The 122,758-nt window shown below is 50.7% G+C and overlaps 4 protein-coding genes across 6 annotated transcripts; 2 read left to right on the top strand and 2 right to left on the bottom strand.

Annotated features, from left to right (window-relative positions):
- The first annotated feature begins 11,174 nt into the window (after positions 1 to 11,174).
- On the top strand, positions 11,175 to 11,969 carry LOC114681406 (paraneoplastic antigen-like protein 8C). The gene has a single exon (XM_028854899.2). The coding sequence runs from the start codon at positions 11,358 to 11,360 to the stop codon at positions 11,967 to 11,969; it is 612 nt and encodes a 203-aa protein (XP_028710732.2). The 5' UTR covers positions 11,175 to 11,357.
- Positions 11,970 to 24,913: 12,944 nt separating this feature from the next.
- Positions 24,914 to 27,665, top strand: Ccdc8 (coiled-coil domain containing 8). Its single transcript, XM_028854956.2, has one exon. It carries the CDS (start codon positions 24,926 to 24,928, stop codon positions 27,152 to 27,154), a length of 2,229 nt encoding a protein of 742 aa, XP_028710789.2. The 5' UTR covers positions 24,914 to 24,925; the 3' UTR covers positions 27,155 to 27,665.
- Positions 27,666 to 37,914: 10,249 nt separating this feature from the next.
- On the bottom strand, positions 37,915 to 64,201 carry LOC114681424 (serine/threonine-protein phosphatase 5). The gene is made up of 13 exons (XM_028854917.2): positions 63,981 to 64,201; positions 58,623 to 58,864; positions 50,418 to 50,565; positions 44,321 to 44,442; positions 41,768 to 41,833; positions 41,421 to 41,519; positions 40,867 to 40,972; positions 40,408 to 40,550; positions 40,230 to 40,317; positions 39,509 to 39,549; positions 39,237 to 39,415; positions 38,533 to 38,614; positions 37,915 to 38,438 (listed from the first exon to the last, which is right to left on the bottom strand). The coding sequence occupies exons 1-13, from the start codon at positions 64,099 to 64,101 to the stop codon at positions 38,376 to 38,378; spliced, it is 1,500 nt and encodes a 499-aa protein (XP_028710750.1). The 5' UTR covers positions 64,102 to 64,201; the 3' UTR covers positions 37,915 to 38,375.
- A 6,580-nt stretch (positions 64,202 to 70,781) lies between these two features.
- On the bottom strand, positions 70,782 to 98,333 carry Hif3a (hypoxia inducible factor 3 subunit alpha). Of its 3 annotated transcripts, none has more exons than XM_028854945.2 (15): positions 98,277 to 98,333; positions 92,148 to 92,338; positions 90,323 to 90,468; positions 88,128 to 88,212; positions 87,320 to 87,432; positions 86,757 to 86,965; positions 85,258 to 85,364; positions 84,867 to 85,014; positions 81,402 to 81,514; positions 80,609 to 80,799; positions 78,869 to 78,970; positions 77,213 to 77,484; positions 75,401 to 75,512; positions 73,543 to 73,624; positions 70,782 to 72,342 (listed from the first exon to the last, which is right to left on the bottom strand). In XM_028854945.2, the coding sequence occupies exons 1-15, from the start codon at positions 98,300 to 98,302 to the stop codon at positions 72,245 to 72,247; spliced, it is 1,995 nt and encodes a 664-aa protein (XP_028710778.1). In that variant the 5' UTR covers positions 98,303 to 98,333; the 3' UTR covers positions 70,782 to 72,244. The 3 variants fall into 3 exon arrangements, with proteins under 3 accessions (XP_028710778.1, XP_037057799.1, XP_028710779.1); XM_037201904.1 differs by lacking the exon at positions 98,277 to 98,333 and adding an exon at positions 96,785 to 96,984; XM_028854946.2 differs by lacking the exon at positions 98,277 to 98,333 and adding an exon at positions 92,444 to 92,822.
- Positions 98,334 to 122,758: the final 24,425 nt, after the last annotated feature.

Here is a 122,758-nt window from a genome sequence, read left to right as displayed (position 1 = left end):
CATCTTTCATCCCAGCACTGGAAGGCAGAGGCAGGCCAGATCTCTGTAAGTTCAAAGTCAGTCTGGCAACTTTGAACTGCGTAGTGAATTCCAGGACAGCCAAGGCTACGTAGATAGACCTTGCCTCAAACAAAAATGACTACTTTTTAAAAATAAAAGCTGGCTGTTCTGGAACTCCCTAGGTAGACAAGGCTGGCCTCAAACTCACAGAGCTCTGCGTGCCTCTGCCTCCACAGCACCAGCGTCAAAGGCATGCAGCATCATGCCCAGCTATTATTATTTTGTTTTTGTTTGGAGGCAGTCTCAGTATGTAGCACAGCTTGACCTTGAACCTGCAGCAGCCTCCATCTGCCTCAGCCTCCTGAAGATTACATGTATGAGCCATGACACCCAGCATTTTGTACATTGTGATGATAATACATGATCAGTGGGCTGGGGGGATGGCTCAGTGGATTCAGGTGCTTGCTGCTAAGCCTGACCACCTGAGTTTGAGCCCCAGGACCCACACAGTGGAAGGAGAGAAGAGAACAGACTTCCTCAGGCTGCCCCCTGACCTCCATATTGTACCTTTGTGTGTGTGCTGCCAAATAAATACAATGTAAAATTTGAATGATTAGGTGGTAAGCTAAGTCCAGGGGTGGGCTGAGTGGGAAGGCATGTTTAATTGATAGTGTTACGTAGTTAGGGAAGTTGACTATTTTAATGGAATTAGGTCAGTGTTCTGTGTTGTGCTGGCCATTCAAAGGAGAGTCACCCCAGAAGGTAATTTTAGGCTCTCTGCCAGCAGGGAGGAACAGTTTTTGTGAACTGAACCTCAAACCTCTGTTCAGAAGCATATTTATCGATTGTACATTAAAGATTGTGTTTGGAATACAACAAGTTCCTCATACCAAAGCTCCTTTGATCCATGCTATATGTTCTTTGAAGAAAATCATCACACCCACAACCTTTAGTCCTTATTGGGTACTGCTTGCAGTAGCCAATAAGGCAAGACCTTCAAGTGTGCCTGGATAGTCTTGTGACCAAGACTATGCAATGGATGGAAAACCTCCCCAGAAAAACAACTCTATAAATCATGGAAAACAATCACTGCTCAATATGGTGATATTTTATTTGTACTGAAATGTGATTTTATTTGTATGTTAATAAATAAAGTTGCCCGGGAGTCAGAGCTATTAGAGCCATAGCAAAAGCTGGGCGGTGGTGGTGCATGCCTTTAATCCCAGCACTTGGTAGGCAGAGCTAGGTAGATCTCTGTGTGTTCAAGGATACAGCCAGCAATGGAGACACGCCTTTAATCTCAATACCAACCAGAGAAGACCTGGAGGTCTGTACAGACAGGCAGTGATGAGGCAGTCATGTGGTTGGGTTTACAACCAATGAGAAGGCAGAACAGGAAGTCTATATAAAGACAAACAGACAGGAAGTAGGTCTCTTTCGGAGAGGTCTCTTGCAGAGAGGTAGGACAGCAGCAGCAGGAAGGGTAAGGTTTTTAATCTCAGCTCTTAGCTATTGCTCTGACCTCTTGGCTTTCATTTCTGAATCGGCTCTGTGTTTCTTATTTAACAAGACGGTTGGTTACATCTACAGCTCAAGGCCTAGGTACCTTCAACAAAGGCTAATACATTCTATTCTCACCCTACAGTGAGAAACAACGGTTACATTCTAATGTTTACCCTAGATACAGTGACTCTGCTAGATTCTCACTACACAGTGCCACATGCCTATCATTTCACCATTTGAGAACTGAGGCAGGAGGATCTCCCTGTGCATTAGAGGCCAGCATATGTACCACAGTGAGACGTTGTTTCCAGTTTTTATTTATTTAATGTGCGGTGATGTGTTGTCTGCATGTATTTCTGTGCATGCCTGGTGATTCTAGGGCCAGAAAAGGGCATTGAATCTCCTGGGATTGGAGTTACAGATGGCTGTGTGTGCCATGTGGGTTCTGGGAATTGAACCCAAGTCCTCTGCTGGAGCAGCCCGTGCTCTAAACTGCTGGGTCATTTCTCCAAGACCCCATTTTTGTTTCAGTACCATCCTTCCTTGCCCCAGCATTCAGACAAGTGCTGACTCCAGCTTGGCCTCTCAGATTCTGAAGAATTCAAGAGCGGCATGGTGGGGAATAATAATAATAATAATAATAATAATAATATATATATTTCTGAATAGACGTATAAAATCTCCTCTCACTTACAAGGGAAATCACCCTGGCCGGAGCACTTCCTCTAGAGCAGCAGGCTATGCGTTCACACCCATTGCACAATGTCACGCTGTTCTATTGCTCTTACATCATGGAGGGTGAGGACATCCTTGGCAGCTCCTCTGTCCATTCTTGGACAGGGAGAAATGTCCACCATGTGGCAGCTGCTGGCCTGGGCAGCTTCATAGGCAAGGACGTGTTTCTGTCAGGGAGCGGGGAGGAGATGTCCTGGCCGGGCCCTCTGTGTCTTATTTCGTGACAAATATACAACAAGTCACATGAAAGAAACGTTTTATGTTAGACCTGGAGAAAGAGGAGAAAAAAAGCGAAAGAAAGATTCACCATGGCTGTGACATATAATGCAGTCTTGGCTTCTAACATGTTTTATTTTTAGGTCATGTGGTTTGGTCTTTATTTTAAAAGGAGCCATAAAAAGACAAACACGAGAAGTGACCCTTAAGCTCATTGCCAAAATAGCACATGGAGACATTTTAAAATAAGAAACACGGGGCGTTAGATGCTTGAACAGCACAGAACTGAAATTACAGAGTATCCCCTCTGCTTGTCCCTTACATACCCCCAAAGCCAATGACCACAGTGGTTCTCATTTTCCTTCCAAAAGAGAAAAAAAATTATGTATAAACTAGCATGCATCTCTAGGTTTATGTATCTATGCATGCATTGCATAGATACATGTTTACATCCGTGTGTCTATATAAGTTTGGGTGTATGTACATAGTATAAATATGTTTGTTTTCATGTAGCTGTCTATGCATGCTTATTCATATGTGAATACTAATGGCTTACATGAAATAATGAAATATTAAATATAGTTACTTTTTTTATATGTATGGTGCTGGGCTAGAACCCAGGACCTTCTGCAAGCTAGGTAAATGCCCTATCAATCACTGAGCCAGCCTGGCCCCTCACTGAAGGATTCTAGACAGGGGCTCCACCACTGAGCCACACCCCAGCCCCTCACTGGGGGATTCTAGACAGGGGCTCTACCCTCACGAATGCTGTCTTCTTCATGTTGCATCTGTAGTTCTCACAATGCAGCCTAGAGCACAGCAGATGTATACTAAACGTTTGTTGGAGGCACACACAATTTATCTCTATTTTGAAGATGACTACAGGTTTTTTTTCTCAAGTACCCCACCCCCACCCTGTACCAGTTGCCACAGTCAGCCCTCTAGATGCAACTCTGTATCAACTTTTCATTACATTCACAATCACTCCCAACTTACAGGTTGAGGAACTGAACTTAGGGGGAAACTTTCTGGTTCAAATCTCTGTTGGTCATGTGCCCGTTGCTGAAACAAATGACCCCAAGCTTATCAGCTTAAAGTGATGCATAGTTATTGTCTGACCGTTCTGGAGGTTTCCAGGATGGGATCTGCGGGTGAGGCCAGCTGCTTCCCTTGGGGTTCACAGATGCATTCCCTGGCTTTTCTGAGTCACCGGACTCCCTCCCTCATTATTCAAAACTCCTGTCACGGGCACCGTTCCCTCTCTGGTTTCGACCCTGTGGTAGTTACCTTTCTACCGCTGTGACAAAGCACCATGGCCGAGGCAACTTAGAGAAGAAAGCATTTAACTGGGGGCTTGTTTACAGCTTCAGAGGGTTGGCCCTTGACTATCATGGTGGGCTTCACTGGCAGCAGGCAGGCGGCCATGCTGCTGCAGAAGTAGCTGGGAGAAGCCAGGAGCTCACATCTGATCTCCACCAGGCAGAGAGAGAGAGGGAGAGAGGGAGAGAGGGAGGAGGGAGAGGGAGAGGGAGAGGGAGAGGGAGAGGGAGAGAGAGAGAGAGAGAGAGAGAGAGAGAGAGAGAGAGAGAGAGAGAGAGAGAGAGAGAGCTAACTAGGAATGGCATGTGTTTTTGAAACCCCAAAGCTCATCCTCAGTGACACACCTCCTCCAACAAGGCCACACCTCCTAATCCTTCCCAAACAGTTCCTTAGACTCTGGTCCCCACACTTTCATATATTCAAGTATATGAAACTATGGGGACCATTCACATTCAAACCACCACAGATCCTTTCCTCCTTTCTCTTCTTTTTTCCCTTCTCTTCTCCCCGCGCCCCGCCCCCTTCTCTTCCTTCCTTCCCCTCCCTCCCTCTTTCCATCCCACTCTCCGTCTTCCTCTCCATTTTGATACAGAGTCTCTAGCTGAGTCTAGCCTCAAACTCCCTACAGACTCTGTAGATGGCCTTGAACCCTTGAATCTCCTGCCTCCACCATTACAGGTTAATGCGAGGAGGAGGAGGAGGAGGAGGAACCCAGGGCTCCCTGCGTGCTAGGCAATCACTCCCCCAGTTAGGCCAGATTGCAGTGTCTCCTCTGTCCTCCGCGGACTCATCAGTACCCCAGGCTGGCCTTCAACTCCTGGTCCCCTTACCCAACCCTCTTGCCTTAATTAAGCCTTCCCAGGGATGTTTGTGACAACATTGTTGGGGATAAAAAACAAAACCCAGAATCATCTCCCCTTGCCAAACCCCGGAGCTTCACCCAGCCTGCAGAGACCCCTTTACCTGGACGATCCTGCCTGCTCTGAAGCCTGGCTCCCAGCAGCTTTTGAGGCCCAGGGGCCGTGGAAAGGGCTTAATTCTGCCCCTGCTTAAACCCCCCCCCCTTCCCGGGCGTGGGGAAACTCTGAGCGCAGTTCCTTGTGAGGAACTCGTTTCCTTCCAATCCCAGCCTGAAAACCCCTTCCAGGCGCTGCTCTCCCCGCACCCAGCCTGCATTTGAGGGCCGGGTCCCGCGGGTGCCTGCTGGGAAGGCCACGTGGGCCACCCCCCAGCAGGAGCCTGGGCTTGCTGCAGCGGCGACTGGGGAAGGGCCAGGCCGGTTCCCTCCCTGACAGAGGCCATTCTCTGCCCCATGCCAAGAAGCCCGCCAGAATCTGGGAGTCCTGGGAGCCTCCTCAGACCTCAGAGACTTTCCCTCCTACCAAGCTTCCGGTTTCTGAGCCTCTGCCCTCTCCAAACCTATGTGCGCCTCTGCCTGCCCCAACCCTCAAGGGCTGATCTGGAAGCTTCGCTCTCATCCAGAAAGGAGTTCAGAGAAGTGGAGGGAGAAGCTGGCAAAGTGGAGGGCCCGCAACTCTGCGTCTTGACTTTGCCAGCTGTGTGGTCTTAGCCGAAGCCATCTCCCTCTCTATGCTTGTTCGCTCATTCTCAAAATGGGAGTAGCGGCTGGTCGACAGTGGCACACGCCTTTAATCCCAGCACTCGGGAGGCAGAGCCAGGCGGATCTCTGTGAGTTCGAGGTCAGTCTGGTCTACAGCGCGAGATCCAGGACAGGCACCAAAACTACACAGAGAAACCCTGTCTCGAAAAAACTAAAATGGGACTAACAGTGTAAGAGCAGCTACCTCAGAGGATCGCCAAGCAAATGAAATGAGGTCGTGTGCTAAGTGGTACATACATTTCCCGAAATGAAATAAGATGCATGTATACTGATCTACAATATTTTTCTCTGTGTGTGATGTGCGTGCATTTGTGTATGCATACTGTCATGTGGATGGGTGTTTGTGCATGTGGAAGCCCCAAGTTGATGTCAGGAATCATCCTCCACCACTTTTTACCTTATTTAGTGAGTCAGTGTCTCTTAATCAAACCCAGAGCTGACTGATAGTCTCCTTAACCTCCTTGCTCCAGGGATCCCCTGGCTCTGCCTTCAGGGCCAGAATTCCAGGCAGATCACCACACCTATCCAGCATTTGTGTGGGTTTCAGGGATGCTGGCAAGGCATGTGTTTTACCCAATGAGTTGTTTCATCAGCCCTGACTGGTTATCAAACAGGCTTAGGATTCTTCTCCCTTGCTTCTCTGCCGTCTCTTGGAAAATATTACCTTAAGGTGTGTTACTTTTGTTTATGTTGCATTTGTTTAACTCTGTGAAGCTGTCTTACTTTGCCTGTCTAAGACACCTGATGTGCAACCGGGTGGTGGTGCCACACGCCTTCAATCCCAGCACTTGGGAGGCAGAGGCAGGTGGATCTCTGTGAGTTCGAGGCCAGCCTGGGCTACAGAGTGAGTTCCAGGAAAGGCACAAAGCTACACAGAGAAACCTGTCTCGAAAAAACCAAAAAAACTAAAACAACAACAAAAACAAACCCCAAACACCTGGTGTGCTAATAAAGAACTGAACGGCCAATAGCAAGGCAGGAGAGAGAAATAGGCCAGGCTGGCAGGCCGAAAGAATAAATAGGAGAAATCTGGGAGGAAAGGAGAAAGAAGGAGGAGCCAGAGAAGGAGGAGGACTTCAGGGGCCAGCTACCCAGCTACACAGCCAGCCACAGAGGAAGAGCAAGATTTACAGAAGAGAATGGTAAAAACCCAGAGGCAAAAGGTAGATGGGATAATTTAAGTTAGGAAGAGCTGGCAAGAAATAAGCCAAGCTAAGGCTGGACATTCATAAGTAAGAATAAGCCTCCATGCGTAACTTATTTGGGAGCTGGGTGCCAGGCCCTCAAAAGCGTAAAAAACAATCAATAACAGCCATCTTTCTTGATTCTTCCACCTTTATGTGATAGGGTAGGAGGTGGGAGCCCCAATCCTTTTTTCTTTTATTAAAGATTTATTTATTTATTTATTTATTATATGGTGTTCTGCATATATGCCTGCAGATAAGAAGAGGGCACCAGATCTCATTATAGATGGTTATAGGCCACTGTGTGGTTGCTGGGAATTGAACTCAGGGCCTCTGGAAGAACAGCCAGTGCTCTTAACCTCTGAACCATCTCTCCAGCCCCATGGGAGCCTCAATCTTGTGGGCCTGGGCCATTTCCATTCCTCTCCCTATACCCTCTCCCTCCACAATATAAAGCACCTCCCACAACGTGCCAGTGACTTATAGCCGAGGTTTTTCCTGTGTAGCCCTGGCTGTCCTGGAATTCACTCTGTAGATCAGGTTGGCCTTGAACTCACAGAGATCCGCCTGCCTCTGCCTCCCGAGTGCTGGGATTAAAGGTGTGTGCCACCACTGCCCCGATGATTTTACAAGGTTCTGTCTTTGCTCCTTCATTAGTAATTGTATTCTTTAAGTGTGTATGTGCACACACATGCACATGCATGCTCCCTTGGAAGCCAGAAGAAGGCATCAGATCTGGAGCTGGAGTTATAGACGGTTGTGAGCCATCCGATGTGGGTGGCTTAGCCATCTCTCCAGCTGCCTTCTCACTTCTTTTCTTTTTGTGCTTCTGAGAACAGAACCCAGGGTCTTGCATATGTGGCAAGAATTCAACCACTGAGTCACACCCCAGCCCCTCACTGGGGGATTCTAGGCAGGGGCTCTACCACTGAGCCACATCCCAGCCCCTGACTGGGGGATTCTAGGCAGGGGCTCTACCACTGAGCCACACCCCAGCCCCTCACTGGGGGATTCTAGGCAGGGGCTCTACCACTGAGCCACACCCCAGCCTCTCACTGGGGGATTCTAGGCAGGGGCTCTACCACTGAGCCACACTCCAGCCCCTCACTGGGGGATTCTAGGCAGGGGCTCTACCACTGAGCCATTCCCCAAGCTCCCACACACACACACACACACACACACACACACACACACACACACCCTTTCCTGCCAAGTGTGATAGTATGTGCCTGTAATTCCTGCATTCTGTAAGCTAAGTCAATCAGATCACAAGTTCCAGGCTAACCTGGGCTACACAGTAAGGCTCGGTATCAAACAACAACAGCAAAACCTCTTTCCTCTGTAAGCATCCAGACTCATATATTTGTTATAGCAACATAGACTGGACCAACACAGCACCTTTGGCTATAATCATGGTGTGGCTACAGTAGGCTGTGTCTTTTCAAGATGGACTGAGATCCACAACCTTGGACCTAAGGGTAAAAGATTCAAGAAGCATGGCTCATAGTTAGACCTGAGAAAGAACAGCATAAGTATTGGCAAGAAGGAGAAGTGTCTGTGATGCCTAGACGTGAAAGGATTGTATGCCTGGAAAGACAGTGGACTCATCGGCTACTAGAAAGAATAAGAATAACGTCCCAAGTGTTAACTCCCCCAGAGTAGCTACAGTGAAGCCAGCACCACCCCCTAAATGATGGCAAAATGTGTTCCAGGCTCACTGAGCCCAACCAGTGTATTCTAGTCACTCCACACCAGGGCCTCGTCTCTCCCCGACAAACACTCTCGTCTCCCCCCCCCCCCACTGTAAACAGACAGAGCAAACCTGCCATAACCACGAGACAGGGCTCCTAAATGCATAGTTTGTCCCATCCGGACACTCATGCATGCTCAGCACGTCACCCACAGCCTGGCAAAAGGTAACTTCTCAGTAAACATCAGTCTGTGAAATAAATGAACCCTTCTGTTGCTGGCTTCTCAATTTGGAATGTGCCCAATAAAACCAGGGGCATGCTGGCGAGTGCCAAGGACTCATAAACCCAATAGCAAATATTATGGGTCAGCATTTTTACTTCGCTTTTGAAGGATAGTGTATCTCTGGGTTACAATGCAGAATGCTAGTCATAGAAATGCAGCGAAATGGGGCTGGAGAGATGGCATATGGGTTAAGGATGATACCTGCTCCTGCTGAGGACCCAAGTTCAGTTCCCAGTAGCCAAGTCATGCAGCTCACAACCACCTGTACCTCCAGCTTCAGGGGATCTGACGCCCCCTTCTGGCCTCCTAGAGGACCTGCACACATGTGGCGCGCGTGTACACACACACACACACACACACACACACACACACAAATAAAGCTTATATCGAATTGAAGGTGAATTCTCTCCCCCAACCCTCTTCTTTTGTAAGTACATGTGCTTTTATTTTTACTTAATTTATGTGAATTACAGATGGTTGTGAGCTGCCATGTGGGTGCTGGGAACTGAACCCGGGTCTTCTGCAAAAACAGGTGTTCTAAACTGCTGAGCTCTCTCTCCAGTCCCTTCCCCCCCACTTGGTGTGACCTTTGCAGTGCTATGGTGGCTGTCAGGGCCTGGAAGGTCCTGAGCAAATGCTCTAGTGCTGAGCCCTGTCCCCAACCCCATGTCTTTGGAATCTGAGAAAGGAAGTGTGCTCACAGGTCTAGATTCACATTTGCTTCCCATTGCATAAACAATCAATTTATACACAGTACAATTATGTTTAAATTTTTTTGCTTTTTTTTTTTTTTTTATAAATTTATTTATTACATATACGGTGTTCTGCCTACATGCATGCCAGAAGAGGGCACCAGATCTCATTACAGATGGTTGTGAGCCACCATGTGGTTGCTGGGAATTGAACTCAGGACCTCTGGAAGAGCAGCCGGTGCTCTTAACCTCTGAGCCATCTCTCCAGCCCCCTGTTTAAAATGTTTTAAGATTTATCTCTAAGTGTGTATGTGTGTGTGTGTGTGTGTGTGTGTGTACACACACGTATGCACATGTACCTGTGTGGGTGCCTAAAGAGACCAGGGAGTGCACTACATCTCTGAACCTGGAGTTACAGGTAGTTAGGATTTTCATATTTACTTTATGCCAATCCCACTGTGTAGCCTTGGCTGGACTGGGACTCGCTTATGTAGGTCAGGCTTATGTAAACCAGGCTGGCTTTGAACTCACAGAGATCAACCTTCCTCTTCCTCCTGAGTGCTAGGAATAAAAAGGTGCACCCTTGCCTACAGGTGGTTGTGAGCTACCATGTGGGTGCTGGGAACCGAACTTAGGTCCTCTGCAAGAGCAGCCAGTGCTTTTAACTCTGGAGCCGTCTCTCCAAGCTCACGTCCTGTTTTTCTAGAGGATCTGAGTTCCATCAGAAGTTTTCTTGAGGGGCGGCTCACAACTGTATTTCGGGTTCCAGGGGATCAGATGTCCTCTGCTGACCTCCATGGCACCAGGCACACATGTGGTACACAGACATACACACAAACATAAATAACTTGAAAATAACTTTCCGCGGGTGTGTATTTATGTGCACCCAACTGTTCTTATTTTATTCAGGGAGTATCAGTCTGTTACAATCTGCTGCTTTTAACATTAATGCTTGGGCTGGGGTGTATCTCGGCAGAATGCTTGCATGGCCACTAAGGCCCTAGGGTTCCATCCCCAGAGCTGAATAAACCAGGCCTGGTGGTGCGTGCATGTAGCAGCCCCGGCTCTGGAAAAGTGGAGGCAGGAGGGCCAGAAGTCCAAAATCTTGGTTATATAACAAATTCAAGACCAACCTTGGAGATATGAGATCTTGTCTGGGGGTGGGGGCGGGGTGGGGGGAGAGACAGACAAAGATAGAGAGACAGAGAAACAGAGAGAATGACAGAAAAAGGGGAAAAAAAAGAAAAAGAAAAAAGCGATGCTCAAATTCTCTAATTGGCCTGTGGGTACACGTCAAGCTGGCTTCTATGTCCTTACCAGCTCTGCCATTAGTCTTTATGCCCTGACTTTCTGAATCCAAACGACGACGTTGTTGCGGGCTTACTTTGTATCTGTCCTTGTACCCCTGCCCACGCCCTGCCAGAGAAAGGAAGTGAGGAGCTGACCCTTCGCTTCCTGTAATGACCCCTCTTTGCCTATATTTCTGATTTCAATGCAGCAGACTCGCCAATGGCAGGGGAGACGTTCTAGCGGTTGCCATGGAGACCGCAGAGCCACCGTGCACCAGGGAGCTATGACGTCATTGCCGGAGCAAGTGCAGCCGCCACCATCATCACATTCTGGTCTTGAACTCTGTCACGGGGCACGTGAGGGCGGACGACCTCTGGGCCAGCAGTGAGAGGTGACCTACTCCAACTTGCCAAGTTGCCACCCACGACACTCAATTAGGGGGGCAGCAGCAGCAGGGAGACAGCGGTCTCCGGTCCACAGAGAGGGTCAAGGCCTTGCAGCAGAGTCTGCATCATCAAACTCTCCTTGGAGCGGCCTTGCCCAGGACATGGGAGCCACGGCCACCCAGCTCCAATTCCGTGGCCAACGTGAGCTGCTAGGAACTTCCACGAGTGAGCTGGGGGGGGGGGGGCAGGCCGAAGAAGGCTGGGTTCCCCTAGACTGAGTTAGACCAATTGGGTCTATTAGTAGCCTCACCCGTGAGGCCTCATTTTCACATCATCCTCAGAAAGAGCTCTCGGCACCCTGGATCCTTCCGTGGATCCTCGAGGCAGCTCCACCGCGCAGCAGCGCGCGCACAGCTGCCTCAAGGAGCTGGGCAAGATGGTATTTGGAGTCCAGGACATTGTCTTGTTAGAACACGGATGCAAGGCCTTGGAGGTGGACAGTTACAAGTCCCTGATGATCCTGGGGATCCCAGAGGACTGTAGCCACCAGGAATTTGAAGACATCATACAGGGCCCCCTGAAACCACTAGGCAAGTTCGAAGTGGCTGGGAAGGTCTTTCTGGAGGAAGATAAATCCGAGGCAGCTATCATTAGGTTGGCAGAGGACCTCGATTACGACGTGGTTCCCAGGGAGATCAAGGGAAAGGGAGGTACGTGGAGAGTGGTCTACATGCCCAAATGGCAGGACATCGAATTCCTCAGCAAGCTCAATTTGTTCCTGCGGGGAGAGGGCAGGACAGTGGAGGACGTGGCCTGCGTCCTCAGGCGGGAGCTGTGTCTCACCACAATAGGTCCTGGAGAGCTGCCTTCCAGGAAGCGCTGCCTGTCTCCGCAGGGGGAGGATGCAGACCAGGGGGCCACCGCCAAGGGGGATGGGATGCCCCCTCTTGAGGACCCAGAGAAAGAGAGCAAGGCTGAAGAGGGCAAGAAGGGCGAGAAGAAAAACAAGAAAAGTCGGCGCCGACAGCAGGCTTCTGAGACGCTGTGAGGTGAGTGTGTATGGGGAGCGGGCTTTGCGGAGGGAGGGTGGGAGTCATCTGAGTGGGCACGGGATGACTGGGAGGGCACATAGCAATCTGGCACTTGAGAGTGAGTGTGGATAGGAGGTGATGGACCAGCGAGTGGATGACTTCTGAGTCAGAGTGAGTATCACCCGAGTGTTCCGCGTGGCATTTGACTTCGTGAAGAAAGCTTATTTATTTTGGTCAATGATGAGAATTGTGCTAGGGCTTTGAGCATGCTATCCAAGTGCTCTATCAGTAAACCATTCACCCAGCCCCCTTGCTAGGTGATTCTAGGCAAACTTTGTTAATGAGCTATGAGTACAGTGTGAATCTGGTACTCTCATCTAAGTGAACTTGTGGACTGCCGCTGAGTGGGTGTGGCTAACGTTCATTTGAGTGTGGGCCATCTTTTCTTCTTCTTCTTCTTCTTCTTCTTCTTCTTCTTCTTCTTCTTCTTCTTCTTCTTCTTCTTCTTCTCCTCCTCCTCCTCCTCCTCCTCCTCCTCCTCCTCCTCCTCCTCCTCCTCCTTCTCCTCCTTCTCCTCCTTCTCCTCCTCCTTCTTCTCCTTCTCCTTCTTCTCCTTCTTCTCCTCCTCCTCCTCCTTCTTCTCCTCCTCCTCTTCCTCCTCCTCCTTCTTTTTCATTCACTCTACATATGTCTCCTCCATACCTACTGTATCCCAGAATGGTACTTGGATCTTGGAATAAAGAGGGATGAAAAATCCCTGTCTGTGACACTTGTGAGTAATAACGGTGTTACTTGGATACATCTAAGTGAGTGAAGTTTTCATTTAAGTAGATCTAGATAAAGTTGAGGGGTCATATATGGTTGAGTGTAGGACAACTTTATTCATTCAACCAACAAAATTTTCCTGAGCATCTACAATGTGCCAGGTACAGTACACACAGTCAATGATTTTTAGCCTTGCCCTCATGGCTCCAATTCTGTATTTGAGGAATTGTGGGTAACATTTGAGAATATGAAAGTGTGTGTGTCGGGGGGTATTGCTGGAGTGAGGGAGAGCAACTTCTGATCGAGAAGGATCCAGAGACTTGTAAAAGACTTTTAGCAACTTGGAGACCAGCAGGACCAGCCCTGCAGAGGGAACCAAATCCACAACTGTGCATGTGACTGTTGCCATAGAGACCACAGTGAGGACAGGTGGCCTGCTAACCACTGCCTGAAGAGAAGATCCACAATGGCAAGCTTTTGGAAGTGTTTTGCTAGACTTGCCAAAACTGAAGCTGACCCCGGAAGAACCTGTCGTGGAGATCCTGGCTGGGAACAAGGGTTACTATTCTTCTGCCTTCGCCAGCAGCTTGGTGTTGAAGACAGTTCATAAACCATGGTTGGCATGTGGGCTCCCCACTGGCTTCACTGAGGACGTTGCTGTTCTGTGTATATCCCTGAAAAGCTGTGACTGTTCAGTGCATGGCAACTCTCCCTTATTGAAGGTAGGGTTAGGGGCGAGACCCTTCAACCCCCATTGGCACCTGAGATAAGCATGTATGTCTCCCCAAATTAAAATCCAGGAATCATGTCTTGAAGGGAAGGGAGATACTTTTCTAAAAAAAAAAAAAAAAAAAAAAAAAAGCCCAGACTTTCCATTGAGAGAGAGACTAAGCCAGCCATGATGGCTCATGGAACCTCACTTGTTAGGTGGAGCAGGAAGATCAAGAGTTCGAGCTTGGTCTCGGCTGTATAGCAAGTTTGAGGCCAGTCTGGGCTACATGGGATTTTAGTAAGTAAATAATTACTCAATAAGTAATAATCGAGTCCTCAGGTCTATAAACTGAGTATCATGTGAGGGTGGAGAAGAGGTAAAATGTTGGGAGAACAGCACGCAGGTCCTTGGGCCCACAGATCCAGAGAATCCTGGAATGTTAAGCACACAGGACTGTCTTTCCAACGGGAAAGGTGAAAAACCTGTTCTTCCATCCAGAAAGCTGAGACTTGGAGGTGACTAGCAGCCTGATGAGCCGTGTTATCTGTCGGGCCAGGCCATATCAGGCTCCTACGTCTAGGACAGAGGGGGCTGGTCATTGAAATGACTCTTACAGCCAGAGGCCCCCCAACTCCACAACCAGAACCAGAAGACACTAATGGCCCAATGATCTCTATGCTCTTTCTCTGTATGACTGAGACCAGGCTAGACCCTTACGCCCTTAAGCTAGTACAGGTAGCCTATCTCCAGAACCCATTTTTGGAAGAAATGGCATATACCCTGAGCTGAGTTTCAATGCAATTACGCTCCCTTGGGCAATGGGGATTGTATTACACCAGGGAACTTTTCCCTAAATTACACTGAGCTTAAATACATTGTGAATAAATGGCCTGTTAACAGACTCCCTGAAATCTCATCCAGATTGAAGTCAATCTGCATCTGTTTTTCATTCTCATCTCTTGGAGCAGTTCGCTTCCCCGTATGACACCTGCAGAGACCCCCCCCCCTCAGAAAAAAAATGGTCAAATTCAAATGTGGATGGGTGGAGGGAATGTCTCTTTTTGGGACACCTACAAATGTCTACTACTTCAGGGATCTACTAGGGCTCCAGGAAAATTACACTTCAAAAATGTGATTTATGGGGGCTGGACAGATGGCTCCTCAATGATGAGGACCTGGGTTCAATTCCCAGCACCCACATGAGAGTTCACAAGTGTCAGTAACTCCAAGACCTGACACCCTCTTGTATACACGCAGGCAAAAACACCAATGCACATTAAATAAATTAACTTCCCCCTTTTTAAAAAATGTAATTTATGAACACACAAAAATTTAATGTTTTGGGGCTGAAGAGATGGCTCAGTTGATTAAGAGCACTGGCTGCTTTTCCAAAGGTTCTGAGTTCAATTCCCAGCACCCATATGGTGGCTCACAACCATCTGTAATGAGATCTGGTGCCCTCTTCTGGCCTGCAGGGATACATACCGGCAAAACACTGTATGCATAATAAATAAATCTTTTTAAAAATTTTTTAATGTTTTGAGACAGTCTGGCTCTGCAGCCTATGCTGATCTGAAACTTACTGCGTACCCCAGGCTGGCCTTTGTTTAGCTCATGATCTCCCTGCCCTGGTCCCCCTAGGGTTGGAATTACAGGCTTTCACTACCACCTGTGCCTATGTGCTGACTTCTCTACTATCTTATAACACGGAGACTCCCATATCTTGTTTGTTTTGGGACAAAACATCAAATTGTTAGCATCAAACTCTCTCAATTCTCTGGCCTCAGTCTCCCAAGTGCTGGCATTATAGGTAGGAGTCCTTCCCCCATCTTTCCCTTGGTGTCGTACTTCAATGGGCACCAGATATATCTTTTTCATTTTTCATTTTGTTTTGAGACAAAAAACCATGTAGCCCTGCCTGGTCTGGAACTCATTATGTAGACCAGGCTGGCCTCAAACTAACAGAGATCCACCTGCAAATACCCCTCGAGCGCGTGGATCAAAGGTGTGCGCCACCACACCCAGGTATGCATAGGTCTCCCTGTGACTTTTCCATCCCCCTCTCTGATTTCTTGGAAGTTACTACTTACCGCCAGAGCCAAAGGCTGTCTCCGTTCCCATCTGGGAAGCCACGCCATCGGAAACGCCTGTCTCTGTTCGTGTGTCCTCAGCAAGTGTCAGGACACCAAAGGGAGTTTTCCAATTCTGTTGATGGACATAACCTAAAGTCCCAAACGAAGACACTGGTTTCTATCCGTCTCCCAAGCTGGCTCTATGTGGAACCAGCCTCAGCATCCTCTTCTTTAGTACAACGCTTGGCGGGTCAGAGCTTTCCCTGCCTTCTCCACCAGCGCTTTTGAACTCCGCGGTCAAGAAGCCTGTGGCTCTCTAGGCTGTTGAGATGATGAAGCCAGTGAAGGCCCTGCTGCAGAGCCTGACCGCCAGAGTTTGATCCCCAGGTCCCATGTGGTGGAAGGGCTCCACATGAGAGTCACGGACGGCATGGGCACCCACCCCAACACGTGTGCGCGCGCGCACACACACACACACCAACACACACACACACACCAACACACACACACACACACCAACACACACATACCAACACACACACCCCAACACACACACACATACACAATACAATTTTAGATAAAGAAGAGGTTCTTGCTGGACGGTAGTGGCACACGCCTTTAATCCCAGTACTCAGGAGGCAGAGGCAGGTGGATCTCTGAGTTCAAGGCCAACCTGGTCTACAGAGTGAGTTCCAGGACAGCTAGGGCTACACAGAGAAACCCTGTCTTGGAAAACAAAATGAAACAAAAACAAACAAACAAACAAACAAAAAGAGGTTCTTGGCTCCACATTTAACTTCTCGGTTCCTGGTGTTCCCGCTCTCAGAACACCGTGAGTCTTTCTTGTTAACGATTGCATTAGCCTGGTCTCACGTAGATGCGGCACAGCCTCCAGCACCTCTGTCTGACGAATGCTCTTTAACATCAAGGCACAATGGCCGCATAATAAAGGAGAATGTGACATTTTTTCCTTCTCATTTTGCAGCCTGAGATGTGCATGTGTTCCCTGGTGTTTTTCATACGGCCACCGTATCCGTGACAAGCGACACGGACCGTTATTAAACACTGTCCACGAATCCAGAATCCAGAGGCCATTTCCTTTGGGAGGTTGCTGGGACCAGGTGACATTTCCTGATGTTGACTGTAGGCTGCTGTGTGACAGGGACAATTTGATACTTAGCTGCGTCCACGCTCCAGATGTCAGGCAGAAATCCCCACGTGAATTACAACAACCCTCCCCACAGCCCCGTTTAAGAGGCGGGTCCACCCTTCTTCGTTCTTTGTGGTTGATACTCTACTGTATAAATATAAACTAATGAAATAAATGGATGCTAATGAAACCACAGTGTGCCCTGAGTATGCTGGAGGAGGTGAGGGGGCCACGTGAGACTTCCTTTGGGAAAATGATCTGGTTGCTTTTTTTTTTTTAAAAGAGGGGGGGCTGGAGAGATGACTCAGAGGTTAAGATCACTGACTGCTCTTCCAGAGGACTTGGGTTCAATTCCCAGCACCCACATGGCAACTCACAACTATAACTCCAAAGTCTGATACCCTCACACAGACGTACATGCAGGCAAAATGGCAATGCATATCAAATAAAAATAAACAAAATTATTAAAAAAAAAAAAAAAAAGAGTGGGCCAATGAAATGGTTAAGCAGATAAAGACTTTTGGCCAAGCCTGATGATGTGAGTGGGATCCCCACACCCATATGGTAGAAGGAGGGAGCAGATTCTCACAAGCTGTTCTCTGACCTCCTCATACATGTGTGCACCTCTCTCTCTCTCTCTCTCTCTCTCTCTCTCTCTCTCTCTCTCTCTCTCTCACACACACACACACACACACACACACAGATTATTTTTCAAATTCCCAAAACTCCTTTGATGAGTTTTGCCTGATATTTTTTAAAGAGATGCTATCTGAGGCCACTGGCTGAAAGAACACGGAACACAAAGTTTTCTTCTACCTGGCTGGCTTCCCGGGCCCCCAGGCTGTTTCCCAACGCTCAGGTGAAAGGTGGAACAATTTGTTTAGAATAAAAACAAGTGTTGGAGAGACGGATGGGCTGTGATCCCACTTGTGGGAGGAGAAGACTGAGGGGTGAGTTTAAGGCCAGCCTTGGCTACCTGAAACCCTGTCATAAAAACTGAAAAACCTGGGCTGTTTGTGTAGCTCTGTTGCAGAATGCTTGCTTAACCTAGCTGGCATGCAGGAAGCCCGGGGTACCACCCTCGGTGATGTAAAAATTTGGATTTGGAGGCGCATACCTGCCATTCCAGTGCTTGAGACAGAGGCGGGAGGACCAGAACATCAGGGGCATTCTCAACTGTATATTGAGTTCACTGTCTCAAAAGTGAAACGAGGGGCTGGGGAGACGGCCCGGCTGTTAGGAGCACTGCTGCTCTCTCCGAGGACCTGTGTTCGGGTCCCAGCACCACATGATGACTGATTGCATCGGTCACTGTGTGTCTAGGAGACCCACCGCCACCTTCTACCCCCTCTGGGTACCAGGCAGACAAGCGGTGCACGTGTATGCATGCAGGCAGAACATTCATACATGTAAAATAAATTTTGTTCAGGAATTAAAAAAAAAATGAATGAAACAACACACACACACACACACACACACACAAAACAAAACCAAAACAAAACAAAAACCCCCCATAAAACAGTGACAGGTCAAGTTAGGCATGGTGGTACATTCTTTTCATCCCAGCACTTGGGTGGCAAAGGCCGGAGGATCTCTCTGAGTCCACTGCCAGCGTGGTCTAGCGACGTAAGGAGTTCCAGGACACTTAAGGCTACAAAAAACAAATGACCCCCCTAACCCCTAAAATAGGTCCCTGAAGAGAAAAAGAGAAACCACCTTTCCCCACTTTGTTCTTTTTATTTGTTTAAAAAAATTGTATTTATTTGTGTGTGTATGGGCGGGTCAGAGGACAACAGAGAGTTGGTTCTGTCCTTCCGTGGTGTGTGGGTCCTGGGGTTGAACTCGGGCTTAGTGGTAAATGCCTTGCCTGCTGAGCTGCCTCGCCTGCCCTGATTATGATTTTATTCTTTCTGAGACAAGGTCTCTATATCCTGGAATCGATCCTCTCTGCCTTCCAAGAGCTGGAATCCCAGTGAACCACACCCTCGAGTCTTTCGAGGACTCTGTCTGGCTCTGCGATTGTGATCATTATAAAACCAAACTAACAAGAAAGAATCGAGAAATGAGCATTTCTTCTTCTTCTTAAAATTACGTGTCTGGGGATCCTCGTGAGAAAGGGAATCCCGAGGGCAGTGAGCAAAGCAAGATACTTTGTGGACTTGGGAAACAAAGAACCCTCAGGTCTTTGTTTTCGCTCGTGGATGGAGCCCAGGGTCTCGGATGCCAGGCAACAGCTTTCCCGCCATCTACACCCTGGGCCCCAGAACAATCAGAGCAAGACAAGACAGGCCGGGACCCCATGGGGGAACAATGGAACGAGAATACGGAAGGCGGGGGGGGGGGGGGGGGGGGGGGGGGGGGGGGGGGGGGGGGGGGGGAATGGTTGGCTGACTCCTCCGAGCTCTCTCCCAGCGCAGCTCAGCGTCTCCTGCTGGCAGAGGATTTATGTCCTGCCTTGAGGCAGACAGAAGAAGGGACAGTCAGAACCTCCCCTGCTAAGCTTCTTCTTCAGCTCAGTGGCCCTCAGAAGGGAGAATGACTCACTTCTTCAGGTTCCTTCATCTGCAAACCCCACACCACAGGCTCATAATGCTCTGGCATGCTCTTGTGCAGACACCAGCTTTCAATGTTATTAAATTCAATCATTATTATTGGGGACTGAACCCAACCCAGGGCCTTGTCACATATACGCCAGCACTCCACCACTGGGCCACGCCCCCAGCCCCTCACTGGGGGATTCTAGACAGGGGCTCCACCACTGGGCCACGCCCCCAGCCCCTCACTGGGGGATTCTAGGCAGGGGCTCTACCACTGGGCTACGCCCCCAGCCCCTCACTGGGGGATTCTAGGCAGGGGCTATACCACATATAAATTAAAATCCTACATATTTGATATTCTTATAAAAATTGCCAGCACTTGGTCATTTCTGCTGGGTGTGTTTTAAACCACCCAGCCTGAGGTGGAACCATAATATAACTACAACTTTATATTGTGTAAAATACTCAGTGGTAGAGCCCCTGCCTAGAATCCCCCAGTGAGGGGCTGGGGTGTGGCTCAGTGGTAGAGCCCCTGCCTAGAGTCTCCCAGTGAAAGGCTGGGGTGTGACTCAGTGGTAGAGCAACTGCATATATATATATATATATATATATATATATATATATATATATATATGTATATATACATATATATATATATAATATGTGTTGTGGAAAAATGTTTTTGTACATTGTGAAGATATGTCTTTGTCAAGGTGCCTTCTGATTGGTTTAATAATGAGCTAAATGGCCAATAGCTAGGCAGGGAGGTATAGGTGGGTCTTCCAAGCACAGAGAGGACTGGGAAGAAAAGAGGCAGAGAGAAGTCAGCCAGATGTGTAACAAGTCAGACACACAGAGAGTGACAGAGGTAAAAGACACGTGACAGAATGCAGATTAATGAAAATATGGGTTAATTCAAGTTGTAAGAGCTAGTTAGGGGCCAGAGAGATGGCTCAGAGGGTAAGAGCATTGACTGCTCTTCCAGAGGTCCTGAGTTCAATTCCCAGCAACCACATGGTGGCTCACAACCATCTGTGATGAGGTCTGGCGCCCTCTTCTGGCCTACAGGCAACATGCAGGCAGAACACTATACATAATAAATAAATCTTTTTTTCATTTACATTATTTTTTATATATATATTTTATTTTACAATACCATTCAGTTCTACATATCAGCCATGGGTTCCCCTATTCTCCCCCTCCCACCCCTCCCCTTACCCCCAGCCTACCCCCCATTCCCACCTCCTCCAGGACAAGTCCTCCCCCGAGGACTACAATCAACCTGGTAGACTCAGTCCAGGCAGGTCCAGTCCCTTCCTCCCAGACTGAGCCAAGTGTCCCTGCATAAGTCCCAGGTTTCAAACAGCCAACTCATGCAATGAGCACAGGACTTGGTCCCACTGCCTAGTTGCCTCCCAAACTGATCAAGCCAATCAACTGTCTCACCTATTTAGAGGGCCTGATCCAGCTGGGGCCCCTCAACCTTTGGTTCATAGTTCATGTGTTTCCATTCATTTGGCTATTTTTTTCAATAATTGAGTAAAACTGAAATTTATTATAAGCCACAGTCGTCCTAGGACCTCCATGCTATATATATAGCCTCTATGGTTCTATGGGTTGTGGTCTGATTGTTCTTTATTTTATATCTAGAATCCACCTATGAGTGAGTACATACCATGACTGTCTTTCTTGGTTTGGGTTACCTCACTCAGGATGATTTTTTCTAGTTCCATCCATTTGCCTGCAAATTTCATGCTTTCATTGTTTTTCTCTGCTGAGTAGTACTCCATTGTGTATATGTACCACATTTTTTTTCATCCATTCTTCCGTTGATGGGCATCTAGGTTGTTTCCAGGTTCTGGCTATTACAAATAGTGCTGCTATGAACATAGCTGAGCATGTATCTTTATGGTATGAATCAGCATTCCTTGGGTATATGCCCAAGAGTGGGATGGCTGGGTCTTGAGGTAGTTCGATTCCTAATTTTCTGAGAAACCGCCATACTGATTTCTACAGTGGTTGTACAAGTTTACATTCCCACCAACAGTGGAGGAGTGTTCCCATTTACATTATTTTATTTGGAAATGTTGATAACAGTACAGTGAAACTAAACTCCAGAGACAGTGGCTATCATTAGTTTGAGCATCATCAGTCTATTGTAAAAGGAGGCATGGAAATTGTTTACATGATGGATAGATCAGACCGCCAGCGGAATGGGCAGCTTCACGTGACACCATTTCAACAGTGATTTCAGTCCACATGCTTTCCAAGAATGTCACCATCTCTAAATAAGAAATAATCCTTGTCGTCTAGAACAATTTGGTGCCTCCGTATTCTGGGAGAAGAACTTTGTCTCCGACTTTCACACAGACTGAATCGCTCCACCCTTGCCCTTGGCGCCGCCTGATCCCACAGCCACTACTGTCGCGGGCAATACTTTTCCTTGAGACTTTTCCGGAAGCATAATGCCACCTTTGGTCACGGTTTCGGCGGCACTCCTTTCAACCAATATTCTGTCAAAGAGCAGGAGAAACTTTCTGAGAGCTTATCCAGCCGTGACTCTTGCCGCCGCAACTCGGAATCTGCACTCGGGGCTGCCACTGCAAGGAGAGTCCTGCGGGCCGACCGGGGACATAATAAATAAATCCTAAGCTAGAGGCTGAGCCTTCATAATTGATAAGAAGTCTCTGTGTCATTATTTGGTAGCTGGTGGCCTAAAGGAAAATTCTACTCTGTGTGTGTGTGTGTGTGCGCGCGCGCGCATATATATGTATATATAAATTTTTTTTCTGGGAATTATACTTAGAAATCGAATCCTTGAACTTATGATCTTCCTGTTTTAATCTTCAGAGAAGCCTGGATTATAGAGATGAACTATTAGATCCAGTTTAAGAAGGTTTTTAAATTAGATTTATTAGCCAGTTGGTGGTGGTGCATGCCTTTAATCCCAGCACTCAGGAGGCAGAGGCATGTGAATCTCAGTGAGTTCGAGGCCAGCCTGGTCTACAGAACAAGTTCCAGGACAGCCAGGGTTACACAGAGAAACCCTGTCTTAAAAAAACACCCCCTCCCCCAATACATTTATTTACTTTAAGTCTGTGTTTTGCCTGTGTGTGTGTATGTGTACCATGTGTGTGTCTGGTGTGCATGGAGGTCAGAAGGCGTTGGATCACCTGGAACCGGGAGTCACAGATGGTTGTGAGCCACCCTGTGGGTGCTGGGAACCGAAAGTGGTTCTCTGCAAAGGGCAGGAAGTGCTCCAACTCCCCAAACCGTATCTCCAGCCCCATGACTTGTGATTCTTTATCTAGTTCTTGCTAGGCAAATGCTCCTTGACAGAGCTAAATCCTCAGCCTCAAGATTTAGAACTCATCGTGTGCCACCGTTATTAAAGCCGGTGTCCCTGGGCAATTTTGGCGTTTCACTTCAAAGCATCTCTGCTTTGGGGAAGAGGCCTAAGGGAGGTAGGAGGGGCCAGAGGAGGGGCCTGCTCTGTGGAAGCTCCCAACGTCTCCGCTAAGCTCAGCCAGGGCCCCTCCGCATGCCTGGTTGCCTTGGAGACTGCTAGCCTACCGAGGTAGTCTCTAAGGCTGAGCGGCTAGAACGCAGTCACGTGAAGAGAGGGAGCGTTCACCTAAGCGGGCTGAGCAGAAATGGTCCCCTGACCCAGGGGAAGCTGCAGGCACCACAGGACCCGTACAAAGCGATACCCCGCCCCTCCCCGAGCCTGCAACAGCCTCTCCTGCACCTTTTTTTTTCTCTCTCTCTCACCCCCCCCCCCCCGCTTCCCTCAATGCTAATGATCTGCCTCCAAGGTCTTCCTGAATTAAATACAATCACGAGCGTTTATTTTACTTTAATTTTTAAAGATTTCTGTGCGTGAGTGTTTTGCCCTAGTCTTTGTCTGTGCATGTCTGGTTCTTGTAGAGATTAGAACGTGTCTGATTCCCAGCAACTGCAGTTTAGGGTGACTGTGAGTCACCATGTGAGTGCTGGGAACCAAATCCAGCTCCTTAGCAAGAGCAGCCAAGTGCCCTTAACCTCGGAGTCATCTCTCTAGCCCCTGAGATTGTTGTTTTTTGAGACTGGGTCTCTTGTAGCCCAGGCTGGCTTTGAACTCTCTTTGTAGCTGAGAATGTCCTTACCCTCTTGATCCTCCTGCCTCCAAGTACTGGGATCACAAGCGCGAACCTCATGTCTGATGTATGTTTTTATATTGGTATTAAAGTCACTTTTTTTTTAGGATTTTTTTTTTAATTTTTATGTGTATTGGTGTTTTGCCTGCATGCACATCTGTGTGAGGGTGTCAGGTCTCTGGAGTTACAGACAGTTGTGAGCTGCCATGTCCTTTGGAAGAACAGCCAGTATTCTTACCCGATGGGCCATTTCTCCAGCCCCTAACGTCACTTCTTTACTTGGCTTTTGTTGTTGAAAACATTATCTTTAATCCTGGTATGGTGGCCCATGCCCATAAGGCCAGTACTCAGAGGCTGAGGCAGGAGGATCACTGAAAGTTCGAGGCCACGTGGGACACATAGTAAGTTAAGAACTAAGGGTACCACAGCATCTCTGCGATCTTAAAGATGTATTTTTATTTTTAAGAAAATAAAGTTTTATCGTTGTGTTATGCATTTGCATATGTATAATCTATGTGTGGGCGTGTGTGTGTGTGTGTGTGTGTGTGTGTGTGTGTGTGTGTAGCTCCGGTAGAGTTGGTTTTATGTGGGTATCAGGGATTGAATTCAGGTCGTCAGGCTTGCATGGCAAATGTTTTTACCCACTGAGTTATCTTGCGGGTCCCTTTTTTATGTGCACGAATGTCTTGCCTGCATGTATGTTTGTGCACCACATGTGTGCAGTGCCCACAGAGATCAGAGGAGGGTGTTGGATGCCCCGGACCTGGAGTTAGTTACAGAGGGTTGTGAGCCCTCATGTGGGTCCTGGGACTCAAACCAGGTCCTCTGTAAGAGCAACCTCTGCTCTTAACTATTAAGCCATCTCTCTGGTCTCATCCCGGTAATTGCAATGGCCTTCAAAAGATCTCGGCTAGTCGTACGCACCTCTTAGCCTTGCCCGTCGAGGATGACAGGTTGGAGACCCACTGCCTTTTGGTGGTGGTGGGGAAGATGATGACGTGGGTTTTGGCAGCTGAGATGGGAAGCCCTGGTCCCAGAGAGGCCCTGGGGGGCGGCCACACCTCTGTGGGGAGGAGAGGGAGCCAGCCCTAAAAGGAGTGGACAGCTCCGCTGCCAGTCTTCCCAGACTGAGAGTGTAAGATGAGAAGGAGAAGGTGGGCCTCACCCAGGAGGGGAAGGCGCCCAGAAACTTCCTGCAGCTCTCAGCTCCGCCGCAGACTGCGAGCAAGGTCAGCCTAGAGCGGGTGGCAGCCTGCCTAGGGGCGGGAGACCCTCCTCGGGGCTGGGCGGAGGCCTTTAAGCGCCTCGCCATATTGAACGGCCACGCTGATCCGCCTTTTGTCTGCAGAGTCCTACTACAAACTTTCAGAGGCACTCGGGGTGTCGGGGCCAAGGGAGAAGCGATCTGAGCCGTGCGTCCCCAGCTTGGAGCCGGGACTCTGGCGTTTCCAGTTTGGAGAGAGCTTTGAGCCTCGGAACTGACGGCTCCTCAGTTCACGTAAGCATTCTGGAAAATCGCTCGCTGTAACTCCGAGGGGGTGGGGGAAACCCAACTTGGACTTGTCGCCTGCGGAGAAAATTTCAGGGAGGTGACACCCTGCATGAGCAGAGTTGCTGGGACTCTCCCCTGCCTCCTCCCCAAGACTAGAAGCTTAGAGGGTTTTTTTGTTTTGTTTTTTTGTTTTTGTTTGGGCTTCTTGCCCCCCACCTCAGAGTCCACTCTGGAGATCTTAAAGACTCTCGAGAAAAGCCACGTGGGGGGCTGGTTCCCCTGGGGTTTCCTGCCCTCCCCCGATTGCCTGATCCTCTGGAGTGTCCCTGATGTCTGCAAAGATGTCGATCTGGACGTGTTAGTGGAGGCCTTAAGGCCCATAGGCACCTTTAAGAAGATCGGGAAGGTGTTCCGCAAAGAGGAGGACTCCACGGTGGGAATGCTGCAGATCGGGGAGGATGTTGACTATCTGCTCATTCCCCGGGAGGTCCGGCTGGCTGGGGGCGTGTGGAGAGTCATCTCCAAGCCGGCCACCAAGGAAGCTGAGTTTCGGGAGCGGCTGATCCAGTTTCTGCAGGAGGAGGGCCGCACCCTGGAAGACGTGGCCCGAATCATCGAAAAGAGCACCCCACACCCACCCCAGCCCCCCAAAAAGGCCAAGGCGCCCCGAGTGAGGCGAGTCCCACAGATGGTCACTCCTCCACCTCGGCTGGTCGTAGGCACCTATGACAGCAGCAACGCCAGCGACAGCGAGTTGAGCGACTTTGAGACCTCCAAAGTCAAAGGCAACAGGGGCTCCCAGAGGACCAGGAAGGTGCGCAAAATGCCAGTCAGTTACCTGGGCAGCAAATTCCTGGGCAGCGACGTGGAGAGCGAGGATGATCAGGAGCTGATAGAGGCCTTCCTCCGCCGTGGGGAGAAGACACCCAGCGCGCCTCCTCCACGTCGCCGAGTCAATCTGCCAGTGCCCATGTTTGAGGACAACCTGGGGCCCCGGCCGTCCAAGGCCGACAGATGGCGGGAGTATGTCAGCCAGGTGTCCTGGGGGAAGCTGAAACAGAGGGTGAAGGGCTGGGCGCCCAGATCAGGCTCCGACGTGGGCGAGGCCCAGCAGGCCTCCATCGCCGCTGAAAGGGCTGGAGAACTGAGACGCAGCCACACCAGCCGGGACGACAGCTCCAGAAACGCAGGAGATGGGAGCGACCAGACACTGGGTACCAGACGCTGGAAGCCCAAGATCAAGTGGGTCTCCTTGAGGAGGTGCAGGAAGGAGCAGGCGCCACCCCCAGCTCAGGGGACAGCTGAGGGGCCCCCAGAGGCCGCCGAGAACCAGGGGGCAGAGGTTCCAGCTGAACGTGGAGCAGAGGCTGCAGCTGACCCGAGAGCGGAGGCTGCAGCTAATCCGAGGGCAGAGGCTGCAGCTAATCCGAGAGCGGAGGCTGCATCTAACCCGAGGGCAGAGGCTGCACCTAACCCGAGGGCAGAGGCTGCAGCTAACCCGAGGGCAGAGGCTGCATCTAACCCGAGGGCAGAGGCTGCACCTAACCCGAGGGTAGAGGCTGCAGCTAACCCGAGGGCGGAGGCTGCAGCTAACCCGAGGGCAGAGGCTGCACCTAACCCGAGGGAGGAGGCTGCAGCTAACCCGAGGGCGGAGGCTGCAGCTAACCCAAGGGCAGAGGCTGCAGCTAATCATGAAGCAGAGGCTGTAGCAAATCCGAGGGCAGAAACTGCAGCTAACCCGAGGGCAGAGGCTGCAGCTAGCCCGAGGGCGGAGGCTGCAGCTAACCCGAGGGCAGAGGCTGCAGCTAGCCCGAGGGCAGAGGCTGTAGCTAGCCCGAGGGCAGAGGCTGCAGCTAACCTGGGGGTAGAGGCTGCAGCTAATCATGAGTTTGAAGTTGCAGCTAATCAGAGGACAGAAGCCCTACCTGGCCGGAGGGCAGAAGCCATAGATAGTCAGAGGGCAGAGGGCCCAGCTAACCAAGGGGCTGGAGCTGCAGAAAATCAGAGGGTGGCGGCCCCGGCAGACCAGAGGGCAGAAATCCTCCATGACCAGAGGGAGGAGGCTGGGCCTCAGGCTATAGCGGAAGCCTCAGCTGGCTCGGGTACCCTAGGAACAGTCTCGGGGTCTAGGGTCCGGAAACAGGTAAAGACAGTGAGGTTCCAGACCCCAGGACGTTTCTCCTGGTTCCGCAAGCGCAGGAGGGCTTTCTGGCACACTCCCCGGTTGCCAACCCTGCCCAAGAGAGTCCCCAGGGCAGGTGAGGCTAGGAGCCTCAGGGTGTTGAGGGCTGAGGCTAGAGCGGAGATGGAACACAGAGAGCAAGAGGAACAGCTGTGAGGGGAGCCCCGGGTCCCTGCACCCGGCCCGCCCTGGGTGAGCTGATAGGGTGCCGCCTCCCTCCCTTGCAGGCTCCGTGTTTGAAAATGGAGGCTGCAGAGGCGGACAGCATCTCCCACACCTTTACCTCCACTTTTCTCCCCCTTCGCTACCTTCTTCTGCCCCCCACCCTTTTTGAGACAGTCTTTCTATGCGGCCCCGCCAGCCTGGTACTCCATCTGTAATCTCAAACTCACAGTACTCCCCTGCCTTAGTATTCCAAGCACTGGGATTGCAGGTGTGTTCCGCTGCATCTGGCTCTAGTGACCCTCTTTTATTGTTTTGGTTTTGTTTAAGAGGGGTCTCTCTGTGTAGTCCTGGCTGTCCTGGAACTCACTATGTAGACCAGGCTGGCCTTGAGCTCACAGAGATCCGCCTGCCTTTGCTAGGACTAAAGGCATGCGCCACCAAGCCTGCCTTCCATGACCCTCTTTATGATCCTTTTTTTTTTTTTTTTTTTTTTTTTTTCGAGACAGGGTTTCTCTGTGTAGCTTTGCGCCTTTCCTGGAACTCGCTTTGTAGACCAGGCTGGCCTCGAACTCACAGAGATCCACCTGCCTCTGCCTCCCGAGTGCTGGGATTAAAGGCGTGCGCCGCCACCGCCCGGCATGATCCTGTTTTTAATCTGATGAGACCATTCGTTTTTAGGGTGGTATAGCTGTAGACACACTTGATTCTTTAATACGTTGATTTTTTCTAAATACTGAATATAGCATCTCAAAGAATGTAAAGAAAGAAGTCCATGGGGCCCGCTTGCCCGGATGGTGTTTTAACTTCTCGCTATGTATCTTAAGTGCTCACAGCCTGGCAAAGGGAAATGGACAGAGGAGGGGGGGTTCTGTCCACCGTCTTCTGTCTACAACTAACTTTGATGGACGGCCCCTTTGCACTTAAAGAGAGGGCTCAAGTTGATATGCAAATAAAAATGTTTACAACAATGGTTCTCAGCCTTCCTCATGCTGCGGTGACCCGTTAGTACAGTTCCTCATGTTGGGGTGACCCCCAACCATAAAATTATTTTCACTGCGTAACTGTAATTTTGTTACTGTTATGAATCGTAACGTAAATATCCGATCTGGGACCCCGTGAAAGGGTTGTCTGTCTCCCAGAGGGGCTGCGATTTACAGTTGAGAAACACTGGTTCTCAACAAGGTGGTTTCTTGTTTCTGAGTTGGCAATGGACAACGTTGGGGTGGTGTGGCTGGCTCCTTGACGATGAAGACCCTGTGCTTAAGTGATCACTTTGCCTGCCATCTTTGGGCTGCTCAGTGCTGGAGGGTTGGAAGGTAGAGGACCTGTGGGCTTCACACACCACACTGATCTTGGTGACGAGGCACAGGAAAGCCACAAGGAGTGGGGTGCCGGAGAGACGGCTCAGTGGATAGCAGCACGGGCTGCCCTTGCAGAGGACCTGGGTTCGATTCTCAGCACCCATGTGGTGGCTCACAACCATGTGTAACTCCCTCTTCTGGTCTTCAGTCACCAGGCATGCACATGATACCTAGACATACATGCAGTCCAAACACCCAGTTCAATTTAATTAATTGAAAATTAATTAAAACCAGGTGGTGGTGGCTCATGCTTTTATGCCCAGTACTCAGGAGACAGAAGTAGGTGAATCTCTGAGTTTGAGGCCAGCCAGAGCAAGTTCCAGGACAGCTGGGGCTACACAGAGAAACCCTGTCTTGAAAAACCAAAGGGGGGGGGAGCCACACGGAAATGAACTCAAAACATGGAGTCTGGGACCCCTGATGTTGTAAATGTGGTTTAACCTGAGATGGCTGTGTGGCCTTTGAATGTGAAGAGGTCTTTCTGTTGTCTATTTTCTGAGACAGGGTCTCCTTCTATAACCTCAAATGTATGATCCTCCTGCTTCTGTCTCCTGAATGCTGGGATTGCAAGGGTGTGTCTGTAGTGCCCATGTCGTGAGACACCCCCCCCACACACACTGAACAAGACCACCACAGAGCCAACATCCAATGCACATACACAGGGGGTATCGATTACCAGCTCAAGCTCGGACCCTCATCTAGTATTCCGACACAGCGGGTGGAGGAGATCGGCCCCGAGTCTTGGGGTTTGGGGTTTTTAAAGGGGAAAACCGCAAGCAGGGAGGTACATGCCTTGGTGTCTCAGGATTGGGTGAGGGCGTGTAACCTTTGAATTCACTGGCTGGGGTCTGGAGGAATTTTCAGCAATGGTTATCAGGAAGCCACAAGGACATTGGGAGCCGGCAGATGTTGTTTACCAGGGTTCCTCATTGCCAGCCCACCCTGGTGGGGCCACTTTGACCGGGGCCCTGGCAGTTTGAGATTTTTGTTGGAACTGTTGGTGGATTTGATTTTTTTAAAGAAATTTTTGTTCATTCATTTTACACACCAATCAAAGATCCCCCTCTTCCCTCCTCCCACCTCCCCCAGCCTCTGCTTGTGGTTTTTTACTGGAACCAGCCCTTGGTCAAGTCCTGTTTACAATGGAGTCCTTTCTTAAAATGGAGTCTGTCTTGCTCTCTCCTGCCGTCCGGCTCAGCCTCCTGTCCTCATCACCGTTGCTCTCTCTCTGTTTCTATGATATGCCCGTGGAAGTCAGAAGACTCCTGGCTGGGATCCGTTCTCTCCTACCATGTAGATTCTGGGGACCAGTCAGGCACGGCAGCGATCGTCTTTACCTGTCCAGCTACCTCACCACCCCCTTCAACCTGTTTCGACCAAGCTCCAAACATCTGAGGGGTGGGTTGACTGTTAGAACAGAAGCATACTCAAAGAGTGAAGCACTGTACACACTGCCTCCCCACCCCCTTTTTTTTTTAAAGATTTATTTATTATGTACACAGTGTTCTGCCTGCATGTCTGACTGCAGGCCAGAAGAGGGCACCAGATCTCATTACAGATGGCTGTGAGCCACCATGTGGTTGCTGGGAATTGAACTCAGGACCTCTGGAAGACCAGTCAGTGCTCTTAACCTCTGAGCCATCTCTCCAGCCCATAACTGCCTCTTATAACCAGACACTGGACTGCCAAGGACCCGCGGGGGTGGAAGGAAGGTGCGGGCATCTCCCTGTGGTGGTTGGCAGCCTACACTAGCTGTGCAAAAGAATAAATGGGCACACACAGCCTTGGTAAAAGTGAGCCAGAGAAAAGAGCATTAGCGGGAAAGAGCAGTCCAGTGCTCTTGTGACTGAAGAATTATGTCCCAGTAGCTCTGACCCTCTTTTTTCTTTTTTTTCCTCTTTGGGGAGATATCTGGGGAGACAACACAACAGGGAAGGAAAAGAGAGGTGGGCATACAAGGGCTCATCATGTAGCTGCTGCCTGGAATCCCCCAGTGAGGGGCTGGAGTGTGGCTCCCAGGTTAGGCAGGAGCTCTACCACTGAGCCACGCCCCCAGTCCCTCACTGGGGGATTCTAGGCAGGGGCTCTACCACTGAGCCACACCCCAGCCCCTCACTGGGGGATTCTAGGCAGGGGCTCCACCACTGAGCCACAACCCAGCCCCTCACTGGGGGATTCTAGGCAGGGGCTCTACCACTGAGCCACGCCCCCAGTCCCTCACTGGGGGATTCTAGGCAGGGGCTCTACCACTGAGCCACACCACCAGCCCCTCACTGGGGAATTGTAGGCAGGGGCTCCATGATGAGCCCTTGTATGCCCACCTCTCTTTTCCTTCCCTGCTGTGTTCTGAAAGTGAGTAGTTACATAATAAGCTGCATGGTTTCCACTGTGGCCTTGCTATAGTCGTTTCTGATGTTGGTCGTGGGCAGGGCTTGTTCCCTTACAGCTCACATCCTGTCCAGAAGGAAGTCCCACTGATGTGTTGACAAAAAGGGAAAATATGGACCCCACCTGGAGGAGTGAACTTGGTGGGGGCTGGAGGTGTCCGGAATGACCAGGTGAGGGGAGAGCTCAGGGGTGGTCCTTGCTGTTGTCCACAGCCACCTGAGGCTAAAAAGAAAAACATCCATGGGCAGTGTCACCTAGAGGCTGTGCTCAGCCTCCCTCGCAGGGCCTGGAGCTCAGTGGGCTTTAGAGACAACCCTGGAGCCCCAAGTAGGGAAGAGGGTGTGCACCTCCACAACAGGCGGGCCGATTAGACACAGGGCTCCGGACTTCACAGACATCAGTTGCCGTTAGTGACGCTGTATCTCATGTCACACACACACACACACACACTCACACACACAACCTACACACACACAGCACAGTCACAAATGGCAGGTCCCCATACAAATGCACGTTGGTAGTCCTCCAGAAATGTCCGTAAGCCCACGGACACACATACATGGTATTCATTCACACTCTGACTCACAGACCCACCGGGTTCCCACACATGCCAGGAAACCTCTGTCCCCTGACACACATACTCCGCCATACTTACAAACGTTAGCATCGACGCCCATGCTGCTAGACACCCCTGTAGACAACAAGCAATGGCCCCCAAACCCAGAAGACAGTCAGAGAATGGAAGGACACTATGGAAAACCCTCTTCCGGGGAGATAGTGTCACAGCCTTTCTGAAGAGCCCTGAAACTTGGACAGGCCTGGATCGGTTTGACTTTTAGCTTGTCCCTCCCTTGAGTGGACCTGATGTTCCCTTCCCTCAGTTATCCAGCAGGAGCATCTAGAGAGGACCCAGATGTGAGGGAAGAGCCTGTGCATTGCTCTAGACCAACAGGATAAGTGGGGGTGTATCTTCAAATCGTCAGCCCGAGGTTTTTGATGTTTTAAAGACAGGATCTCACGTAGCTTGCCTGGAGCACCCCATGTTGCGGAGGATGACCTTGAACTTCCGGTCCTCCAGTCTTCGCCTCCCACGTGGATGTACAACCTCGCCAGGGTTATGCGGTACTGGGGATCAAGCTCAGGGCTTCAAGCATGCTAGGCAAACACTACCAGCCGAGCCCCAAGGGATTTCTGCTAGGCCAGTTCCAAAATTCAGCCGGGCACAGCTTCAGTGCTTTCAGAAGTTGATCACGCCCAGGGTACCCAGTTGACACAAGACGCCTAGTCACCCGCGTAGTTTGGACCAGCGGGACCGGAGCGCCACCTGGTGGTCATAATAAGAACCGTAGCTAGTTCAGACAGGCTTCTTGGCTGTGGCAGGCTTGGGCGTGAGGGCCCCACTTCTGCAGCCATCCTAGACAGTTCTAGAACGTGGCCACACTTCTGCAGCCATCCTAGACAGTTCTAGAACGTGGCCACACTTCTGCAGCCATCCCAGACAGTTCCAGAACGTGGCCACACTTCTGCAGCCATCCCAGACAGTTCTAGAACGTGGCCACACTTCTGCAGCCATCCCAGACAGTTCCAGAACGTGGCCACGCTCCCGGGCATACCAAGGAGCAGAGACAGGCTCCGAGGCTGAGGGAAGGGAAGGTCTTCCCACGACAGCACCTCAGCCTCTTGTGACCAGGAGTCATGATCGAGTCGGGATGAGTCCTGATAAATGCGTTTGCAGCCCCAATGCCAAAGTGAACTGAGGGACTTGGCCTTGCAGGCGTCACTCAAATCTTCGTGCAGCCGGGATGAGTATGTGTGCCACGGGCCCTGGAGTAGATCAATGTGGAGCTCACACTCCTGGCCTCTCTAAGCTTCGTCATGGGGGGGGGGTGGGGGGGGTGAGAACTCCTGCCCTTCATCATACCCTTCCCCTCCCTTTGGAGCTTAAAAAAAAAGACACAGGCATGAATGCAACCCAGAACCTGAACCACCCCTTCGCTTTCTTTTACTTGTTTTTTTTTGTTTTGTTTTGTTTTTCGAGACAGGGTTTCTCTGTGTAGCTTTGTGCCTTTCCTGGAACTCACTTGGTAGCCCAGGCTGGCCTCGAACTCACAGAGATCCGCCTGGCTCTGCCTCCCGAGTGCTGGGATTAAAGGCGTGCATCACCACCACCACCACCACCACCACCCGGCTCTTTTTCTTGTTTTTAAAAACCACACTTTAGGCAGCATGGTGGTACTGACCTGACTGAGGCAGGAGGATCCCTTGAGCCTAAGAGGATGAGGCCAGCCTGGGTAACAGGAGAGACCCTGAACAGATGAACACACAGACAAACAGATAGAAAAGTAAACAAACCAACCTTGGTCCCCGTGGCTCAGATCTGTGTTCCTGGCACCTGGGAGGCCAGGGCAAGGACTAGAGAGACGGATCCGTGATTAAGAGTGTTGCACTTCTCCCGCAGAGGACCCGAGTTCAGTTCCCGGCACCCACATCTGGAGACTCACCACCACCTGTAACTCCAGCTCCAGGGCATCCTATACGCTTTATGTACTGGCCTCCCAAAGCACCTGATACACATATAAACGTGATTTTGCAACAACAACAACAACAACGAAGAATTGGTCGGGGAGACAAAGGGGGAGAGAGGTGAAATCACACTTTGGAGGCCACAAGCTAAGCCGTACACTGTTTTCTCCTTGCTCTGATGAGTGGATGACTGTGATGAGTTAATTGGATCTGGGGGACTCGGAGGCCACATCTGTCTGTTTCATACCGATTGAAACCCCTGGCTTTCATGTGGGCCTGTGCAAGAGAGCGTGGTGGGTGGCACCTTTGACCTTGAAGGGCGTAGTCTGGTATGATGACAAATGAATAAAATATCAGCTCCCAAGAGGAAGAGGCAGGAGGATTAGGACGGCAAGGAAGACTATATAGTGAGTTTGAGGCCAGCCTGAGCTACATGAGGCACCGCCGAAACGCTTGATTGAATGAACAAATCCATAAGTGGCAGGATATCCTGCACTAAGAGCACATTAATATCGCCCATTTCTGAGCATTTTGCTAAGGTTTATTACATATACAATTGCACCCCTCCATGATCCTGACCTCCCTGTTTTTTAAAAGATGAAGCTCTTGTCGGGCGGTGGTGGAGCATGCCCTTAATCCCAGCACTCGGGAGGTAGAGGCAGGTGGATCTCTGTGAGTTCAAGACCAGCCTGGTCTACAGAGAGTTCCAGGACAGCCAGGGCTACACAGAGGAAACCCTGTCTCTCAAAACAAAACAAAAATGAAACTCTTGACTCCAAAGTGGAAGCCAGGGCCTTGTTCATGCCAGGCAAACCCTCTACCATGAAACCACACCCCAGCCCCTCACTGGGGGATTCTAGGCAGGAGTTCTACCACTGAGCCACACCCCAGCCCCTCACTGGGGGATTCTGGCCAGGGACGACTCCTCAGATATCTAACTCCGAGCTCTTCAAACCAGTTTTCATCTGAACCAGTTCATCTGGCACTCACTCATGTGGAGGGGAGAGACAGTCTACCTGTCCTATTGAAGACGAGAACATTTTTTGGCTCCCAGGCCCAGGCTGAGGAAGGAAGAGGTTGACAAGAGTTGGGAAACAGGACTGAGGAGGTGGTGTGAGTCTTTGGGGGGCTTCCTGGCCTCGCTCCTGTCCTCTGGCCCCATCCCATCCTTTCTGAGGCCTGTACCCATCTGAAATCACAGTTCCTTAGCTATCCTCAAGGAAGATGGAGATGCTGTGAGGAGCCCCCGCCCAGAAAATATCACCCAGCAGAGACTGCTTCAAGACCAGGCCAGATGCGTCCCCGATCCCCTGACCCCTCATCTGACCGCTGCTGGACCTTGTTCCCCACAACTACATTTCCCTGTCTCAAGTCTGGGGGTAGCAAGAGGGGGGGTTATCCATCAGATGAGTCAGGTAACTGGGTTCCTATTTCAGGGCTGTGTGACTCGTGGCAAGCACTCACCCTCTCTGAGCCCATTTCCTCATAAGGAAAAACGCTCACCGTAAGAGCATCTAGGGCTGGGGATGCAGCTTGGCTGTTGCTTCCTTGAAGGAAGCTCTTGGTTCGGCTGATACCCCAAATCCAGGCTTGGCGGTGCATTCTTGAAATACTAGCTTTCTGGAGGCAGAGGCAGCAGGATCAGAAGTTCAAAGCCATCCTCTGCTCCATGGGAAGTTTCAGCCCAGCACCTTGTCTGGAATAGGGAGTTTAAACGGAGAGTGGAACATCACAAGCGAAATAGAAACATTAGCCTTTGCGGTTGTTGTAACTGGTATAAACCCCATTTCTTCCATTTCAGGGTGAATGGGCCTGGAGGCTTTATTCCACCCCACACCGGTGTGCTGAGTGAGCGCCGTCGCTCGTGGGTTTTTAACCGCGGTCTTGGAGCGCCACCTGGTGGTCGATTTCGGTCTTGCATGGCAGGGGTTGAGGGACGAAGGTCTCGTTCCCAGCACCTTCATTGCTCCCGGTGAGTTGTTCTAGGCCCTGGTCACACCCCGCAAGGACTGCGAGTGTGTTTCTCTGCCTGAGAGACCCGAGGGGCCTGCACATGAATGGGTGGAGCCGAGTCCGTTTCCTACACCTCGGCCTCGGTCTAGAAATCGTTTACTCCGCTAGCAACAGTAGGGGGCGGTGGTGAGCCAGCCCTGGATTCTGGGGCCTGGGCGGCTCTCCCCAACTTCTGCTTTGGGGCAGGGTCTCCTGCAGTCAGGCTGGCCGGAAATTGCTATGCAGCTGAGGATGACCTTGAACTCCTGATTTCCTGCTTCCACCTCCGCCCGGTGTCTCAGTCTTTCCTTCCTTTCTGAACCAGCTCTCTCGATGGGTCCACCGTGCTCTGCTCCCCGGGCTGAAGGCAGGGCAGGGGCAGGGTTCTGCAAGTGGAATTCCGTAAGCGTTGCTCACAGGCCTGCGTTCTTTGGCCCCGGACTCTCCTCAGGCCCTCACCGGTGGATTCTGGGTAAGTGCTGCCTGGTTGATCCACGTCCCTACTTCCTCTTGGCATTTAGGTCTAGGACTCCTCTGCTGGGTAGGCGATGATTTTGACTGTCAACTAAGAGTCCTGCTTCTGGACAGATCTTTGAGGCTGTTTTTGGGGAGGATCAAATAAGGACTGAAGACCCTGGCTGCCGGTGGCCCATCCAGAAATAAAAAGGCATGCTTTTTCTGAGAAAAACCTGCCATTGTTTTTAAACACTGGTGTGTGGCGGGTGGGGGCGGAGGACAACTGTGTGTGGGAGGGGCGGGGCACCCAGTGTGGCCTCTCCGCTCCCACTGTGAGTTCCAGGAACAGAACTCAGGCCGCCAGCCTTGGTGGCAAGCTCCTCCACCCACTGGGCCATCCCACTGGCCACTGTTGAGGCACTCAGTTCTCCGGCGTGCAGACGGTCACTGCTGAACTACCCAGCCCCACTGTGGAGGCTGCCGGCCTGTTCTATGCCTTTAGAGGCTGACACAGCACGCACCGCTTCTGTGACAGGTAAGGTGTGAAAAGTGCGGTAGATTATGGGAAACTCATGGTTTGAACAAGCACCCAGAGAAACTTCATAGCCCAATTTTGAAAAACGGCAATGGTGGCGCACGTCTTTAATCCCAGCACTCCAGAGGCAGAGGTAGAGGGATCTCTGAGTTCAAGGCCAGCCTGGTCTACAGAGCGAGACACCTGTTTTGAAAGCTCCCCCCTTTATCATTATTGGAGGTAGGGCACGCATATCAATCACAGCATGTGTGGGGTCAGAGGGCAACTTTTCAAAGGGATCCAACTCATGCTATCAGGCTTGCCTGGCAAACATGTTATCCACAGAGCCATCTCTGGTCCTGACACTCAATGCTGAGTTAGCAGTAACTGGTGGACTGGGCTGTGGGAAGCGGGGTTCAGACTGGAGGGCCTGAAGGGAACTGCCCCCCCCCCATGGCCCCAGCTGGTGATGCTGCCTTGCGAGGTAGAACTTTTGATGTGTGACCTAGCTGGAGGACGCGGGCCCTAAGGGTGGGCCTTGAATGTTAGTTAGCTAACCTTGCTGAGGTCTGGTCTCTGCTCGCTGGCTGTGTAAACTCCTGTGGCCTTGGCCTGGTATGGCCTCCCTGCCTTTCCTGGCATGAAGAACAACTGCCCCTGAGCTGCCTGTCAGACGTCCCGTGGCAGAACCGAGAAAAACACTCGCTATGGATGGTGGTGGGCAGTCCTGCGGGCGGGCTGCTAGGGGTTTACAGAGACTGTCGGGCTGCGGAACTTTCCAGAAGTATAATCCACCTTCCAGCTTGGAAAGAAATACTGGTCACAGCTGCTGGCCCCATTCCCAGCTACACGGGTCTTAAATCCTAGCACGGCTGAACTGATGTCTGGGGCCTCTGACCTATAGCAGCAACAGAAGGTCCTGTGGTGGTTTGAATAGGACTGGGACGGGGCACTGTTAGGTGGGGCCGTGTTGGAGTATGTCACTGGGGTGGGCTTTGAGGTCTCAGAAGCTCGAGCTTCTCTTCCTGCTGCCTGGGGATCCAGATGGAGAACTCTCAGCTACCTCTCCAGCACCATGTCTGCCTGCACACTGCCACACCTCCATGAAAACAGACCGAACCTCTGAAACTGTAAACCAGCCTCTATCAAATGTTTTCCTTGTAAGGGCTGCCATGGCTCTGGTGTCTCTCCACAGCAATAACGCGGAGATAAGTCTCCAGGCTGGAGACACAGCCGCGAACACGCCGGCTCTGCAGCGCTGTAGAGTCAGGGCTCAGAAGACAACCTGGGCTGCACACAGTAAGCAGTTTGTTCGCAAAGCTCGGCTACAAGCAGAGCCCTCTGAAGGAAGGGGTCTGAGTCGCTGGCAGCCTGCACAGGCCTCAGGAGCTGGAGGATGCTTCTGGGGTCACTCTTAGGCCCGCCATGCCCACCTCACTGGGAAGCATCTGAAACCAAACTGGACTCGCCCTGGAGGGGTCTGCGTGTGGTGGCCATGTGCTGACGTGGGTCTGAGATGAGGTTTGACTTACAATAATGACTTTATTTTATTTTAACATTTAATTACAGAACATAAAACAGCTGGGGGTGGGCCCCAGCCTCGCCCCATCCTGAGGCTACCAGGAGGAGACCTCCCTGATGACCCTCTTTGGGGTCTTCCTATGGTAGAGCCCTATTGCTTTACCAGGGGAGGAGCCATGCAGATGAGGGGCAGGACCCCCTCTTGGCCCCACCCCCACCCAGGTCGGCCCTCCTCCGAATGCCCAGGCTGTGCCCTACCCCAGCCAACTCCTCCTTCCTCGGACCAGGAGCCTGTCCTCGGCTGCCCCGCGCTGCCCCCACCCCTCTGCAACCTAAGGGGAATAAATACAAACTTTACAAAGTAAACGGGGGTCCGACGCCGCCTGGGGCGGGGCAGCAGGCCGAGGGCGGGGCGTCCCGCCGGGCAGGCCCTGGCTGGCCGCTGCTGTAGACAGCCTCACATCATTCCCAGCTGCAGCAGCGTGTTGGCATACGCCATGGGCTTGACGTTGGGGTGAGGCTGCGGCAGGGGCGGAAGGAGAGGCACAGTCAGAGGACCCGCCACAGGCAGCCCCTGCCCGGGCACTGCCTCCCTCCCCCTCCAGGCCACTCACCACTGCTGTGAATTGGTGGAACTGGGGCCGCAGGTCCGAGCCCTGGAGGTGGATGTAGGAGGCTTTGTTTCCCATCTGGTCACTGCGGGGACAAGGACAGAGGGGTTGTATGGTTAGGGCTAGAGATTAAGAGAAGGTGGGAAACAACGGGAGGAAGCAGGAGGAGAAGGGGGAGATACACTCGCCATGGACAGAGAACCACACTGAAGAGGGCTGGAGGAGGAAGCCGTGGAAAGGGGGGGAAGCAGAGGCAGGAAGAGGGTGGGAGCCTGGAGACCCGATCTCACCACTACCCCAGCCACGGGAGGTGCAGGGGGCAGCGACACGGCACCACAGGGGGTTACAGCCCACGCAGCTCCGTGGCCTGGCTTCCCCCACACACAGAGGGAGAGTGGACTCAGATAAGAAAGGCCTCGCTCTGTCCACGGGAAGAGGACCTAACCGCTGAGGCTGGGGAGCAGCCCCGAGCCCACGGGTGTTCATTACACTAACACATATCCACGCTCAGGTGTCCTTCCCATGGCAATAGTTTCGAGGAAAGTTAAAGCCAAAACCTGCCACCGTGGCTCATGCGTGTGATCCTACCACTTGAGAGGCTTGCAACAGAAAAGCCCTGAGTTTGATACCCGCCTGGACTAAAGCCACACATACACAATCCACACAAACCCTGTGGCCTGGGCAAAGGGTGGGAGAGGAAGACGCACCAATAGTTGGGGGCAGAGAAGACGGTGACACAGCGGCCACCATGGGCCACCTCATAGCCCTCGGACTTGACCTCGTGGCTGCGGATGATGTAGTCCAGCTGGTTCTCCTCCAGGAAGGCCTTGGTGACGTCAGGCCCGAACTGGCAGCTCACGCCGCGCTTGCTGACAGAGCGCCCGTTCTAGGAGGAGCAGAGGACGGGAGACTGGGGACTGCTGGCCCGGCTCCGCCCGCCCCACCACGCAGCCACGCCCACCCAAGACCCCGGGCTCACCTGTGGCTGGGGATCTGACCACAACAGATCGCACATGGGGCCTGGGGGAGAGGGGAAGAGGCGAGCGTCAAGAGACCTGTCTCCCAGCGTGCACCAGACAGGCGCCCACCCCACAGCAGGCCTCGGTGCTGGTGGTGGCAGTGGGGTCTGGCGGGGACATCCCCGTGGCCGGGCTCAGGGCACGCTCATCAGTTCTGAGCTGGCCCGTTTCCCATCCTAAGCCTGAAGCTGGACGGACCGCTGACACTCCAGTCCCGAGCAGGCCCTCTTCCTGCCCGAAGCCTCCTGTGGCTCCACTGGCCCAGCAGCAAAGCCCACGTTCCCACCAAGGTCTGGAGCTCTCAGGATGTGGCCTCTGGCCCTGTGTCCAGCAGGAACCTCTGAGGGCCAGCCCTGTCCGCCCCACCCCTTCACTCTCCACTGTCCTCCCTCACTGGTCACACCCTCACTCCTCCTCTGGTGTCATCTCAAATGTCACCCCCCGAAGAAGCCATCCACATCATCTATGTTCTCAGCGACACAGTCTCTGGGACTTTTAACAGATGCCTTAACTCTCTTCCAGGGAAAGGAGCAAGTGAGTAACAGGTGTGTGTCATGGATGTCCCCTGGCTGGCACAGTCCCACTCCTCCAGGATGCAGATGGGAAAGTGGGCCCCGTGTTTGCCAAGGGCACAAAGTCTGTGTGAGCCCAGGCACTCCTCTGTGCCCGGGGCCCACTCACCTGAGTCTGGCGGCTGCCGATTCCGCTCAATCTTCCGGATATCATCCAGGGTGACACCATCCTCACTGAACAGGCCTCCATGCATGATCTGGGGGAGTGGTGTGTTTATGTGAGGAAAGGAGCCCCCTTCCCCCCCCCTCCCCGGCGCGCCGCCCACCGCCTGCAGCCCAGCCCTCACCAGCACTTTGCCGTTGATGCACTGGGCCAGCGGGAGCCACTCGAACACCTCACTGAAAAGCTCATACATCTGGGCCGTGTACTTGGCCTTCACCTCGCCCTCGAACCCGTAGATCTGGTTCATGTTGTCCGTCTCGTGGTTGCCTGGCCACAACAGAGCGATTGGAGAGAACCCTCGGCCTCCAGGTTATCGGACACCTATCCGGCACTGCGCAATGATGGCAGGCTGGCCCTGAGCGCCAGGTTAGTCCCCAGGGAGGCCGTCCACACCTGCTCGCGATGTGAACGACACGAAGGTCCCCTCCCCCGTACCTCCTGTCTGGCGCCTGCCAGCAAAGGGCACAGTGAGGCCCACACCGAGCCGTCTGGCGAGTGCGGCTGCCAGGGCAGGGCACAGCCTGTTCAACCCTACTTGGTGGCCCCAGGGCAGGGGTGGGGTGGGGTGGGAAACCCTCCTCACCTCGAAGAAGATGAAAATGATCTGGGTACAGGAGCTTAAAGCCGAAGAGGGTGAGGATCACTTCAACGGAGAAGGAGCCGCGGTCCACAAAGTCGCCATTAAAGATCTTGCTTGTTAAGGAAACCACGGAGGGGGAGGCAGATGGGCCGGGGGGCAGTCCTTCCTCCTGTCCCCTTGGTGCCAAGGCTCCCGTCAGTACCTCCAGAGGGGGTACACCCCAGCCTGCCTTTGGACTGACCCCGCCCCCGGCGGCACCAAGGACCCCCGTCCCTCAGAAAAGCCCTCAATGAAACCAAACAACATGTGACAACCACCGGGAGGCTGGTTCTGCTCGTCTGCTCATGCCCTCCCCGTACCCCGGGTACAGTGAGGGAACTAACGCAGACGGGATGGCCTGCTGGAGCGGAAGGGCTGGGCGGACACTGCCCAGGTGTCACCTTGTGGGAGAGAAGAGCTGGGCCTGGACCTGCAGGGCCGCAGCAACAGTAAGGATGGCCCTGGTGTTCTTCCTCCTGGGGTCCCGCCCTCTCCACGTGGGGTGGCACTGAGGATACATAGGGGTTGGTCTCTGAGGGTAAACCGTTGAGCTCAAATATGTTGAGGAGGTCATAGAACTGGCCGTGGGTGTCTCCGCACACTGTAATCTTCTCTGTCTGGAAGAAAAGAGGCCACCGGAGAGGGAGGGGCCCAGAGAGAGATATGGGGAGGGGGCAGAGGGGAAATGAGGGGAGGTCACAACAGACCAAGAAAACATGCATGATACAGGGCAGGGACGTGGCATCGAGGAAGGCAGACAGGTGGGTTTCTGAGGCCCTGAGCCGGGTGACCTACCAGACCGCCCGCCCCTGCTCACCCCCACATGCACCCCTCACCCTGCACCCACAGCACAAGGCGCACGCACCTCTTTGAGCGTCGTCTCCACCAGAGTGCTCAGCTTGCAGAGGACCTCTTTCACCTGCACTAGGATCTGCAAGACAGGGCAGGCTGTGAGCAGAGCCGGCCGGGTGGCAGCACACGGTGCTGTCCTTTCAAGGCCCCCGAAAAGCCTCAGCTGCCCAGAGCTACTGGCAAGACCCAGACTACTGGGTACTGGCCAGGGACAGAGGTGGCTCTCAAGAGGTGTTGAGTGGCCCATGTGTCATTTGAACATCGCGACTGGGGGCTCGAAAGATGGCTCAGATCTTAAGAGCCCTGGCGGTTCTTAGAGAAGACCAGGGTTTGATTTCCAGCACCACACAGTGGCTCACACTGTCCGAAGGATTCAGTGCCCCCTTCTGGCCTCCAGAGGTACTGCACACATGCAGTATACAGACACACTGGGGCAATTTATAAACATCACCATCATTTCACAAGGATTTGGCTCATCTTTTAACATTCATCAGCATTAGGAAACACAATGGTGGGTTCACAGTATAGGAAACCTTATAAAAGAACCACCCTAGAGCCAGAGATGGTTTAGTGTGTAAGAGTGCTTGCTTGGCAGGGTCTGAGTTCAAATCCCCTGCACACGCGTGCATGTGCATATGTGTCTGTAGTTCCAGCACTGAGGGGGCAGAGGCAGGCAGATCCCTGGAGCTTGTAGGCTAGCCAGTCCAGATGAACCGGTGGGTTTCCAGTTGAGTAAGACCCTGTTGTCCGTCCATGTCTGGTGTGTCCCCCCCCCCTTGTGTATAGGTGTCCTCACACCTACAAACTCACATGCTTTACATGTAGGTGCATATACACATACAGAGAGCTAGCCCACACACATGTAAACGCATGGTCATAAAGCTCCTTAAAATACAATCCTGGCAGGTTAAGTCTACTTTAGGGTGTATAGTTTTATTCTTTGTATTTTTCAGACAGGGTCTCACTCACTGTGTAGCTCTGGCTGGTCTAGAATTCCCTATGTAGATCAGGCTGGCCTTGAACTCAGAGATGCATCTGCCTCTCCTCCTGAGTGCTGGAATTATGTGTGCACCACCATGCCTTGCACAGCCTGGGGTGTATACTGAGACCCTTCATAACCTTCACCACACTCGGGGACCCCGGAGAAGTGGAAACTCGACCACATCTGTCAGTGCTCCTTTCGCACCCTGACCCTGACCCGAGAAAAGTCAAGTGTGTTTACCAGGGTTTCAGGTTCTATGTTAATACATGAGTGAGTACTCAGTGTTTCCTCGGAGACAAGCGAACACATCACAGTCCTGTAAGTGATGTCCTTGTTTGAGGATACAGGTTACGATGGTTGCAACCAATTCTCAAATGGTTCTGTTAAAAGCAAGGGCTGGAGAGGTCCCACACATACCCGTGAGAAGTGTGTGGCTGTTACCTGCTCATCTTTTAACTTCCATGTACATTTAACAATTAAAAAACAAAACAAACCAAAAAAACAAAAAACAAACCAAAAAAACCTTGGGGAGAAGAGAAAGTGTCATTAAACAAAACACAACACTGGAGGTGGCCGGCCACTCAGGAAGCTGCAAAGGACTGTTTTTGTCACCCTAAGAACAAGAACAAGCCCAACAGCCAGTGTCACATTCAAAAAGAAAACTAACAAATCCACCGAAAAGCCACCTGCAGAAATCCCGAAGGAATCCCACCACCGACAGCGACAACACAGCCCTCTGTGAGCAGTGGGGTCGCAGCTGCTCAGGCTGGTGGCGGGGGCTCCTGTCTGCGCTAAGCACCGGAGGAAGGCAGTGACCACTGGCGGGCTGTGACTCCATCACAGGAGAGGTGGCATGGGTGGCTAGTCCTGACACAGAAATGACTTCTACTGGCGGCTGCAGAGATGGCTCAGAGGTTAAGAGCACTGGCTGGTCTTCCAGAGGTCCTGAGTTCAATTCCCAACACCCACATGGTGGCTCACAACCATCTACAGTGGGATCTGACGCCCTCTTCTGGCATAAAGTCATAGAGCACTCATATACATAAAAGAAATAAGGAAAAGAAAGAGGAATGACTTCTATCATCCAAGACCTCTTCCAACCACGCATGTCCTCTCTTACTCAAGTCCCCGACTTGGGCCAGCCATGCTCTTCAAGAATTCCTCTAGGCTGGAGAAATGGCTCAGAAGTTAGGAGCACTGACTGCTCTTCCTGAGGTCCTGAGTTCAATTCCCAGCACCCACAGGGTGGCTCACAACCATGTATAATGACAGCTGACGCCCTCTTCTGGTGTGTAGGCAGACATGCAGGCAGAACACTGTATAATATATAAATATAGTAAATATTAAAAAAATTCCTCTTTCTGATGCCTTCCTGAAGGTCTCACTTTGGAGCCTGAGTAGTCTTTTGAACTCTGCACTGCCTGACACCCACAAAGTGCTGTGGTACGGATGAGGACATGTGGGAGCCCTCAGCATGGTGCCCAGCACACAGCCAAGGAAGTGGCAGCCTTTGTGATCATTCTCCTTAGTCTGCTTAGGCCCATTCCCGGGCTCAGGTGTGTGCGGCACGGGCGGGCATGTTACCTGGTAGGCACATTTCCGGTGCAGTTTCTTCTGCTCCTTGTACCACTGCATGAGCTCTTTCATGAAAGTGATTGTCACTTTGCCGTCCTCAAGCTTGGGCCCGCTGTATTCATCTTCAATGGCTGGTGTATGGACAAGGATATTAATTAGTGGCTTCAGCCATGGAGGGGCAGGAAGGGATACCAGGCCCAGAGGGATGGGGAGAGGAGATGAGGCCATGAAGACTCCCATGATGCTGCGGTGCTCCTGGGTCTTAGGGTCAGCCCACAGCTCCTACAATCCCTGGACTCTGGCTAGTTCTAAGCAGTGGCTTCCTCCTTTGGCACCTGTCTTCTGGAGAGCTGTTTCCCTGCCCTTTGCCTCTGCCCCACATTCTAAACGAGTGGCTGAGAGGATGATTGCCAAGTAATCTCCTCAGATTCCGAGCACATGGTGACCTTCAGGTGACACCAGAACTCGGGCTACTCCTCCAGTTCTGTGCACCAGCAACACCCAGCAGGGACTGCTAGGCTGAACCGCAGCGGTTCCCCATCAAATGGAGGGTGGGCACCATGGCTCCAGGAAGTCGAGGTCCACTGTCCACTGCCAGAAAAGGTGATGACACCCCCTGAATGATGAAGACCCTGACAGGGTGTGTCTAGGGTGTTCTGCTAGATTTGGGGTCCCCACTTCCTCTTATAGATCCAGGAGACGCTACTAAAAACATCAAGCAAATTAATACCCTTGTCCATACACCAGACATGCTAGCTCCTGTCACGTCCTCAGGAAATATAGCTGGTATCCCCACCAACTCCTGGCTCCCAGGCTTCTCAGCGGTGAGCAGATGAACCTGAGTCTGGAGGCCAATGGCTAATGGTCTAACCCAGTGTCTAAGTCTCTATCAAGACTCTGAGGCGAAGGCAGGGACCTGGGAGCTGCTCGAGTCTAAGAACTCAATGGAACCCACGGGAGTTGCTGGAGGGTGGCTCACGTGTCCATGTGCTTTCTCTCTGCAGCTCTCCATCCGCAGACTGTCTAACAGACTGGTAAGCACCCTTCTGGGTTCTGTGAGTCACTCAACAAACTAATGAAAAGCGGACTGTGGGAGGCTCGATTCACACCCAGTGGGTCAGAGGCATGGTCAAAATAAATCTGGGACTCAGAACAAGCAACACTGTGGAGGCGGCAGGTTCCACATAAGCACCATGGCACATACACGCGTACTCAGAACGACATGATAATCAATGAATGTTTCTCAAAAGGGTGTGTGGGGGGGGAGGGAACTTGGGGCTGCACCTCAGTTTGTCAGAACTGATTGGAATCAGAGCAATCTGCAGATGGTGCCCACTACAGATTGGAGGCCTGGTTACCGGTGCAGAAATCTGCATATGGTCTTGGTGAGCAGGCGTCTGTGCCGACTGCCGATATACTGTCAGCACTAAGTATTACAAGTGAGATTTGCTAGGATGGCCCTGGCTCGCAGAAATGTGGTCTGGAAGGAAGACGATAAGAGAGGAAAGGAAGGAGTATGACTTCTGGGTGACGACATGGTCACCCACTGTACAGGGCCACAGTTGTGCTGTGCTCTCACAGAAGGCTCCAGTTCTGCATTCTACTAAGAAAATGTGATCTGCTCAATTTCTTGGCCAAAGCTTTCTAAGATGGCTAAAACTGCAGCACACAGTGTCAGGTCCGATGCTGGCCTGAGACCAACTTCAGACTCCAGCAGCACGGGGGTGGGTGGGTGGGAGTCACATAGGACCATGAACAGCACCTGCAGGACCTCTGGTCACCAGAAGTGAAGGAAAGGGCCTGGTGTGAAGGAGTTGTCTGCACTCCATTATCAGTCTCCCAAGGAGTCTTCCTGCAGTGGCTTCTGAGGGACCAAATGCAGGGCCCTGGCTTTGGCTCAGAACGCTGCAGAGCGGAGGACATACCAGGCTATGTGATGATTAGTTGTCAACCTGACAGAGACTAGAATCACTGGAGATGGGCTGCTGGGCATGTCTACAGGGGATTACCTTGATTGTATTAACTGAGGTGCGAAGACCTGCCCACTGTGGGTGGCACCGGTCCCTGGCTGGGACCCTGGATCGTTTAAGGGAAAGGAGCTGAGCAGCAGTGGCTCTATACATCCATTTCTCTGCTTCCTTATTGTGAGAGCAATATGACCAGCTGCTTCAAGCTCCCTGGCTTCCCTGACATGATGGACTGTACCCTTAAACTGTGAGCCAACCCTCCTTATCCCTTACGTCACTCTCATCAAGGTATTTTATCATAGCAACAGGAAAAGAAACTAAGATAGACTTCTATGGAACAGCCCGCCTGGTGGGCTGACCAGAAGCGACTGCAATGTCTGCTCACCTTGAATGGCGGCGCTTGCCTCCCCATCCGTGCTGAGTGAAAGGACACCACAGACGAGCAGCTGATTTGTTTCTTGTGTAAGCCATACGGGGCTGGTGTAAGCAATGACCCTCTCTGCCCCATGGAACTTTACAAAACCAGTTCACAAGTTCTGCTAGATTTGGGGTCCCCACTTCCTCTTATAGATCCAAGAGACGCTACTAAAAACATCAAGCAAATAAACAAGAACATGGAGAAGGAAGAGTTCATCTTAGGAAGGGAGAAGAGTTATTAAAAAAATAAGACAAGGCCAGGTGTGCCGGTGCATGCATGTAATCCTAAAACTTTGAATGCTGAGGCAGGAGGATTGTGAGTTGAGGGCTTCTTTAGATTTAGTGAGAAAAGACGGATAAAGGAAATGAAGAGGAGAGACTGGCAAGATGTCTCAGCAGGTAAAGGCTCTTGCCACCACACCTGATGACCTGAGTTTGATTCCCAGGACCCACAGAGTGGAGAGAGCTGGAGAGAGCTGGTTCTTCCCAGGTGTTCTCTGACTTCCACCCCCACACGTGCACCCTCACACACATGCACACACACAAATACAAACCAAGAGAAAAAAGCTCTAACTACAACATGTCCATCACAGCAGGGATGGGGCAAGGGAGTCCTTGTAGGGTCCAAACATTAAGAGGGCCCACAAAAATCTGCTCTACTTGCTCTTGTTTGGAAATGTTTAACATTTCTAAGACAAAGATTATGGCGGGAAATCTGGTCTGACAGCCTGGAGCAGCAGGCATATTAATAACAATAAAAGTTAACAAGAACCAAGATCCGAAAAATGAAGATACAGAGTAGGTGTCTTGTCTCAATGCCACCACCCTACCCCCCACCCCCTGTACCCCACCCTGGGACTTCAAGCAGCAGATCAAAGGGTGAGAGGGAGGGCGATGAAGAGGAATCCTGACACCCTGGACGCGGGAGCCGCACGCACTGTGGTCCCTAAAGAATGTGAAAGGTGGGGCTGGAGAGATGGCTCAGAGGTTAAGAGTACTGACTGCTCTTCCAGAGGTCCTGAGTTCAATTCCCAGCAACCACATGGTGGCTCACAACCATCCGTAATGAGATCTGGTGCCCTCTTCTGGCCTGCAGTCATATATGCTGTATACAAAATAAATAAATAAATCTTTAAAAAAAAAAGAAAGAAAAAAAAAAAAAGAATGTGAAAGGTGGAGTTAGAGGTGGCTCAGCGGTTAAGAGCACTTGTTGCTCTTGCAGAGGCCCCAGGTTCAATTCCCAGCACCCACATGGTAACTCCACCTACAGCTCCAGGCTCAGAGGATCCAATAGGCTCTGAGGGCACCAGGCACACAGTAGTACAGATATACATGTAGGCCAAACACCCACACACAGGGAAATAAGATGAGTAAGACTTCGCAAGTGGACAGGGCTGTGAGCTGGAGTGTTAACAGGTGTGCTAAAGGTTCACAGGGCTGTGTCTGAACACACTTCCGGTGATACACATACCCCTTCCACCTGACTGTATTATGAGAGTTCCTGCAGACTTCTGCTGCTGGTTTGATGTGAGCACTGGCTTAGATCTGCCTTTTGTGACTGCTACCTTCTGTCTCTGGTACCTTCCGTTTGAAGTCTGATCTGAGAGTTTCCTAGTGGTTCAAAGCCTATGAAAAACTTGGTTGGGGGAGGATCCGGCAAACTGGGATGTCTTTTAACTCAGAATTTGCATTTGGCATTGTCCCTCTGGGGGCCTTAGATAAGAGGTTTTGGTATAGGATTGACCTGCTAAGGTGTGAAATGTATAACAATAAAAGGGCCCTTTGCTAAGCTACAGCGAGTCAGTCCATGAGAGGCCGATCCCCCTGCAGCTGGAAAGGCTAACATTTTCATCCCTGTCTCCTTTCCAGAGGCCCGAGTGAACCCACACCCGATACACAGCAGGGTCGTAGAGTGCATCTCACTAGGCAATGTCTTTCCTGTTAAACAGACGTGTGGAGTCCACACACTGGCCGGACGGAGTAAGTGCACGTGTGAAATGGGAACGGGGCCTGCTACCCAAGGCACTCAAGCCCACGCCATGTGCGTAGGGATGGGAGGGCTAGTCTGGGCACAGCCTTGACTGGGGCTTACAGCAAAAACCTAGGCCAGAGAATTTCAGTGTGAGGGCTTTGCTGTGAGACCCACGACTTCCAGGTGAGTCACTGCAGGGACAGCGGTGCCCACGAGCATCACACAGGCTTGCGAGCGCTGCTGAGAAGGTAGGGGGGGCCTCAGGAGCAGGGGTCTCTCCTCCTTCAGGCTGCCTCTGAGAAGCTGGTATTTCCCGACACTTGGACAGTGCCGAGTAACAGCCTGCAGTGGACCTGGAAGCTGCTAGGTATGTGCATGGCCACCCCGAAGTGAAAGGACGAGCTTCCGCCGTAAACAGGGGAAGAGCTCTGCTCGGTGGAGAAGCAGTACGGCGAGGCGGACGGTGCTGAGGCCCATGGCTGTACCTGCGCTGCCTGACACACGCTCAGGCGGGAGGGCAACGGAACCTGGCCTGGGAAAGGGGTGTGCTTGGAGCCCGGGCCCAAGGAGTCTGGAGGAGCCCTGAAGCAGGAATGGTCGATGCCCATTAGCAGTTTCCAGCCATCCCCAGGACTCATGCTAGAAGGCCCCCTGATCCAGGAAGTAAGCGGACAGGGGAGCTGCGGCCCTGCAGAGATGGCTGAGTCTAGAGGTGTCCATCAGGCACAGCTCAACTGCTGTAGCTATGGACAGAGTCCTGGGGAGGGCACCCTGAACAGCTGGTGAGCTGGGGTCATGCTGGTGGCCTCAGGGGCTACAAATGGGTCGTGACAAGACTTGACACTGTCTCCAGAGAGTGCTCGAAAAACCAGAGACAATGCACAGGACAGTATAGATCATAACATTTAACCCCTGGCAGGGAGACGTGTTCCTCAGAGCCAGCTCACCAGGGAAGTGGAACAGGTGCCCAAAGGCCTGGCTGGCTAAGAGGAGGAGATACGGGCATGGTGACTCACGCTCGTAACCCCAGCACTTGGGAAGCTGAGGCAGGAGAATTATCATGAGTTTGAGGCCAGCCTGGACTAGAGTGAGATCCTTTACGTCCCTGTCCCCCATACACACCAAAGTCTGGACTCACACTCCTGAGAAAAACTAAAAGGAGCACGTGACTGGGACGAGAGGGTGCTGGGAGCACATGGCTCTTGTCAAGAGAGAACGATGCCACACGCCCCCACTGTTTTTTCCTAGTCTCTTCCCCCATCTCGGCCCCCTTCTCTGCTCTCAACCCCGAGGAAGACAGTCACCGAGTACTGGAGCTGGGGGGATTCTCAGGCATGGCACTACCGTGGTTTTAAACACTATGCCTGAATTCCTCGGGACCCAATGGGAGCAGACGGTGTCCACACCCCATCAGGCACCGCCAAGGGTGACAGTGACTAAGGCCACATCACCCACAAGACACAGTGGTGGAAATGGGACCAACACCTGCTCGGCACCATGGACCCCGAGCCCTAACTGGAGGGATGGACTAGAGCAAGACATCTATTAGGCTGTGACAAAAGCAAAGTCCTGAGCCACCCCAAACTTAATCAAGGGTCCCCACTCTTATGAGTAAGATGGAGGGGAGAGGGCTAAGGAAGACAGTCAGCAGCTGTAGGTGACACCTACATTCCCAATGTCCCCCGAAACCCTGCCTTTACCACCAAGTGTGGCAGGGATGAGTGTGAGGGGTGTGGAGAGGCCCACTCACTCATGCTTTCGATGTCCAGAGAGTCCACAACAGATCGCCTGTGCTCGTCGCCCGCAATGGCCCGCTCAAAGGCCTTCTGCTTCACAATCTTGCTGCACTCCTGGTACTTCATCTTAGCATCCTTGTCATTGGGCTTCACCTTCACCACCTGGCCAGGAAGAAGGAGTGAAGAGGTGTCACACTCTGGAGGGCCAGCCACTCACCCAGGTAAGCCACCAGGGTCACTGCAAGAGCCTTGGACTCACAGCCCTGGGCCGAAGAAAGGCCAGTCAGACCACCTAGGGGCCACCACATGCTAGCAGGGCAACCCTGGACCTGTCACCCAGGACTCACCTCACATCCCCACACCAAGGGTGCTGAGCCACCCCACAGGGTGGTTCAGAGACCAGGGCATTAGCCCATGCAGGTGCCCTCACTAAACAACTCTGATCCTGTTTAAACCAAACAGGGGCCCAGCTGAGCACACAGGTTTCAGGCTCCCCTCGCAGCCAGTGCGGAAGGCAGCCTGGATTCCAAGCACCTTAATGTCCCTTAGTATAAAGTGGGGTCTGCTGAAAGGACTGAGGAGGACTGAGGTCCTTGGCACACAGGAGGTAGGTACTGTGTGCAGGTGGCAGTCAGCAGCTTGCTTCCCTGGGGCTTTATGGGTGACTGAGGTCCCAAATTGCCATTTCCTCTGGCAATGGGATAGGAGACCTAGCTCAAGTCCCATCTTAACCAATGATGATACGCTGTAGGTACGCTGGTCTCGGTTTCCTCTCTGGGAGGGGACACTGGTAATAGCATCATCTCAGAGAGGGCTGTAAGAATGAATGAGGGAGCACTTTTAAAAAAAAAAAACAGCTTTTGTTTTTTATTTTGAAGACAAGATCTCCTGTAACCCAAATAGACCTTAAACTTTTATTTACTATGTATACAGTGTTCTGCCTGCACACCAGAAGAGGGCGCCAGATCTCATTACAGAGATGTGAGCTACCATGTAGTTTCTGGGACTTGAACTCAGGACCTCTGGAAGTACAGTCAGTGCTCTTAACCTCCAAGCCATCTCTCCAGCCATGAGGGAGCACTTTTTTTTTTTTTTTTGGTTTTTCGAGACAGGGTTTCTCTGCGTAGTTTTGCGCCTTTCCTGGAGCTCACTTGGTAGCCCAGGCTGGCCTCGAACTCACAGCGATCCGCCTGGCTCTGCCTCCCGAGTGCTGGGATTAAAGGCGTGCGCCACCACCGCCCGGCGAGGGAGCACTTTTAAAGATCTGACACAGTCAGTTGTGAGCAGGCAGCTTTGAGCCACAGCAGTAAAAGGAGCCTGCCTGCACGCTACTCTGTCCTGCTACCCACAAACCTGGATCCCAGTTGCTTAGAAGACAGAGCTGGGCCTGGTGGTGCATGTCTGCAATCTCAGCACTTAGGAGGTAGAAGCAAGGTGACTGTTAACAACAGGCTAGCCTGGGCTACAAAGTGAGACCCTGGGCAACAGACTTCATCTCTGAGCCTCAGCTTGGCTACCATAACTGTAAGTGGACTCAGTCTGACCTGCTGTTGTTTAGCAGTTTCCTCTGAGATGGAAACATTCCATCCCACAGGGAAGCTCTTTAAGCAGACAAGTAAACTACTCAAAACGGCTTTAGGAAGTCCCTGAAACCGACCAGATTCACTAGGCCCCTCGCTGCCAGAGTAAGCAATAAAAACTGCTAAGAGTAGCCAAGCTAAAAGAAAGAATCTAAGACCAGACCAAGTGCCTCGAAGAAAACAGAAACCAGCCAAGGTGTCTGCAAGAGGTTTAGACCAACCGAGGCACCTGGGGAGGACACTCTCCAACATGCTGAGCTGTCTGCAGGCTGTGCGGTGTGCTCTAGGTTCCCAGCTGTGAACTGTCACTCACGTTGGGGTGGGCTTTGGTGATGCAACTGTCTTTGAGTCATTTCTGCTTCTGTAAGTAACCCCTTACCCATACTCCCATTAAGTAACCCTGCTAAAACTCATTGGCTCACCAAGTTGGACTTTGGTGGTATGGTCTGTAGTGGGATCCCTATCTGGGGTAAGTAGACATGAATGTTGCATCCACCCCCCAAGTTCTGTCATACACCCACTGACCCACACAGCCATCCTAAGACTGGGCCCTCTCAGCTTCTGTGCTATTAGACAGAAAAGGAAGCCCCAGGGCTGGTCCTCAGAGTGCTCCCCCAGCCCCAAAGCTGGATGGCCGAGTGAGTCAGAGCCCTGGCAAAGACAACCGCTACTCCCTGCAGGTGCTTGGCCAGCAGCAGGCTGGGCAGGCCTAGGCTGGGCCACCTGCCAGTCAGCACCACTGGGGTGTGGGTGTGGCGTCAAGCTTGAGGGCTGCCAGCTTTAGGCAGCCCTTGGAGCCCTTCCCAGGGATAGGAGGAGTGGCCAACTCCCTCTACTCCCCAGAATAAAGTCCACATGCTCCAAGCCTGGCCCTTAAGGCCCACCCTCTCTTTCTCTGGAGCCCAGTGCTGCCTCTCATGGGTCCCCAGAATGCCACCCTCCTGTAGCTCAGCACTTTGGGTCATGCTGCTCTTGTCAGCATACTTCATTTCAATTCCAACCTCCTTTCTGCTCATCTCTCCCATGAAGCCTCCAGGTTGAGGATAATGTCCTCCCCACTTGAAGTGGCACTGGGGGCACAGAGCTATGTCCTCAGCAGAGCATGAATGCCTCCTAAGAACAAAGGGTAGCAAACACATCCTTGGAACCAGACCTGTCTTCAGGCGGGCTGCAGTTTAAGGAGGAAGATGGAGCTGGGCGCTGCCACTGTGGCGAGCAACCCTGCTCTCAGCATCCTCTGTACCACTCTATGGGGTAGCCAGGACAAAGTCCACTAGACAGAGTGCTAAAGTTATTAACCCAAAGAGCCAGGGTTCTATGCACTCCTGGATTAGTTTACAAAGCCCAAGCTCCTGAATGCCACCACCCATGTGAGTCAGAGAGATAACAGTTCTCCAGACTCTGGGTTCTGGCCTTCCAGGACACATGTCCTACTCATTCAAGACCCCCAGCTTCTAGAAGGAGGGAGTGGTGCTAGAACCCGCAGAGGCTGGTGTGAGACTTTACTACCAGGCCCATCCCTGGCCAAGCAGCAGCAAGCACTCCATTCCCAGCCCTGCCATGCTGGTTACAGTGATTGCTGGGTATGACTGACAGACAGACGGCCCTGTCGAGCTCCTCTCTTGAGGAAGGGTACATTTTCACACTACAAGGCTTTTCAGGGCCTGAGACCCACTGCATCAGACTTAGTGGCAGCACTAGACATTTCATTTCTTTCTCTTTTTTGAGACAGAGTCTCACTATGCAGCCCAGGCAAGCCTTGAACTCAGAGATTTGCTAGCCTCTAACTCCTGTTTCCCAAGTTCTGGGATTAAAGGCATGCACCACCATACCTGGCCCATGGACATATCTTTAAAAAGTGGCATCTAGCCGGGCGGTGGTGGCTCACGCCTTTAATCCCAGCACTTGGGAGGCAGAGGCAGGCGGATCTCTGTGAGTTCGAGGCCAGCCTGGTCTCCAAAGTGAGTTCCAGGAAAGGCGCAAAGCTACACAGAGAAACCCTGTCTCGAAAAACCAAAAAAAAAAAAAAAAAAAAAAAAAAAAAAAGTGGCATCTGAGTCAGGCAGTGGTAGCACACGTAATCCCAGCACTTGGGAGGCAGAGGCAAGAGGATCTCTGTGAGTTCGAGGCCAGCCTGGGCTACAGAGGGAGTTCTAGACAACCCTGTCTCGAAAAACAAAACAAAACAAAATGGCATCTGAAGCCAAGTGCAGTAATGTGGCCAATATTCCAGTGAAGCCCAGGCAGGAGGATGGCTTGATTCCAGGAGTTCAAGGATAGCCTGAGTTATGTAGCAAGACTCTCTCAAAAGACAAAAACAAGCAACAAACCAAAGATTCTATGTGGACTGCATCTGTGGCAGTGTTCTGTGATATTTCTATGGTTTCAAACATACCCCGCACTGGGGGAAACTGGGATCTGTGCAAGGTACATGTGATGAACAACACTTTCGAAGAAATGAGATGTCTTTAAACACTGCCATCTTCAGGGGCTGAAGGTACTGCTCTGTGGCACAGGGCTTGACATCTGTGAGATAATTAGAATTAGATGAGGTTGTGAGGCCAGGTCCCCTTGATAGGATTAGGGACTTTATAAAAACAGAAGGAACAGAATGGAAGCATGGCCGAGTGGTAGAGCCCCTGCCTAGAATCCCCCAGTGAGGGGCTGGGGGTGTGGCTCAGTGGTAGAGCCCCTGCCTAGAATCCCCCAGTGAGGGGCTGGGGTGTGGCTCAGTGGTAGAGCCCCTGCCTAGAATCCCCCAGTGAGGGGCTGGGGTGTGGCTCAGTGGTAGAGCCCCTGCCTAGAATCCCCCAGTGAGGGACTAGGATGTGGCTCAGTGGTAGAGCCCCTGCCTAGAATCCCCCAGTGAGGGGCTGGGGTGTGGCTCAGTGGTAGGGCATCTGCCTAGAGTCCCCCAGTGAGGGGCTGGGGGTGTGGCTCAGTGGTAGAGCCCCTGCCTAGAATCCCCCAGTGAGGGGCTGGGGTGTGGCTCAGTGGTAGGGCATCTGCCTAGAGTCCCCCAGTGAGGGGCTGGGGTGTGGCTCAGTGGTAGAGCCCCTGCCTAGGATCCCTCAGTGAGGGGCTGGGGGTGTGGCTCAGCTGTAAAGTACTTGTACAGCCCCAAGTTTTGTCCTCAGCACTGAAAAAAATACAATAACAACAAATGGCATTGTCAGCTGTCAGGGTTCACTGGTAGTCACTATAAACCCTGGGACACGTGTCTGGGAACTTGGACTCACTGGAATTGCAGAGGCCATTCAGGGCACATACCCTCCACCATGACGCCCACAGCAGACCCAAGGCAGTTCCACTATTACCCACATGGCTCTGCTGGCAACAAGGCCTGCAGTCCCCCTACCTGGGAGCAATCCACACCATCAGAGATGCAGTCACTCAGGCCTGCTGTGGATACCAAGCAAAGTGCCCACATTTAATCAGAACTGAGTATAAGGGATATACCAGCAAGAGGAACCAACAAAGGGCATTATGGTTCATCTGCAGGGCATAGACAATGAGATTTGGCCCAGAGGGGCCAGATGGTGCATCACACAGCAGAGAAAAGCCAGGCTTCTGGCAGGTAGCCCATCAGGGACAGCCTTCCACACAACACACCCTTTCTCTAGTGAGTCGATCTATCACAGCACATCTGGCGCCCCCATGATGAAGCAGGCAGGAATACCACCAGTGCTAACTGCCCAGGGGCCAGCATGGTGCCAGGGACCTGCAGGTATGCCACGGTTAGGACCCCGGTTCTGGGGACAGGCCACCACCTTCTAGGACTCCTGTGAGACTGCAGAGGAGTGACCTGCCTTACTTCTGAACCTGTTTCCTCACCTATAAATCAGGGACAACAGTGGTTCCGCTATGCAGGGAACCATGGAGATGAAATGACTTTCATGGCATGAAGGTTGCCAGCATGTGAGTGCTGAGCTATAGGCCAACTCTGATTGTCTGTTTCTTTTGTATCACTCTATCAGGGGTGTCAAAATGTATTTCTACGAAACACATCACAAACCAAACAAACCCCACAGGACCCTTAGGCAGGGCAGAGAGTTTCGGAAGACCCTCCCCCACCCAGGTCTAGCCTAGGCCTGCATGGCTGACTGTGTTCTAAGTGTATAGGAAAGAACACAGTGATACCAACTGAGATGTGACCCAGGAAGGGGTGGGCCCATGTGGAAGGGCTAGCTGGTAAGTGTGTACAGGGGTACAACACAGCCCCGTGGTAAGGGAGACTGACTACTACGAGTCCAAGGTGTGCCCCCAAGTGGGAGAGCAAACAGACCCACCTAGGTCCCTGTGCCCTTGCGATGTTCTGGCACCAGCATAACCCAGGGGCCACAGGCCTACTTCACCATGGGCTGGCTAGGAGGCACCCCGGAAGACATGGCGGATGCAGAGCCCACTCCCTCAACCCTCACAATGACACTGCCAACGTAGGCCTCTGTGTTCCCTGGTTACAGGTGAGGCCCAAGGCATTTGAAGTCACACACCTCGGTCTGCGCTGAGCTGGCCACCAACCTAGACACCCCTATCTTGAGGGCTGTGCCTTCACATTCTGCTGCAGTGGCTGCAGACCTGACTCTAGCCCACAGGAAGAAAGAGACGCTGGAAGCAGTGGACAGCACCTATGCTCATGCACGTAAACCAGGCTTTTTACAGAACAAACTGCCTTTTCTTCAGCTGGAGATGGGTGCTGACCACAGACAGTGCTCCTGACTCCCAGACCCACTCAGATTCAACTATGAAGCTGGGTTCCAGTCTCACCTGTCATTCCTTCCAGGTGACCTTAGAGAGGGGTGTCTCCTTTCTATACAAGAGGTAAATGCACACATGCACAATGCTCACAGCTATACTGAGCCCTCCATGTGCATACTGAGGCTCAAACAGGCTGACAGGCAGTATCATATGTTCATTTGCTCCAACCAGGGCCACACAGTTCCTGATCCAGAGGCCAGGGCCTGGGCCTGTCCCCCATGAACTCCATCACCTTTTGGAGGAAGTTTTGGGCTGGGAGCTGCCATCAGCCCAGCCTCTCAGGCTTGGAAGGTAAGGATCCCAGGCTCCTGCTGGGGTTTCACAGGGCTGCTAATTTAGGTGCTGGCTGTGGCTCCAGCTCCAGCTGGTTCTGCAAATGGCTATGGACTTCCCTCCTCACTGTGGCCTCCACAAAGCCTGGAGTAGGGCTCAGATGCAGGACCCACCATCTCCTAGCCTCAGAGAATGTGGAGTTAGATGCCAACCTTGGGAGCAATCTCAGAAGAACCTATTCCTTACTCCCAGTAAAGATGTTCTGTGAGCCCAGAATGGCAGAGACCCTGCACCTGGTCCTGTTCTCCGGTGGGGATCCTGCCTGTCCTTGGTTATTCATTCATTACCTGGCCCTCTGGCCCCAGTGACCTTTATTCACCACGGTACCAGAGCCCCAGCTGTTCAGGAGGTGGTCATGGCTCTTGTTACTGTATTCCAGATTAGGACATCAAGAGACAAGGGTAGGGACTGGGGACCAAGCTTACAGGGACCATGCTTTGCTTCCCACCCTCATGGTTATCATTCTGTCCCCTTCACATTTTTGCCCTTTGCTAAGTGTCCCTTGACCTTGGCCTAAGCCTTTACTTGGCTTGATCCTAGGCCAGGATGAGTGACCAGCTCCCTCCTGCTGCAGCCATGGCTCCACAGCCCTCTTGGGGCCCTATGCACATGACGGAAAGGGTCCACAGTGAAGGGCTACCTACAGCAAGGTAAGCAGTGATCCATTCTGCACTCAGAGCCCCTGAGCAGGGAGCTGTCTGGAGGAGGAGAGATGCAGTCAAGGGCGACACTGCTCTGATCCCAACACTGGCACTCACCAGTTGGGGCACAGACTCCTCACCTGTATGACAGGGGCAATCTCCTTCCCCTCTCCAGCTGGCCACACTGACTCAGCCAGTCTCTGTGAAGGGCACAGAGCACACCTGTCCCAAATGGATGCTCTGGCAGTCCCTCCTACTGTCATCAAGACTGTCAGAGCACATCACGGGTAGGCAGTAGTGGATGAGGAACTGGCTCTAGGTCCCTTCTCTCGTTTCCACAGGGGAACATGTCCTTGGAGGCTGTCCCTCTGCTCCGTTTTCTTGGAAGCACGACTCCTCTGTTCCTGCAGTCACTTTCCTTGCCTGCTCAGGGACATGGGGCTCCCACCTGCCACAGAATCTCAAGCTGTCAAAGGTCTGTGCAGCCCTTGCTAATAACTGCTGCCATTACTAATCACCATCACTGATAATGGCCACAGTAGTCACAAGGCTGAGCTATTATTGACCACAGACTGTGTGCCCGCGCTGCTCCAACCACACACACACACACACACACACACACACACACACACACACACACAGCACAAACTCTCCCGCAGCCACCCGAGGCTGGGCCTGTTCTCAACACACAGGAGCACGGGAAGGCAGAAAAGCCAGGTGACTTGCCCAGGGTCACAGAGTGCGTGGCAGTTGAGAGGTGGGATGGAACTGGCTAGAGGCCCATGGCTGTTCTCTGGGAGAGCCTTACACAGAGGAGACACACAACAGCTCCTCCCCACTCCTGGTGCCCCCCACATCCACCTGGCTAGGGTGCCGGGAGCTGGCCCATGCCCGAGGCCCGGCTCACCGTCTCGTAGTCACGTAGGGCAGCTCGGAACTTGCCCAGTGCCATGTTGCTGGCCGCCCGGCGGTAGTAGCCTTTGATGTACTTCTTGTCAAGCTCGATGGCCCGCGTGGCATCGCCCAGCGCATAGCCGTAGCACTCGGTGCGCAGGTAGGCCAGGCTGCGGTTGCCATAGTAGATGGCATTGTTGGGGTTCAAGTCGATGGCCTGACTGTAGAACTTGATGGCGTTCTCGTAGTCCTTGGCTGTGGAGGAGAAGGAGGCATGAAGCCCTGTTGCCACAGGCAGGAATCCACCCTAAGCTGATGGTCCTTGCTACGCAAGGGAAGACCGGGGTTCAGCATGGAATCTGTCCCTGATGTCTGACCACAGGCCAGGTCTTGAGGATCAAGCCACAGACTGCAGAACTTGAATCAATCCCACACACCAGCCTAGTAAAGCCCAGGCTGAGCGCTAATTCCTTCAGGGCTCCAGGAGGCTTCCCCCAAGTCTCCCCATGATCAGTGGGACGTGTCATGGAGTGCCAGTGCTGCGGCCTGAGCCAGGCAGACTGAGACTGTCCGAGCCTGGGGCTGTCCAGACGCCCAGGGCAAGCAGGCAAGTCCAGAGACTGGGGGAGCGGAGGATAAGGGGAGGAAGCGCCTCAGGCTGCAAGGAAAAGGTGGGCAGGTGTGGAGGACCACGACCAGGGGTGCAGCGGGCAGGAGCTGGGGAGGGCGGGACACTATAGCAGCAGGGCTCTAAGTGTGCGGGGACAAGGGTCACTCCTCGTCAAGGGCAAACGGTCAGACTCTCTGTGAACTAAGTCACAGCGGGGGCCCTGAGCTCTCCATCAACCTGTGGGATCCTCCTGTCTCACAGCATAAGCACCATCTGGCGCTCACCTGACACAAGCCACAGAGGCCTAGTTCAAGGTCAGAGTCCCATTCGGTACTGGCAGAGGTAGGCCTGACCCCTCCTCCCGAGGGTTCATTAAACAAACAGCAAAACGGAGGCCTTGAGCTGCAGACCTGGCTGGCCAGGCTGGGGGACCGGAATGTGCCAGAGGCCACACAGCACCCTAGGACACATGAACCTTTAAGGAACTTGAGGGAGAAAAGCCACATTAGCCATCTCCAGATGAGGGCTGCTCAAGTTCAGAGAAGGCAAGCCTGTGCCTGAGTCACATGACAAGTGGCAGATGGGAATTCTGAGGCAGGCAGGCAGGCAGGCAGGAACGGCAATGCCTCCATCCTCCCCCCATGTGCCCTGGTGGAAGCCTGGCACAGCACAGACAATGGGAAGGTGGCCTGGCTCTGCTCTTTTTAGGCTGGGTGGACTTGGACAACTTAAACACGCTCTCTGTACTTGAGTTCCTGCTCTGACCCCACTTCACGGCTCTCAGAGAACTCCGTGACTTTTATGTTCTGCTTGCTGAGCCCACACACTGTGGGGAGGGTGTCTGTCTCCTTCCCGGAGCTCCTGCCTTGTCTGGGGACACAGCCCAGCCCTCCAGGGACTGCCGGTGTATCAAGGAGAGAGATCTGACCCCAGACAACAGTGACAAAGTGCTCAGGGTTCAGACGGCCTAAGGGCCCATGGAAGCCCTGGGGGAGAAACCTAAGTGGGAAGTAGTAGAGGAGCCTCCATGAATGGGGAAGGAAGCAACTGGCCAAGGGAGGAGAGAGGAAGGAAGGAGGAAGGAAGGCAGGCCGAGACCAGAGGCGGAACAGCTGGCTCTAGGGGTGCAGCTCAGTAGTCCTTCCTGGACTTCCACCACAAGGCCCCAATGTCCCTCTCAGGAAGCTCCGCTCGACCCCAGGTCTGGGTGAGGCACCACCTTGCCCCGGGCTTCCCTGCCTGCCCCAGTTCTGCCACTCTGGTTGTCTCCCGGGCCTGTGAGCCCCAAGACAGCAGGACCTAGAACTTCCCAGAAGCCACCAAGACAGAAAGATGCGGAGGGCAGGCAGCCCAGCTCAGAGGCCCTCCCTGGACGGTCAGAGCCTCTGAGGGCTCCAGAGGCTGCTGGTTAGTACTCAGTCGGTGAGGTGGGGCTGCATCAAGTGGCAGAGGCCGTGCAGTCTGACACTGGCGGTGCAGATTCCTAACGCCCAGGGCAGACAGAGGGCCGCTGGCTGGAGCCTCAGCCACAGACCACGTGTCTGCACCTGAGAACCAGGCTGGGCTTGGCCTCACACACCCCCAAATGGAGGAGGGAAGGAAGAGTACAGGGGACAGGAGGCCCCACCTGGAAGGCTTCTGGCAGCGGTCACACTCCAGCCTGGGACCATTCCTCAACTGCAGCAGTAGGACCCTCTAGGTGAAATTCAATTGCTTATCTGCGTTCACAGAGGAGTGCCCTGAACCATGATGCAGTATCTCCCCCCACAACCCTCAGACCTCGAAGACCCCTGGGTGAGCAGAGCACAGCCTCCTTCCTCAGGGAGAAGGGGAAAGAGCAGAGGCCTGCTTCCCTTGGACTCAGACTGAGCTGGGGACCGGGCTCTGTCCCCAGAACCTTCACAGCAGGGCTGGGGGTGGGCCTTCTGAGTCCCTGAGACCCCCCTCCTCCACAGAGTACCCCTTTCTCCCCACTGAGGCCTGATGACAAGGAGAGGTGAGCACGTGGGGAGGAAGGGGATATCCGCCTTCTGCTCACACACTCTGACCTTGGGGAAGAAGTTTCATTCTGAGTCGGCTTCCTCTATAAACCGCCACCCCCACGCCCCAGGCGAGGTTCGACTCAGGAGTACCTGGCCACCGCAGGGGTGCAATGAAAGCCAGCTGCAATTATTCCTTTTATTGGTGTTCTTGTAGTCTGAGCCTGGGGTTCTGTGCTTGCCACTGCCTGCCCCCAGCAGTGGGAGGCCTGGACCAGGAAGGGTGCTCCTCCAAGCCAGTTCCAGGCCAGGCTCCTCTGGCTGCCAGCCCAGCCCTAGGTTTCTGAGAACCTGCATCTCAGGACCTGGGGGTGGTGGTGAAAGGTCCCCCCCATGGCTACCTCCTTCCCTCACTTGTCCTCAGCAGCAGCCCAGTTTCTGGTTGCTCCTTTCAGGACCCAGTGAAGGCCGGCCACGAGGTCCAACCACTACACGGCTGGGTCTGGTCACCTGGTGCTGGCAGCCACCAGCCTTCAAAGCCCTGCAAGCTGGGCACGCTGTCCCGCTAGATAGCATCTCACACCTATTAACTCTCCCCCATTCCAGCAGCCCCACCCCACACTAAACTCTGCCCTCCCCCGCAGAGTCCTAGGCTGCTCTAGCCTCTCTCTACCCTGGCCTCCCAGCTTCCTGCCCCCAGTCTTTAGCAGGCACAGATCTAACCAGCTTTAGCTCTCCAGAGCTGAAAGCTCAAGCCCTGTCCCATAGCCTGCTGTCTGTAGTTTCACCCTAACTCTCCTAACCACCTCCACTCCAGCCCCACTCACCTTTGGGCCTTGGCCAACTGCTACCCTCCCCCTCTCCAGGCCACCAGCCTCATTTCCTCCCCCAGCCAGGTCAGAGGCTCCACCCCCTCACCTGTCCACCCTTCCACCCTCCTCTCTCCAGCCTGGCCTTTGACTCCACAACAGGGAGGACCAGTACCTGTACCCGGAACCAACTGGACCGCTCTTTACACCCTCCGCACCCCCTGCAACCCTTAGGATGACATCTGTAAACCCACCTGGCCTCTCGGGCCCACTCACTGCTCCCACTTCGACTTTCTCCCACTCTGTTTTATTTTGTTTAAGACAGTCTTGCTATGCATTCCAGGCCGTCACTGAACTCACAATTCTCCCGCCTCAGCCTCCCCAGAGCTGGGAAGACAGGCATGTACCACAATGTCTGGACTTAGCCCCACGGGGGCCCACCTTTCCCTAGGATTCTAGCTCCTTCTCACCCTCCCCCTACCTCCTGCACATCTGTTTCCCCGGGTCTGTATCTCTTCTGGGCCATATCTGAAACAGCATCCCTAGGGACCCCCCAACTCCCTCCTGCCACCCCCCCATTCCTCCACTCCCCTTCAGAACTGAGACACCTGCCCCGTGGGTGTCCAGTTCCTCGTTTGCATTCACCCCTCAGGGGCTTCTGGGCCGGCTTTATGTTCACTAGTGCTCTGTCAACATCACCTCCTCATACCGCTGCTGGTCAACGCCTGAGGCTACGGCTTTCTTTCTGGAAGAGCCTTCCTCTCTTAGCCTGCGGCCCCTTTTCCTGGTTTCCTTTCATCTCACTTTGCCTCAGCAGCTCCTTTTCCGATTTACACATGAAAATTCCGTTCTAGGTTCTCTCGAGATCCCACTGGTGGGTGATTTCATCCATTCCCAGGGCACCTCCAGCCATAGGCTGGGCACACCCAAGATTCTCTCCAGTCCAGACTGGCCCACCAACCTACTCAATGTCTCTTTTTGGACAGCTGAGGCAACCCAAACTAGGCTTTGTAATGACTTCAGAGATTCTGCCTGACCTGGCGCCCCTTATCCTAATCTCATCTTGTACTGGTCAAGCTCCAACTAAGTCAGTCTGTTTTCATTCATTCTCCACCCCCAGGGTCTTCGTGTTAGGTCAACTGACCCACGTGTAAAACTCGCCTTTCTCCAGGCATTCCCTGACCCCCGCTATCTAAAGCAGACTAACCTGCATTCCCTACTCTGTCGCCTTGATCACAAGTTACCAATTATCGGTTCTGCTGAAATCCAAGTCATGTGTCTCATTCATTGGTACAGCCTCAGAGCCAAGCACAGACGGTGGCACATGACAGTTAATACAAACGTACTAAAGGAATGAATAAATGAATGAATGGACACACGTTCCCACATCTCCCCCCTTAACCCAAGATCACGCTCTTCTTTCCCGCCCCACCTCTACTCCCTATTCCTTTCCTCGAATCACCCACCCCAAATCGCCTTCCAACCTAGTCCATTTGCACCCCCACAATTCCCTTCTCTACGGGGCCCTTCCCTCCTCTCAGCTGGTCCTACCCACCTCAGGTCTCCCCGGCTCGGCAGCGCCATCACTGCCCTACACACATGCCACTGCTTGGCAGCGCCCCCTTCAGGGCTGACCTCCACCTAGCACTTCTGCCCAGGGCTCACACTTGGCAGCGGCAGCAGCACGCTCACAGGTCGGTCCCCCCCGCTCGTCCCCTATCGTTCAGCACAGCCTGCCTCAGTCTCCCCAGTGAGTGGCTTCTGCTCCGTACTCCACTTCGCAGTAGCTCCCTCCCCAGTCTGGCGTCCAGCCCGGGCCTCCTCCTCCTCCTCCTCGCGCCGGGCTACTCGACAGTGCCTGCCCGGCGCCCAGGCTGCCGCTCCGCGTTGCCATGGTTCCCCGCGGGGCCCGGCACCCCCACGGCCTGGGCCGCTGTCCACTCGCCCTCAACCCCCGTCCCGGCCGGACGCACCTTTGAAGTAGTCGTTGGCCTGTGTCTTGAGCTCCTCTGCCCGCTTCAGAGTGCCATCGGCCGGGGGTTCGTCCCGGGGGTGCTCAGCACACTCAGTCCGCTCGCCCTCCGCCATCGCCATGCCGCAAAGCGACCCCCCACCCTGGCAACGGCCGCTCGCGGCACCAGGCCGAACCGTCGCGAAGGAGCGCCGAGTGACCGCCGCCGCTGCCGCACAAGTGTCGTAAAGCGCGGGCCCCGAAGGCTCGCCTGCCGCGCCTGCGCGGCGCTCCCCCTCCCTCCTCCCACCCCCCTCCAGCCGCCGTAGAGCGCCGGGAGGACAAGGTGACCAGAGGGTATCCAGACGCCCCTCGTAGAAGGAGCCAATCAGGACGTGGAGAGAGGGAGGGCTGGGGGGCTGGGGGTGGCCCGGAGGGCGCCTGCTCCCAAAGTTAAGAGAGTTCTGGGGAGGCTGAAGTTTCTTGGGTCTTAGAGAGTCGGGATTCCTTTAGGCTTGGTGTTTGGGTTGCGATGCCTCTGGCGGACGGAGCTGCTTTTATGCAGCACCCTGCCCAACCGGGAACCTGCTCCAGAGTTGGGTGCTGCCCCGTTACTCCTGTGACCTTGAACGAGGCTTCCTCCTGTCGCCCCAGTGACCCTTCTGGAAAATGCTTAGTTCCTCAAGGAAACCAAATAAAGCCGGAACCTTGGCAAATCAGTTTTGCTGGATTATTAACAGGGCATCCTGATTTTCAAGTCTTGAGCAAGTATCAATTGTATCTTGTTTCTTCTAGGTTCAACAGAAATTTTTTTTTTTAATAATTTTTTATTTTTGTGAGGCAGGGCCTCACTATGTAGTCCTGGCTGGCCTGGAACTTGCTAGTAGACCAGGCTGGCCTTGAACTCACGGGGATCAACCTGCCTCTGCCTTCCAAGTGTTGGGATTAAAGGCTTTCAGCATCATGGCAGGCCCCAGCAAAATCTTTTAAAGGACCAGGGATGTAGCCCATGTGGTCTAGCATGCTCCAGGCTTGCGTTCCATCCCCAGCGCCACATAACACCAGGCTGAAAGATGCACCTCTGTAATCTGAACACTTGGTAGGTGGAGGCATGAGGATCAGAATTTCAAGGCCAGACTGGGATACATGAGACCCTGCCACAAACACAACCAACCACACCAACGTAATCTCTTAAATGACCCTCGGGTTGCTGTCTGCGTTTCCCTTGCCTGGCTCACAGCATCAACCTCCTCTGGTGCTTTCTTGCGTCCCTCCTCCGGTTTACCTTCCATATGGCAGTCAGAGGCATCTTGCTGGAACACTGTAAGGCTGGCACCCGCCCCAGACTTCCGTGGCTCCCCAGCTCTCTTAGGAGAAAATCTAAACCCTTTCTGATGAGAAGCGGTGACTAGTCTGGCCTCTGGCCACATCTCCAGACCGCACGGCTCCCTTTGGAACCCCACCTAAGGCTGTATATCTTCCTACTCTAGCTTCTTGAACTCCTTCTCAGGCTAGACTCTGTAAGTGCTTTTAAGTATCAGCTTGACCCCACCTCCACCCCTGACCACAACCAACAATCACCCTGGAAAGTAGGTACTGGTATCATGTCCATCTTACGTGTAGAGACACTGAGGTTCACAGGAATCAATATTCTCCTGGGAAGTCTCAGTGAAAGTCAGAATCTGAATCTAATTCCTGGGTGCTAGGTTCCTGTTTGACTGCCTCTGTCAGTGCCGGTGGAATCATGTCAGATAGTGAATTTTCATTTTCTTTTTTCTTTTGGTTTTTCAAGGCAGGGTTTCTCTGTGTAGCTCTGCGCCTTTCCTGGGACTCACTTGGTAGCCCAGGCTGACCTCGAACTCACAGAGATCCGCCTGGCTCTGCCTCCCGAGTGCTGGGATTAAAGGCGTGCGCCGCCGCCGCCGCCGCCGCCGCCGCCGCCGCCGCCGCCGCCACCACCACCACCTCCCGGCAAGATAGTGAATTTTCTTTTTCTTTTTTTTCCTTCGAGACAGTATCTTAATACATTTGAATCCAGCTCAGACTTTTCCTGAGACTATATGACCTTGGGCAAGGCATCACTCTTTCTATGATTTCCTCTCTAAAGAGGAGATAGTCATGGAATATAAATGCAGAGGAGGTTTAAGAAAAGCCTGGCCTGGTGGCTTACACTTACAGTCCCAGCATTTGAGAGGTGGAGGGAGAAGAATTGCTATGAGTTTGAGGCCAGCTTGAGCCAGTTAGTGAGTACCTGAGTCAGACCCCATTTTCGTCTCTCTCTCTTTTTTTTCCCAGCTAAAAATCTCCAACCAAGCAAAAAGTTCATATGAGTTACAGTGTTTGAATGAGAAGGATGCTCCATATTGAGTCCCGTACAGGTAGTCTGAGTCTGACAGAGTGAATAAAGCTGGAATGACGGGACTTTCAGGGGGTTAGAAGGACCTTGTCCAACTGGGAGATGTAAGAATGGCTTCCTGGAGGAGTGTTAGAACAGAGATATGAAGTATGAAGTATGAGGGCAGAGGGGGAAAGGCATTTTTTATTTATTTATTTTTTATTTAAAGACAGGGTCCCATGTAGCCTCAGCTGGCCTTAAACTCAGCATGTAGCCGAGGATTACCTTGAACTCCTAACCCTCCCACCTTCAGTCAGGAAGTGCTGGTATTATAGGTCGTGCCACCAGGCCCTGTTTTATGCGATGCTGGGGCTGGAACCCAGGCCTTCACATATGCTAGGCAATCACTTTACCAACCGAGGTACATCCTCAGGAAGGACATTAAAGCAGAAGGCCCAGCAAATGCAACCACTTGAAAGTGTTTCTCTTGCCTGCAAGGAACAAGGGAGAGGGGTGGAAGAGTGACATGTACAGAGACGAAACAGAACAGACACACCCTCCTACACAGGAATCTGCAGACTTAGACTCTCCCACGCAGACACACACACACACAGACACACACTCACTCACTCTTCTGGAATTACTGCGCTAAACAGTCCCACACACATATGCAGTATCACAACATCACACAGACATTGAAAAAGAAACCACAGTGCCAGGCTGGAGATGTAGATCAACTGGTCGAGTGCTTGACTAGCATGCAACAAGCTCCCGGGTTCAATGCCCAGGACCAAATAAAACAGGTATGGTGAAGCATGCCTGTAATCCCAGCACTAGGAAGATAAAGGCAGGACGATCAGAAGTTCTTGGCTACATAGAGAGTCAAAGGCTGGCCAGGGATAAATGAGATGCTGAGTTAAACTCCACAGGCTTCTGAGAAGTGTCAGCAAGTAAAGATGCTGCCACCAAGCCTGATGACCTGAGAGCGTGGTGCTCAGGACCCACATGGTGGAAGGCAAGAACCAGCTCCTGCAAGTCGTCCTTGATGTCCACATATAATGGCATGCACGCACACCCCAACTCTCTCTCTCTCTCTCTCTCACACACACACACATGAAAAACCACAATGCTTCTACACAAGTCATTACAGAAAAACAGAGATACTAATATTGACATGTAGAAGGAATCACACCTGTTCTCAACACTGAAGTATTGCAGACCCATATGCTTACTCGAAATGGCAACATCAGCATACACAACACACACACACACACACACACACACACACACACACACAGGAATCATAAAGTAACATGGAAGCCAAATGTAGTAGTACACCCCTGTTATTCCAGCACTTAAGAAGTGGAGGCAGATGGATCAAAGTTGAAGGTTATCCTTGGCTACAAGTTTGAGGCTAGCCTGGTCTACAGTAGGCTGTCTCATTGTTCACAAACAGACAATGGATACCAGCTACACGGTGCGCCCACACCCTCCAAAGTAACCCCACAGATGAGTCAACACACGTCTGTCTGGTGCCAACCAAGGCGAGGTCTTTATGGTGGTTTTGGAGACAGTTTTGGGTTTCTGAGCCAGCATGGCTGGGCCATGTCCTTCCTCTCTCCTAGCCAGGACAGTTCCTGCCATCGAGGGCCCACAAAACCCATGAGGGGAAGGGAGGTTCACACCCTTTCCCCTGTAGCACCTGGACAGGCCACCTCTTGACAAGACAGATTGTGTGGTGCCTTCCATAGAGTCATGGATGACACAGAGAGGGGAGCCTTTCCCTGTGGAAGACCAAGAGTAGCACCATTGTAGAAGGGAGCTGGGGGTAAGGAGGATGCATAGATGGTGGGAGACAGCTGAGGGGGTCCTGCCCTCTTTCCCCACCCCAAGATATGCAGACAGGGCTGTGCGTGTGCCTGTGCGGCTGGATTATGGATCCCCTAAGGAGGGGAGGGAGCCCCAGGTCCCTAGATACCTAGAGTAGAGTTAAGGTTAAGTGCATGCCTGGAAGCTTGGGGTGAGGAGTGAAAGAGGTTCTAGGGTAGAGAATGTTCAAGGCTATGAGACAGGAGGGAGGGGCTTGAGCATGAAGTTCAGGAGCAGATGATCTGGAATGGGAAGACTTGAGAGTTAAGGGAAGAACCGAGACAAGCGCAGTGAGGGTTAGGAAGCCCAGAACAGAGCTAGAAGGATTAGATTTGGACCTAAAGAGTCAAGGGATGGCAGATCTTGATCAAGAGAATCTACAGAGTGAGTTCTAGATTCTATAACAGGAGACATTCTACAACAAGCCCATTTGGAGGCTGCATTCCAGAACCTGAGGAAGTAAGATCGGAAGCCAGAGGCAATTGGAAACTATGAGTCTAGAACCCCAGTGACTCATGAGTAATGGCAGAATTAGAAAAAGCCTAGGACAGGGGCATGTGTCTCAGCTGACAGAGTGCTTGCCTGTCATGCACAAAGCTGAGTTTCATCCCTGGTACCACATAAAGTGAGTATGATGATGCACACTTGCAATTCCAGCATTTGAGAAGTGGAGGGTAGAGGATCAGAAGTTCAAGGTCATCCTTGTGTAATAGTGAGCTGGAGGCCATCCTGAGCTATGTGAAATCCTGCCTCCTCTCTGGAAAAAAAAGCCTAAAAACTAAGTTCTAGAATCCACAGGGATTTTGGGGGTCTTACAATCTAGAATTAGAAAGAGTCAGGGTTCTAAGGTTTAGAACTAGAGAAATACATAAGGCAAGACATTATCAACTGATATTTCCAAGATGTGCTCTAGATTCAGGGAAATTTAAGTCATAAGATCTGAAGCAAGGTGGTTTTAGTAATTGTGGGATCTAGAACCAAAGGAGCTCATGGGACAAGGTCTAGAATAAGAAGACATTTACAGAGGCTGAGTGTAGCTCAGTTGGTAGAGTACTTGCCTAGCATGCATGAGGCTCTGGGTTCATTCCTCAGCACCACATAAAACTAGGCATACATGTAATCCCAGCACTTGGGAGGTGGGTGAAGGAGTATCATGAGTCATCCCTGACTACACAGTAAATTAATGGTCAGTGGGTTTTGAGACACTGTCTCAAAACAGTAACAGACCCCAGAAAGTATTTTTTTTCTTTTTGGTTTGTTTTTCCAGGACAGGGTTTCTCTGTGTAGCCCTGGCTGTCCTGGAACTTGCTCTATAGACCAGGCTGTACTCGAAGAGAACCACCTGCCTCTGCTTCCCAAGTGCTGGGACTAAAGGTGTGCACCACTACCCTCTGGCTTGATATTTGAAGCTCAGTAATAGGCAGATTATCAGGTCATCTGAGAACAGAGCATCTTGGAAGTTTCAAGGTCTAGAGTTTGCATAATCTAAAACCTGGGGATGACGGAGGTAGTGAAATCTAGAACCCAAGAGAATGGGCACATGGTGTCTGGCTCCAGAAGAGCCAGCTCCAAGTTCAAGACATAACTCACTTTACCCCTCCTTAATTGGGGGAAAGCAATTCTTGAATTTTTGAGTGCAGAAACCTGAAGAGAAATAAGATAGATATCATGAGGTTTGAAACCAAAATGATCTAGAAATGAGATCTGGATTTGAAACCAAATATCTTACGGATCAGAAAGACTGGAACCAGCAGGAAGCTTGGAGTTGTGAGATCCAGAAACAAGAAGGAACTGTCAGTTATAAGATCAAATAGGCTCAGTTTTAAAGGCCTAAAATTCCCAGCTACTTGGAAGGCTAAGGCAGGAGGATCATGAGCTCAAGACCTGCCTAGGTTTACTGAATAAGTTCAAGGTTAGTCTGAGCAATCGATCAAGATCCTGTCTCAAAATAAAACAAAAAATAAAATGAGGATATAGCTCAGTGGTAGAGTGCTTGTTTAGCAGGTGGAAAGTCCTGGATTTAGTCCTCAATACCACACACACAAACAGTCTGCAATGACAGGGAGCAGAGGGAATGGGAACCAGAGGGATTTTTAAGAAGATGTCTAGAGCCAGAGGAAACTACAGGAGGAGATTCTGGTGGTTGTAGGCTCTAGACCCAGAGAGCCTTACAGATTATGTAACTCAAACCACACTTTAAAACACTGTGAGGTTTGAAAACAGACAGAATTGGGGGCTGTGAGAGCCAGCCCAAGAAAGAGCTGAAGACTCCGAGATCTGGAACTAGAAGGGTTTGAAGAAACTGAGGTCTGTAGCAGACCATGTTGGAGGTGATGCAGTCTAGAGCCAGAGGGATGTCAATGATAGGACAGTCTAGGACCAGAGAATGACAGAGAAGGCTAGCAGTCACATAGTTTGGAACCAATGAAGACCAGAGGTAGCATAGCCTAGAACCAAAGACAGTCACAGATTGTATAGTCTAGAACAGCGGTTCTCAACCTGTGGGTTTCAACCCCTTTGGGAGTTGCATATCAGATATCCTGCCTAACAGATATTTACATGATTCATAACAGTAGTAAAATTAGTTATGAAGTAGCAATAAAATAATTTTATGGTTGGGGGGGTCACCACAATGTGAGGAACTGTGTTAAAGGGCTGCAGCATTAGGAAGGTTGAGAACCACTGCTCTGGAACTATGGAAGATCAGAGGGCCTACAATCTAGAATCAGAGAAAAGGCCAGAAAAGTGGCATGGTCTAGAACAGCAGTATGGTCATAAAGTGTACAGTCTTGAATCAGGTAAAAGACCAGAAAATGTACAGACTAGAAAGAGAGAAGATCAGAGGTTGCATAGTCTAGTATGGAAGACGGCAGAAATAACACAGTTTAGAACCATGGTGGCCAGAGGCTACAGTGTCTAGAACAAGGGAAGGCCAGAGGTCATAAGCCTAGAACCAGAGGAGACCATTGGTAGGATAGTCTAGAGCCAAGGAAGGCCACAGGCCTCACAGTCTAGAAACAGAAAAGGATGAGGGGTATGGAATCCAAGAGCCAGGGAAAAACCGTGGGGTTGTACATTTTAGAACCTGGAAGTAACTCTAGAACCAGAGAGCCCCTAGGCCTCTAGAACCAGGGAAGGCCCAAGGGCATACATTCTAGAACCAACTAAGACCAGGGGCTGCATGGTCTAGATACAAGGATGGCCCTGAGTCTTGCTGTCTAGAACCAGGGGAGATGGAAAGTGGTAAAGCCTAACACCAGGGAAGGCCAGAGGGGGTTGTACAGTCTACAAACAGTGAAGGCAGGAATCAAGTATTCTAGATCAGGGAAGGTCGGGGATTATGGCTCTGCTGAGTGGAAGAAGTTGCTGGCTACCCCTAAAATGGGAAGATCACAAACGAAGTCATTATTCAGGCGAGACTGGTGCCAGCAGGAAGTCAGGAGCAGAAAGGGCAGGCGGAGCTGGGTGGCAGTTTGGGGGGCTGAGACTCCACAAGTCACTGGGGGTGAGGTCTGACCCAGAGTCTCCCCACCTTTGCCACCGAGGAGGGGGAAGATCAGAGTCCCGCATTGCTGTGGGATCTGTGCAATGCAGAGTACCTGAATGCATTATTGTGAAAAGGACAAAGCAAAGCTGATAGAAGGGTGACGGAAAACCAAACCAAAACACAAAAACAAACAAACAAACAAAAATGTGATTATGGTTGTCCAAACTCCACGGGGCCAGGATCAGAGATAGACCCCTGACTCTCAGAACCCTTCATTCTTCCAAATAAAGCAAAGAGAGTCAGAGAAAGAGATAGTGAGATAACCAGCTATGGAGAACCCCAAGGGAAGTCCTGAGAGGAGATGGAGGGGGGGTGTCACACACCCCCTCCCAGAGGTAACTGAGCTGCGAACACTCCAAGAAGCCCCTGAATGGGTGAAGGCAGAGGGCTGGGGGGCTGAGGTAGGACTGAGGCTGGCTGGGGGCTGTGGAGGGCACTCAGAGGAGAGAGGCCCCATCCTGGGTGTGGGCTGCCGGTGTGGAGTGTGGATGAGTCCTTTCTGGGGTAGAAGCAAGGGACTGGGAGGAGGGCTGACTCAGCGGGCCTGGGCCAGTCCTGCTGCTGGTGGGACGTGGTTCCTGGGCTGGATAGTTTCCTCATGGTGGTAGACAGAGAGCAGCGAGGGAGCTAGGCCTGCAGAAAAAGGGAAGGTAAATCAGGAGAGAATCGGCACCCAATCATACACACACCTGCATCTGCAAGCAGGGAGGCAGCGTGGCCAGATGGCTCAGTGGGTAGAGGTGCTTGCTGCAAACCCTGACCATTGGCGTTCGAGCCTGAGAAGCCATATGTTGGAGAGCGAGAACAGACCACTGAGTTTCATCCCCGGGACCCACTTGAAGCTTCAAGTGGAGCCAAAGCTTTTGCTAGCTGCAGGGGAAGATCACCCCAAAAAAGACAGACAAGCCGAAAGGCTGCAGACCAGCACTGCCCCGCCCTGCAGCCACAAGGGGAGGTGTTTCCTGAGCACATTCTCCATCACAGTTTGTGGGTGAGTTCTGCCCACGCAGCCTCTCCACAAACTCATTTCTCCAAACAGGTCCTCCAGGTAAGAATTAGCATCATAAGCTCCCACGGACAGACAGGGGAGCTGAGGCTTCACAGCAGCTGTCCCAAAGTCACGTGGCTAGGAGTTACCTTGTGGAATTACTTCAACCGAGGTCAAGCTTCGATGTGGAGCCCTATCTGGGTCCACAAGATCTTGGCTTCCACCCAACGGGTAGCCTTGGTAAGCTCTTAGCCTCCTTAGGGCCTCTCTCGCTCTCCACAGGGCTCAGGAGAAGAGGGAAGGGCTGCCTGAGGGCCACTGTCTACATTGGATAGCTTTATGTCAACTTGACATAAGCTAGAGTCATCTGAGAGGAGGGAACCTCGGAAAATGCCCCCATCAGATCAGGCTTTAAGAATGTCTGTAGGACATTTTCTTAATTAGTGATTGATGCATGAGGGTCCAGCCCTTTGTGGACGGAGTCATCCCAGGGCTGGTGGTCTAGGGTTCTATAAGAAAGCAGCTGAGCGAGCCACGGAGAGCAAGCCAGTAAGCAGCACTCCACCATGGCCTCTGCATCAGCTTCTGCCTTCAGGTTCCTGCTCTGCTTGAGTTCCTGCCTTGACTTCTCTCCATGATGGACTACAATGTAGAAGTGGAAGTGAAATAAATTCTTTTTTCTCCAAGTTGCTTTTGGTCATGGTATGTCACCACAGCATATAACCCTAAGACACCCTCCTTCACCTACTCCTAAGACGGGTTCCATTCTTCTCTTAATCATTTGTGGAACCATCCAGAGGAGAAGGAACCTGAAGTTTCTGCATATCCAGGCTGTTGTGACTCACCCAAGGGCTCACGGGAATCCAAGAGTGGGGTTCGGGGATCTGGCTGGTTCCCTGGGAATTGTCGACCTTGCAGAAGGAAACTCTGGGAAGTTAGGGAGACAGAGTTGTCATTATTACCATCATTAGAATGAACACCATCAACATCAGTATCACCATTCATGATGATGGCAATAACATGGCATTACCAGTACCATGACCTCATCACCATCAGCAGCAGCATCACTATTCGCATGATTAGCATCAACAACAGCACAGCATCTTTAACATCATCAGCTCCATCTGCATCACCCCATCACTGTTATCATCAGCATCACCACCATCAGTATTATCACTCTCATTAGCATCACCCTCATCAACATCATCACCTTCAGTATTATCACCCTCATCAGCATCATCACCACCATCAGTATTATCAACAGCATCATCATTGTCATCCCAACCACAACCCCCTACACCACTACCTCCTCCTCCACCACCACCACCACCACCACCACCACCACCACCACCACCACCACCACCACCATCACATATCTGACAAGAGAGTATGGTGCAGTGGTTAACTGGAGTCTGATGAGTACTAGAAATCACTGTTCTAGACATCCTCTGGGTGGTCCTCCCTCCTTTCCCTGCCTCTGTGTCCCAAGAGGCTGACCCCATTGCTGTGCAATTTTGCTGTGTTTTCTTGCTGTACTCAGATGATGGGCAAGCCTAGCAGGTGTAGGAGGAGGAAGGTGACGTTCTAGCTGCCTCCCTGCTGGGCTGTGGTGGGTTGGCTATGTCCCACTCTGGAAGGTGTTAGATCTTAACGGCTAGGGATAGTGCTGGCCCCAGTGTTACAGAAGCTCTGTGGATTTGCAGATGCTGTACTCACACCATTGACAATCCTGTCATTAAATTCTTCTCAGTACCCCATCTAAGGGTGCTATCTAGACTGACTGATAATGTTGCTTAACTTCTTCTGTGTGTAACTGTCTCACCATAATGACACTGATTGAGACAGGGTTTCTCTGTGTAACCCTGGCTGCCCTGAAACTCACTCTGTAGACCAGGCTGGCCTCAAATTTACAGAGATCCACCTGCCTCTGCCTTCTGAGTGCTGGGATTGAAGGCGTGCACCACCATGCCTGGCGATATTTATTATTATTAAATAATATTAAAGTGTACTCATAAGGAATAAATAAGTTAACATTGTGAGGTACTGAATGCGGCCAGGATCAGCACACAGTAAATGAAAGCTATTGATATTATCATTCACACCGTTCATACTCAGTTTGTGCAGACTCTGGAGCTGAGTTCTTTGTGAGATAGGGAGGTATTAGACAGAGGCATTGTGGAAGTCATACAGTCCAGGGTAGCATTACGAAAGAAACCAGATTTTCCTGTTGTGCACAGTAGGTCTTTTTTTTTCTTGCTTTGTTTTTTGAGACAGGGTCTTACTATGCAGTTCATGTTGACCTCAATCTGCTCATCCTCCGGAGTTCTCTGGGGCTGGGGTTATGGGCGTGGCCACCACACTCAATGTTTATTCTTTAAACTCTGCAGTGGTCCTCCAGATCCGAGGCTGTCTCATTTTGGAGGGGGACCATGGAAACAGAGAAGACTCCTCCTCATCTGATTAACTGCCTCACTCCTCTTGACCTACTTTGAGTCTGGCACTAGCCATGTATCTGCAGTCATTTCAAGCTCATTAGCAGACTCGGAGGATCAAGGTCCTGTCTGTAGCTGGACCACTGACCTCCCATCTGACCTTCAGCCAGCCCCTGGCCCTCTCTGGTTTTCCCATCTATAAAACAGGAGGTTTGAAGCCTGCTAGGTTCAGAGGTTTGCAGAAACCCCACCCTCGACTCTCTAAACCTACCAGGCTGAGGGGAGGCAGCAGGAAGCTTCCAGGTTCTAGGCTGGGGGACCGCTTGGCGGGCTTTGTTTCCAGCAGCTCCACCCCTTTGTCCTCTGAGCTCTGGGCCAGGGCCCTGCAGAGACACAGGCAAGACTCAAAATGCATCAAACCTGGGCAAGTGTGGGTACCCGTGTCAGAAGCTGATGACCTTCCCAAACAACCATTCAGTCCTTTACATACATGCCTACCAATCCACCCATCCACCCACCAAACATCCCCTCATTCATCTGCACTGTGACTTAGTTTCTGTACAATGAACCTTCTCATTCACCTTCTCCCCATCCCTCCTGTCTATCCATCCATTCATCTGTGCATTCCTTCCCCCACTACTCACTCGTCCTATCCACCCATCCACTCACCTACCTGTCTACTCATTCATTCATGTATACATTCATTCATGTATACATTCATTCATTCACTCATTCATTCACCCATTCAGCTATCATTCTATCTTCCACTTATTCATCCATCTGGTGATTCAACTATACTTCCATTCTTCTACTGATTAATTCACCCTTTCAAGATCCACCTAGCCATTCATTCATCTATCCACTGAGTTTTCCACTTTCCTTCTCTCCACCCACATATTCATTCAACCATCTAACCACCCATTCACGCATCTATTGATAATTTTTATCTATTCATTTATCTATTTACCTAACCCATCTACCCATCCACTGATTCTTTTCCCCATCTCTCTATCCACCCACTCACCCATCCACCCATCCATCTATCCACCCACCCACCCATCCATCCATCCATCCACCCATCCATCCACCCACCCATCCATCCATCCACCCATCCATCCATCCATCCACCCATCCATCCATCCATCCACCCATCCATCCACCCACCCACCCACCCACCCATCCATCCATCCATCCACCCACCCATCCATCCATCCACCCATCCACCCTCCACCCATCCATCCATCCATCCACCCACCCACCCATCCATCCATCCATCCATCCATCCACCCACCCATCCATCCACCCACCCACCCACCCATCCATCCATCCATCCACCCATCCATCCATCCACCCACCCATCCATCCATCCATCCATCCATCCATCCATCCATCCATCCACCCATCCATCCATCCATCCACCCATCCATCCATTTCCCTACAATGGCAATATAGCTCAGCACTAGAGAGTCTGCCTAGAACCCATCAGTGAGGGGATTGGGAGTACGACTCAATAGTTGAGCACCTAGAATCCCCTAGTGAGAGGCTGAGCTACATGACCTTAAACAAGTGACTGAATGTATCTGGACTGGTGGATTTTAGGTAACTGCTCTACCATTGAACCACATCCCCAAACCTTCATTGGGGATGCTAAGCAAGTGCTCTACCACTGAGTCACACCCCAGCCCCTCACTGGGAGACTCTAGGCAAGTGCTCTACCACCGAGCCACGCCCCCAAGTCCCTCACTAGGGGATTCTAGGCAGGTGCTTGGTGGATTCTAGGCAAGTTCTCTACTGAAGAGCTATATTCCCAGCCCCAATTTCTTCTTATTGTAACAAAAAGTGTCAATAAGTCAGATGTAAATGTGGGGTTAATTCCTGGCTGCAGTGGGATTTGGATAAATAGTACGAGCAGTGGAGGGGCCTCCAATAAAGGGTTGGGACAAACCTGGCATATGCTGGGAACATGGAGGGCCTGGCTGGAGAGGTGGAGACAGGAAGCATGCTGTGGGATGGGGCTGATGCAGGAGAGTGAGCAAGGACCTTCTATATGCCTGTGTTAAGTCCCGCTCTCACTGTGGCTCACCTCTTCCGAGTTCCAGGCATTAGGGAGGCTGTGGGAGGATTCCTCTTGGAGGGGCTGGAACAGTTCAGTCGTGGATCACTCCCCCAGCGGGGCAGCAGGGAGGGCTCAGGGATGGGGGGCGACAGGCCATGGAAGCTCCGAGCCCGGGGTCTGCGGGCCACCCTCGGAGGTCTGCGGTGGGTTCTGGGCAATTGCTCGCAGGAGTTGAGCTGGAAGTCATCATCCATGGAGATGTAGGGAGCCAGCATCTCCAAGTCCAGAGTGTCAGGGTCCTGTAAGGGGGCAGGAGGGAGTTTACAGCAGGAGCCATGGCCTGGGGGTGGGGAGGGGAGAGTCCTAGGCTGGGTGCTGGGTGCTAACTCCTCTGAGGTGCTCACCTGAAGCGCTAAGTTTTTCCTGCCCTATCTCTCAAATGGGCACAAAGACTGTGTGGCGGTCAGTTCCTATGGTGCTACAATGATTCTCCTTGGGTACAGTCCCCTTCCATAGAGATCAACCAGGTGGCCTGGGGTTAAAAGGACATGATGCTGCCTGTCTTTTCCATTTAACTGTAAGGCATGATACCAGTGACCGCCGCCATCATTTATGTCTCTCTGTCTTTGTCTCTGTGTGTCTCTCTCTTGCTGTGTGTTGTAGAATATTACTTTGAGGTGTGTACTTTTGTTTATGTTGCATTTGTTTAACTCTGGGAAGCTGTGTTACTGTGCCTGTCTAAAACGCCTGGTGTCCTAATAAAGAACTGGCCAATAGCGAGGCAGGAGAAAGGATAGGTGGGGCTGGCAGGCAGAGAGTAGATATAAAAGAAGAAAAGAGATGGAGGAGAGCTAGCAGCCAGAGAAGGAGGAGGACTCCAGGGCCAGCCACCCAGCTGCACACACACACACACAGTAAGCCACGGAGGAAACAGGAAAAGCCCAGAGGCAAAAAGGTAGCTGGGATCATTTAAAGTGAAGGAAAGCTGGCAAGAAAGAAGCCAAGCTAAGGCCGGGCATTCAAAAGTAATAACAAGCCTCAGTGTGTGACTTATTTGGGAGCTGGGTGGCGCCCCCGCCCCCCAAAGGCCCAAACCAAACAACAACAGCTGTGTCTTTGTGGTTCTGACCATGTCTCCCCAGCTCTGCCCATAGCTCTTTCTATCTCTGCACTCTTTGTCCCTGTCTCTCACTCTGTCTGTCTGTCTGTCTCCTTTCTGTGTGTCCGTCTCTCCCCCTTCTTCATCTCTCTCTCTTCTTCACCCCTGTCTTTCTATATCCCTGTCCGTCCTTCTCCGTCTCCTTCCATCTTTCCCTTCTTTGTCTCCGTGTCTCTCCGAGTCTCTGCATCCCCTGCCCCCCATCACTGTCTTTGTCTCTGTCGCTATCTGGATGCCTGTTTCTCTGTCTCTCTGCCACTGCCTCTCTCTCTCTCTCTCTCACCTTTCTAGCTCTGTCATTTTGTCTCTATTTCCTTCTGTCTCCCTCTCCATCCTTCTGTCTTCCATTTCCCATGCCCAGCCAATGAAACAATGGTCTACCTATCCAATTATCCATCTATCCATCTATCTACTTATCTACCCACACAAACATCCATCCATCCATCCATCCATCCATCCATCCATCCATCCCATCACCCTTCTGTAAAGCCAGATAAACTGACCCCCTCCATGCCAGTCCTCACCTGAGCTTTATCTAGATCTGTCTCCACAGTCTTGTTTTTCCGGGCAGTGGAGAGTCTGCATGCATTCTCTGAGCTACCAAGCACCTGGTCTGGGAGATCAGCCTGGAGGGAAACAGAGCACAAACACCAGAGACTGAGTCTGGAAGTGCTGATGTAAGATCTTGGGGTAGAGGTAGGGGGTCTTAAACCGGAGCTTGCAGGGGGTCAAATAGCAGTGTAAACAAAGGTGTTTTTGTTTGTTTGCTTGCCTGTTTTTGTGGTTGTTGTTTTATTTTTTTGATACATTGTCTCACATAGTCCAAAGTGACCCCTGAATTCACAATATAGCTGAGGATGACTTAGAATTTAGGATCTTCCTGTCTCTAGTTCTCAAATTCTGGGATTACAGGTGTGTCTCATCATTCTTTTATTTATTATCTATCTATCTATCTATCTATCTATCTATCTATCTATCTATCTACCTACCTATCTATCTATCTATCTATCTATCAATCAATCTATCTATCTATTATTTTGAGGCAGGGTCTGTGATGGTTAGCTCTGTCAACTTGCCACAGCCTAGAATCAGCTAGAAAGAAGGAATTGAGTTGGCTTGCAGATATATCTGTGGGTGATCATCTTAGTTAGTTCATGGAGGTAGGGGCTAGAGAAATTGCTTAGTGGTTAAGAAAATTTGTTGCTTTTCCAGAGGATCCAGGTTTGATTCTTAGCATTCACATGGTGGCTCAAAACCATCCAATAACTCCAGTTCTGGGGCATCTGATGCCCTCTTCTGATTGCCACAGGAAGCAGGCACACATGCTGTGCACATATGTACATGTAGACAAAAACACACGCACAAAATTTAAACTTAATTGATGCAAGAAGACCCAGCCCACTGTGGGTGACACCATTCCCTAGTCAAGGGTCCCGAACTGCCTAAGAATGGAGAAATGATGCTGAGCACAAGGGAGCATGCATTCATTCATTTCTCTCTGCCCCTGACTATAGATGTGATATGACCTATGGTCTCATGCTCCTGTCATTGTGACTTCCCTGCAATGATAAAATAAACCCCAGGATTGCAAGTCAAAATGACCCTTTTCCCCGAGTTTCTGAGGATGTGTGTGTGTGTGTGTGTGTGTGTGTGTGTGTGTGTGTGTGTATGTATGTGTGCTCACCCGTGAATGCACGTGCGGGCACATGTGCACATGAGTGCAGATGACCACAGAGTCCAGAAGAGGGTGTTGGCTCCTCTGCAGCTGGAATTACAGGTGGTTGCGAGCCATCCAATGTGGATGCTGGGAACTGAACTCAGGTGCTCTGCAAGAGCAAGCATCTAACCACTGAGCCATCCCACCAGCTCCCTTCGTCAGGACAGTTTATCACAGCAACAGAAATGAAAACTAAAGCAGGATCTCATTCCAGGCTGGTCTGGAACTCACCACATACCTAAGGCTGGCCTTGAACTCTCCCTGCTTCAGCCTCTCAAGTGCTGGTATCGCAGGAGTGCACTTCCATGCTTGGCTGTTTGATTTTTTTGAGGCAAGGTTTTCTTGTGTAGCTTAGGCTAGCCTTAAACTCAAGCCCCCTGCCTCAGCTTCCCAAGATCATGGGTGTGTGCCACCATATTTATCTTGTAACCTAGGTCTTAGGTTTCCATCCCTAAGATGGAAAAATTGAAAACAGAGAACAGCAAGGCTCAAGCCCGAGGCCCGGGCAGCACAGGTTCTGTATGCCCGGAGAGGTGGCACTGCTTACCGGAAGAGGACTTTGGGGTCTCCGTGTAGCCTGTGGGGTGCTGGCGGTGGCGGCTATGGGAGGCCCATCCAGGATGGGTGCCATGAGGCGGCGCAGGTCTGGGCTACAGAAACGGCGAGGGTCAGCAGCCAGGGAGGCCTCACTCAGGGCCGGAGGGTGCAGGAAGGCCAGGATCCGGGGAGCATGTGAGTCTGCAGGGTGAATGGAACACAGTGCGATTGCAAAGGGCTGAGGGCCAGACCCTGCTCTGCAGTGCTCAGCCTAGAGGATGACGGTTACATCTTCAGCAGCACGTGAAGATGGCCATTGTGTTTACTGCTGGAGAGGAGTGGCCGGAGGACCTCATTTTAGGCCATTTCCTAGTCAGATTGCTGTGGCGCCCTGGAGGGTCCTTGAGGAAGGGCCTAGGGGCTGTGAACAGCATCTGGACATTCCATTCCTGTGTGTTGAGACTGGCTGGAGACCCTCTGCCCCAACAAGGATTAGGGAAGTGTGAGCAGTAGGGAACCACAGCGGAGGAAGAGAAGGAGACAGGAAACTCAAGCGATCATCGATCATCATCGCACTCATGGATACAGGGAGAACTGCAGGGAAAAGCATTCTAAGCAGAGGAACTGCATGTGGAAAGGCGGTGAATAGGAAAAGGAGTGCGGCATGTCCCGAGAGCTGAGAGGAAATCGGCGTGGACAAGGGGAGAGAGGCAGCAGACCGTCCCACGGGGTCTTGTGAACCACGCGAATGCACCTGACCTTTCTTCTAGGGGTCCCGAAGACACAATGGCTTTGATCCATACCTAGACCGTTGCCAGGGATGCCCTTCTGAGAGGAGGTACCCCGCTGAGGGGGTCTGCGAGTGTGTTGCTCTGTTTGTTCCAGGGACAGCACCACGCCTGTCTCTTCTACCCGGCTGGGAGGGGGGCAGGGAGAAAGGAAAGTAGGAGTCAGAGAGTATCCGTGCCCACCCACCTGCCCCCAGGCGGCTGCGTCCAGTGTCTTCCTGCAGAGGCCACGCAACCTAGAAACTGAAGGGGATTTGCCAGAAAACAATTTCCCACACTGCTTTCTCACCAGGGTTTATTTTGTTTGTTTTGGGGAGAGTCTCATGTAGCCCAGGCCGGCCTCAGCCTCGTTAAGTAGCCATGGCTGACCTTGAATTTCTGATTCTCCCGTCTTCACCTCCTGAGTGCTGGGATTACAGGCACATACCACCACGCTCAGGTTATGAGGTGGAACGCTGGGTTTTGTGCATGCTAGGCAAGCGTTCTACGTCCCTAGCCCCTCGGAAATGCTTTTGCTCCCAAACATTTAGCATAAGGGAGACTCAACCTGCAATGGCTTTTATGTATTTATGGGTTTGTTTGTTGGGCTGGGGATTGAACCCAGGACCTCATGCATGCTAGGCAAACACTCCTCCACTGAGCTATGTCCCTAGCTCCTGCAGCAGTGTTGAAATGAAACTTAAAGCCTGGAGTGGTGGAGCCAACATACCTTCTGGTACTTGGGAGGCTGAGGCAGGAAGTTTGAGAGTTCGAGGCTGGCTTGAGCTGCCCCATGAGACCCTGTCTCAACAAGACAAAACAAGACAGAACTTGTTGGGCTTGATGGCTGCTGCCTATAATCCCAAGACTTAGGAAGCAGAAGCAAGAGGGTCAGGAGTTCAAGATCAGTCTCAGCTACATAGTGAATCTGATGTTGGTCTGCTCTATAGAAAATTGTGTCTCAAAAAAAAAAAAACCATATTCTTCATTACATTTCCAAATATGAAGAATTCATAGCTACGTTTCTATGAATAAGCATTTATTTGAGAAGCTTCTATTCATAGACATCTCCATCCTCAAGGGAACAGGTTTATAAATACATCCTTTTTCTGTCCCCCGCACCTCCCATCCCACAGTCTCTGGCTCTGGAGACAACTCAAATGCTGGCTGGGTAAATTGGTTTTGGGGGAGTGGGTCTGAGGTTGAGGACCATGCATGCATTTGCATCCATTAGCGTAAGTATCCCATTGGGCAGAACGCAGAAGTTATGATTCTACCCTCACTAAACCTGTCCTGGGGATGTACCAGTTTAAGACAGCCACCTTTATCCCCTCAGAGGACAGAATGTCCATAGTGACACAGGCACACACTCAGCACACACAGACAGAGAGGAATGCCTGTAGACACCCAAGCATTTAGAGGAAAAGAACACACACACAAACCTCCATGTACTTGGTGTCAAATATGTGCATACAGGCCACATGGAGCTCATTCGTTTATTCATTCCACAAACACCTCTCAGGGAAGCATCACCACACAGAGGTTGATAACAAGGACTCTGAAGCTACCAGCTTGGGTTCAAATCTCAGCTCTGCCATTTCTGAGCTGTGTGGCCTTAAACATGTGACTGAATGTCTCTGGACTGGTGCACTCTAGGCAAATGCTCTAACCACTGAGCCATACCCCCAGCCCCTCACTTGTGGATTCTAGGCAGGGTCTCTAACACTGAGCCACACCCCAGCCCCTCATTTGTGGATTCTAGGCAGGGGCTCTACCACTGAGCCACACCCCCAGCCCCTCACTGGGGGACTCTAGGCAGGGGCTCTACCACTGAGCCACACCCCAGCCCCTCACTGGGGGGACTCTAGGCAGGGGCTCTACCACTGAGCCACACCCCCAGCCCCTCACTGGGGGATTCTAGGCAGGGGCTCTACACTGAGCCATACCCCCAGCCCCTCACTGGGGGATTCTAGGCAGGGGCTCTACCACTGAGCCACACCCCAGCTCCTCACTGGAGGATTCTAGACAGGGGCTCTACCACTGAGCCACACCCCAGCCCCTCACTGGGGGATTCTAGGCAGGGGCTCTACCACTGAGCCACACCCCCAGCCCCTCACTGGGGGATTCTAGGCAGGGGCTCTACCACTGAGCCACACCCCAGCCCCTCACTGGAGGATTCTAGACAGGGACTGTATCACTGAGCCACACCCCAGCTGCTCTCTGAGAGATTCTATGCAGACAGAACTCAGCCCCCCAGCCATTTCCCCAGTTCCTCTGTGGGCCATTCTAAGCAGGCACTCTACTCCAAATTTTATCAATTTGAATTCCTAAAATGAAAATATGCAGCAATAAGACATGTTGGCAAGGATGGAGACCACTGGGATTCACATAAACTGCTGAAGGGAATGCAAAGTGACACAACACTGTGAAAACAGTTTTTCGGTTCCTTAGAAAGTTAAGTTTTCATGGAAACATATGACCCGCCCATTCCACTCCTAGATGTTTACCCAGGACAAATGAAAATGTTCATTCTCACAAAATCCCACTTGAGAATGTTTATAATGGCTGTTTGTATAATCCCCCAAACAGGAAACAGCCCAAAGTCCCCCAGCTGGCACATGGATAAATAAACATTCATTCTCCATTCATTCTCCAATGACCACTAGTTACCATGAGAAAGGAACTGTTGGTCTGGACCTAGTGGTTTACATTTGTAATCTTACATTTGTAATTCCTGCCCGAGGCAGGAAGTTTGCTGAGAGTTTGAGACCAGCCTGTCCTACATGAGACCCTATCTCAAGACACCAATACACTTTTTTGTTTTGTTTTGTTTTGTTTGTTTGTTTTGAGACAGGGTTTCTCTGTGTAGCCCCGGCTGTCCTGGAAATCGCTCTGTAGACCAGGCTGGTCTTGAATTTACACAGATCCTCTGCCTCCCAAGTGCTGGGATTATAGACGAGCCACCACCATATATATTTACTTACTTTTATGTGTATGGATGCTTTGCCTGCCTATATGACTGTGCACCATGTATGTGTAGTGCCCACAGAGGAGGGTGCCCAATCCCCTAGGACTGGAGTTACAGATGGTTGTGAGCTACCATGTAGGTGCTGGGAATTGAACCCAGGTCCTTTGAAAGAACAGCCAGTGCTCTTATTCACTGAGCCATCTCTCCAGCCCACAGAGCTACCACCAATAAGTTTTTTTTAAAAATTAGCAAAGGGCCCGGGGGTGCACACCTTTAATTCTAACATTTGGGAGGCAGAGGCAGGTATATCTCTGTGAGTTTGAGGCCAGCCTGGTCTACATAGAGTTCTAAGACAGTCAAGGCCACTTAGAGAAACCCTGTCTCTAAAAAACAAAAACATACACACAGAGACACATATGCATATTCCTATGGCCATATTCGTTCCACACAGGCACACATACACTTCCTTATGCATGCACAATACACAGGTCTGCCTATGCATCCCTCCACATACACTGCATCCCTCTGCTCACCTGATCAGGAAGTGGACACAGATGATACTTTCTGACTGGGGGCCCCGTCCCCCTGACACCACTGTAGCCTGAGTCTGAGTCCACAGGTAGCCTCCGGTCCGGGCCAGGAAGCGATACTGCCCCGTTACTGCCTGGCCCTTGCTCAGCACTGGGGATAGGATGGATAGGGGTCAGGGTCACAGCAGAGACACTTGGGGACAGAAAGCTCAGAAAGCTGGAATTAGGAATGAGAGGTCACTGAAGACAAAAAATGCAGGTCCTAGCATTTGGGGTTCAGGGGGAGGCAGGAGTCCCACAAAGCCCTGGGTTTTCTGTTTAGGAGACCAGGGATTGCTGTTAGGTGGGGCCATGCAGCAGCTGGCTCTGGCCTGGGGACATGTTGGTCACCTACAAGTGTGGATGCTCCTGCTGACTGCATCGGAGTCCAGTGCGTGGATGTATTCGTAGGCAGAACAGCCAATCAGGTCGTCAGGGCTGTAGCCAGCGACTTCTGCGATCCTAGAGTAAAACGGAGAGGTACTGGTCAAGGCCCAGATGGAGGGAACGGGCAGGTGTCAACAACAGCGAGATGAGAGACAGAGCAGCAACAGAAAGGCAGGTGGGGTTAAGAAACAGAGAAAGAGAGTAGAGTGTGGTGACCTGTAATAACAGCCCTCAGGAGGTTGAGGCAAGATTGAATTTGAGGCTTGAGATTCAGCAAGGTCGTATCTCAAAAAACCAAAGGCTCAGGGCATGCCTTAGTGGTAGAGTCTAGAATTCTCTAGGGGCTAGGGGGTGTGGCTCAGTGGTAGAGCCCCTGCCTAGAATCCCCCAGTGAGGGGCTGGGGGTGTGGCTCAGTGGTAGAGCCCCTGCCTAGAATCCCCCAGTGAGGGGCTGGGGGTGTGGCTCAGTGGTAGAGCCCCTGCCTAGAATCCCCCAGTGAGGAGCTGGGGTGTGGCTCAGTGGTAGACCCCCTGCCTAGAATCCCCCAGTGAGGGGCTGGGGAGTGTGGCTCAGTGGTAGAGCCCCTGCCTAGAATCCCCCAGTGAGGGGCTGGGGTGTGGCTCAGTGGTAGAGCCCCTGCCTAGAATCCCCCAGTGAGGGGCTGGGGTGTGGCTCAGTGGTAGAGGCCCTGCCTAGAATCCCCCAGTGAGGGGCTGGGGTGTGGCTCAGTGGTAGAGCCCCTGCCAAGCATGTGTGAGGCCCTGCATTCCACCCCTAGTACCACAACAATAAGTAAATAAGTAAGTGAAAAAAGAAAATAATATGGTGTGTGTGTGTGTGTGTGTGTGTGTGTGTGTGTGTGTGTAGGAAAGGTGGAAAATGAAGAGGCAGAGAAGGTAAAGAAAATGATGTGAAAGAAGCATGAAGATAGAGCAGAAACTACAAAAAGAAAGAATGAAAATGGACATAGACAGAAAACGAGACACTTGCACTGTGCGTTGCCCTATGCGAGGCCAGGAGTGCTAAGAGCAATGGCAAAAGGCAGGGGGACATAGTTCTCCTACAGGATAGCTGAGGGCACTGAGGGGCAGAGAGATGAAGTCACTTGGTCAATGTTACAGACCCAGGGTGGCAGCCCGAGAAGTCAGAACCTAGAGTCACGGCTTCTGAGCACGTAGGTAGCTTTCCTAGCATGCACAAAGTCCTGGGTTCCATCCCCAGCTCGCCTGTAATCCCCTCCCTCAGGAGGTGGTTAGACATTTAAGGCGAGGGGGAAGGGAAGAGAGACAGAGAGACAGGGAGAGACAGACAGACAGACAGACAGACACACACACACACACACAGAGACAGAGAGACAGAGACAGAGAGAGACAGAAAGAGACAGAGAGATACACAGAGAATATTGGGGCAAAACCAACCAGAGGAGATGGTGGATGGGTGTGGTTCTGCACAAAGCCACTGCCTACCTCTCGTCACAGTACGTGAACTTCATGTCCAGGCTGTGGCGGCTGAGAAAGGCCCCCCGGCCCAGAGGGGGCTCCAGACTGGCTGGGTGGGGGATGGCTTCACAGATAAGCACCAGGCATTGCAGGGGAGGCTCGGAGCGAGGGCTCCCGGCGGGGGACGTCTGTGCAGGGGGCTTGTAGGCCCTCATGTGTCCTGAGCAGTGCAGCACCTTTAGGTCAAGTGGGGCGTTGTCAGTACCCATCTGAGCCTTAGGCTACCCACGGGGCTGGGAGACCTGCGTCTGGGTCCCATAGGGAGAAAAGATCCTTGATTATTCTAGAAAGTCGGGAGGAGCTCTGGGATCCTCATTCCAACCCTCGGGACACTTTAATTCAGGAGGCGGAGGACCTTTCCATCCTCAAAGTCTGGCCCCGGGAAACTCAATTCATAGGTGCTCTAATACCCTACCGGACTCAGTCCGAAGGAGTTCCAGCAAATCTCTGAGCCCGTGAGACCCCAAATCCAATAGGGAGTGAGATCTTCAGGGGTCAGACCCACCCCACTGAGACAAGGCCCAGCCTACCTTCCAGGTGGCAGCTTTGAGGTTGAGCGTGCGCCCTCTGCTGGTGAGTGTGCTCTTCATGCGCAGGGAAAAGTGGCGTTCTGTGGGGGCTTCCAGCTTCTTCTTGGACAGGCCTGGGAAGGCACAGGGAGGGGACATGCCACTAAGTGAATGTTAAAGTCTCTCCAGCCTCAGAGATGGCTTAATGGTTAAGAGTGGGTACTACTCTTAGAGGACCCGAGTTTGGATCTCAGAATCTATGTCAGGCAGTTCACAACCACCTCTAACTCTAAAACTCACTTTCGGGCCTCTGAAGTCACATGCAAGATCATACCACCCCTTCTCCCCCTGCCCCCGCCACTTAAAAGAAAATAAAAATAAAATTTTCCTTCCTTCATTTTCTATTTTTTTGGGAGACAGGGTCTCTCTGTAGTCCTGGCTGTCCTGGAACTCACTCTGTAGACCAGGCTGACCTCAAACTCACAGAGATCTGCCTGCCTCTGCATCTCGAGTGCTGGGATTAAATGCATGCGCCACTACATCCGGCAAAAATAAAATCTTAAAGTCTTCCAGCCTCATCTCCAAAGCTGGGACATGGAACCAGAAAAGGGAGTCCCCAGGGAAGGAAGTCCCCAGGGAAGGGAGTCCCCAGGGAAGGGAGTCCCCAGGGAAGGGAGTCCCCAGGGAAGGGAGTCCTCAGGGAAGGGAGCACTCAGGGCACAGTCAGTTCTCTCCACTTTTCTCTGTGCAGGTGTTCCAGATCAGGGAGAGGAGGGCTGGGTCAGTTTCCTACCCTGAAAAGTGGGGTCTGGGCTTGCATGGCACTCACTTGGCCTGGGGGTCAGGGCATCCTGGAGTTCCTCTTGGTCGCAGGGATGGATGAAGTCAAAGATACTGTGTCCGATGAGCTCCAGCTGGGGGGGAGGGTAGAGTTTGTAGTGGAGAGAAGGCACACTTAACAAGACCCCCGGGCTGGCCCCTGTGTCCTCTGCTTATCATGTTGGCCCCAAATCAGGCGTCTGGTGGAGGTCATCAACCTCCTCAGTCACTCATTCACTCACTCCTTCATTCAGCAACCAGCTATCAGCACCCAATATTTACTAGGACCCTTGCTAAATGATTAGACAGATCATAGATGGATCCTTGTCTTTCAGAATTTACTGGGTGGTGTGCATGCACGTGTGTCTGGGGAGGCATCTGGGTATGGTCACATGATAATGAGATACTAGTTTAAAGACAGTGGCCCTGAATAGTTTCTTTGAGGAGGTAATGTTTGGGGAAAAAAAATGCATTGGGCTGGAGAGGTGGCCAGGTTGGTAGCATGCCTGCTTAGTGCGGACTAGGCCCTGGATGTGATGATACCAGACACAGCATCTGGGCACTGTGTCAAGTACCTATCATCCCAGAAATGGCCATGTGGAGGCTGGAGGATCAGAAGTTCAAGGTCATCCTTGGCTACATAGTGGGTTTGAGGCTAGCCTGGGCTACATGGAATGCTGTTTTAAAGGGGTGGAGGGAGCTCAGTATTGTAAGTGAAGTGAGTCTGTGGCTCTCTGGAGTAAGAAAATTCTTTAAAAGTAAGTCATGCAGGGTGGGGTGACCCATGCCTTTAATCTCAACACTCAGGAAGCAGAAACAGGTGGATTTCTGTGAGTTCCAGGCAAGCTAGGGCTACATAGTAAGCCCCTGTCTCAACAAAACAAACAAACATCAACAACAACAAAACCCCCCAAACAACCAAAAATGGAGAAGAGATAGCTCATTGGTTAAGAGCACTTGCTGCTCTTCCAGAGGACCTGGGTTCAGTTCCCAGGACTCATATCAGGTGACTGACAACTGCTTGTAATTCCAGTTTCAGGGGATCCAGTGTCCCCTTCTAGCCTCTGAGGGCGCCTGCAACGTACATGATGTACATACATATATTCAGGCCCCACATGCCATGCACGTGATGCGCGAGTGTGCGCATGTGCGCTCACAACCCTCCCCCACAGTCAGTCTCCCCCATACACATAAAATAAAAACAGGAGTCACAAGTGCAAAGGGTGAGTCACACCTCCTGGGCAGGTCAAAGAGTCTGTTACTTGTTTCCGTTTAGGAGGAGGGGACACAGAAGAAAACGCGCCCAGGGTGGGATCTGGGTGACACAGTACTCTTCCAATGACACCTTTTGTAGCTGGCTTTGATAGTTGCCTCTATCTCTTTCTAGTTTAGGACTTTGGGGCAGTCACTTGTCTGACTCTGAGAGTTCACACTCACAGAGAAATTGGTACCAGGAGTGGGGTTATGCATCAGGGAGTAGGAACAGAGGTCCACTGTACAGCCATTTACATGAAAGAGAAAAAAAGAACACAAGCCTTCTCATACAGGGTTTACTCTAAAGGTGAACTAAAGTTAGGTCTAGTCCCCAGGTGTCTTCCCCAGCTCCTCTCCTCCCACCTGAGGGAGTATCCACTCCCTGCTGATCCTCTCGTTTTTAGTCCTTCTGTTTCCTTCCTAAACTGTAAGCACGGTTCTACCACTTTAGCACAACCTCTCCCCTGTTTTCACTCGTTCTATGGCTCCCAGCGTCTTGGAGACAAACCTTCTCACGTGAACATTATCGACCTATTGTCTGACCTTTTCCCCCTCCCAACTTCTTCCACTGTCCTCTGTCCACGATCCACTTAGCCCTTTCTCCAAAGTGTTCCATTTCCGTCTCCCTTCCGGGCCTTGGCATGTCCCAACACTCCTCCGTGTACATTTGTGATCCTCACTGCTAAGTCATTCAGGCTGCAGCTAAGACGTTCTTTCTTCTAAGCAGCCCCCCAAGTGCATCTCCTCCCAGACTGGGTCAGGCCTCTCAGCGCCACATTTCCTACACCTAGGCTGTCCCATCACAGCGCTGACCATTCTGTCTGGTGACATTCCTCTCTCCCCTCTGCCGTACTGTGAATTTCATAAAGGAAGAACTAAGGTCGTGGGGAACCACGGTCCCCCCAGCATCACCACTGGGGGAGAGGGGCAGGTACAGAGCAGGCAGCTCACCTGACTGAGGCCCAGGTGCTTGCTGACATTTTCCGACAGGTAAACCATGTCTCCTTCGGCGGTGAGCACCATGACGAACCCCTCGAGGGCCTTCAGGTAGCAGGCGTCCAGTGGCTCTCCCCCTTTTCCCACCTGGTTCCACTCCCCTGGTGCCCAAGCCGGCGGGGAGGGGGAGGACGGGGCAGCTGTTGTCAGTCATGGACCCACCCTAGCTGGTTCCCCTCCATCTTTCCTCACCCACGTGAACTCACAGAAAAGCCTGGGTGAGTGGGAGAAAATCCTAGGGGCTTGGAACTAAACTTTGCAAGCAGGAACGTGGACTTCCAGAGGGGACATAGAATCCCCCAAGATTCTAAGACTGAACTCTCAGAGGCCTGGGGGCACCTGGAATTCTAGAGTTGTGAGTTTTCTAGAATTCTTGGGGGAGGGTGTGGATGGCCTGCCAGATGGCCAGAATTCTAAAATGTCAGGGATTTCCAGAAGACAGAATTCCAATACATTTTATTTATTTCCTGTGCACGTGGAGGTCAGAGGACAGCTGACAGCTGAAGGGGTAAACTCCCCCTCCCCCAAATTCTCTGGGGCAAGGGAATTTAATGGGCAGACTCTCTATAATGAAACCTTTTCAAATTTCTAAGTGTTTTAGAAAAAATTTCAGGAGTCTCTCTCTGTGTGTGTGTGTGTGTGTGAGAGAGAGAGAGAGAGAGAGAGAGAGAGAGAGAGAGAGAGAGAGAGAGAGTGCGAGCGCACATAAGTGCTTCCTTGGGTGGCTGCTAAGATAATAAGAAATTGAACTAGAGGAGAAGAGGGGAGAGGATGAAGAGAGACTTCCAGGAATTTTAAAACAATGGTTGGGGAGCCTCCTGGGGTGGACCAGGATTGGCTAAGCATGGTGGCTATGTGAAGCCGAGGCAGAAGGATCAAAAATTCAAGTCTTGTCTGGCCTACCAAGTTAGTTCAAGTTCTTACTAGTTGAGTAACCTAGTAAGACCCTGTGTCAAAACAGTAAAAAGACAGTTGGGGTGTGGCTCAAGGTAGACCCCCTGCCTAGAATCCCCCAGTGAGGAGCTGGGGGTGTGGCTCAGTGGTAGAGCCCCTGCCTAGAATCCCCCAGTGAGGGGCTGGGGGTGTGGCTCAGTGGTGGAGCCCCTGCCTAGAATCCCCCAGTGAGGGGCTGGGGGTGTGGCTCAGTGGTAGAGCCCCTGCCTAGAATCCCCCAGTGAGGGGCTGGGAGTGTGGCTCAGTGGTAGAGCCCCTGCCTAGAATCCCCCAGTGAGGGGCTGGGGGCGTGACTTTGTGGTGGAGTGCTTGGGTACCACACCTCTTGATTTGGGTTCAACCTCCAGTATGGAAAAAAGAAAACAAACACATAAATTGCCCATGTGGTGGTGCATTCCTTTAATCCCAGCACTTAAAGGCAGGGTGAGTGGGTGGGAGGGGATGGGTGGGCAGCGGTAGGCAGATCTCTGTGAGTTCAAGGCTAGCTTGGTCTGCATAGCAAGTTCCAGGCCAGCCAGAGCTACACAGTGATATCCTGTGTAAAAAACCCCAAAAAACCCCAACCCCAAAAATCAAGAAACAAAAAGAAAACAAACACAAAATTAAGGGGGTAGAGACTTTAGTTTCCCTCAAAGCCCAGGCCTAAGGCCTCCAGGGGCCTCCCTTAGACACTAAAGGGTGGGGCCTCCCAAGGAGTCTTTCTGAGCACTCGAAGGGCGGGTTCTTGCTCGGAGAGGGGATTCTAGGGCCAGGGAGGCGGGAGAGGCTTCCCAGGGGCGGGGCCTCCACTGTGGGCGGAGGCAGGGGCGGGGCGTTCCGGGCTCACCTGCGGCGCAGAGGCGGTGCATGCGCAGGTAGCTGATGGTGAGGCGCATGATGGAGGCCTTGTCCAGATGCGCGCTGACCCCGCGCGCGAAGGGCAGCGTGTGTGCCAGCTGGTACAGCACCTCGGTCTCCTGGCTGCGCCGGCTGCGCGCCGCATCCCGCGACTTCTCCTTCCGCAGCTCCGTGCTCGACCTGTGGAAAGGAAATGGCACACGACAGGTCACATGTGGGACGCCTCCGCTTGGGGTCCCGGCAGCTTCTCCCCTTGAAGCCCCTCCCCTTGCCCCAAATTTTTACCTGTGTTGGTCCCAGCCCATGTGGCCCTCCCTGCAGGGCCTTGCTCCAGGCTTCTCCCCCAGGATATGTGCCTAAGGCCTTCTGTCCTCTCCAGGACTTATCTGCAGCTCATTTCCCTACGAGAGACGCCGCCTGGGGGACAGGGAGGCCTCCCGGTGGGAGGGGGTGGTAGAGCTGGCCTGAGTCCAAAGGAGAGATGGAGTGGGAAGAGCCCTAAGCCTCCCAGGCTCCTTTCCCTCCCGGGTGTCCCCTCCTAAGCCAAGCTGAATCTCACAGAGATATCAAAGTCTTAACGACACACCAAAGGGGCCTTCAGAGGGGCCGGGCCCCACTAAGGGTGACACAGCAAACCAACCCCTGCATTCTGCCCAGCACCTCTACCCTTTAATACACTTCAAATGCCTGACTTCCGTGTGTGTGTGTGTGTGTGTGTGTGTGTGTGTGTGTGTGACAGAGACAGAGAGACTGAGAGAGATCGATCTCGATCTTTCACCAGTAATATTAATATCTATCAATTATCCATTTTCACTATTAGGTCATTTTCCCGGCCAAGTGCCAAACCCACTTAAAACTGGGCATAGTGTCGCATACCTTTAATCCCAGCACTTGGGAGGCAGATCTCTGAATTCGAGGCCAGCCTAATCTACATACGGGGAAGCCTAAGGTCATCCTTGGCTTGGGCTACATGAGACCCCATCAATAACAAGCAACCAACCAGACAAAACCCCAAACTTTATCTGACGCCATAGTCTATTTGACAGGGTCTCCCTGTGTAGCTCAGGCTGGCCTTGAACACCTGATCCTTGTGCCTCTACCATCCAAGTGCTGGGGTTATAGGTTTGTGCCTCCACACTTGACTCATAAGTCTCCTTTTGAGTTTTTTTCTTTGTAAAAAAGGTATATTATATCTAGTCTTATATTCAGTATTATTGATGCTTACAAGATTTCTAACCCACAAACCAACCCTATGTGTTTTTGTCACATGTGTAGTGCCTGTGAGCACTCATCTGACCCTCAGGGGAGCCCAAGGGAATTTTATTATTATTTATTTTTATGTATTTATTTGGTTATTATTATTTGGTTTCTAGAGACAGGGTTTCTCTGTGTAACAGCCCTGGCTGTCCTGGAATTTACTCTGTAGACCAGGCTGGCCTCGAACTCACAGAGATCTGCCTGTCTCTGCCTCCCGAGAGCTGGGATTAAAGGTGTGTGCCGCTGCCCCCAAATACTATTTGAGAGAGCGTCTCATGTAGCCCAAGCCAAGGATGACCCTAGGCTTCCGATCTTGCCTCCACCTCTTGAGTGCTTGGATTATAAATCTATAGGCCTGTCCCTATGCCTGGGCTCCACAGGGGAGGGGGCGCATTTTAAACCCACTTAGCAAAGGGGAACCCGAGGCTCTGCAAGGTGGAGTCCTTTGCCCAAGAGATCACAGAACCAGTCCCTGGCTGAGCCTAGTCAGTGAGGTTCCTCAGCTTTTCTCTAACCAACTCCGTGTGATGCCCAACCCCTGGGACAGGAGGCTGCACTTTCCTAAAAGTCGTTAATTCGGGGAGCAGAGGCCACTTCTGGGGGTGGGAGGGGTAAAAAAATGTTTCAGTCTGGGTGCGGGGTGGGGGTGGGGGTAGCTGCAAGGCTGTGTGAGGCCCTGAAGGGGGCAGGCTGGCCCAGTATTGGAGGAGCCAAGGGGGCGCCCCCATGAACTCCCTCTTGGCTGGTGGGGGCAGGGGCCTCAGTCCCGCCTGCCCAGAGGACATTCCGTCCTGTACTGTACTGTTCCAGCCCTGTTTGTCTTCCTGCCCAGAGGGTGGGGGTGGGCGGGCCTCACTGAGCTGGGGGCCCTGGGGCAGAGGGAACTAACTGGGAGAGAGAAGGGGAGTGGGGTGGGGGTGGGGCCGGCGCCCCACCTCCCAGGCAGCTGAGCTCGGTAATCCTACCCTCCGTGGCTAGGGTGGCAGGGTTTCTTCCTCCGTAGAGGGAGCCAGCTGGTGGCTGTAGAGGGACCCTCCTTCCCTCTCAGTCTGTTCTCCGGATGCTCTGACGGGAAGTAGGGGCCTCTCGCTGGCTTTCTGGCCTAGCTGTGAGACAGAGTGGGGGCTGCCTCTTCTGGGTCAGGGTTCCAGTTCTGACACCGCTATCGCCCATGCTCATTTGCTGTGTTACTTTGGGCAGGTTGCTTAACCTTCCTGGGCACAGTATAATAACCTCCACCTCCTTAAAGGGTGTTTTTTTTGTGTTTGTTTGGGTTTGGGGGGGGCATGTGAGGTGGGGCTGGGAGACAAAGTCGCATTGTGTAGCTCAGACAGGTCTGAAACTTATGATCCTCCTGCCTCAGCCTCTTCCCTGAGTGCTACGGTCATAGGACTGCATCCCCCCCCCCCCCCGACGGATTCCTACGGTGGCTGGAAGATTAGATGAGTTAATCTATGTCAGAGGCTTAGCAAGCGAGGCTTGGCTATTGGCTAGTGTTAGTCGTGAAAGGCTCAAGTTTATGAGTCTCTTGTACCCTGGAGTAACCTATGGGCCTCTGAACGTGCAAGAACGCGTGTGCAGTTAGCCATGCATGCAAGCATGTGTGTGTGCGCACGTGCATTATTATGAGTGTGCAGGCACACACCCAGCGGTTACACGAACGCTTCAAAGGAATAAACTAACAGTGACGGTGTGTTGCACCCTCAGAGACTCGAGACCCCAACCCAGCCTCGGAGCGACGACCTCCCTTTCAGAAATGTAGAAACTGGGCCAAGCCTGACCAATTCGGTCCCCTGAACCCACCTGGTGGAAGGAGAGAACTGACTCCTGCTGGGTGTCCTCTGACCTCCACTCACTCTTGGGGGCAAGCGCGCAACCCCTTCCCCCATACACACACGGGGGCAGAAATGAATAAATGTAATTTTTTTCAAAGTTAGAAACAGGGCCCGAGATGCATGTGGCTCAGTTGGTGGAGCATGTGCCCCACAGTACGGCACACCCAGGGTGTTGGTGGCTCGGGCTTGCAACGATAGCACTAAGGAGGTGGGAATGGGAGGGCCGGGAGTTCATGGGCATCCTCGGATGTAGTGAGTTTGAGGTCAGCCTGTCTCAGATGGAGACTGAGGTTCAGAGCAGAGGCACCCTTGTCCTGTGTCACTCAGGTGGTAGTTCCCAGACTCTCATTCCCATTCCTGTCCGCCTTGCTCAAGCTGCTTCTCAGTTAAGCCCCATACCCACCCTGCACCCATTATTACCTTCCTGCTTTGGGAAGCCACCTCAGAGAGGTGACAGAAATTGCCGGAGGCCACACAGTAATCCCTAGGGGAATCCACCTCAGAGAGGTGACAGAAATTGCTGGAGGCCACACAGTAATCCCTAGGGGAATCCAGGTTTGTTGACTTTCCGGGGCTTCACTGGGTGTGTGTGTGGGGAGGGGTACGTGTTCTCTCCCTGGGAAAGATTTGACCCCCATTATCCAAGACTTGAAGCTTTTGTGAGCTCAGGGAAGGAAATCTCTGGGCCAAGATCACACAGCCAGGAAGTGGGAGCTTGGGGATTTGAACCCTGACTTTGAGGCCTGCGGTCTAAAATGCTATTCTTCAGGAGGGTGTGCCCACCAGCCAAGGGACCCCTGCCTGCTCCCTTCTGCCTGGTGGGCTAAGTCTTTTCCTCCTGTCCCAGCACTGCTACAGATCTCCCTAGCTGGCCCAGCTCTGGTCCAACCCCTTGGCAGCCTGCCCAGCCTGGGACGTGCGCCTGGAACTTTGCCACCCTTACTCTGTGTTCTAGCTGAGAACAGAGGGTGTGGCCAAGAGGCCCAGGGTGAGGCCTGGGAAGGGGACTTGGGGCGCGGTGGCCCCTTAGCTAAGAGAGAAAAGACCCCATCTCTTTCCCCACCCTGAAAGGCTTAGGAAATTAAGAGAGCCCCTTTCTCACATTCTGGGCTTCTCTTCTGACTCTCAGCTGGGTGTTGGGGCCGGGGGGGGGGGGCGGCGCTCACAAAAACTGTGGCGTATCTGAGGTGTGGTGGAGGCTTAGCTTTGTATCTGGGCAGAGACCCCTTTTGATGTTGCTTGGAGGTGACCTGAGAGGCCAGGGGGCAAGGTTTGGGTCGGAGAAAGGACTTGGGGTAGGGGTCAGTGGCAAGCCTCTCTGACCTTGATCTAATTTGTTCTCATCAGTATGGTCATTTGGCTATTCGGTGGGGTGCGAGTCCAGTTTTTATGGGGGAGCCCTGCTTCCAGGTGGGTACTCAGGGCAATGTGCCCTTTATGGATTTCCCAAGAACACCCCCACAAAGGGTGAGAGGGCTGGAAGCCGAAAGCCAGAAGAAAGAGGGGGGCTCATAGCCCAGAGGGAACCACTCACCATTACCCAAGCCCCCTCTGATGCCAAGTGCCATCCGGGGGACGCAGGAGGGGACCGGAGCGCAGCCGGGAGGTGGGTGCGAGTTACTAGTGGTGTGCGGCTGCGTGGAACGACACTACAGGAAAGGGCTGGCTTTGGGTGCGGAGGGGGGCACCCTAGTTCTGTTAAGAGGGGGCCCCTCGCACAGCCATAAGGGGGCGCTATCACGAGCGGCGCCAGGGCTGGCCTGGAAGGGGTGGGGACGGAGTTCCCTGGTGGGCTCCGAGCCAGAGATGGGAATAGAACGGGAGAAGGGGAGCCGGGGTGGGTTGAGGTGCGGGCAAAAGTGTAGAGAAAAACCAATCAGCCCTAGGAAGCCGGAGAGGAGGGGCTGTGGCGAGACTTGAGGGATGCCTCAGTGTAGACAGGGAATGCCAAGGATCTAGGGTGGTTTTCTGGTGTCTCCTGTGGCAACCTGGCTATGGTCCCAAAGCCTCGGCACCTGTTGTAAGGTGGACACGAAATCCACCTCTTCCCAGGATGGCCCCAGCTGTGCCGGGCCACAGGAGGCGCTGCTTTCCTCGCTTGATCTGCCAGGGCATCTTTCCCAAGGATGTCCCTCAAATAGGGCTTGGGTGGGGCCCTCCTCCCTCAGTTGCGGACTGGGTGCGGGCAGATGAATGAGACACAGAACCAGGCTTTGGGAAGTGGGTCACGCTTGTTCCGTTGGTATTGAAAAGGGGGTGACCCTGCTTTTGGTTTTTTTCTTTTTTAATGGCTGTTCTGTGTAGACCAAAGCTGGTCTGGAACTCGCCATGTAGGCCAGGCTGGCTTTGAAATCATCCTTCTTGTGTAGCTTCCCAAGTGCTGGGTTTACAGGCGTGAACTCCCCTCCCCAGCCATCATCCCACTTATGTGAAAGGATAAAGCACCTCGGTTGGGTTCCACACAGACTCCAAGGAGCCATTCTTTCCGGTCATTTCTAGGGCAACCTGAAGCTTGGGAGATTGTTAGGATGGACAGAATAAAGGTAATCTCTCTTCAGGAAGTCAGAAGTGGAGTCTTCCAGGGACTCCCTATGTCTGGGAAACCTCAGTTTGGGGGATCCCTTTTTAAGATCACAAGAGTCTGACAGCCAAGAAAGACTCAATTCTGGGGTTTCGAGTAATGCCTCTCTGGGAAGAGAGCCCACGGATCAAACTCAACCACCTCCAATCCATAGGAACTTGGAGTTTCACTCCCAGCCAGGAGGATTGAACCCCGTGTATCAGAAAATCGCAGCTCACAACCCCAAAGCTGTTCCTGGGATGGGGGGAACAGCTAGAGCTCATGGGGTAAATCCCAGATCCCCTGCAAACCCTCTAGGGTGGAAGGTGTGCCGGGGATGTGTCCCCCCGTCGCGCGCCCCAGGGTGTTCACAACTTGAGCCACACCCCACAGATGAGGGGTTCCCCCACACCCCCGTCAGGGAGAGCCCCCAGTCCCCATCATTCCTATCCCCGAAGCCCTGTACCTCATGCGCTGCAGCCCCAACGCCATGGCTCGCCCTTCGCAGTTCCTGAGCCCTCGATGCCCCGCGCCCCCTCCCCGAGCCGTGTGAGCCCCCTCCCCAGCTCCGCCCCTGCCACGCCATTGGCTACTTCTTGCCCAGCCCGCGGCTCTGATTGGAAGGTGGGCTTGTTACTCCCAAGGAGGAGGCGGGACTAAAGGAGAAGTCTTGGAACTCCAACGGGGTGGGGGAATCCTGTGCAATGCACACTACCGCCCCCCCCAGCCACGCCCCTGCCGCAGACTTCCTCGGCCGTCCGGAGCCCGCCGGGCGTGATTTCCCTCCAGTCTCTGAACTCCCATCCCGTGCACTTCTGAACCATCCGGATTCACTCTGCCCTCTGCGTCCCACCGCCGTCTCTCCCTCTATTACCACCCACAGTCGGGCCCCTCCACTCCCACTCTTTTCAACCCCCCATCCTTTCCCCCCTGTCCTTTTCTTAATGTACCAAGTCCCCACCTTTCCACTCCACTTTTAACTCATCTCCCCCCCCCACGCCCCCCCGTTCCACAGCCCCATACTTTGCCATATCCCTTCTCACTCCATTGTGTGGCCCAACTCTGGACACCCCCCCCCCCCCGCCTCCCCGCTCCGCCCCGGTCCTTTCTTGTCCACCCTTTTCCACCCCACCCTGACCCTGTGGCCTCTCTTAACTCCCTGTTCAGGTTCCCGCGGATGAATAATTAAGCTTCTGTCAAGTAAATATGCTTTAGCTCCATCACACCCACTTGTAAAGGGAACAGAGAAACGATTAGAGAGACGTGCGCAGTGACCACGGACAGGTGGAAGGCGGGACAGCGGGGTAAGGAAGGACGTTCCTGTGTGGGCTGGAGAGGGGGTGGGGCACTGATGGACGCGGGTGCAGGAGCAGTGTTCCTTCCGCGGGCAGGCTTGGGCACACTCTACACTGCGGTAGAAATGGCTTTACCGTTTCTGAGTTATTGGGCAAGCTCCGTCTCAGGATCTTTGCACGCGCTCACTTTAGAGTGCTTTTCCTCGCAGTTAGAGGGTTGATTTAGTAGTTAAAATCACTTGCTACCAAGCCTGGTGACAAGCGAGCGTTCAATCCCCAGGACCCACATTGTGGAAGGAGAAGAAAACCAACTCCAGAAAGTTGTCCTTTGACACACACACACACACACACACACACACACACACACACACACACAATGTAATAGAAAAATTAAAAACAATTGTTTTCCTCTAGAAATCTACATGGCTCCCCACCTCAACCCAGGGACCTACTCAGCTCCCTCCTCCTCTTCTCCATCTTCCTCCTCCTTCCTCTCCTCCTCTGCATTTTAGAGATAGGGTATCCTAGGCTGGCCTTGAACTTCTGATCCCCCTGTCTTCACCTTCCAAGTGCTGGGATTACAGGTGTGCACCACCATGCCCAACTTGTATGCGATTTTGTTTCAGTCGATTTTACTTGAATAAGGCTGACTTATCCCTGGCCTCAGCAAAATCCAGACTGAGTTGGAGCCACAGTGATTATATTGGTTTAGGGAAGACATGTGTTCTAACCTAGTCCAGTGAGGACGAATTTTGAAGACTTTGCTGCAGTTGTTAGGAGAGGGAGTTTCTTTTCTTTTTTCGTTGTTTTATTGCATTTAGGGCACAGAGGATTTAATTTAGGGCCCAACTCAAGCAGAGCCCTCAGAGGGGGATTCTTGGCAGATACTCTACCACTGAGCCATGTCCCGAGCCCCTCACTGGGGGATTCTAGGCAGGGGCTCTACCACTGAGCCACACCCCAGCCCCTCACTGGGGGATTCTAGGCAGGGGCTCTACCACTGACTCTGAGCTCCATTGTTCTTTTTAGCATTCTGGCCCACAGAGCAGCTATCCTATGTGTGTACTATATTTCACAGTAATAAAAAGATGTTGAAAAAGCAGTTATCGTTGAGGAGCTCTGAGTTGCCTGGAGGTAAGAACTGAAAGCAGAGAGCAAGGAGCCTCAAAATAGAATTTGTAGGTCTAAGGCAGGGGTGGGGGGCACTCTGAAGTGTTATCATAGTCCTTTTCTTTTTCTTTTTAACCACTGACCTCCGAGGGCAGAGCTGTTTTCCTGACACTAGTAAGATGCTGTTGCCTCACTCTTCTCCCGGTGAACACTGACAGTTTCCAGCAGTCATGGGACATGTGATGACAGAGCTGCTCTGATATTGAGGGGTGGGTTGTGTTTTATTATAGTAACTTAATTTATAAATAACTCCATACTTTTATATAATGCATTGCAGTCAAATTAACTCCCTTTTAACTTTAATTTTTTTTAGACAGGATTTCTCTGTGTAGCCATGGCTGTCCTGGAACTCACTCTGCAGACCAGGCTGGCCTTGAACTCACAGAAATCCTCCTGCCTCTGCCTCCTGAGTGCTGGGATTAAAGGTGTGTGCCACCACCACTGCCCAGCTCACTTTTAACTCTTCTTATCCCTTCTTGCTCTTGCTAACTCCTATCCCTTTCCCCTTCCTACCCCTTCCTACTTTCACGTCTTCTTTCAAGGAGGAAGTGGGGGGCAGGTCCTGTGCAGGTAGCCACGGCGGCTCTGTATTCATTATTGTAATGGCCAAGTCATATCCAGAAGTCAGGATTTGGGGCTCTCTTCCCTATCTTCTGGTCCTTACAGCTTCCCATCACCCCCTTTTCTTGGATGCTTCCTTGGTCTTGGAGAGAGGTGATGGAGACGTCTCCTTTAGTGTTGGGCACCATCCAGTCACTCATCCTCAGAGACTTGGCGATGTATTCATCTCTGCCCCAACTGTTGCCGGCTTCAGGAGGAGGCTTATCTGGCCAAGGCTGAGAGCTGCATTAGTCTGTGGATATACACAGAGATGTTTAGAAGGCAGTTTGACCCCACGTTTGTCTAGGAAACCATCAGCAGTAGAGTCCCCCATAGAGCCCATGACTCCCTTAGCTGTAGATTTTTGGCCAGGTTTACAGTACCAGTCATGAAACCCCTTTGTGTGGCTCAGGCCACAGATCCAATCAGAAGGCAGTTGGTTACACTTGAACATTTTGTGGCACTAACTACTACACCAGGGCACATAACTTGCCTTGCGGACCCGTATTGCAGCATGCAGGGCACACAGCTGGGTGAGATCATTGATGACTTTACCCCCTCAGCGGCCTCTGCCGCACCTTCCAGAACTGTGAACCCTCGCCAGAGCGAAGCCAATTGCCAGATCACTTCCAGCTTGATTTCTCTGTGTCCTCTGCAGCAGGGTCTGACTGGCGAAGAGCAATGACAAATCTGTGTCACTTTGGGAGCTTTTAGAGGCTCCAAGACCAACCTCCAGGACACCTCGGGAGTTATCCTGCACCTGGCATTGGGATTGTCATAACAAACACAATGACTTCTGGGAGAAGCATGGTCCACCATGCAGGGCATCTGTCCAAACTTCTTTTTGGGGTGAAGGTGTGTGTGCCATTTTTGCTTAGGCTGGTCTTGAACTCAAGCTGTAGAGCAGTGGTTCTCTACCTTCCTAATGGGACCCTTTAATACAATTCCTCATGTTGTGGTGACTCCCAACCATAACATTATTTTAGTTGCTACTCCATAACTGTGATTTTGCCACTGTTGTGATTTCTGGGAAAGGGTCATTCGACACACAAATGATTCAAGACCCCACAGATTGAGAACTGAAGTTGTAGAGGATGACTTTGAACTCCTGATCTTTCTGCCTTTGGCCCTCAAGGGCTGGGAGTGGGCCACCATGCCCGACTTCTCTATTCCACATGGCCCACTTTAGAAGTCCTCAACACTTGGAAAGGATGTCAAGGAGTTTGGTGGAGCCAAACTTAGAAGCAATGGGGCCCTAACTAAGCCTGGTCCGCCCTCTGGTGGTGGGAGTTGGGATGACTCTGCAGATGCCTGTGTCCTGTCTATTTGGTAGTGAAATATTTGTATACATACTTCACATACTTTTAGTGGATTGATTTTGCATTTTAAGAATATTTTTTCCGGAGCTGAGGACTGAACTCAGGGCCTTGCACTTTCTAGGCAAGCACTCTACCACTGAGCTAAATCCCCAACCCCTCATTTTAAGATTTTTTTTGTTGGGGGCGTGGAGATGGCTCAGTGGTTAAGAGCACTGGCTGCCCTTCCAGAGGGCACGGGGTTCAATTCCCAGCACACACATGGCAGCTCACAACTGTCTGTAACTCCAGGTCTACTAGGGGGTCTGATATCCTCACACAGAGTATATACAGGCAAATCACCAATGTACATAAAATGAAAAAATTATTAAAAGTATTTTTTGGGGGATGCTGGAGCGATGTCTCAGCTGATAAAGGTACTCGACACTAGTCATGCCTATCTGAGTTTTATGCCTGGGACCCACAGGTTGAGAGAGAATGGAGTCCTGCAATTCACCTTCTGACCTCTACATACCATCTATTCGTCTCTCGTCTGTCTGTCTGACTCTTCCTCCTCCCTCCCTCCCTCCCTCCCTCCCTCCCTTCCCCCCCCCCTCTCTCTCTCTCACACACACACACAAAAAAGTAACTAAAAATTTCCAGTATTTGAAAGCTAGTAGTGTGTGTGTGTGTGTGTGTGTGTGTGTGTGTGTGTGTGTGTGTGTGTTCATGTATGGATATCTGTGCACTACATTCATGCAGCACCTGTTGAAGTCAGGAGAGGGATTCCAATACCCTGAAACTGGAGTTATAAAAGATTGTGAGTGCTGGGAAGTGAACCTGGGTCCTTAGGAGGAGCAGCCAGTGTTCTTGATTGGTATCTTTCCAGCCCCTGTGTGTGTGTGTGTGTGTGTGTGTGTGTGTGTGTGTAAGAGACAGAGAGACAGACAGAGAGAGAGAGAGAGAGAGAGAGAGAGAGAGAGAGAGAGAGAGAGAGAGAGAGACTGACTCACTGTGTATCCCAGGCTGGCCTGTAACTCTCCATCATCCTGTCTCTGCCTCTGAGTGCTGGCGCCATGGTCATGCACCATCACACCTAGGTTCACATTACATTTTAGTAAACTCCCCGCAATGTCATGTGATGAGAACTAGTTTAAGGCTTTCCTGTCGTGTGACTGTGTCTCACATTTCTCTCTGAGGGAGCTATGGCAGTCCTCCTGCTTTGTGAATCCTCTGAGAATAAACAGTGACACAACACTGCACTATCTTGATTCTGAATATTTTCTTTCAATTTTTTTTTTTGAGATAGTCTCCTTGTCTAGCTCAGGCTGTCCTGGAACTCACAGAGATTCTCCTGCCTCTGCCTCCTGAGTGCTGGGATTAAAGGCGTGTAGGATCATGCAGGAACACCAATCCCTCCTCTCCTCCAGCACGCACATCCCAACACAAACCTAGTGGCCAGAGGACAACTGTGAGGAGTTGGTTCTCTCCTTCCACCGTGTGGGTCCCCAGGGGTCCAACTCACCCTTCAGCCTTGCCACCAGGCGCACCCTCACCAGCTGAACCATTTCACCAGTCTCTGAATACTGTCATATGCAATTCTTTTTTTGTTTGTTTTTTTGGTTTTTCGAGACAGGGTTTCCTGTGTAGCTTTGCACTTTTCCTGGAACTCACTTGGTAGCCCAGGCTGGCCTCGAACTCACAGAGATCCTTCTGGCTCTTCCTCACGAGTGCTGGGATTAAAGGTGTGGACCGCCACTGCCCGGCACCCTGCTTTCTTATAGAACCCAGGACCTCCAGCCCCGTGATGGTACCACCCATAATGGGCTGGGCCCTCTCCTATCAATCAATAATTAAGAAAATGCCTTACCATGGGTCTAGGAGAGCTGGCTTTGCCCATCACCTGAGGGTGGTGGTCGCAGTGGCCCACACCGACCAGCTCAGCTATCACCCAGACCCACATCTTGGGCCTTGGATTGGCCTACCCTAGCATCTACCCCATCGATGACCTGCTGGAGTGTGAAGGGACGGTCCTAAGGACCAATAACTGCAGGATCTCCATGACGTGGGGCAACAGCAGATATCTGAGAAGAGTTTCAGTGAGGGTCCAGTGATGATGGTGTGGCAGAGGCCTTGAACCAGACAGATGACTCATTGCAGTGAGTAGTTTGCAAGTGGGGCTGATTGAACCAAAGGGTATACTGTGTGACATGCCACTGGGATCAATGAAGAGGTGTAGGAAAGACAGAGGAGGGCATTTTTTTAAATTAATTTTTTCAGGGGTGCCTTTTCAAGAGGCATGCTGCAGGGGTGAGGGGTAGATACGGAAGCACTGGGAGGTGAGTGCGATTGGGGTGCATGATGTGAAATTCCCAAAGAATCAATAAAGAATTATGTGTAGTTGGAAGTTTTTCTGTGTCCCACCTGGTCCCACAGCCACTCGGACCCAAGTAAACACACAGAGGCTTATATTACTTACAAACTGTATAGCCTAATGGCTCAGGCTTCTTGCTAGCTAACTCTTACAACTTAACTCAACCCATTTCTATTAATCTATGCCTTTCCACATGGCGGTGGAGTTACCGGTTTGTGGACATCTTGTTGCTTCTTGGGTGGTGGGCTGGCCTCTCCCCATTCTTCTTTCTTCTCTCTCTCCAGTTCAAATGTACTGCCTAACCTTATTCTGCTTTACCATTGGCCAAACAGCTTTATTTATCAACCAGTCAGAGCAACACATATTCACAGCATACAGAAAGACATCCCACGGCACCTCTCCTTTTCTGTCTAATCAAAAATGAAGGTTTTTAACTTTAACATAGTAAAACTACATATAACAAAACAGTTATCAAGCAAAAACTGCAGTTAACAATATCTAGTCTATTTATATTTGGCAAAATTAGAAAGTATTTTACCATTTATCCTATTTTTGTGAGTCTAAAGTTTTATATCTATTTTTTTTTTGAGACAGAGTTTCTCTGTGTAGCTTTGGAGACTTTCCTGCAACTCATTCTGTAGCCCAGGCTGGCCTCGAACTCACAGAGATCTACCTGCCTTTGCCTCCCAAGTGCTGGGATTAAAGTCGTGTGCCACCACTGCCCGGCTTATATCTAATTTATCTTTTATCATGACTAAGGAAAGCTATAATTAAAACTATCTAGTCTTCAACTCCATCAAAGACTCCAGAAGGATATAATATTACCTAAGTGAACAGGAAGTATATTGTAAGCAACTTCCAAAATTCTAGATGTGATAGAGACATTTGGCTGCCTGGACAGTTACCCAAAGTTCCCCTGTAATGTTGGGGCATCTATCTTCAGCCTACAGGCCTGGAGTCTCTGGAGACTTTTTAGTGAGGTAGGAAATTTGAAGAATTGTCTCGCCTATTGACAAAGTCATCAGTTGTTTCTCCCCGTGTCCTGCAGAATATTTGGCAGTCTCCTCTGTGAAGCAGGAACCGTAAGGACCATCTTGCCCTGTTTTGGCAAAGTTCAGTGGTCATTTTCCCATGGGTCCAGCATGTCCATTTTATACAACATACTGTCAGGCAGTTCAGGCAAGAGCAATTTCTTGCCCAAATGGCTAACTTTTGTCTTAAAGAAAGCAAACTCAATATGGAGTTTCTTCAATGCCCATCGTCTTCTCTGAAGTAGATTGGTGCTGCCAGGAACAGACATGCCTCGAATGTCCAGAGAAGTCAAAGTTCTTAAAATATTTTAAATGTCATATTTTGTAGGTCTTTGAAGTATTTGAAGATTATCTACCTAATTGAAATATATCTATGTATACCTAGAAAACTTAACTAACATGACTATAAGTTTGATTATTATAAATGATGAATTATTAATCTGTATTTATTAATTATACATTACAATTTTAAATGGGTTGTATAAACATAATACCTTAAACAAGAGTAGAAAGATATATACACAGTATAACAAAATTAACTTTAAATTTGTATCAATAAACTAAAATCTCAATCCAGCAGTCACACAGATGGCCCTCCTTAAATGAAATGGGCCACACACCAAAACCCCAAAGTCACAAATCTGAGAAAGTGTCAGGGGTTGGGGAGGGATGGGAAGGAGGTGAGGGTGAGAGAGGGGGCAACCAGAATGCATCATACACATGCACAAAAGTGTCAAACAACTTAACTAATAAAACACATTAAACACATGGTTTGCGCCACTGTCTGGCTGCTGTTCACTCCAACAGAACCGTGGACCATGTTTAAACACACTTTGGCTTTTGTGGTCTCCTGTTCTCAGTCACTAGCTTCTTAGGTTCTAGAACTTTCTTTTGTCTTGTCTCCTCACCATTAGCATCAAAAAGTTCATCTCAGGCCTGAGCACTGTAACCTCTGAAACTGTAAGCCACCTCATTAAATGTTTTCCTTTATAAGAGTTGCCGTGGTCATGGTGTCTCTTTATAGCAATAGAAACCCTAAGACAGAAGTATTGACTTATGGGTATAATGATAAGTCATTAGAAGTAGTTTTTTAGCATAATAATAGTAGTGGGTTTTCCCCTATGGCCCATGACCTGTCCAGCAATAGGTCTGTGGCCTTAATGATGGTTCTTGGCACAGGTTCTGTCTTGTGGAGTGGGCCTCTAATCAGAAAGTGGTTGGTTACTCCCATCAGATTGACGCCACTATTCTACCAGTTGGCATATCTTGCCAGACTTGTCTTTATTATAGCTGGTGGGATTCACAGCTGAGTAAGATTAATGATTACTTTTGTCCTCTGGTAGTCGGCATAACACATTCTAGCACTATGAAAGCTGGTCAGTAGTGATGAAGCTTCCAGCTGGATTTCTCCATGTCTATGACCTGAGTATGTGGTATCTTAAGCAATAGGGTTTTACCATCAAGTTCTGGAGGGTAAGCAGGAGCAATAGCAACAACCTGTTATGTTTGGGGGTCGTAGGACCCTACTGATCAACAACAGCAAAAGAGGTATCCCATTCTTGGCAATGGGCTTCTTACTCAACAGCCTGTGACATCTAGAAAGGACATTATTTCCTTGTTTTAGGGTAACCCCATTTATACTATTTACATATATGTATATGTGTGTGTTTTTGGAAGGTCATGCAATAAGTAGCTTTCTATGTTAGTCATCCCTGCCCATACTCCATCATCTACCCTGCCCTCTGACTTGACCCATTTAGTCCTTCTTGTTCTATTACTGCCTATTTGTTGGGGAATATTATTTTAAGGTGTGTTACTTTGTTTATGTTGCATTTGTTTAACTCTGTGAAGCTGTGTTACTGAGCATGTCTAGAACACCTGATGGTCTAATAAAGAGCTGAGCAGCCAATGGCAAGGTAGGAGAAAGGATAGGTGGGGCTGACAGGCAGAGAGAATATACAGAAGGAGAAATCTGGGAGGAGAGGAAGTAGACAGAGAAGGAGGAGGAAATCAGGGGCCAGCCACCCAGCTACATAGTAAGCCACTGAATAAGAGTAAGATTTACAGATATAAGGAAAAGCCCAGAGTCAAAAGGTAGATGGGATAAGTTACAGAAAGCTGGTAAGCAGCCGGGCAGTGGTGGCGCATGCCTTTAATCCCAGCACTTGGGAGGCAGAGGCAGGCAGATCTTTGTGAGTTCGAGGCCAGCCTGGTCTACAGAGTGAGATTCAGGAAAGGCTCAAAGCTACACAGAGAAACCCTATCTCAAAAAACAAAAACAAAAACAAAAACAAAAGCTGGTAAGCAACAAGCTAAGCTAAGGCCAAGCATTTATAATGAAGAGTAAGCCTCCATGTGTGAGTTATTTGGGAGCCTGGTGGTGGGCCCCCCAAAAGAGTAAAAACAAACAACACCTTTTCTTTATACCATCTGCATTCGATCTCCTCTCCTTTGAAAGTCTGCTCACCTCTTACTGTTTTCCTGACTTCTATGGGCAAACACACACGTCTGAAGATTAAAGCTAGCACCTACATGTGTCTTTATGGGTCTGGGTTACTTTACTCAGAATCATTTCTTTCTTTCTTTCTTTCTTTCTTTCTTTCTTTCTTTCTTTCTTTCTTTCTTTCTTTCTTTCTTTCTCTCTCTCTCTCTCTCTCTCTCTCTCTCTCTCTCTCTCTCTCTCTCTTTCTTTCTTTCTTTCTTTTTGAAACAGGGTATCAAGTAGCCCTGGCTGGCCTCCAACTCACTGTACAGATAAGGGTGTTGAATCTCTGATCCTACCTTCACCTCCCAGAGTGCTGAGGTTGCAGCCATGCACCACTGTGTCCAGTTTTGATGCCTCGTGGATGCAATCCAGGGCCTCTTGCATGCTGGGCGAGTGCTCTGTCGACTGAGCCACATCCCCAGCCCTGATTTTGCTAATCCTTGAAGCTGATGCCTAGCCTAAGTGATGATGGGGTTTTAATTGTACTCTTTTACTTTTTGAAGATTTATTTACGTTGGTTTTTATGTGTATAAGTGTTTTGCTTGCGCGTGTATCCGTGGACCACATATGTGCCCTGCTAGAAGAAGCCAGAAGAAGGCATCAGATCCTCCGGGACTGGAGCTATGGACATTTGTGGGCTGCCATTGCAGATACTGGGAGCTGAACCAGGTTCTTTGTAAGAGTAACAAGTTCTCTTTACCATTGAGCCATCTCTCCAACCCCCAATTCTTCTTCATGTAAGTAAGTACCGGGGACATTGTTTATTACTAAAAGCACCCTCAGCCCCTCCCCTTCCTATTTTAATCCGGGTGCTGCCTGATGCACCCTTTTAAGGTGCTCAAGTCCATAGTCCAGCCTGGCCATTGCCCCATCTTTCATTTGCATTGTGTGAACCATAGTCCAGAGTGTCCACTAGGTGGCGAGCTCCTTCCGGCAGCTGAGCCCTGTGTATGGTCTGTGGTGGCACTTCCATAGTGTCATTATGAGAGTGGGTGGACAGGGTGACCAGTGTGAAGCCAGCCTCGTCTATGCTGTCCCTGGTCCATCTCTAGGAATCAGGAAGTGTCCACTGGCTCCGCCTGACATCACTATTCTAAACAGGTTAACCATGAAAAGCAGGGCGCATGGTGATTCCCTGGCCACCATCATCTGATGACGGAGATACTAGCAAGTGACTAGCTGGTGGGTATGCATACAGCATGGATATGCTGGTCAAGGGGCTGGATCATGCTCTAGGATGGATAACGGGAGACTATAAGTAAGGCTTATATGGGCTTTGCTGCAGGTACAGCTAGTCACCTGCAAACTGCAGCTTGCATTTGGTCACACACTGAGACATAGTCACCTTAAACTCCCTTAAGACCTCATTAATAGAAAAAAAAGGCCTCATTAATCCCGTCACCCCCTTCTCTACCCATTGTTGGCTTGTTCAATGTCTGATTGTCTTTCTTTTTTACAATCATAAGTACTTTATGGAGTGATGAATGTCCACCGCCAGCATTCTATGTAGATAAGTCAAATCTTGATAAAAAAAATAGTGAAAACCGATGGATGATGAAGCCTTATAAAATAGAAATGCTTCTGCTGGGCCGGGCGATGGTGGCGCACGCCTTTAATCCCAGCACTCGGGAGGCAGAGCCAGGCGGATCTCTGTGAGTTCGAGGCCAGCCTGGGCTACCAAGTAAGTTCCAGGAAAGGTGCAAAGCTACACAGAGAAACCCTGTCTCGAAAAGCCAAAAAAAAAAAAAAAAAAAAAAAAAGAAAAAAAGAAAAAAAAAAAGAAATGCTTCTGCTTTGTCAAAATAGAAGGAAAATAAACCAATAAGTGGCTAAGCTTAATGCATCACAGATTTAAAATACTACAAGGATCGAGTCTCTTACAAAGAAAATCTAATGAACCATGTGTGAGTGGTGGCCTGAATTTCATCACAAACCAAAAATGTAGACAAGTTCACAGTCTAGTTTGCCAATCTGATGTAAAGTCTGGATTTCAGGCAGTGTCTAAGTGCCTAGCAGAAAGAAACCAAGTTCAACACCCACTTGCATGAGTGACCCTGTCCAAAAGAGTAGGGGCGTGTCTGTACAGTGACCCCACCTCCATTTGCTGATTTCCTTCTAAAAGTCAGTCTTTTTTTCAGATGATCCCCAAGGCACCGGCAGATGGAAAGGTGGACGACATCACAGGCTTTCTTTCCACAGTCCAAGTCGCCAGTGAGTCTTCCAGGAGGTTCTGCAGAGATAGGTCATCTGTCATTAACACAGAGTCAAGGCTCTGGGGTGGAGTCCCTTGGGAGAGGGAGACTGTTTGGTGCTCAGGTGGATTCATGCTGGTTTCTCTGCCCTGCTCAGGCCCAGGAAGCTTCCTTTCATCCAGCGAAGTATTGGGAGATTCAATGGCACAGTGGGCTGGTCCCTTGGCTACTTGGCCTAGGTCTTGGGAGAGGAGAGGAAAGGAGGCGGGCGCTGGCTTAGGGCCATGGAGGAGTCGGCATGGAGCTAGGTGTATCTGAACAGCCAGGCCTGTGCAGCCAAGATGGAATTGACTGTGTAAAGCGCCCAGAGCAGCGTGGCCCTGCCATGTGACAGGCCCCAGCATGCGACAGCTGTCATGTGAGCCAGGCATGCTGTGAGAGGGTGGGCTCCGTGCTGCTCGAGGGCACACACAGGAATGCCCCTCTGGGGGCTTGCAGCTCTCTCAGGGCCACCTCCAAGGCATCCACGTGTGTGATGACTCCTGACAGCGGTGAGAGCGCCCTGGATGAGTGGGCTTCTGGAGAATGCTGTCCGGGTCTCTTGGGAGGCTCAGCGAGGGTGTTTCCAGGGCATCTGCGTTTGATAGTCCTCACAGGAGATCTTAGGTGGGGCCTTCTGTCCTCGACATAACGTGTTGTGTGCTGGGACTCTCTTGCCCAGTGTTGTTTTGCTCGGGTAGACTCAGGTATGTCCCTTCCTCTCTCTTTGGCCGGAGGTGGGCTCGCCCTCCTCTTCTCTTCAAGGTGGCCCCTTCCATTGTGGCATCTGCAGGAGGAGCCACCCAAGCAAGCTATGCGGATCTGTCCTTGGTTTCCCAGCTCCCCTGCTGGTGGGCAGAAATGAAAAGTCTGCCTATGGTAGCTCTGGAGTAGAGTTTGAGATTAGGGATGCCGGATACTTCCAGCAGTTCTTTCACTGTACAGGATAGTTTTAGCTGTCCTGGGTTTTTTGTTTTTCCATATGAAGTTGACTATTATTCTTTCAAGGTCTGTAAGGAATTGTGTTGGAATTTTGATAGGGATTGCATGGAATCTGTAGATTGCTTTTGGTAAAATGGCCATTTTTATTATGTTAACCCTACAGATCCATGAGCATGGCAGATCTTTACATCTTCTGATATCGTCTCCAATTTCTTTTTTCAAAGACTTGAAGTTCTTGTCATGCAGGTCTTTCACTTGCTAGGTTAGAGTTACCACAAGATATTTTATATTATTTGTGACTATTGTGAAGGATATTGTTTCCCTGATTTCTTTCTAAGCTTTTTTTTTTTTTTATCATTTGTATATAGGAGGGCTACTGATTTTTTTGAGTTAATCTTGTATGCAGCTACTTTGCTAAATGTGTTTATCAGCTGTAGGAGTTTCTTAACTGTTATTTCCATTATTTCTCTGTTAAGTTTCTGTCTGGCAGACCTGTCCATTGATGAGAGTGGAGTGTTAAAGTCTCCCCCAATTAATGTGTGGTGTTCAATATGTGAATTTAGCTTTAGTTATGTTTCTTTTACAAATGTGGGTACCCTTATATTTGGGGCATAGATATTCAGAATTGAGACGACATCTTAGTGGATTTTTCCTTTGGTGAATATGAAATATCCTTCTCCATCTCTTTTGATTGATTTTAGTTTGAAGTCTATTTTGTTAGATATTAGGATAGCTATATCAGCTTGTTTCTTTGGTCCATTTGATTGGAAAACCTTTTTCCAACCTTTTTCTTTCAGGTAACATCTGTCTTTGTTGTTGAGATGTGTTTTCTGATGTAGCAGAAGGATGGATCCTATTTTCATATCCATTCTGTTAGCCTGTGTATTTTAATTGATGAATTATGTCCATTGATATTGAGAGATATTAATGACCAGTGATTGTTAATTCCTTCTTTTTTTGTGTGTGTCTTTCCCTCTGGTGTGGGATTATTTATTACCTGTGTTTTTGTGGGGGTAGATAATTTCCTTGGGTTGGAATTTTCCTCCTAGTACCTTTGTTGATTTGGGTTTGTGGATAGGATTGATTAAATTTGACTTTGTCATGAAATATCTTGTTTTCTCCACCTATGGTGATTGAAAGTTTTGCTGGGTAGCTAAGACTCTTAGAAATGGTGAAGAGAGTGCCTGAACTAGCCTTCCCCTGTACTCAGATTGGTGACTACCCAAATTGTCATCATAGAACCTATATCCAGTGACTGATGGAAGCAGATGCAGAGACCCACAGCCAAGCACTTAGCCGAGCTCCTGGAGTTCAGTTGAAGAGAGAGGGGAGGGACTAGAGGAGCAAAGGGGGTCAAGATCATGATGGAAAAACCAAAAACAGCTGACCTGAGCTAGTGGGAGCTCGCAGACTCTGTTCTGACAGCTGGGGAGCCTGCATGGGACTGAACTAGGCTCTCTAAATGTGGGTGATAATTGTGTGGCTTGATCTGTTTGTGGGACCCCTGGCAATGGGACCAGGACCTATCCTGGGTACATGAACTGGTGTTTAGAGCCCCTTCCCTGTGGTGGGATGACTTACTCAGGCTTGATGAAATGGGGAGGGTCTTAGTCCTGTCTCAACTTGGTATGCCAGCTGGTGCTGACTACCCAAGGGAGGCCTTACCCCTGGGGGGTAGGATAGGGAGGAGGTGGGGGAAGAATGGGACAAGTGGAGGAGGGGGAACAGTGGTTGTTATGTAAAATGAAAAAAATTTAAATAAGAAAAGTTTTGCTGGGTCTAGTAGTCTGGGCTGTCATCCATGGTCTGCAAAATGTCTATCCAGGGCCTTCTGGCTTATATAGTCTTTATTGAGAAATCAGGTGTAATTCTGATTGGTCTTCTTTTATATGTTACTTGGCCTTTTTCCTTTGCAACTTTGAATATTCTTTCTTTATTCCATATGTTTAGTGTTCTGATTATTATGTGGCAAGGGGACTTTTTTTTTTCTGGTCCAATCTATTTGGTTTTCTGTAAGCTTCTTGTACATTTATAGGTATGATCTTCTTTAGGTTGGGACAATTTTCTTCTATGGTTTTGTTGAATATGTTTTGAGCTGGGTTTCTTCCTCTTCTATTCCTATTATTCTTAGGTTTAGTCTTTTCATAGGGTACCAGATTTTGTGGATGTTTTGTGTTAGAAATTTCTTAGATTTAATGTTTTCTTTAACCAATGAATATAGTTTCTCTATCATATCTTCAATGCCTGAGGTTCTCTCTTCCATCTCATGTAGTCTGTTGGTGAGTCTTGCTTCTATAGTTCCTGTTCATTTACTCAGGTTTTCCATTTCCAGAATTCCCTCAGTTGGTGTGTGCATTTTTTAATTGCTTCTATTTCCATTTTCTGGTCTTGAACAGTTTCATTTTTTGTTTTTTTCTTCATTTTTCTTTTCATTCTTTAAGAGATTTATTGATTTTCTCCATTTTTTTGGTAGTCTTTTCCTCCATTTCTTCAATGTATTTTTTCATTTTCTCTTTAAGGACCTCTATCATCTTCATAAAGTTATTTTAAAGGTCATTTTCTTGTGTTTCAGGTGTGTTAGAATGTTCAGGTCTTGATGTCATAGGATAGCTGGGTTCTGGTGGAGACATATTGAATTTTCTGTTATTGATTGTGTTTTTATGCTGGCATTTAGACATCTAGATTTGGGGTGATTATGGGTCTAGGTCTTTATTCCTGTTACTTTTTGTTGGATGGGTGTTTTGTTCCTTGCTTTCTATTCCTCTTCGGTCTTCTGTCCTAAGTTGCTATGGGTTCTGGTGACTGATGAGTCTTCAGGTCCAGTAGGGTGTCTCTGGGTTTGTGGGGTCTTGGGTCCCTTGTTCCAGTCTGGCCTCTGGTAAAGTTGAAGTCTTCTTGCGTTTCTAGAATGAGCTTGGTCTCCAGTAAAGCCTGAGTCATCTTCTGGGGTACCTAGGCCAGCCTGGCCTGTGGTGGAGCAGCTGGGGTTCTTCTTTTAGATGGTGTGGACTGTATGTGGACCTATGGTGTCTATTCTTACAACTGCTGTGCACTGTGTCTGGGCCTATGGTGTCTATTCTTACAACTGCTGTGCACTGTGTCTGGGCCCATGGTGTCTATTCTTATAACTGCTGTGGACTGTGTCTGGGCCTATGGAGTCTGCTGGAGTTCTGTTCTGGCTTGTGTGGCCTGGGCCCATTCTGGCTGGCATTGTCTGTGCCTCAGTGGTGGAAGTCTGCTGGGATTGGGGTGGGGTCCCAGTAGTATCAGGGCCAGGGATGAGCTGTGATGGCATTAAGCTGGGGGAAAGGTCATGGTGGACAGAATAGGGGGTACAGTTCTGCTGCTAGGCAGGTCACTTATCTATTCTGGCTCGTGTGGCCTAAGCCTGCTTGGTGGAAGTCTTCTGAGGTTGGGAGGAGGGCCCAGCCATGGAGCTGGGGATTAGCTGGGAGGGTGTAGGCTTAGGGATTAGTCAAGGGGGGGCAGAATCCAGGTGGGGGTGCAGTTCCCCTGGTAGGTATGTCACCCACCTGTTTTGGCTGGTGTGTTCTGTGCCTCAGTGGTGGAAGTCTGCTGGGATTGGGAGAGGGATCCCAGTGGTAGCAGGGCCAGGGATGAGCTGGGATGGAATTGGGCTGGGGAAGGGTTGCAGTGAGCAGAATGGGGGAATCGCTTCTCTCTCTCTCTCTCTCTCTCTCTCTCTCTCTCTCTCTCTCTGGTTTTTGAGATAAGGTTTCTCTGTGTAGTCCTGGCTGTCCTGGAACTTGCTCTGTAGACCAGGCTGGCCTTGAACTCACAGAGATCAGCCCGCCTCTGCCTCCCGAGTGCTGGGAGTAAAGGCATGAGCCACCGCTGCCCTGCCACTTTACTCTCTCTTTAAAGATTTTACTTCATTAATTTTAAACTATTTTTCTATGACTGTCTATACCCATTTTCTTTTCTTCAACATCTAAGCATATTTTCAAACATATTGTATCTGTGCAGAGGTTTTCTCAGTCTGGACCTGGCTTTTATTATTATTATTATTTTTTTTCTAGCAGAAATCTTTTTTTTATTATTTCTTAAAATTTTATAATTTAATTTAATTTTACATATCAGGCATGGATTCCCCTATCCTCCCTCCTCCTGCCCCCCCCATCCACCCCCCATTCCCATCTCCTCCAGGGCAAGGTCTCCCCTGGGGATTCAGCTCAGCCTGGTAGATTCAGTCGAGGCAGGTCCAGTCCCCTCCTCCCTTCTGGACCTGGCTTTTTGTATGCCTGCAGCCTTCTCTGACCATGTGAGCCGAACCTTAAATTGTCAGGTCCCCGTCTGTGCACACGGCCACGGCACTGGTGGCTGGCTCCACTCCACTGGGGTCAGTGCAGCAGGCTACCCCACTGGTTCTGGGCTGCACCACTGTTTGCCCTTCCATGAGAGCTTAGCCTCATGCCATTGGGCATCAGCCAGGAGCTGCATTTTCCTGCCCCAACTCTGGGAATTTGGTGGGCCGGGCTGGGGCAGATGTTTCTACCTAGTGCCTGTCCAAGTGCTTGGCTCCACAGCAAGGCCTCTTAAAGGAGCCACACCTCTGTATGCAGTGAGCACTGGGCTTGCTTGAGAGATGGTGGTTACTAAGAAGCTGTGTCTGCCTCTATGTTTGGAACTTTGTTTTTCCAGCTTCCTCAGGCCCTGTGTGGATATATGTGCTGCATGTTGGGCATCAATTTTACTTGGACTTTCTTTGGACCTCCAGTTCCCAAATAATGACATGGAGACTTCTTATTAATTATGAAGGCCTGACTTTTGCTTAGGCATGCTCCCATCTAGCTCTTATAACTTAAATTAAGCTGTTTTATTAATCAATCTACATTCTGCCACATGGCTTGTTACCTTTCCTCCATACCATACATCTGACTTGCTCTGCATCTCACTGGCTAAATCTGTGCATCTCAGATTCTTCCCAAGTTTCTCTATCTCCCCAGAAGTCATGCCTATTCTCTCCTATCTAGCTGTTGGCCATTCAGCTCTTTATTAAACCAATCAGAAGGTGCCTTAGGCAGAGACACATCTTTATAATGTATACCAAGCTATCCCACAACAAGCTAGGAAGAGTGAGAGAACAAGAAATAGCTGCCATGGGAGTGATCATGAATAGAGACCTGGGAGCCTCTTCTGAGAACACTCTCCAGTTCTGGGCAGTATCATTGAGCAGTCTTCTCCCAATCCCATGCCCAAAGGAAAGGTCTGATCGTCTATAACCTTAGAGGGGCAGGGGGAAGTTTCACACCATGTGTTTAGTTTATCATAGTATAAGTGACAAGGAGCATGGAGGAGGCAGGTGCCGAAAACGGAGAGTATGTGAGTCACAGCAGGGACAGCTCCTACACCCTGTCCTAGAGTGGGCTGCAGGAGATGTGGCCTGATTAAGGCTGTGGGAATCTGGCCTCAAGCCTCAGACCTGTGTCCTGACACAAAGATGAAGAAATAATGACTTGACAATGGAGGAGAACTCAGAGAATGGCTGGATTCTCCTAAAATAAGAGCTTGAGAGGGTACTCAGGGTTCGTTCCTATGGGAAGTGTGGGCGGGGGGCACGGGGCACAGAGGCTCAGTTGTAGGAAGTCCTAAGTGAACAGGAAAGGATAAGGGGAGGGAAAGCCAGACTGTTCCCTTCTCAAAATTAACCACCATTGTCCAGTATATTCCAAAAAACCGATATTCCCAACTATAAAGGGTGGCTTTCCAAATGAAAATTAGATCATGGTTTGCTACTGAGATGGCTCAGCGGTAAAAGAACTTGCTGCTGTAGCTCGGATCCTAATTGGTCTTATCATTAAAACCTGGAGTCAGATAGCAGGGTGAAAGCTGAAAGATCAGAGAAGCAGAGCAGCCAGCCACTAGTTCATATCTCTAGGAAATCCTCAGCTGAAAGGGGTTGACTTCTGTCTCCTCCTGCCTTGTATTCCTTTTCTCCTCTCAGTCATATCACATCCTATCTCAACCTCCCTAGTGCTGGGATTAAAGGTGTGTGTGCCCCCAACAAGGGCATGAGATCCAATTGCTGGGATTAAAGTTGTGTGCCACCACTGCCTGGCTCTGTTTCTTTTTTAGCCTGGATCAATCTTGTGTAGTCTAGGGTAGCCTTGAACTCACAGAGATCCATCTGCCTCTGCCTCACAAATGCTGGGATTAAAGGTGTGTGCCACCACTGCCTGGCCTCTATGGCTAACTAGTGGCTTAGCTCTGCACTCTGATCTTCAGGTAAGCTTTATTTGTTAGATCACAAACAAAATATCACCACATGCTGCTTAGGCTGACATTCAGATTTCAATGCCTAGATCCCACATGGTGGAAGGAGACAACCAATTCCCTCACATCCTCTAATCTCCATATCTGTACAGTAGCATTTTTCCATTCATACACTGATGTATGCATGAATAAACACACACATACTCTGTCTCTTTCTCTCTCACATACACATACATAAAATTAATAAGTAACTGTAAATTAAAAAAATCAAACTGTGGTATTGGGCTATTTTCTTATCTACCAAAATGAGAGCCTCTAATTCATTCATTCATTCATTCATTCATTCATTCATTCATTCAATTATCCATACAGCAACAGGTGTCTGAGCTGTTTATATGCACTAGAACATTCCAGAACAGCAGGAGGGTTCCTGGACCCCTAAAAGCCCCAGTTACAACTGACCAGAAGGCAGATCACCATCTTGAAGGTAAAAATCAGGGATTGACTAAAGCCACAAAGGGAACAGAGCAAGAGAATGAGAAAGGAGGGCTGGAGGATGGCTCAGTGGTTAATAGCACTTGCAGCTCTTCCAGAGGTCCTGAGTTCAGTTCCCAGCACCTATATTAGGAGGCTGCACAACCTCCTATAACTCCAGCTTCGTGGGATTCCACACAGTCTTCTGTCTGAGGCACAAATGGTACAGAAGCACACACATATGTAAAAGTAAAATAAGTCTTGTAAAAACAAATGAGAAAGAGATGACTCAGGATCTCCAGAGGACCCCACAAAATGCTGATGAGTGTGAACAGAGATCTGAAGGCAGTCAGGGGTGATCCATTTGAAACCTCAGAAGAGAGTTCCACAGAGGGTAAATGACACATTCAGGAGCACTAATTGAAAGGAGGACATGTCATGTAGCTTCTGTCCATCAAGTACTGTGGACACAGGAGACACACATGAAGGTGAGGACCCAGGGCTCAGCTTTTCACCTACTGCAGAGGGTCCCAAATTCCTTTCTCCTCCTTTCTAATCTCACTTTTTATTTACTTAAAAAAAAAAAGAGTTTTAATAGATTTATTTGCTATATGCTGTGGGATGGTCTGTATGTCAAATGCTCTGATTGGTCAATAAATAAAACACTGATTGGCCAGTGGCCAGGCAGGAAGTATAGGTGGGACTAACAGAGAGGAGAATTGAGAGAACAGGAAGGTGGGAGGAGACACTGCCAGCCACCACCATGACAAGCAGCATGTGAAGATGCCGGTAAGCCACAAGCCACGTGGCAAGGTATAGATTTATAGAAATGGATTAATTTAAGTTGTAAGAACTAGATAGCTAGAAGCCTGAGTCATTAGGCCAAACAGTTTAAATAATATAAGCATCTGTGTGTTTATTTTATAAGTGGCCTGTCAGACTACCGGGGCTTGGTGGGACCCAGAGAGAAAAAAACACCAGCTACAATCCCTCATGTGTGTTTGTGTGCCACCTGAATGCAATGCCTTCAGAGTCTAGAAGAGACATTGGATTTCCTAGAACTGGAGTTACAGGCAGTGGTGAGCAGGCCTGTGGGTATTGGGAACTAAACCCACATTCTCTGAAAGAGCATCTAGTGCTCTTAACTACTAGTAATCTCTCCAGCTACTAACCTCCACTTTCCACCTGCTGGTACCCTCCCCATACTGCTCACCTCACTTTTGCACAATGCAGCTGAAGGCGAGAATATTCTGTTTGTTCTTAATGTGCCAGGGAATGTTAAGACTTTTTACTGATACAAAGGGATAACTGGTTGACAGTCACGAACTCACACAGCTTGTAACAGCCACCAGTCAAAGTGTGCTGGGGACTGCACATAGTGGCAGAGAGAGAATGTGGATCTCTAGTGTTTCAGAACACCATCTGTTGTATGATCTTTGATCACACTGTGAACCCTGAAATTGAGTAATTTACTGGAAAAACATGTTTCTAGTCGTGGTGTGGCTCAGTCCTAGCACACAACCTTTAACCCAAGAGCTTTCTGCTTTAATATTGTAATATTAAAGGATTAAGTAAAGTCGCCGGGTGGCGGTGGAGGCGGCGGCAGCGGCGGTGGTGGCGCTGGCGCACGCCTTTAATCCCAGCACTCAGGAGGCAGAGGCAGGCGGATCTCTGTGAGTTTGAGGCCAGCCTGGGCTACCAAGTAAGTTCCAGGAAAGGTGCAAAGCTACACAAGAGAAACCCTGTCTCGAAAAACCAAAAAAAAAAAAAAAAAAAAAAAAAAACCCCAAAAGGATTAAGTAAAGTCAACTATAGGTCAAGAGGCAGAGCAAGCAACCAGTTGACAGGAAGTGAACATAGGATTATTATGAAAAACCATAGAGACTAAGGGGGAGTCAAGAGGATGGAGAGAAAGACACAGAGGAATTAGAAAGGGAGGGACATTGAGTTTGAGGAGTCTTGTTTGAGAGGGTGTAGGAGAAAGGGGGTTTTCTGGGACATTGGCCGAGGAGAAAGATCAGCTGGGTGCTTTCTTGGCCTCTGTGCACTAGCAGGCTTTCACCCCAGTATATGGCTCCCCAGTCTTTTATTTATTTATTTACGAAAAATTTTCCATTCATTTTACACACCAATCAATGATTCCCCTTTTTCTTCTTTCCACCCCAGCCTCACCCTCCCAACATACCTCCCATTCTCCCCTATAAGAAGACAAGGCCTCCCATGGGGAGGCACATTCAGTAGAGGCAAGTCCAAGCCCTTCCCCCTGCCTCAAGGCTGTGAAAGGAGTAGTGGGGGGGGGGTAGTGGGCCCCCAAAAGCCTGCTCATGCACCAGGGATGGATCCTGATCCTACTGCCAGGGGCTCCCACGTCTTTATTGGTGAAATCAAACAACTGAGATTTTGTTAAAAACATTTGTTGCTTTAGTGTGTGGCATGACCACACAGACAGAGAAATCACACCAGCTGTGAAGAAACTGAGAGGCCATAAGATTTGGTAAGACACCTAGGAAGTTCCCAAGTAGAAAATAAACTAATATTAAAAGGAAGAATCTTTCCCACATTAATGATAGGAAATATCATAATACAGGGCATTAGGATCCTGTATAGTGCTACTTTAGATATCTTGAAATTAGAAGCAGAAAATGAAGAGATAAATGACTAAATTGAGATTGACATAATACTGATTATAATTACTATCAGTCTGGCAATTTATATTTTTTCCTTAATAGCCATAGTGGATTTTTTTTGTGCCAATATGAAAAGTAGATTGATAATTGTGCCAAATATGCAAAGCAGATTGATAAGATACAAGACTTAGAAACACTTATCAGTGAAAATAAGAAAAATATTCAGGCACAGATAGAGGAATTTAGACAAGAACCTACCATGCCACTGTGTGATGAACCTGAAGAAGGGAGGCTCAAAGTTTTTAGAAAATCAGCCTTGGTTTATCTGGTTACTATGAAAGAACCATCATCAGATGATAGGCACCCCAAGCTTATGAAGAAGTTAAATGGAATGCTATAGAAATATTAGATTTGAGGAGATTTCAAGAATCAGTCATTTCATAAGGTATGCATTCACCATATGTGAAGCAGACATTAAATTCATGGGCAACTCAGAAAAGAATTATCCCCCCAAACTGAAAAGATTTGGCAACAGCAATATTGGAAGCTGGTCCTCAGTTACAATGGCAAATATGGTGTAAAAAGAAAGTTCTATTTCATAGAACAATTGAATAGGGATATAGGTATTAATATTTCCCAAGATCAGTTTCTAGGTGAAGGCAAATCTGCTGAGTTACAAAGGCAGCTTGGATTTGATGATCACACCTCAGTGCTATATCATTTAGCAGCTTTCCCCAAAGGACCCTTCACTGATTTTTTGCAAAGATTGTCTTCAGCTGTAAATAGAATATCAGATCCAGAAGTTAGAAAAATATTAATTGAATCTTTGGCCTTTGAAAATGTAAAAGGGAGCTGGGCGGTGGTGGCACATGCCTTTAATCCCAGCACTCTGGAGGCAGAGGCAGGCGGATCTCTGTGAGTTCAAGGCCAGCCTGGTCTCCAAAGCGAGTTCCAGGAAAGGTGCAAAGCTACATAGAGAAACCCTGTCTCGAAAAACAAAAACAAAAAAAAAAAAAAAAAAAAAAAAAAAAAAAAAAAAAAAAAAAAAGCAAAAGGGTTATTAGGCCTTTAAAGGCAAGATTAGCAACAATAGATGAATGGATTAGAAATACAGTTGATATTGGATCTCACATTTATGATGCTACTCTGATAGGAGAAATAATTTCCAAACATTTTAAGAAAAATCAAAATGTCAGATATTTTAATTGTGGTAAGCAAGGTCATTTGAAAATGGATTGTAGGCAAGGTGTTCCTAGAAACAATGTTTGTTTTTTTTTCCCTAGAGATAATCCAAAAGGAAGGTTCCAAACTTCTGGAGTATGTATAAGGCATGGCAAAGGCTGATATTAGACTCATGAATGCAGATCAACAAGGGACAGACGAAGTAACCATTTGCCATTGGAAAATTGCCTAAGGTGTCACCTGCAGGCCCAAATATTTGATTCATTCATTCACTGTCAGCATCGGAGAAACTCCTCTACAAAGAAATTAAAAGACTTAATGCCTGTTGTTAAAAACAACACTGCTTTGGATGTAATCCAGGACAGAACTTCTTCAGTAGATAAAACAAAAAATTCAAGAGAGACCAGAAAACAAGCATTTTGGCAAACTACTATAAATGACCAGATATCAAATCTAAAATTACAAATAAATGGCCTTGAAATTGAAGGTTTAGTAGACACAGGAGCAGATGTAATAATAATTTCACCAAAATCTTGGCATTCAAATTGGGCTCTTCAGGAGGTAAATATTCAGCTTTTTGGGATCGAAATGTTATCTCAGGTAAAGCAAAGTACAAGATGGGTCTAGTGTATAGGACCAGAAGGACAGAGAGGAAAATTAAAGCCACATGTGGCTAACATAGTAATGAGTTTATGGAGACCTGAATAGTTGCAATGTAAAACACAGATTAACATTCTTCCAATCTCAGAAACAAACCATAAAATAAAGAATATTTCTGAGAAAAATATTAAAATGGAGTTATCCCAAGAAACCCAGTCCCACTGAACTGTCATCTGTGAGGTCTCTCTTTACTCAGGAAACTTAACTTATTACTAATATGTCTCGAAGCTATACACAAGCAAAAAAAGGTCCTGTGGATATACTCAGTTATCAAAAAGAACTGCAACAATGGATTAGTTGACAATGAACGATAACACTACACATTATAAAAATAATAGTGTTGTCTAT

This window comes from Peromyscus leucopus, chromosome 1 (assembly GCF_004664715.2).
Source record: "Peromyscus leucopus breed LL Stock chromosome 1, UCI_PerLeu_2.1, whole genome shotgun sequence".
Taxonomy (NCBI): Eukaryota; Metazoa; Chordata; class Mammalia; order Rodentia; family Cricetidae; genus Peromyscus; species Peromyscus leucopus.
Note: the sequence above shows the minus strand (reverse complement) of the source record. Positions and strands in the feature narration are given on the sequence as shown.

What these genes read in the sequence shown, in the direction of transcription:
- LOC114681406 (XM_028854899.2), top strand. Translation starts at nt 11,358, where the DNA reads ATGGTATTTGGAGTCCAGGACATTGTCTTGTTAGAACACGGATGCAAG.
- Ccdc8 (XM_028854956.2), top strand. Translation starts at nt 24,926, where the DNA reads ATGAGCAGAGTTGCTGGGACTCTCCCCTGCCTCCTCCCCAAGACTAGA.
- LOC114681424 (XM_028854917.2), bottom strand. Translation starts at nt 64,101, where the DNA reads ATGGCGATGGCGGAGGGCGAGCGGACTGAGTGTGCTGAGCACCCCCGG. An exon ending in ACCGGAAATGTGCCTACCAG is followed by an intron (nt 41,834 to 44,320) that starts GTAACATGCCCG and finishes CCTGTCTTGCAG; the next exon opens with ATCCTAGTGCAGGTGAAAGA. An exon ending in TCCACCAATTCACAGCAGTG is followed by an intron (nt 38,439 to 38,532) that starts GTGAGTGGCCTG and finishes CCCCTGCCGCAG; the next exon opens with CCTCACCCCAACGTCAAGCC.
- Hif3a (XM_028854945.2), bottom strand. Translation starts at nt 98,302, where the DNA reads ATGGCGTTGGGGCTGCAGCGCATGAG. An exon ending in CATCCCTGGCAACGGTCTAG is followed by an intron (nt 80,800 to 81,401) that starts GTATGGATCAAA and finishes TTCACCCTGCAG; the next exon opens with ACTCACATGCTCCCCGGATC. An exon ending in GACCCCAAAGTCCTCTTCCG is followed by an intron (nt 78,971 to 80,608) that starts GTAAGCAGTGCC and finishes GTTTCCCTCCAG; the next exon opens with GCTGATCTCCCAGACCAGGT.